The sequence below is a fragment of the Calidris pugnax genome, unplaced genomic scaffold (genome assembly GCF_001431845.1).
Source record: "Calidris pugnax isolate Ruff unplaced genomic scaffold, ASM143184v1 scaffold31, whole genome shotgun sequence".
Lineage (NCBI taxonomy): Eukaryota > Metazoa > Chordata > Aves > Charadriiformes > Scolopacidae > Calidris > Calidris pugnax.
This window is the reverse complement of record NW_015090786.1, coordinates 8345813-8465066: the sequence shown is the minus strand read 5'-3', so window position 1 is coordinate 8465066 and position 119254 is coordinate 8345813. Positions and strand designations below refer to the sequence as shown.

The following is a 119254-nucleotide window of genomic DNA, read 5'->3' as shown; positions in this document are numbered from 1 at the left end:
CTGGTAAGAAGTGGTCATGTCTCATGTAGAATTTCTTCCAATTCATTACCCTTGGTTTAGACAAAATAAAGGATGTTTTTGAGCATCTCATCCTTTTAAACATGAAAATAGCATCTAGAAGTTCTAACCTCTGAAGTTTAAAATGTGATTTTATTTTTCCCTTTCACTAAATGTCATGCAACCAGCAAAAGTGATGGCAATTAAGTAAAATAACACATTAAAAAACAGGACTGTTAAAAGTGAGACAGAACTAATTTTTCTAGCAACTTACGGAGGTCTGGTATAAAGTAGTTTTTCTCCAAGTTGGCAGCCATCAGAGCTCATGCTAAAGTGTAAGCCAGACATTTAAAGATCTAATATTACGAGTGGAAATCGCAAGAGGGTTTGATTTATTTAAAAACTGACAAAGATCAGACAACCAGAGATGAAGAGCCACGTATGTTTTCTATTATTCCTTCCTTCTAAAAATTAAATGTATTATTTCCAATTAATAGCAAGTTGGGGTTTTTTTCTTTTTGTATTTCAGTAGTGTCTAAAAATAACAGTAAGTCATGCTGTCACATATTTATTTTTCTAGCAAACAAAACAACCAACCAAAACACTGTGGGTTGTTTTTTTTATATAAAGTCTTAAAAACTTACATTATATATAATATATATGTAAACTACTAGAGTAATTAGGTTGTTTTGCACTTGTCTTAAATCGTGAGGTAAATACCTCAACCTCAGTTTCGTGGCTATAAGAACCACAAAAGGAGTAGTTCTGATAGCACAGGAATCTTCATTATTCTTTACTTCATAGAATACATTAAAAAAACTACAACCTTCTGAATGTAAAAATGTACTATTTCATGCACAGGACTATGTTACTGTATTCCTGTAAAAAAGCAAGACAAGGTGGCAGAAAGGCCTATTGTCTTGTGTATTTTTTTTCTGTGCTTGATGTATGGTGTTATAAATGGGAATATTTTTGTCTGGGCTCTGGATCCAATCTAGATTAATGTCACTTAAGGTCATTATTACTTTATATCCTCCTCATCACCAGCATATGAGTAATCCCTGCTCAGTAATGTTCCAGCTCTGTATTTCAGCCATGCGAGACTATGCAAGTTTTAAACAAAATTGCTTCTAGCCTCCAGTGAGTGCCCTGGCAAACCTTGCTCCCGTCCCGTTCTCAGAGAGACACCCGATCCAAAGGCTGGTTGCCACGTTTTCATGGGCAAATGCTCTTGGACTGTGTCCCATGTTCTCCTTGGCACTGCACAAATCCCTTGGCTTTGCACTGAAATCCTGCCCAATGCACTTAGACCTTTCTCTTTATATTTCTGGGGCGAGGAAGAAGGGAAAGGACAATTGAGGCAGATAGGGTTTGTATTGACTCCCAACAGCACAAGTCAAAGATGGATAATGTAAGTCTGAAGAGAAAAACTGTCCGTTGCAGCAGGCAACGTGTGTGGCTGAACCACGGCTCAGATGGGTTGGCAGTTTGTCCATGGAAAATATAAGTCTTAACAGAAGTGGTTACCAAAAGGACTAAGAATAGCAAAGTGACTGTTTTAGGATGGCTGTGATTTCTACAGGTGATTAAGAGTTAAAACCACTTCTGAGGAGTGCAAAACCCCTAAGCATAAGCTGCTTCCCTTCCTCATTATCCCATCTGCTTTTCCCCTTATGTTAATGCCTGGACAACCAAAGGGAGTGGGTGCATGAGCTGCCCCCAGAACGGATGCCTTGGGCTTGAGCAGGATTTTAGGGCAGGGCAGGACATCCTGAGCTATCGGTCCTTTTCCTTAAAGACTTTTGCAAAAGGACTGAGTAGCACCGGCGGGAAGAGAGCCTGAGAAGACGCGCAGTGATGACCGATGCCTCTGGTGTTGATCAAAGGTTGTTCTGAAAGGCATCCTGACAGCCAGAGGTGGGAAAGAAGGTCAGTAATTCTCAAACCAGCTGCAACTGATGCAGGTTTTTTTTCGCATGTTTATCATTCGGTGAATTTTGGAGCTCTGTATGAAAAAACTAAATACAAATGCCTAGAAACCAAAACCATATCGGAGAGAAAATCAAGCATACTAAGTGTGAAATCAGCTTGGGCGTTTGCTTCGGCTGCGTAAATGGATGTTTTTCTTTGAGTTGTGCTCTGACAGAAAAATGCCAGGGAGGGAAGCAGTCTTCGTTATTCTATAATTTGGTGTCCAAGTGCTCAACTTTGCAAAATACCTGTTTTTGTTAGCAGGTTTTAAATTTTAATTTAATCTAATGAAGGAAAACCCTCAACCATTATGCTTCATGGAAGCCCATCTGCCTCACACGTGGATCATGACCTTCTCAATCCAGAAGACAAGACTGACCTCTTTGACACGTCGCAGCTGTTAGCAGTGAACAGTTGTGTGCTGTGCACAGCCCTTACCCAGCCAAAGGGACGCTGTGTGAGGCGATGGCTGCAGACCTACTTGCAACACTCTTTTATTGGCATCAAAACAGGTGTAGCAGACCGCTGACACCTAAAAGGAATAGAAATACTTTACTAAATTTGACAGCAAAGCAAGTTGCCTTGGTGAGCAAAGATGCATTCATTACAGAATGGCTGCCTTACTTTGCTGTAATTCCAGTTTTTGAAAGTTAAAAGGTACAACATACACAAGAGGGGTAACAGTAATGAACTCAAATGCTCATATTAAAAGATCTGTAGGTTAAAAGTGCAAATTCTGTCCTGAAATAAACTTGCATCTATTTTTGCACTGATCTCAACCTTTCCAAAACATGAATTTGCAGATAGAGCTCATGAACTAGTTTGAGGGATGAGAATGGATTTTTTTTTTCTCCTCATTTTACATCCTGAAGATCAGGGCTTCCCCAGTAAGAGAATGATTCTGACAATTATTCTTACACCTTCACAGTGAATTTAAGTATCCTAAACTCTCTTTGCTCTTGGACCAGTATCACAGAGTTTGGAGAGGAGGATGTTGTGAAGACTGCCCTACTGAAATTGTATCACACCTTGAGGGCAATAAAACAACTTCAGTTTGGACTAAGTCATTATCTGTGGAGAGCTGCAGAAATGAACCACGCAGGTCTAACCCCATAAAAATACTGAGATGATAAAACCTGTGGAGAAAATCTAGTCTCGGATTTACTTAGTCACTGACTTGGCTTGTTTCGCCAAAATATGTACTTTTAAATTGCCATATTTAAATCTGCACCGTGCTTTGTGTGGGAGTGAAGAGGAATGACCTCTGACTCTGAAAACCACTGTTCTATGAGACCTGGCTTCCTGATTTCCCGTAGCGGTGGATGGGGAGATGCTACAATGGCCAGCACATACCCGGCACACACATATCTCACTTTCCATTTTTAAGGAATAAAGACAAAACCGTGCAGGGATTTACTGCTAGTGATTATTTTGGCAACAGCTGATGAATGCATATTTGCAGTTTCATTTCTCAAAAGCCCCGTGTCTTATGATTTGGCTCCCATCTAGTTACAACTGTGAAAGCTGGCTGAGAAAGGATTGCAATCACACTGAGTTAGTTTTTTTGAGATGTGATGGAACAAGCATTGGAAATAACCGTGTGTGGGTGTTGAGCAGCCGGGAGTACATGGAATGCTATTTAGACAGGTCCAGGATGCTAGAGTATTTTCCTCATGTAAAGTGGCTCATTATCTGGAAAAAACATTATTTTATTGGCTGGAAGTCAAAGAAGGGGCCTCTTCATATGCAGAGGAAACAAGCATGCCTGGAGAAGACTACAGGCTTATTTATACTACCTGCAAAGATCAACTAGTCTTTCAGGGGGATTAATAATGTGCTATCTGAGTGGATTGATTCCAGCCTTTACAATGGCCTTCAGATGCTATTCTCCCTTTGCATCCAATCATTCGGATAACATTTCCTGTTCCTATTTGATGGTGCATTCAACTTATTGACTGTAGAAATGAGTTGCAAAGTTCCTAAACTAAACTGGAATGGTCAATGTAGGGCTGTGTTTCTATATGCTTGACTTTTTTTTTTTTTCCTTTTTCCACATATCTGCTACTTCCAAGACACATTCTTTGTTAAAGCATTAATTTTGTCTTGAAATGATTGTTTAAGGTTGTCCTCTCATAGGAGTCATAAGGGATAGGAGACAGATATGAGTCTTCTCCACTTCTACTGCCTTTTCTCAGCATCCCTGTCCTCAGGCATCCAAAAGCACTGAAACCTCCCAATCCAAAGGTTCCGCTATTTGTTGCCTGGAATGCCTCCTTTTGTAAAGGAGGGATAAAGTGGGTGTCTTTATTCAAAGCAGCTCTCCTGTTGTGCCACAATAAAACCTAAATAATTATTAGAAAGGAGATCTAAACTGTGATGAAAACCCTACCCTTCTTGTCTTCCACTATTAAATATTCTCCTTCATTGCACCCGAAGACCACAGTTTAGCATCTCCAACTCCAAATTCTAGTCTGCCTTGAAGTGAAACAGCTGAATTACTTTGCTATAGGTTTAAAGAAAGTTACAAAAATCATCACTCCTGGAGGGTCTTAACTAGCAGAAGTACCAAATGGTTACTCACATTTCTTTGTACCATGTCCACATCATTGTAACAAACCAGTATGACGTTTGAATGTATGTTGTCAGATACATGAGCCTGATTTGACAGAACCTCACGCATGCGTGCTGTGTTGCCTAGACTTCCTCAGAGAAGCTCCAAAATTTATCTCTGCAAGGACTTCCTCAGTGGAGGAATCATAGGGCATCAGCCCTGTCCCTGGTGACAGGAGTTTATACTGCTGAGTCTGAAACAGGAGTGGTGAGGCAGCAAGGAGAGGCTGGACTTCATCTCGTCTCCCTGAGCTGAGGGAAATTATTTTGCTTGGTGTGGTGTTAAGCAACTCACCGAGCTGAAGAGCAAATGTGTACCCCTTGCACACAGCTCCTGACCCAATGTCGCTCGTGCCTCTGGAGCAGCACACTTCTCAAAATCCCCATCAAAGGAGAAGTTTCCAGCTGTGTTGCGTTAAAGTGCTTCTTGTAGGGAGGTGCTTGTACCCATATGAATGTCCATGGGTCTGCTTGGCTGCAGATGCATTTAAATCCTTCTTGCAGAGCACATGGGATCACCCCACTCAATATTTGGTCAAAAAAACCCCAAAAGTATCCACTCTCTGAGCTTTTCTTTTAGGAAATGGAAGGTGCTCGTATTAAAGCAATACTTTCAGTTCCAAAAGTAATTAAGCAGCAAGATATGCCTGCATTCTTACCTCAGATTTTATGTAGTTAATGGTTTCATTATAGTACAGCAAGTGAGATGAAGCCTCACTGAAGCCTTTGGGCTGGAACAGCCACTTTTTATTCAGAATAAATTAAAGCATCAGATAAGCTCTTTATCAAATTAGGAAGTAAAACTAGTAGACTCTGCTTCAAAACACAAAGTGCAGGAAGAGATTTAAGATAATAAGAAATAGAACAAAACCAGGCATTAAAACACAGCTGGAAACTTTGTAAAAGGAATGAAGGAAGCCTTTCACTTCAAACCTGTATGCTGAGGAATGATTTACAGAATGAGATCACCTTTTTATTGAAGCAACACCACAAATCTAGAGAAAAGAAAGGACGAGAAAATAGGAAAAGCCAAGAAATATTTGGTCAGTTTGGAAACTGTCATCAGCAGCAAGGGACAAGTTAAGTAAAAGCATCAAAAAAACAAGTGAAAACAGACATTTGGATCTGAAGTTCAGTTTTCCTGGAGAATGGGAAAGGACGAAACATTGATGAAGTTTTCAGCTTCCCCTCCTAAAGAAAGAAAGGCTCCATGATCACGCTGTCCATCCATCAGTCTGTCAGCCTACCTTCGTAATTTGAACCTGCTGGCCAACTTCAAGGAGATTTGACAGAAGGGTCAAGTCAAAATATGTGTAGCTCAGCGTGAGCCACATGTTGCGCTGCCTCTTTCTTAGCTGACAGCTGGGAGAGGTGGACAGAGGGAAAACGGGGGGCAGAAGGTGTGTAGGCCCTTACATATGTAGCCTCTATACAGGACATAGAGATGAATGCATAAGGTCAAATCGAAGCCGCTTTGGTAGTGGCCAACGCTGTGTGTCAAAGAAAGGCTGCAGCCTGAAGGCAACACTTCCACTCAACACCCTCCCTTTCCCCCCAGATCAGACCGTCCCAGCTCAAATGTAACTATTGCCATCTGAGAGGCAAAAAACGTGCTCTGTGGAATCTCCTTGGTTCACTTCAGCATCACTATCAAGAATAACGAGATCTTTAAAAAAAAAAAAATTGGCACCAAAGCAACTTGCAACTGGGATTTGGACCTCACGTTGAAATCTGTGAAAGGAGGCCAAAGACTTTCTAAGGGTTTGTGGACTTCACATTATTTCCTTATAGTTTTATCCAACAGAAGAGGAAGCACCTGGTAATGTGTAAGACAAAAGCTGATTTCCATACGCCACATAGTTTTGTGTGCCAAAAACGTGTGTTGAAAAAGGAGACTTGCATTTGTTCTTGACATTTTTTTGCATCATTAAAAAAATTTAAGGCTGGTCTTTGAAGGAAAAAAAAAGAAAAAGTCAATACTACAAAAATTAACAGAAGCACATTGTTATTTATTGGGAAAAAAGCCATAAAAGGGGTTTCTGTGATTACAAGGCAGGCCAGAAGGAGCCTCCTGAATGCCTAGGAAAGATCATACCTAGGAAGATTAGGACACAGTGGAGATGGAAAAAAATCTGGGGGTAAAAAGGTTAGTTTCCAGATTTTTTCTTTGGTTCTCCACAGTTCAATGCTCAAGTTTCTAATGATGTTTAATATGTGATATAACTTGTCTACAACACTGTCCACAGGCTAAAATGCATTCCCTAATGCAAGTGAGACCAAATTACGTTTGTCTTACAGGGTAATGATGGTAAGAAGTCTAAGTAACCTATTACTAGTTATTATTTGCTTTGAAATGTGTTTTGGTTAGTGAATGAAACTGGTGTCAGAGGAAGTTCTGTAGAAACTTGATTTGTAAAAGTTCCCTTTAAAGACGTAGTTTGGCTGAAGCACGTGATTTCCTGACAGCTGATTTGCAGAGAACAAATGATACTGTCCGCTGCAGCAGAAGCCATTGCAACAGCTACATGCTGTGCTCACTTTTAGGGAAAGAAAAACATAAAGGAGCTGTAAGTTGTTTCATCCAGAGGGCTCAAGAGCATCTTTTCTATATCCTATCACTTCTCACGTTGGAGCTTAAGCAAGAGATTGGAGAAAACTCTCTAGCGAATTCTGCAAAAAGAACAACCGTGTCTTGATCTTATAAAAAATTTCACAGTTTCAAGTTGAAAAAGCTGACGTTTGCAAATGAAAGTCTGAGGCGTCAACTAAGATAAATGTAGTTTACGATATACGTAAGTCCATAAGGGCATCTAGTCTCATTTTACAGTCCCACAACCAAGGAGCAGGGGCTGAATGAGTGAAGACACTTTAGGGACTGCAGACAACATGAAACAGGATAAATGAAGTGGCATGCACATATGCAGCTGGTTCCCAAAACTGACAGTAGTGATCATCTGAGAAGGTATGAATGCAATTTATATGTGGCTGCCCTCATTCCCGGGAAGGAAGCTTTAGAAAGTGACACTAGCAGAGCTGACATCGAGTCTCCTTCTGAACAAAATGGGGAAAAATTAGTAGGAACTTAACATTCCTCTAACAGCACACAAAACTCAAATGCCCATTGTAGGAAAGAGATGCAGAATATCCAGCTGCTGTGAAGATTTCCTGACAGGGCTATTGTGGAAGATACTTATTTGTCATCGGTAAAGTTCATTTCGCCCAGGACAGTGCTCAGCTCTGGGAGCAAGGTCAAAAAAACCCGTGTAAGTCCTTAACGCAGAAGGCGTCAGAGGCTGGTCCGCTTTTTCCCTGAGGTTTTGCCCGGTGGAGGCAGTTCTTCGCGAGGCCGCTACCAAAGGTGAAGGAGAGAAAAGCAGCCCGGAGCCCCGAGGGCCCAGGAGAAGCCCGGGGGGCGGGCCGCGGGCGCAGAGCTGCTCTGCAGGCAGGTACATGGGCCGTGTCCGCCTCCCACCTCACAGCCCCGGGCCCGGCTCCCCCCGCCCGGGCGGCGCCTTCCACTCGGGGAGGCCGCGGCCGCCATTTTCCCCCACCCCGCGGAGCAGCCGCCGGCCGCTCCATGGCGCTGGCGCCCCCTGAGCCCAACCCTCGCCCGCCGAGGAGCCGCCGACCGCTCTCCCGCAGGGCCCCCCTGCGCCCAACCCCCGTCCCCGGCCACCGGCGCCCGCCAGTCATCGAACCCGCTCGCTCTCGGTCCGCCCCGTCTGAGGGGAGAAGCTAAGCCCCGCCCCCCGCCGCCGCGATTGGCGCTCCCGAGGCAGCTCGGAGCGGCAATTCGCCTTCCCGCCCGCCAATCGGAGCTTACATCTTTTCCGGTCGCCCAGCCGGCCTGGCCCAATGGGAGGGAGGCGGTGGGCGGGACGCCTCATCCTCACCGAGGCAACGGCCGGGCGGGCGGTTCCGGGTGTGCGCGAGGCGGAACGGCGGCGGCGGCGGGTGAGTGAGTGAGTGAGTGAGTGCTCCGTGCCTGGTTCCGCCCTGCCCCGCCTCAGCCCGCCGGTCCCCGCCTCTCCCTGCCCTGCCCTCTCCCGCCTTCCCGCGCCCGCTTATCCCCTTCCTTCTCAGGGCTCCGGGGCCGGAGGGAGGGGGGGATGTGAAAGGGACGGTGGGGCGTAACGGCCGCGCCGCGAGGCGGCCGCGCGGGCTCCCCTGGGTGACGTCACCCCCGCCGCTGCGGCCCACCCACCTCCCGGGGGGGGGGTTCGCGTTGCCATGGCGACAGCGGCCGTTGGCCTCTCTGAGGGGAGCCCGGGCAGCGCCTCTCCCCTCGCCCTTTCCCCCCGGGCCTGGAGTTGTCAAACCCCCGAAAGCTCTGAGACCCCAACTCTTCCCTCCGGCCGGCCGTGAGGCGGCGGCGGTGGTGTGTCCGGCCCTTCGTCCCGCTGATTCCTGTGCGGCGAGCGTCGGGCGCAGCGCTGAGGGGCGCCTCTCGGCCGGTGGAGCAGCTGTGGCGCCTGGAGCCTGGGGAACTCTTTCTGCCCTGACTGTGGCCCTCGGGTTGTTTACATTTTTTCCGAGTGCGTGTGTAGGATTGCAGCGCTCCTGTTTCAGTGCAATGAGGGCTACTTTGGTAAATTCATTCTGGTTCGTGTTCTTTAGGAGTCAAACGAGTATAATCTTCCACGTAGCCATACAGATGTAGAACAGTGAACTTGTGTAAAAAAAGAAGGGTAAGATCAGAAGTGACGAACACGTGAGAGCCAGAAAAGAGAGCAGGTAAATCATAGAAGAAGCCAGAAGGGGAAAGGTTGCGTCCAACAGGAGCTTATCAAGCGGAAGCAGCAGATTCGCGAAGTGAAATTGGAAAGGACTCGTAGAACGGATTGAAATGGAAGGGGTTTGACAACATTGAGTTGATGTGGAGGAAGCGGTATGAACTGAAGTAAATTGAGATAGCCAGCCTATACATTGTGGGGTAAAAATAAATGCATCCTCAGACCCAAGTGTGTGTAAAGGCCTAATTAGAGTCTTCAGTCTGGAGTTAGGCTTTAAGTGGCATCTGTATCTTAATTTTCAAAACTAAATTAACTACTGTGATTATTGCTTTCCCTACCACCACGTTATTTTTTCCATTTCTGCAAGAATATGTGTTCCTTACTTGCACCTCTGTCGTTTTACTGAAGTCTTGGTCATGCCCCTGTTGCTGTAATGACAGTCTGTGTGGAGTAGTAAGATGTAGGAAAGCAGAGTTCATAGGAAACAGACTGTTTCAGCTTACTGCCTGAAGCTTTCTTAATTATTATTAGTAAAAAAGAAGTAAAAGTAAAAAGGCTTTCATTTTAGCTTAGAAGTTTATGCAGGAGATCATTGCAATTGGATGTACTCCATAAATGCTTTATCTCTCTGTAGCATCTGTGTATTGGCCTGGTCTTTCATTTTATATAAATATAGATATACTTATGATTATAACAATAAGTTCATATTTAATTTAAAAATATAAATCTACAAAGATATGAAGATACCTGTATATGTGTAGCATCTAAGAAAAAATGAGCAGAAATAAGTAACTTCCTAGAACGCTGTGCTAATTTTCATTATTGAAAGAATAGTTGTGGTAAACCAGCAAGTTTGTCTGTTATGTGCCAGTGCTGAATCTTGCTAAACATCATTTGCATTGTTTTGTCTGTTTAAATGAAGTGGTATTTAATTGCTGAAATAAGCCATATAGCATTTGCAAAATCTGTGGCTTAAATCCTACATATTAAACATCTAATTTTTTAAACTTCTATTCACTTTCTAGTGTTCTTGGGTTACAAATAGTCTCTTTAGAGGTGGTAGATCTGATGATAGATGTAGTATTGGAATATCTTAATATGTTACAGAGGTTTTTCTCCATTCATGCATTAACACTATGTGCTTTTTCACTTCCTGAATTAATTCAACATGTAGATTACTTTTGTTTTAAATTTTACCTGCTGAACTAGAGAAACGATATTGTGTCAGGATTAACATACAGTGAATTTGTTTTTTGACTCCTGAAAAAATACATAGCAGCTTTTTTTGTCTTGTATCCTAGAAAATACTGACAGCTTTCCCATTAACTTTCTATAAATTCTTTCTTTAAATTCTATAAACATCTTAAGGGTTAAGGTCGAAGCTAAATAGGGTTAATAAATTATTTGAGATCAACTTAAGCATGTTGTGGTTCACAAATAATCGTGGTAGCTATCCTTACACTTATCTGGGCAAATTTTCTTTCACTGTTTTAGGCTTATTTGGCATTTTTTAAGAAATACCTTGCTATAAAAAATGGTTAAATCCCCCCCCCCCCAATTAATGGAGAATAATAAGATTCATTATAGGATCTTAACTATTTCTTGCAAAAGAAAGGTAAAGGTATGGCATTTTTAAGTGTTACTCATACGCTACAATTCTCTGGAGCTCATATTCAAAACTTCTTATATGACTATTGAATATGTGTTCATGCAGGGTTTCTATATCCCCCACATAAAACGTAGACCCAAAATCATGCAGGCAGATGCCAGTATATGATTTGAGGGCAGGACATTCTGCTATGCAACCATATATACTGTCTTTCAGCTTTTGCCAGCATTGCTACAGTGCTACTTAGGACTTTCCACACAAGCAGGGAATGACACTTTCAAGAAGTAAAGATTGTGGCTGTGGAGCACCATCACATTAAAAACTAGTTAGGCATGATGGGGAGAGAAAAAGGTTTTGCTGTTGAATAAAAGGAGTCTGTGAAAAACAGCTTTCTCTGTCATGGCCAATCTTTAGATCAACAATTCCCTATGATGTCTGAAAGATTATTAGGTTCAAGTTAAGTTGTAACGAAAAGGCTGATTTCAACTTGCAACATGGACTTTGATTATTTTACGTCTCATGAATATTGTTAACTAGCAAAGAGGAAAAACTTAGAAGCTCTTGTCTCAAGAAGCATACTCCCCTTGTTTCAAACCTCTTTTCCAAAAGTTCTTTCTGAAGTTATTTGTATGAAATTTGTCTCTTGAAATCACTATCTAACATATGCATGTGATTTGGTTTTAGGATGATTCCTCTCCAGAATTTTTGTTTGAATGGAAGGATGCTCTTTTCCAGTAGAAGATGGTGATCCTAATGTCTGATCATGGAGAAAGGGATAAGCTCAGTAGAAGTGTTACCTTCCAAATCCTCTCAGGTTACAGCTGTGAAAGTGGTGGTCAAAGAGCCCGAAACAAAGCAAACCCAAAGAGGGAAACGAGTGGGATTTGTGCTTGTCCATGCAGGTAAGATGCAGAAGTGTAACGGCTGGAATGGAAATAGTATGTACACAAACTATTTAATTGGAAGTTGCATTGGCTGGATGATATTGGAAACTCTTAATCAAAATGTAAGTTTTTGGATGTTCTGAATGGTGGGGTTTTTTTCTCCTTGACAAAGTAATCCTCAAACAAAATCCCTAAACTTATATAAAATGTCAAATTCTGCAGTTAACTGCTAAGCCTGGATCTTTCAGTCTATTTCCTGACCCTACAGAAAAATCAGGCATAGCTGTTTCATTACTGATGGTTTCTTGTCTAGCTTGTCTGTAAAGACTGTCTAGTTAAGACTTTTTGAAACCTCTTCAGGCAGTTTGTTGCAGAACTTCACTTTTTCTTACCCTTTGGACAGTTTTCCTCCGAGTCTATTTTTTAATATTGCTCATATATAAGTGAATTACTATTTATTTTTTCCAGGTGTAATGAAGACATCATCTACTCAAACGTGATACAAAAAGGATATGTTATGTGTGTCTTGTTCATAAATTCTTTTCTAGTAGGTTCTTAAATACTGTTAATATTGAAAAATATGACATGCTTATATCTGGCTGTATATTTGTTTTTAGCATATGTGTGATGACATGAGGTGAAGTTGAGCAAAGTAGCCTGGTGATACCTAAAATATTTGAAAAACCAACACGCTACTTGGTTTATAAAAACCTGAAGTTAAAAAAACCCAAACCAAACCCAAACCTCAAAGAACTTATTCTGGGTTGATATTTGATGACCCTGGTATTCTATTTTAAGAGTGAATAGAATTGTTTAATATGTTGTCCTTTACTAGGTTACTCTACTCTGTTTCAAATTCTTTTTTCTTGTGTTAAAAGTGTTAAAACTTAATTTATTAGAGTTTCTCAAAGCTAACATTTCTAGAGGTGAGGAAAGAGAAGTTGAGATAAATACAAGCGTATTTTTCAAGTTCGGGAAGTAGGAAAATGGAAGAAGATGGAATTTAAATATCAGTGTGCTAGTTTTTGGTTTTTTTTCTTATTCTGTATTTAGTTGAATAGTGGGCACTGATAAATTTTTCAGGTATGAAAGTAGGAGGCAGTGGCTGAAAAACAGGGCAAAATGGTTAGATGGAAAAGGATAGACATAAAAACTGAAAATGAGAAAAAGATGGAAAAAAATGTATGATCTTTATTTCCAGGAACTCTCCTAGTTTTGAAACTGGAGTAATGAGCTCTAAAAACATAGCGTAAACAAGAGAAGATTAACAGAATGGCAATTGCAAATTTACAAATCTGTGATAAAAGGAAAATTGGAGTTTGATTTAAACCCAAGGTTGTTGCCCAATAATAGGCAATAAATAAAAAAGTTATGTGGGATATCCTCCAAGAATGAGGAAAACTCAAATCTCTTGGAGTGTCTGAAGAGACTGTATGACACTGAGATTTATACCTGTATGCTTTTGGATATGTGCTATGTATACTATATTTTACTCAGTGTATTTGAATCAATGCTGAAAGGCATAATGTCAATTGAAATGTCACTTTAATCTAGAATAAGGAAGGCTGTATCTTAATCCTGTGTCTTAATGTATAAGGCCTGTATCTTAATCCTTTATGCAAACTATAGGATGTAGCTTGACAGTTAGTATAATCTCTTTTCCTTTTGCCTTACTTGTAGGTGCAGGTTATCATTCTGAATCCAAAGCTAAAGAATACAAGCATGTGTGCAAAAGAGCCTGTCAGAAGGTATGTCTTACCAGCTCCACAGTCTTGTAGTGGAGACATATCTGGGTTTAGCTGCTCAGGCTGTATGCACTTCTAGAGGAAAAATGGAGCAGCAACAGCTAACATGATAGAGAGTCAGTGGAGTGCATGGCCATGAAATGCAGCAACGTTCTCATCCATGGACGAGAATTCCAAAAATTCTTTTTGGAATTTATTTAAACTCTAGCATCCAGATTGCTCTGTGAGTACGGGGATTTCTAGAATTGTTTTCTTCTTGATAGCTCTTAACTTCTTAATACGAGGAGAGGTAGAAACAGGAAAAACAAAACAAAAAATCAAAACGCTCTTACCAAAGCTGGAAAAGGAGAATGGCAAGAATTTAATTTCCACTGAAATTTTTTTTTTTTTAATCTCCTCCAAGAACTTAGCTTTGGAACTGGCAAGTCCTGTATACTAAGTGTTGAATGAGAAGCTGGAAGACCTGTCTCCAAATTTTCTGATGCCTTTTGCTTTCTCCAGGGAGAGGGAGCTGGTGAGCTTGGCAGGCTTTATAGAAGAATCTCAGAGTTGGGCCTCTGATAATTATCACTTCATTTTACAGTTCTGTTGCTCAATCCTAATACCAATCTCATTTTGTAATGAGAAGCCTCAAAAATCATCCAAATTTAACAGTAGCTTCATTAAAGTTATGAATTGGCCCTTATGATACTAATTTTCCAGCTGTGTGAAAAAAGGTTATTTGCTGTTAAGTGTAATTTGTGATTCCATTTGGTTTCTTAAGCCAGGCAGCCAATATAAATAAATTGTATGAAGAACAAACACTTGCAGATTTGTCTTGCAACTGAGGATGCAGACATAGTTGTTTTCTGGGGTTCCCTGGGAGAACTTGACAGTAAGGTCTTGTCCAGTATGAGCCCAAGAAATAATATTAGGCCCTAGAAGTTAATTTTTGTATGTGTATATAATTTGAAGATAACATTGTCTAAGTTTATTTGTGTTCATGTGTTGGCTTTTAAATGAGCTTACTTGTAGATTCTGTTCAATTTCATGACAATTACCATATATGGTACTAAGGTTTTTTGTTGAATCATGGAAGAAAAATTAGAAACATCTTGACTGAAACGTTAAGTATTTGAGGACACCAGGTATAAGAATTTATTTTGCTGTGCATTTGACCATGCAGGAAACAGCTACTAAATGCAGTGTCGCAATGCCTGAGTAGCAAAATCATGCCTTCAGATCTGCCCTCGCGTGGTGCATGCTGACTATTTCCAGTGCCTCTTGTTTTTATGTCCTCTTACCTTTTAAACTAATTTGATGAAGATTTTGTTTTGTGTAGGACTAGGAAAATGTAGGGCTTAGTCATAGATTATTAGAATTTCCTAATCATCATTTAAGCATTTTGTTTTACAGGCAATTGAAAAGCTACAGGCTGGTGCTCTTGCAACAGATGCCGTGACTGCAGCACTTATAGAATTAGAGGTAATTATGTCTCTCTAGTACATTGCTGGATTTTTCTGTAGGAAGGTATTAATTCGAATGGCAAATCTATTGAGACTTCTATTTTTGAGTCTAACATTTAGTTATCTGTGCAGACATAGAAGCTATGCTATTTTTGTCTTTAGCTTTACCACTATATTTTGGAGTAAATTTATTTAAAGGCTTTCTGGAACTGCAAACTGAATAGAAGTTGTCTAGTTGGTGCAATTTGGTTGTCGTCTTAGGTGTACCATGTCAGATGGTCTTTAACCTTCAAGAATAAATGCAGTCATTAAAGACTTACTGAACACTTTGTAGGGAACGTTATTTATGACTTACTGAACTACAGGCAGACTGCACTGGCTCTGCTTTTAAGATGGGGGTAAAAAATCATGCTATTGGTCACATATGTTAACTAGAAATTCTGGGTAAGTCCTTTGCATTACTATCTTGCACTGAGTTATCTTTTATTTCTTGAAATTATGATACAAAGAATTCAGATGTAGTTAGTTAGTCCTATTAACACTCTCCTGTACTAATTATATTGAGATAACTGTCTCTGAGCATGCTTTCTTGAGTTGTGTTATTCATATCTTTTTCAGTTCTTTGGGACAGTTTCACAAAAGTGAGATAATTTTACAAAAGCGATTGCATAAATTTAAGGCTGCTTGGTTTTCCATCCAGTTAAAGGACTATAGGAAAATGAAGTAGGAATTTTAAGTTCACATTTGTCCCACAACATACTTTTGCTATGTGCTTAAATTAATGCTGTTTCCAAAGTCTTTTTTTCTTATATTTTTTACTTTGTTTCTGTGTGATCTCTGATAGGATAAGATACTAGAAGCAGGCAGTTCAGAAAAATGTCTTAAGTGTAAGATAATGCTTTTTTTCCCTGATTTTTATGACAAACTGTGTGTGGAAGAATAGGCCAATCGATGTTTTTATTTCAAAATGGTACTTGTTAATTAAGGTAGCAAGTCTTGATAATCATAAGGAGATGGGCAGCTATTAATGAGGTTTTTGGAGAAGTGCCTTTGGAGTGGTGAAATTTTTACAGCATCTGACTTTAGTGGAGGGTCCCTCTGAAATACTGTAAAAGAGAGCAAAGCTAAAAGAATTTCTGGGATATAAGTGAGGTAGTTTGGTTATTGTCCCAGGTCCACTAATCCCTCATGGCAGTAATGACTGAAACAGGTATTCCTCTTCTCCCATAAGGAGTAATTGCTTCTTCCTCTCCAACTTTATTAGTAAAGAAGGAAAGCAAGGCAAGCGTTGTGCTGTAAAAATAGTTTCCTGGGTTTGGAATTTATGGTAGTATTCTGAGAGGATTAGCAGTGGATTTACTTACACATATGTTGGGAAAGTGTTAATTAACATACTTGATAGGGATAGCGTAAGGCAGGCAGTACATACTTTAATATGTGGTAGACGTGCTGACTGGGAGCCAAGACTTCAGTCATACTTTTAACTTGGCAAGTTTCTTGGCTTTAAACAGTACTTTTGGTCTCCACTGAAGTTTTCAAATATGCTTTCATGTGTTATCTTACATTGTGTTTCCACCTAGCTGTATTCTAATGTGTATCTCTCTAATAGAGTTATTTGTGATGCACTTCCATAAACTAACTGAGGCTACTGTTACTCCACAAGAGTGTTTAGTGTGTCAGTTCCCTCCTCAGTGGAAAAAAAAGTATCTACTTTGTTGTGATTTTTATCATGTTTCTGAGCTACACAGAAGAAAACATATTTTAAGCAGCTTAACTTAACAGCTATATATCTCTTGGCAGCTATGCCTCGGGTAAATATTTTATCTGTTTTTGGCATCCCCAAGAGACTTTTCTTCTTTTACTTTAGTAGATTTAAATACTCTGAAGTGACATCTGTGTAATAAGTTACAGCTTTAAGATGAAATTAGAACCTTTTTATGAAATTACTCCTATCGGCAACCTTTTTCTTCTCATCTTTCTGGGTACTATTCTGGTGACACCTGCCATCGTTCCACTTTTTTTATAATTGTCTTAGTATTTTATGTGTACAGTTGCACAAACCTTATTTTTTTTGTTTTTGTTGTTTTTAAGGTTAAATATTATTTTGTTCAGGTTATTCTGCTGTCATTAATTATTTGCTTTCATTTATTCTTTTGGCGATTTATATCACCTCTGAATTGTGGATTGTTCTTTCTGTTACTGTTAAAGAATACTGGGTTTAGGATTTGGGCTTCTTTTAAATTTAAGTATGTTACTATTCAATTACATTGACGAAAAATCAAAGGTATACTCAAAACAGAAAATGGTGTGATTTGCAGTGGCAGTTTTTTGGATCTAGTATGAGAAATTCCGAAGTGTTAGACTGTCAGCTTTCAAAATGTCGAAAGATTTGTATCTACTTGCATCTCATTCTGAACACCACCCCCAGACATCTCTGTCATTTCTGGAGCTGCGTCTTCTGTTTTAATTCCGATGTTTTTCCTATTGCTCTATGGAAAACAGAAACTGCATGTGGCAAGTCAACAAAGCAAACAGATGAGTTTTTCTCATCAATTGCTAAATTTTATGGGTAAAAATGTAGGTTTGAATGTTGACCGTCTCTGTAATAAGCTATCACTACCCTTTTGTTTATGCAGAAAAACATAGTGACTTTTTGTAAAGTATTTTAGCATTTTGAGTTGGCAAATACATAGTGAAAATCTGTATGAAAACAATGTTTGTTTACATGTGTCACTGTAATACAGAACAACAAACATTTGTGTAATATGATAACAGATTCCATTGTGGAGCACTGTTTGTAACTTCCTGATATTTTGGGTGCTGTAGAACACGTTGTTGTGAGTTTATCTGAAATATTTAATCACTTTTACAGTTCTCAAGGATTTTCAATGTGGTATTCAAAAAAATCTGTAGTTTTTGCAAGGCACAAATATTTTTTCGTGGAAGTGTCACAAAAGATGAATTTTATTCCTCAGTTCTGCTCAATTACACAACTCCTATTACACAGAATTTCAGCTAATCCAAGAGGCATCACTTCAAAGACTTGTTGAGGCGCAAGACTTGCTCTTGATCTTTTATGAGCAAGCTGACAGTTTGCTTGTGGTATGCTGTCTGTTTTTTGTTTTATTTTTGGAGGCCCTAAATGGAGAAAGAGCAGCCTTTCTTTATTGGACTGTATGAATCTCGAGTGAAATAGTGTTCTGTGATTAAGATAATAATACTAATAGCTAACTAGAGAAAAGGTAGGTTTTTTCTGCAAAGTAACAAGAGCAGCTGACCCAGAGTACTGTTCAAATAACTGTGCTGGTCTTTGTAAGCATCAGCTGTATTTGATAAGTTGATTAATGGCAGTTATGTTTTCCAGTTTGTGAACTCTATCATTGCAGAGGAACAAATGAACATGTTACCTCTTTCAGCTTTTGGTAGTAAAGTGGGTCTGGACAAGGTGCTTTGTAAGACTCATCATTTGCACTGCATGCTGCTACAGCCATTATCACAGTACCATTTCTTTTTGCACTCTCACTATCAGCCACCATACGAAGTCTGAATTTCTCTTGAATTGCAAAGGGATTTCGGCAGCTTTTTCTGGGGGCAGAAGGAGATCCTTCTCTACGCACTCCCCTTAAAACTTGCAACTTTCAACAAAACCACATGCTGATTGCATTTATGGCTGGCTGTGAGAACAATGTGCAATTTCAAGCTTTTCTTTGACCATAGAACACTTCAGAAGGTACTGGAGACAAGAACATAAGTTCGTTGTAACAAATGATAAAGATTTCAAACTTTTTTAAGTTTAGTCTTAAGTTTATTAATACTGTGTGTAGATCAATTGTTTCTTTAATCTGACTTGAGTAGAATGTTCTTTATGAGCATCATTTAAATTGGAAATTAATACAATTGGTGGGGAAACGGATGTCACTTTTTGAGTTTTGATCTCCTTGCTACTGAAATTGTTCCATTTACTTTGCATTTCCTTTTGTTGTAGTTGTGGATCAATGCAAAGGATGTTTTGAACCCATTGGAATACTCAAGCAGTGGATTTGTGTGGTTCTCAGCAAAACTTTGCATTGGAAGAATGTGTTTCTTGTTGAATTGTTTTTTGGTTTTGTTTGTTTATTAATTTTATAGTAACTAAGATTTTTGAATATACAATCTTAGTCCCAGGGATTTCTCTTTAAAGAAGAAAGCACAATGCCAGCAGCCTTTTGTTGTATTAAGGGAGTCAACATAGATGAGCTTTTAACACGTAATGGAATGGAAGTTGTTAGTTCTAGTTAAAAGCAATACTATGATGTTTTGCAGCAGAGTGGCTAACAGTAATCTGTGACAAAAGTGTTCTTTAAAAACATTTTAGTTGATTTAATTGAAAGGGATGTGACTCATCCTTGTAGACTATTACTTCTTGTCACTAAATTCCCTCAGAAAAATAAATTTTAAAATTTCAGTGTGCAAAAAGAAATGCCTGTAGACTTTTAATCCCTTTAAAAAGTTGCAAATAAACCATGGCCAGACTGTATCAAAGACAGATCTTTAATGCGTGTTGAAAATAGAGCATTTTAACTATTTGCCTAGATGTGATTCAGGACTATTAGTGTTATAGTGTTGAGTAACTTCTTCAAGCATTCCAACTTTGACCACAGCTAGAAACTTCAGCATGACTGTGTTTGCTGCCAGAACATTTATAAATACATCTTAAAGTAAAAAGAATTCTAAAAATAAAAATTATACCCTCAGTAGCTTGAGAATTTTTAAAAGATGGGCTAACTTGGGAGAATGAAACTCCCGTTTCGTGTCTTAAAGCTTTGTATTATCTCCTTTGCTACAGATTTACACTGTAAGTTAGAGATACTTCAGTGGTGGAGTAGTTGCCAGGTAGTCTAGTATTTTTCACATAACTGAAAGCTTATGTTTTGTTAAAATGCTTTGAATAGCCATTTGTCTTTTCTCTCTTTTTTTCTTTTCTATGGTAGTAGGGTTTGCTGTTAACATGCAAAGCTTATGCTTGCTTTGTTTTCTTGTCTCTTTTTCAGTCTCCTTAGAAATATAAAAGCTGATATCTGCTTGTGTTTTTAAATAAAAGTATATTCCTGAAGATATTTTCGGTATTATCAACTTTTTCCTCCTTTCCCTTCCTCTGTCTTCTTGGATATGTGTTTTGATTGGGTTCTTACCCATCCTATGATAGTCATACAGTTGCAGGACTGCATTTTTCTGAGTGTTTGAAGAGACTGCTTCAATTAGTTCAGTTTATTTTGTTCTCCCTTTGAAAGCATGCACACTTCTGTTTTAATGATATTTCTGCATTCCTTGAAGGTTTTGAATTTTCATTTCAAAATACACCTTTATTTTCATAATTTGTATTCTTCCATTTGTATATCAGAGTCTTGAAATCTTTTGGTCAGACTTGGCACAGATTCATGTTTTCAAAAAGAGATATATTTATGTGGTGTGTTTCATGTCCTTGCCTATTCATTACGTAGGTGTGAATTTCTGTTTCCATTTTTTGTAAAGATTTTTCCGTGCCTCATTTCAAAGGCTTTATATCTTATCTCAGAGACACTCAGGTGGGTATCCATGCATTCACACCCAGTTCCTGCACCATCTAAAGCTGTTATTAGATCACCTTTCAGATCTGTGAAGTTAAAGTAGACCGTCTTCCTCTTGGCAATTCTGAAACCATCTTCTTAATTGAGTGCAGTCTGATTGTAGAGCTCGTGTTGTGAGTGATTGTACTGGTTTGATTCCTTCCGAGTCCTAAAATGAAAGAGTTATGCCACCAAAGAGGCATCTACGATTTTGTTGATGTAGGTTTCTTATTTATCCAATATTCTGTAGTATTCTGAGAAATATTCTTTAGGAAGAAACAGGTGGAATTCCCTTTGTCTTGAGATCCTCTGAATAAGTTGTTTCTTGGTGCATCCTTGATGTTGTGCCAGTGAAGATGCTATGCCACAGCATCAAGCACATCTAGATTTTTATAAGGAAAGTGAACTAGTGCCACTCTGTATCCTGTGTTTTTTTCCCTACCCTCTCTTGATTATTGTGTTTATAAGATGGTAGAGAGCTTTGTGTCTTGACTGCAGAGAGATTCTGGACAGTGTCACTGGGACTTCTGTTCTGATGGGCCCCTCTTACTCCCTTTAGTTGGCCATGACATCTGCTTTTAAGATAACAGCTGTCTTTGCTTTGTGGCAGTGACAGATCTGTAGAGCACAAAATTCTTCCTCTTTGCTTTCAAATATAATGCACTGAGCAAATGTTTTGGAACAGAACATTAGAAATTTGGCTCCAGGCTTGCAGGTCTATGCAGTCTGATTACCCATGGGCAAGGAACTTGGAAAGCACTAGGAATAAGCATTGTTCATCCTAATGCATTCCTGTTTTTACTTTGTCCTCCAAGTACCTTTCACCATTCCCATTTAGATTCTTTCCATCACTTCTCTGCTCCTTTTGTTCTAAACTTCACTGACTTAATTTTCTTCATATTTGTAGAGCCTGGGGAGCAATGAAATCGGTTAAGCTAACGGCTGCTCTGCCATCTTCCACCTTTTCAAGGCCATCATCTTGGTAGCCTTTTAAAAATCAAATTTCAGCTCCTACCTCCCATGGGAAGTTATTTTCTGTGCACTAAACTGCAAATGTTCCTAAAATCTTTGCAAATTTACTTATTTTATGTGAGGTATAGCTGTCAAAATGTACACCACAATGAATATACACAGTGAATTTGAAGATCTGTTGTGGTATGGGATAAAATGTTATGTTACTTCTTGGATGCAGAAGGAAAAAGCAGAAAATCAAAATTAATAGTATAGAATGAACATGGAGAGATTACAGTCTTTTTCATGATTATGTATTAATCATATATTCATGATTTTTCTGGCAGATAGCATTTTAGTGACTCAAACACTAAGAACACTTTAAATATCTCTGTAAATTAGAATCAACATCTTACAAAACAAGTTTTCAATTTACGCACTACCTGCTCATTTGAAAGTTAACAAAAGCTAACTGACTTACTAACATCAAATGTATTTTTCATTTCTGTTTTCTCTGTCTTTCTTTTGTTTCCTTGTATTCATTCCAAATTAATATGTACAGAAAGGAACTGCTTCACTTGACGTTTAAGACAGAGCTTTGAGCTGTTTCCAGTAGATTTGTTTCCTGATTCAGCTTATGTTACATGTACTGTAATAGTATGACCATCTAATTTCATTGATGTGTTCACATGTTGTTTAGAGAATTGTTTTCTTTGTCACATCAGGTTGTTATGCTGTTTTACTAAAAACAGATATGAAACTCTGAGAGTGTGCAGCATCTCTGAGATTTTACTGTCGGACTGCTCTGGGCTGTTCTCTTTCTTTGTGCTGTACTCCATTTCTGTGCTTGCATCTAGAAACAGTGAGACTCCTGAACTGTGCTACTTTAAAACTTTGTGTTTTCAAACTCATGGGGATGCTCTAATGAAATGAGGGGGGAAGAAGGGGTAAAAATGGGTGGGTTTAATTCTAGCATGCAAAACTTCTTGTTTGAGAACCTTGACTTTCCAAAAAGCTATGGAAGGTGCTTATAAAAGAGGAGTTAGTTTTTAATTACTTTATCAAATGTTGTTCCATACTTTCTGTGAAATATGTCTTGGTTAAACTTCCTGATCACAGTAATGGCTGTCCTTATGATATCAAGTAGATATTTTCCAAAGTGAGTTGTTAGTGATGCCAATTATTAATTTCTGTGTGCAGGGCTGCAATCATAGGCTTAAAATGTTGAGGAAATGTACAGTTAATTTTTGCTCCTGTGTCACAAAGAGTTTTAAAGGTAGACAGTGGTTTGTGCAGTGATTATTAGATGCTTCTTAAGTTGACTGACAGGTTAGGGACCAAATTAATGGTGTATTTTGGGGGAGGAAGGAAGAGATTTTCACTTGTTGTAAGGCTTTTGCTTGCATATAATTGAGCATCCTAAATTGTTGGGTGATTGTTGTTTATATTACCTCGTTATTACACTTGAGATATATCACACCCTATAGAGGGTGTAAGGTATCCATGATAGTAATTTGAGATGCCCTGTTCAAATCGCTGTTGTTTTTGTTGTGCAAGATTAAACTACTAGAACAAGAAAATGCCCTGTACCAAGATCAGTGTTATCAGATCAGTTACACAAAGGTTTTGATCTAGTCTGTTATTGACGTGGCCTTATATTGTTTTGTTCTTATTTTTAGGATTCTCCTTTTACAAATGCAGGATTGGGGTCTAACCTAAACCTTCTGGGTGAGATAGAATGTGATGCCAGTATCATGGATGGAAAGTCATTAAATTTTGGAGCAGTTGGAGCACTGAGTGGTATGTTAACTATGTATTATAAAGCTAACTACTGGTTTAAGTGCAAAGATCAATTTTGTTCTTTTTTGTTACTTTTTCAGAGGGGGGATACACACATTATAAATATTGCCCCGTGTGAATACATTCTGCCCCCTTTAAAAAAGTGAGAGGCATTCTTGCTCCCAGAAACACTGCTTTGTGTAACATACTGTCTCACTGTTTCACTGGTAATACTTTGATGCAGAGCAATTGTATGATACTATACAGTTGCTGATGGATTTGTAGATTATTTTCATAATGAAAGGCAACTATTATAAAAAAAAAAAGAGTACAAGCACTTAAATTAGGCTTTATATTTATTTTTGTTCTTTGTCTCCTCAAAAAACTTACTGGTACATCATTCAGTCATAAAGCCAATTGATATTTTGGTCTCTTAGTTAACAGAGTTGGCCAAATTAGGATCCTAAGGGACCGAAATTTCCTTCATAGTGTGAAAAGGCTATGCAGGGTGCTGGCCTGCAAACTGAAGCCTCTTGTGTGTTCCTGAGAATGGGCATATCTGCTCATCTGTCAAGCTCCTTGCTTGGAACATAAAATTTCTGTATATTGTAGATTAGATTTTTTTCATTGTAATTTCTCTCACATGATCCGTTACATTTGGATTTTTTGTGATACAGTTATAAGGTTAGATATATTTGCATATGGGACTGACAATTCGAAAACTAATATGCTTCTTTTTTTTTTGTCTAGTTTTAGCTTTCAGTACAAAACAAATACAGGTATACAGTCCCAAAGAGGGATTGTTGAGGTTTTGTCATAAATGCGTTGAACAGCCTTAACTGTTACTACTGAATAGCTTTCCTGTCAACATTACAAGCTTTATTCTTCATCCTAGAATAGTTCTAAACCATGGTAATAACTTCCTCATGTAGATTTAAATCTAAAATAAATAGTAAAATTAAGTGTTTCAGGGCTTGTTTGTTACAAAATGCATCCTTCCAACCATGGCAAAGGAGGATATGAGGGAGTGAGAGAAAGTGAAGCCCAAATCCTGTAATTCCTGTTCTGGCCAGATAGGTCCAAATGAAAGCTCTTTCCATCTTGAAAAATTAATGCTCATAAAACTCTTTGGCCTGTAGAATACCACAGATTTAATTTGAGATTTTTCTGGTGGGAGGTCACTCTTAATATGTCAATATGATTCCTTCTCTTTTTTAAGAAAGAAAAAAGAGGGAGGGAGGGTGTTAGAAGGCCTTGTCACCACTGATAGAACATGTGAAAGAAAAACTGGTGGAGTTGTTATTAAATTGAAACATAACACCACAAGGTGTCTCTTAATGAATTGGCACAGCCTTGGAAATAAAAGGAAGCTGACTTCCACTGCCAAAATGAACACTACAGTGCTATGTGGAAAAATATTTTAAGGTTTTGTTCCCATTTTTTGCTAATTTTTCTTTTCAGGAATCAAGAATCCGGTTTCAGTTGCAAATAGATTGTTATGTGAAGGGCAGAAGGGAAAACTCTCTGCTGGCAGAATTCCACCTTGGTAATTGCTTTGTTCTGCTTGACTTTGCTTTGGTCTTTCGTCTCTACTGCATGCAATATTTGAAGGTTATATCCTATCCCAAGAAGGCTGGTGGTGTTTTACATACCAGCCATAGTGTGCCTTTAAAAAAAGATAAGCTTTGTTCTCTTGATCTTGAAACATCTTGTGCACTTGATGAAGCTGTGGGCAGAATGAAGTATTGTGAGCAGATAGTAACATCATTTTGTGATAATTTCTGTCTGTGTGATTATTTCCAGTTACGTCATGCTGAATTCTTATGGTTTTTTACTGTAGCATTTTGAAAAATCCCTAAATACATCAGATTAAAATTAAATTTTACTGACTTTGCCTCTGTCTACATTTCAAAAAAGCAACATAGTTTTTAACAAGTATATAAAAGAATCCTATTTCACTGCCTGTCTTTGAGGCTTTATTTTGTAGCTTGTATGGAAATGTGCAGTGTTTAGTAACTTATTCTTATCTAAGCCAAAATGGGAAGTTATTTTAAAGATAAATTTAATAGTATTTTCAGCAACAATGAAAACATGCACTCCTTTATTGAGACGGATATAATGCTTAGATGGAAGAGCTAAGTATTAAATGCGTAACAGCTTTACATATTATGGCATCATTTTGGAAAGAGTCTAATAAATGTGTCAGAATTGATTGCTCTTAAAACCATCTTATTTTCACTAGTAGTTTAAATTGACAAGTAGAGAACGTGAATGATTTATTCATAATAATTGACTGCTATCCTCAGTAATCATACCAGTTGCAGAAATTTGCTACCGTTTGTTAACTAATGGACTGTAGTATTTGCCAATGTATGCTACGCTTCTGTAGTTTCAAATATGTGTATTTAGATTTATAAATTTTTCTTTCCTTACTATGCTATTCTTATTCTGTAAAATTAACCAAACAGTCTGTACCTGGATGGTATTGTATTCCAATTTAAACAGTGAGGAAAAGCACTATTTCAGTGTTTTGTTGTGCAGCACAGGAAGGTCATAGATCAAAAAAAGCCACCCTAAAACCAAACCATCAAGAAGCAAATTTTGGGTTTAAAACTTTTTTTTTTTTCTTTAGTGAAGAAAGAAAAGAGTAACTGTAGTTAGTGTAATAACTGCTTTTTTTCCAGAGAACTTTACTAAAGAATAAGGACTTGAATTTCAATTGCTGTTAGTAGCTCATTTATTTAGATGTCGGGAGAAACCAGGGCTTAGCTAAGTTAAAGACAGTATCAAATGAGGTGGGTTTTTTTTGCTGTTCCAGAACTAGCACTGAAGGCAGCTACAGGAGCAAGCACTCATGATTTTGGTTTATCTGTATCATCACAGTGTTTTCTCTAATTGTTATAAGGAAGAGCACTAGGGCATTTTAGTGTGTTTGCTGTAACTTCATGACCTAGTTTATGCTGCTATTATTTTAAAAATAACTGGATGGTAAGGAAACTATATCCTCTTGCTCTCAAAGGACAAAACTAAATCTTTCAAACACTGTGCAAGGTCTTGGCTAACAGATGCTTTTAAAGAGAAGTGAGCTCAAACTCTCAAGGTGAGAGGTGAATTGTCTTCGGAGCCAACAGGTAGAGTTTATTGTGCAAATATTATAGACTTGAGTTATCTAATACATATTTTAATTTCTTTTTCACCATTCTGGATTTTGCTCTTTTTTATTAGAGCAAATGAGTTACCCTGGGAACAGTCTATAGTAGTAGTGTATGATGGGTTGTGCTTTAGACTTGCTTTGGTAGATTCTCCTGTATATAGAGGGTATCCCAAGTTCAGAATGATAGAGCTCGTGTTCATTATAGGTGATGACTAGTGACAATTTCATGCCTTGCCTTTCTGGCAGGGTTTGGCATGACACGTTGTTTTGGGACTGAAATATATTCCTGCACGAGCTGGGAATATATATAGTCAAATAACAAGAGATCAGCTGTATTTTTGGCATTCCTACTGAGTGTCAGGATTTTAGTAACTGATTTCTATTTGTAAGATATGCAAGTTTCATCTTGTTTCTCATGGGCAAATAGTGTATTGGGGAATCTTCCAGATGCTAAGACTAAGAACCTGTCTTGTTAAAGAAACCTAGTAGTAGAGGCTTTTCTATAGCGTGATTTAAGATAGCTTAATGTTTTCTGGCCAGAATGTTTGGCACATGACCACACAAGAAAAATTCGGGAGCTGTGAGATTAGTAAAAGTGACATTATGGAGATTCTTGTCTATAACAGAACTCATGGAGACAGTTTGGCCTGCTTACCCCTGTTCAGCACCCATTTTTATAGTGACAATTCAAAACCAATTCAAAGTGGTACATTTCCGATTTTCAGTAGAAGAAGTTCTAATGAGCAGAAATTAATTCTGGGATGATAAGGTTATTGGGAAGGAGTGATCAACTGTCCTAACTGATGTGTCCAGTTTGTAAATAGCTCTGTGGAATGTGTCACTCTGGATCAATACCCTGTCATCTTGTTTAAAACACAGAATCCCACTATACAAATTAAAATTTAAAAAGTTTAAAGTAGAAAATCCCTGAATGCATGAATGCATTTCTTGAAACTTCTAAGGTTCTTATGTATTTTATGTATAGGTCCCTGTCCTACTTCATTCAGCTTGATGTTCTCAGGATTTTCTCTGCCTATGTATGCAGGAACAGAAAATAATGAACTTGTAAACATTACATACTATCATATAAGATATTCCTGATCATTATATAACTTTACAAAAGAAAGCAGTACTGTAATTGTGCAGTTATGTATTGGATGGATCTTTGGAAGTGGTCTTTGGTCACAGAATAATCAGTTAGAATTTTTGTAGTAATAAGTTTGAAGATTTTCTGTTTCTTATGCTAAAACCTCTACCTTCCTAAGGGAAAAGGCTGATTTACGTCTATTTACTATTAAGTGTAGATATGTAAGAATTGCAAGATGGTACAAATACACCTAAACATCTCTTCTTTTGGAACTGCTTAGTACTACTGATATCTAATTTCGTGTCTGTATCCCTTTTTCAGTATTAATAGTAACCCATATGGGAAAGAATCCCTTTGTAGGGTGGGGTTTTTTTCCCCTTTGGGTATGCAGGGATTTGTAATTGCTTCACAGTTTCACAGTACTTTAGGCAGGATGTGTACATTGTGTAACTTGTAGGACAGCGTGTAATCAAGAGAGTGCCTAGAATGAAGATTTGCACCACCTTTATCTCTACTCTGTATTTCTTCAGAACAATTTCTTCTTTGAAACAGCGATGTCAAGAGCAATTGCTGAATTTAATAATAAATGTTACAAAGTGAGTTTGTTACATTCAGGATTGCCTTGATTATCTTGAATTAACCCAACCTTCTTCTGCCACTTCTGTTTACCTTGGTGTGGCCTGTCTTCCTACAGCCCATATTAAATGGTCCTGTTTGGAGCAAATAACACCAGGATAACCATATTCTTGGAGAAAATTGCCTAAAAATACCATTTTTGGAGACCTATACTTGCATTTTCATTAATATGGTCTAGTTTGCCTGGAACTAGAAAGCATATCCAAGCAGCTGCTCCTTGCTGGGAGGATGTTTTCATCTTCTGTGTGTTCTGAGCCTGTGACAATTACAGAGTACTCTTTGTTTGATATATTTGCAAGAAAGATCTTTTTATCTTGTTTGTGCGGAAGCAAGTTTCAGAGTAGCAGAGCACAAACTCATTCATCCTTTGTTTTGGGGGTTTTTTTCCCCCTTTGGAAAATTGTATTTTGAATTAGCCTTAAAGGCTTTTGAGACTTGGTGGGGTTTTGGCTGCTTTCTGTAGCCCACTGGCTTTATTCCCTATTTTTCCTCTCTCCCAATAAATCAAACTTAGTGGTAGCTGTTTAGAGGTAGTTTTGGTTTTATGTCAGCTTAAAGTACTGCCCTGTTCCTTCTTGCCTGCTGCAGCTTTTCTACACAGATGATTCTCATGGCAACTAAAGCAGTTCCCTAGTGCCAGGCTGCTGGTTCCCACCCTCTTGCCACCCTGTCACCTGTGGCTGGTACAGTTGTGTGTGTGGCTCTGCACTGAACCGGATCACAAAACTGGCTTTTTGGGATGGTGTGAACACTGTCTAGTCTTGCTTAGATTATAAAGGTTTGACTACCTGCGGAACTGAGCTCAGGCTGTATGTTCTGTAGGAGTCTCTTACCAACTAATTCTGTATCAATTTATAGGGGATAGGTAGTACAGACAACAAAGCACTGTTTTTTTTTTTTTTTTTTTTTTTGTAAACTGTTCATTTTAACTCTTCTGTGATTATGTGGTCCTTTCAAGACATCCAAACTGAAAAGTTTTTTAGAAAAGTAAATGATCTCTGATGTTATGAGGCTTCAATTACATGTCAGCAGGAGATGTCTGCTTCAACTAATAACCATTCTTTAGGACCAGAACTGGAAAATAATTTATGCCCATCTTACAGGAGGAAGAGGAAACTGGGAGTTAAGAGCACAAGTGTGAACAAAGTAAAAGTCATGTTACTTAAGTTTTGAGACCACCTTGGGTGCTTTTTTTTTTTTTTTTTTTTTTTTTTTGCACTCTTCATAAATAATAGTCACTATTACTCTGTTTTTAAGTATTAAAAAAGCAATTGTGAGATTGCTCGTAAAATGCAGTGTTTCTGACTGATCTGTGTTATTCAAGTTATCATATATAAAACTAATATTTGAGCTTGCTGCTTTCTCCACCTACTCTTCCTTTCTGCGTAAATTGTTTTATTGAACAGGAAGTGTTAATTCATTTCCTGAGAACGTGTTGTTGATAGAAAACTTTTCAAGACCAAAACCACCTTCTTTTAGTCCACAGAGAATACTATTTAATTAGGTTTGGCTACTGTCTGTGCTTCTTACGTTACGAAAGTACAGGTTGTTTCTTGAGTACTAGCTTACCTAATAGGAAATGCTTGAGTTCTCCCAAAGTACCCAGTAACTTATTCTACAGTATCTTGCAACATGAACAATATTTATCTGGAGCTGCACTAATGATGGTAAGAAATGTATATTTAACAATTCAAATTCTTATCTAGATAAACTTTTTTTTTTTTGAGGTTGTTGCAAAGAAAGACTGGATACACCTCTTGTATTGGTTGTCATAGAGAAGATAGAAAGTACCAACTGAAAATACTACTTGCTTAAAGCTGCACATGTCAGCTATAGCACTGTCAAGAAAACTTCCAGCAGCATTAATGCCATCAAATTTGCTATATTAATAACATTCTTAGAAATTGTAGTACTGTGTGGTCCCAAGGACTTCTTTGGAGCTGAAATAACTTCTTTAGCTTCATGTTCATAATTCTGGTATTTCTGTAAAACTTCTTGAAGTTTCTGTAAATTCTCAGTCTTTACTTCTTGAGTCCATTAGGCAATTGTTTTATTCTTATTTCAATATGGAATATGAAGTTAAGATTGGAAATAGTTGTCCTTTATTGTGTTGCTGTTGTTGGTACTCTTGTGCAGCAGCTTTCTGAAAATGTATGCTTCCCAACTACCATATTCCCCTTTTCAGGGAATCAGATTTAGTAAGAGGAAACAGTATAGATCATGGAGATTTTCTTTGATTTCTGCCCCTCCGCTCCTCCCCCCAACCCCCCAAGTTACATGTCTGTATATAACATTATGCTGTCATTCATTGTCACAGCACTGCATACTGTCTCTATACTGTGAAGTGTTCAGTACTGACTAGAAAACACTTCTCAAATTGTTGAGTTTTTTTTGGCAAATATATTAAAAATTCAGTAGACTTGACTCACTTGCAAACTCTTGATAAAACTCCACAAAACAGACCTTTATACTCCTAAATAAGGCTTATTTTATGTTGTACTTTCAAAGGACGACTTGATATTTTTGTGGCACTGGCTGACTTTACTGGAAATACCTTACCATTCTCACCTCATTCATCCCATGTTGTCTTCAGGATCTAACTAAGTTATTATAGAGAGCAACACGTTAGATGGCTTTGTTCTGGTTTATCTGCAATGAAAAGCTGGTGCTATTTGGTAATTAATTTCAAATTTAATAGCACATATTTTTATCCGACACTAAACTTAATGTCAGAACTGCATAGTCTTTTAATGAAACTACATAAGGTTGCGGAATTTAATTATAGCTGACGTTTCTGTGAAATGTAGACAGCTTACCATTTGAACATGACCAAACCAAATAGAAAAAAATAATTGCAAGAAAAGGGGGATTTGTTATATGGTTTTGTTTAAACTCCCTCTTCTGTGTCTCCTAGCTTTTTAGTTGGTGAAGGAGCTTACAGATGGGCAGTTGATCACGGGATACCAGCATGTCCTCCAGGTATCATGGCTACAAGTGAGTAAACTGGTGGTGTCAGTAGGAAGAACAGGACAGAGTAATTTTAAACATTCAACTAGCTTATGGTATTATGGTATACAAGGATGGTTCAAGCTTACTCATTTTCTATTAAGTAAATAGAAAAAAATATAAACTATTACTTCAGCTGCATTTTATAAACATCTAATTCAAGTAATTTTGTGATTCTAGAGTTAAATCCAATGAAGGACATCTCACTGAGACTTTTCAACAGCTCGGTCCTGCAGGTCTCCTGTTGTGATCCATCTCGGATCCTAAAAGCACCAACTAGCCGTGTATCTAAATTTGGCTGGTGCCAGTTTGACTCTCAGATTCTACACCCATCTCCGAGTCTTTGTCCAGAATTGCTCTGGTCTAAACAGGCCGTCAAATTAATTTGCCTGTTTTTTTAACCTAGGTAGGCTTTGCTTCATCTAATATGGTGGAATAATCCAACCCAGAAAATGGACTTGGATTATACTGTTTATTAGTAGTAGTCAGGTCTCTTAAAAAACCTTTTTTTCTTAAAATAAAATGATTATGCTATATTCATACACTGTCTATAAATTAGAATTAAAATTAGCACACTTACCCATGGAAACAAGGATGTGGTTCCCCATGTTTCTCTTCTTCAGTCCTCCTCCCTTTTGGAAAGTGCCATTACTGTCTGTGGTTTGCTGTAGGCGAGAGCATGCCCTACACTTCCTGTTGAAGTTATGCAGGAAAGAAATCAGAGATCTTTACCTAATGAAGAAGAACACAGATGATTACAGAATGTTGCTGCGTATAAGTAGACCCTAAACCAGAGACTGAAAACCCAGGGCTCCCATTAAGGCTTTTATTTGGTCTAGTACTGAATGTAGATAAACATTAAGAAATTGCAGTTCAGTGCTTAAATGTAACCCCCAAAACAGTGGCAGCATATTACTTAGTCACGCCAATTTTCATCCATACTCATGATACATTTCATTATGAACAGAAAGTTTTGTTTTGGAGTTCCATGTGACTGAAACTTTTGCCCTATCCATCTGCTGTCCAAAACTTGTGGGACAACTTTTGGAATCAGTTGCAGAGCACCTTTATTTCTGTGACTCTAGAAAGAGTAAAAAGAGGGGTTTTTTTGTGGCTTTTGGGCTTGTTTTGTTTCAGTAAAGTAGTTGCTAGTTATGTGCAGGAGATACTCCAGAAGGAAGGATTCTTGACTAATTCTCTTTGAATGCACAGGGTCTTTCATTGTTTCTAGTACCAGGGTGTTTCTGTTCTGACAAAGATGATTAGATTGTAACATTAGTTGTCAGATGATATTTTCCTAGCTGAGATGTACCCTGGTCAGAGAAAATATGCATGTTATGCCTTAAAAAAAAAAAAGGGATGACCACTGCTAGTTTGGTTTACCTAACCCAGAATATGAATTTATGTTGGAGAAACATCAGAAGAATAATCACAGCCAATATATTTTCCCAAACCTGCTCCAAAACACCAGTGACTTCTTTTTGTCTCCTCAGTACACTCAGAATGCTTCTATTTAGCAAAACAATTTGTGTTCAAACAGTTAAAACAACCAGGACTGGGAAATTAATCCTATTGCAAAGTCAATGCAGAAATGCCATTTAGTGTTGCAGTGTCAATGGAAAAAAATATTGGTATTAAAGTTGTCAACCCACTTCTGCTCCCCACGCCCCCCGCTTTCGCCCAGGTTTATACATACTGAAACACACACACATATATGATTATATACTTGAGCCATTGCACAGGATGGACCTGCTGCAGGAGTGAAGTGATGCTGTGAAGCAGACCGTAGACTGTTAAGCCTACATGAATGTTTGGTGGAAGAATGATTTCCAATTAGGGTAATTAAAGGATATGATGAAAAATTTAGAGGCAGACACTGAGTTTCAATCAGATATTCTTTGTAATAATGAGAAAATTACTTGAAACTGATTTTTTTCACAGGTGTTCTCTAATTCTGTTGCTTGACCCTAGCATAGATGATAGTTTATGTCTAACTGGATTTACAAGAAGAAGGTATTTGACTCTTATAGTCTTGTGCTTCAGTTTTCTTTTCATAAAAGATGAGATGGCAGTATCTGCTATTTAAATGCCTAAAATGGATATTTAGGAAAACAATACTAGCTTACATTAAGACTGCATTATTAGCCTTTTAAGAGGCATCTGAGAAAAGATTGTTTGAACAACTTAAAATTTGTCAGTTTTCCTATGATTTGAGTACACTTAATTTTGCAGTTAATCATTGATGGCAGTGAATGTAATTTTTTTCTTTTAAAAAAACAACACAACAGCAAGAAAGAGCAAACAAAAATATGAAAAACCATTTCCAGAAAGTGTTATGCTGATTTCCATACCAGTTCTTAGCAAAGCTAGTCTTGTAACATGTAGACTTCTTGTCAGTGAAGCTAGAAAGTAACAATTAACACAATGTGTGACAACATGGGATTGTTATAGCTGAAAAGAAATTGGAAACTGTCTCACAGGTAACATACAAGTAAGCCAAAATTCTGTTTTCCAGTGTCACCAGGGGAGGGACAGTTAGATGTGCTTCAGAAACAATTGAAGAGAATGTTGTTTCTAAGCAACCACAAAAGATCTCATATGAAGCAAACTTCGGGGAAAAAAAAAAAAAAAAGGGGGAGACTTTCTGATTATGGTTGCTACAATTGCTTTGGTAGAGTTTGGATGGAGAATTGGGGGTAAATTAACTTGAAATGACATGACCATTGAATAGCTCTGTAAAACGAAGAACTGAAATAATTTCCAAACACGAGGAAAATTCGTTTAGTAACTTAATCGCTAAAAGCCAAACCCAACCCTTCAAAACCCCCTCATCCAAATCTTAGACATGTACTTGCAGTAAGTATTAGTAGGAGAACTGGGTGCGTATGTTTTGGCTTCTCTGTGCTTGCACATGGAAAATATATTCTTGTAGTTGCATTATTCTGTCTCCCTTTTCCTGGACCTGAGATGGGAAGAGTAATGTTATACGTGCTCTAAGGCTGTGGGGTTGTGTGGTTGGTTGTGCACAGATGGAGCTCACTGTATGATCAGTTACAAAGAAAGTTGCACGATCAGCTTTGTGGTCACACTCCGTAATTCTCTCAGAACTATCAAAGTATCTAAGTACCAAACGAAATGATGTTTTAAACCATGTTACTTGTTAAACTACATCAAGGTTATGTCACGGCTCACCTGCTTTGTCTTCTTTGGTTTGCCAAGTGTGCGAGGAAATGGGATTTCTACTGTTTGTAGAAATCTGGTGGCTTTCCAGTGTAGTGAGTGGGTGTTTTTTAAAAAAAACCCTGAAACATGATCTGCCTGTATTGCCTGAAGTCTGCAAGAAACCTGAATTTATTAATTCCTGTTCATACTAGAGCTTGATTCCTGCCAATACTAGAGCCCATACTAGCTTCTGCTGGAGTTTTGCTACCCTGTGCTAGGGAGACTGCTTTGAAAGTGTGATCAAAGTGTTAAGAGTGTAATTACAGCTTAGAAATGCTAATTTAGTGTACCATGGAACCTCTTCGGAATGTTAAAATTATACTTTACATAGACAACAGAAACCTGAGGTACATCTTCAACTGTCAATATCTGTGCCTGCACTAGTAAGAAAAGAACCACTTTTGTCTGAATTTCTCAGACCAGCTTAAAGTAGATGCAAAGTAGTTGATTTGGCAAAGATAATGTGGTATAAGACAGCATCTCACAATTGCTTACAATTTTAAGTCTTCAAAGGGAAAGAGAAGGAAGGTAACTACTCATGCAGCAAGTTTGTACCTCTAACAGTGTGGAAGGGACCAGAAGTACTTCAGTACATTATATTACATAAGAATAAAAGCAGCTGCAGTGGATCCACAAAGCTTGATAACTGGAATCCAAGAGTAGCCACAAATGATGTTTAAGGAAGAATATAAGAACAGAACAGATATATTCTTGCCTTTCCCTACCACCATTTGCTATGCCAGGCTGTGTTCCCGAGTCATGACCGGTTTCTGCATACATGGAGGTGACCGGTGGCATTTTCTGCCATGAAATTGGTGTTTCCTATTGAGCCCATATTAATTTCTAGCATCTGCAAAAACCTTCACAACTACGGGTTGTGTGAAGAGCTACCTCTTCATTATTTTGAGACTTGCTGAATAAAATCTGCTGTTTTATTGTCAGGTCACTACTCAGAATTCTTCTTTAGTCAAATCCTTTTATTACCTTGAATAACTTAGTGTAGTCAGTAAAATCACATTTTATTGAACAGATTAAGTGCTACTATAGGTTGGTTTGGCATTCCACTTGAAACAGGCTCTCTATTTACTCGTACTTTGTTTTGCATTTTTAAACCAATTTTGTGTATGCAAGGAAATTACCTTTTATCTTATGGCTGATTGGATTCTGTAATGAGAGAGAGCCTTTTCTAGGTAAGCGTCAAGCAGATTGCCATACTTCTACTGACACCCTGTGTCTCCCTGTCCACCAATATTGCCTACCAAACCTACTTCTTGTCCAAACCCCTAAACCTCACCCCACTCCCAGATCTCTCCTCCACTTCACTATTATTGCATTAAGAAAAACATTTGCCATATTACTGGAACTGTGCTGCAAGGTTGAGTCAGTAGCTCAGGGCAGTGGCTTAGATAATTTGATAATAATGTTTTGTTCCATTATTTTTAAGGTTAGAATGAAAGAGATTTGGAGAGAAACTCAAGGGTTTTGGGAATTTGATGAAGAAGCTTGGTTAGTCTGAATACACACCTGGTTTTAGGAAACCGAGAGGTATCTCTCAGATTGAAGATGTTTCTCTTTTAACAGTTAAAGTTGCTACCTCTATCCCATACTATTGCAGAGTAAATGAGCTCTCTTAAGTGCATGTTTTCACTGGCAATAAAAAAAAGGAAAAAAAAAAAAAAAAGGCCAGACATGATGTAAGTCCTCCCTGGAATTGAACATAATATTGTAGATTCACTTGCAGTTTTGAACTTTGAACAGTTAAATGTAGCCAATAGAATGGCTATAAATTAGTTCAGAAAAAAAAGTTGAGTTGAAGGAGAAGATGCTTTGAATGAAAATCTTCCAGGGAGCAGGAAAGGCTGCTTGATGGAAAAAAGAGATTTCTTCCAGGGAGTAGTAAGAAATGGTATCTCAAGCAACAGTTTGCCCTGAGTTATTGTTATAAAGAACAGATCTATATAGTAGTGCTCTGAGAAAGATAGGTTATTTTTTATGTTTTTTTGATGCTAAGTGTGTTTTTTTTCCCCCGTTTATGTTGATGTCTGTCAAAGTATGGCAACGTGAGAAGTAGCACTAGTAGTCTTGGGTCCCGACACAAGCATAAGTGGTGTTAATTTGTCATTTAGAATAGCTTTGTTAAAATGAAATTTATTTTCATCTGTCTGTTTTCATTTGTGCCATTTATTTTAGCAACTGCTCAACAGAATTCTTCACTGGATCATTTTAATTCCTGTGGGTTAACTAATTTGCTAGTATATTCCTTTTTAATTCGCTTCCCTCCAATAGTTGCATTCTCTTTTAATACGGAATAAAAAGATAAATTGTGGAAAGTTCTCCATTCTGGTTCTTTCAGTTGACTATAAGAAATGTCTGCCAGGGGGTGCTATATGATTGGTCAGAGCTCAGTCTCTACTCCAAAGATTTAAAAATATTCTTTGGCTTTTCTTAGTATTTTCAATTTACAGTTTGCATTTAAAAAACTGATTGCTGAACAGTCATTGCATAATGTTTTCTTGTATAATAATTGTTTATGACTGTAATAGAAACATTGGAGTTTGTTTGTATTTGTGTTCCCAGCTTGCTACTCCACCAACTTCTATTTGAAAACTTAATTCTTTGCTTAAATATTTTTTTTACTTAGCCTGAAAATATGGAAGGGAATAATGTGGCTTGTAGAAGCATAGGAATTTTAGGAAACACGGGCTTTTTACTAAAAAGTTTTTGCATTAGCTTTGGACAAGGAGTGTTAGTGTACTATAGTAAACAGCCTGTCAGTTACAGGGTTACTTAAAATGCACAGACCTAGAATTAATGAGTAGATATGTATGAATTTTACCATTATTAAAAGAAGAAAAAAAGAAAGTCTTGCATTTTGTTCTGTATGTACAGTTCAGTAGTTTCAAGGAGTCCATGAATATGACAATTCTAAATTTCTCTCTAATTACTCTTCTCTTACCTCTGTTCTCTGGATCATTTTTAATGGGCTGTGAAAGGTGACAAAGAAGAGCTGTGTAGAACAGGGAATACAGCTGTCTTTCATTCGCTGAGTTGCTCTATCATTATAAAATAGAACAGTAAAGAATTTTGGTTAAATTTTTACTTGTGCATAGTATAAAGGTAAAAGGAGTTATGAGAATGATCAGGGTGCCAACAGGATTAGTACAAGAGATTAAATGACATGAAATGAAGTTTTTTGGCAAACAAGTGGCATGCAGGTGACATCTCTGAAGTGACTTAGAGACGAGTGCTCTGTTTCTTTTTCTTCCACTGACCTGCTTGCTGAAAACTAATTTCTCATTTCTTCCTGTTAAGTGTGATAGCAATGTAAAAAGCCTGTTTAAAAGCTGTATTTATTGCCTAGCCGTGATAGTGTCAGAGATGGATCTTGTGCTAAGGAATGAAGGTCTTGTGGTCCTTTCTCAGCAGGGTGCCCAGTAACACTGGAATATTTTGAAAATGGGAAAATCTGTAACAGTCTTAACTTTGAGCAAGATGTGCCTGTGAGATTTTTATTCTGCATTTATTGATAATACAGGATATTATCAAGCACTCATTTTGACACTGCGTCCAATAATACCAACTTCTCATGCAGGCAGGTGCTGTTGAGCAGGAGCTACTTCTGCCTGTTCTGTGCTCAGCCACTCACCCTTTTTCACTGCAGACCCCTACACTTGTCTCAAATTCTACAACTCTGCTGTGACCAAGTACCCCACCCAGTGCTTCCACCGTCTAGCGTGGTTAGACCCAAAGTGCAGTGCATTTAAGTACAGGGTACGTAGTACCCTGTGAGTAGCTTCTGTTGGTACCATGCAGGGTTGAAGGGAGAATGTGGAGGTCTGGGAAGATGTTTTCAGGTTCTTGAAGATTATTTGTTCTTAAAGAGGCAGACCATGCTGCATGGCAAGGACATGTGATGAATGACTAAGACTGAAGCGCTCAGCTTTTAATAATACTCTAGTCTGATACACTTCTGTTGTTAGTCGTTACATGTCTTTAATCTGAATGAGGCCTGAGCATGGCACTTAAACACTAACAGACAATCATTTTGTAAAGCTGTGGGGTTTTTTGTTCTTTTTTTCTTCCTCTCCCAGTAGCTCTGAAGTAGTTTTATTTATGACAGTATGTACATAAATGAGAAAGCAAAACAGAACGGCTGGTTGTACTCTGTGGCTTCTGAGATGCAGTTCTTCTAAGAATGACTTTGAGCATGCAGGCTATTAGTGTGTAGGGTAGTAATTGTCAGGGACTTTTATCTGAAAGCACATATTTGATTTTTATGTAAACTTTTAAATTCTTGAGCAAAATCAAGGGTTGTTGTACTAAATATCTTTCCATAGATTCCAACACTATCTCTGGGCTGTGATCCAAGATTTTTTCAAGCTAAAATTCCATCTACTCCTTTACCTCTTTTTCTAGCTTCCTCCCCTCCCCAGTCAATGAGCTCTACCTCTCTTGCTTCCCTTTCTCCTTGGCCCAGGCAACATCAGGCTGATGTAGCTATATTGCATTTGTTTTAGGAAAACACGCCTGTCTTCAACACTGTGTTGTGTCCTTTTCCTCTTCTCAAGCTTGGAATGTGCTGTCTTGTTGGAGAAGGTGAGAGTGGTTTTTGTACTGTCATTTAGGACAAATGAAATTTCTTAGCATCTTTGCACCACAAAGTTGAGTTTTTGTTTCAGATTTAATGTGAATTATGACCTTAAGCTGCGTGTAGGCAATTTCCTTTTGTGTGTAGTGCTTGTTTTCAAAATAATTTTTCAGTGGGTTATTTTCTTATGTTGCGTGTGCATCATTAACCGAGCACATTTGAATCCTGGAATTTTTTTTAGTTCATAAAATGTTTTATTGAACTTAAAACCCCATAACATATTCTTTGACAAGGACCAAACTTATAGGATGTTTTCAGAAAACTTTCATTTCCTCTTTCATTTGTTTAGCTTGAAGCTCATTTGTGTTTTTGAGTTTCTTGTCACTTGTAGGGCAAGACAAAGCAACCAGAGCACTAGCCAGTTTAATGGCATTTATAGTACTTTTATATAGATTGAACACTGCAAAAGCAGGAACGAACTAAGGGCAGGCAGCCTTTCACTTGCTATTTGTCTTTATTCCCTTATTTTGGGAAAGAAAAATCAAACTTAAAATTCAAGACATTTTGTTTTTAACTGGTGATTTGAAGTTGGGCGTAAATCTATGTCAGAAGGAAAAAGGGGAATTGCTAGGTTTTGTTTTACTGGTCCTTTATTTCACAATTGTTTGGTCACTTTGTAGGTATTAGCTGGTTTATCCTGCTGAGAGGAGTTGATAATCACCAATTACGATTATTTTCCCTAAATAATGAAATTCATTGGGCCTTGCTAAAACAAAATTTTCAATTTTCAGATGCAAGTTAATCCTAACAACTATTCTGAAGTTGAACGTAGTCTGAGTGCAAGACTTTCCACTCTAGGGGAAGTCTGAATAGACTTTCTTTCCCTCACAGTATGGATAGGTATGACATTTCATGCTAAACTGAATAAAACTTAGGAGTTATTGAATTAATACACTATCACTGGCACCTTTCTAATCTGTCTGTCTAGTGTAACAACATGAACTTTCCTGTGTGACAAATATCACAGTATCTGTCACAAATAGGAGCTGACAAATAATATGTCATAGATACAGCGATGGAGGAAGCTGGGAAAGTTTGTGTATTGTACTACACAACCTAGACTGTTTTGTCTTTGTGAATTTAAGTGGTATGTTAGTTATGGTTTTGTGTGATGCACAGGGATAGGATCTTAGAGGGCTGACATAAGAATATGTAAGGTTTTGACTAATTTAAAATAATGATGTTAATCAAATATTGGAACAGGGGCCCAGAGGAGTTGTGAAATCTCCATCCTTGGAGGTATTCAAAATTTGACAAGTTTCTATGCAGTCCTTTTGAATTGGACTTGCTTTTCCTAGGGGTTGGACTACATGACCTCCTAAAATCCCTTCAACCTACATCATTGTATGTTACTAGAAAACTTTCTTCATCTGTCTGTCTGACATGGTCCAAGTTATGCAAAAAAATACGCACAGCATAGCATCTCCTGGGGTTCTGAATATCTGATCATCCAACAGAAGGGTCCTTGATGCACTGCACCACTTCTCTCATGTGTGAGATAAGCAAAGTAAAAGAAGCAATAGAGAGAAAAACACATAACCAGTCTTTACCCCTGTGTACAGTTGAAAGGCAGTTGGAATACCCAGGATTTGAAAATATTTGTGCTTAGCCTAGGAGCTAAGCAGTTTTTTGTTAGCCAAAATCATTGCTTTCTAGGATAGTCATCCATTCTGTAAACATGGACAAGGTGGTACATTGCTAGTCTAATTTCATACATAGTGTTTCTTAATTCCTAGTAGCAGGTATACTTCTTTGTTAGTAATGACTTGTTTTCTACCCTGTATTTCCTACCTTACTGATACCACTTTGAATTAACAATGTGGGAAGGAAGTTACTGTTAACAATTAGATCCTTCAAAGCAAATCTCCACGTTTCTTCTTGTTTTGAAAAGACAAAACCAATTTAAAGCACAAGGTAAACTCTGAAAATTGTTTAATTGCTTAGCTAGAAACTGAGGACTTAAGTGACTGAAACAACTCTCTTGAGCTTGGAGAATTTCCTATGTTGTGGAAAAGATGGCAGGAGAAGTAGGAACCAAGGTATAGCTGGAGCAATGATGCTGAGAAGCCATGTAGCAGCACTCTGTGTAGCTGGCAGGGCAGCTTGGAACTAGCCCATGTATCCTCTAGCATTTGTTGTGATCTTTGTGCATGTATTTGAACTGGTGAATGTGCAAATATTGCAGGTTTTAAGACACCACTAGCAGTAGATTCTGGAGTACAAGGCAAACTTCTCGTGTTCAGGTTTTCTTGTATGGGCTCCTGCACCCTCAAGGTACACAGCTTTTTTCTGAATTGGTGGGAGGCAATGGCAGTAGCAGATATCAGGCATATTTATCCCTGTGTAATATCTCCTTGTGATGAGTACCAAGGCCAGACCCCGTTCTTACCTGTTGTGACTCTGCCCATAGATATTTGCTATATTTATTAAAGTTATGCAACTTACAAGTTCTCCTGTTTAAAAATTTTGTTAGAAACAATTTGCTGCCTTGGTTTATTTTGGGATGCTTCTATTTAACAAATTCTTGGTCTGTCTGGGTTTGTTTGTTCATCCACAATTAGTACTAAACTAGAATGATTCTTTGCCTGCTCACCCTTATCAAGTGTTTGGTTTTTACCTCTTGGACCACTTTTCAAACATAGAAATGTGTTGTCCAAACTAGCTGCATTAATCAGCTCTGTATGGTAGAAAGAGTTCCTTTCTTGGTGATGGCAGATTAATATGTGTTTACAATTTTAAGAAACTGGTATTCATTAGGTTTTTGGAGAGAAATGCCAGCTTTCTCATTACTTTTAGGTTATATACTTGAATAACTGTGGTATTTTAAGGTCCAGTTTTCTGTACTTAAAAACAGGTTTAAAGGAGAGTTCACTAGGTGATTTTGGCACCTGCATGGGGAAATTTCAAAGAAGTAAAATGCTCACTGTCTGTACTTTGTAAGAATTGTAAATGAAAGCTTTGTGTTCTGTTGGCTCTGCAATATTGATTTTATTCATAGACTGTTCTTGAAGCTGTTCCAGTCTTCTGAATAATAGTGATGTAGCTATATTCAGAATTTCATTTTAAATGACACTTTTTAAGGCTTATAGATTCAATTGGAAACCCGTGATTTTTAGCTTCCATTGAATTTGTGATTTACCGGTGTATACCTCTGCCCTCCTAATAGCTTGATTTTGCTTGACTAAATAAGTGACAGAAGGCATTTTTACTCCCTCCTCTTTTCCCTACATTTTAAAGGGGATGTTAAGACAATCTGTGGATAATATTGAGTCAAAACTAATTTAAACTAAATATGTCAATATCTGCAATTTTTTCATGAACTGAAACTTCATTTTTGGTGTCTTTTGTTGTTTTTTTTTTACTCTGCTTTAGAGAGCATTTCCTTTCTGAACGTGGGCTTAGATGTGGAAAATACGTTTGTCTTTTCAATACTTAGGTGATCTTTAGATTGTGTTGGATGATGGAACATAAAAATATTGCTAGACTATTGTGTGGCTTTAAATATATGGCTAAACATGCAGATATGCAATTAAGGTCATAAAACAGTAACCTAATTTTATGGATATCAGAATGAGCTCACATGGTATCTATTTACTTCTCAGCAGTCAAAAACAGTAATTTTAACACAAGCCACTTATTCTGTTTGTTTCTATGCAGTGCTGCTTCTTTGCAAAACAGAGAGATATTTAGACCAACATAACTTCTATACGTGTTCAGCAACTTGTTTCTACTAGATACTTTACCTATCACTGTTGTTGAACAATAGAACTTTTTTCACTTAGGAAAAGATGTAAACATCTTGTACTGAAGCTTAAATACTTAGTTGTTGGCTTTTTTATTGATGCTTTCTGCATCAGTAAAAATATGTAAGGGATGAGACCTCCAAAATGTAAACTTATCAATAGTTGTTTAAATTAAGTAAATTTTACTTAGTTAAATGCTTTTGAATTATTTTTATAGGGTTTAGTTTAGCAGCTTTTAAGAGGAACAAGAGGAAGCTGGAGTTGGCTGAAAAGGTGGAAACAGATCTCATTCAACTAAAGAAAAGAAGACAATCAAATGAAAAGGTTAGTTCCTGTTTAAAATTTTGTTGTGCCATCCTAAACTTACAGTTGATTACTAATAAATTTCATACCATATATATACAGTGAGACTAATGTAGCATCAGAAGCCACTTCCTGACCAGTCTAATGTTTAGATGATATAATGATAACTTAGTGCTGTAAAAACGTTCTGCCTTGCTATTTAAATACCAAACTCTCACTTTGTATCTTATTTGTGCCATGAAAAATATTTTGCTCATTTTAAATTGGAAATATGACAAATGTAAACACAAACAGATAATTATTTACTGAAACATTTTCTTTAGCTTGGGATCTCTGTCACTGTTTCCCACTTTTTAATGTTTCCTCTGCGCACTGCATTATGGAGCTGGAATTGGTGAAATTTGAAATATCAGGTAGGTAAACATGTGCATCTGTGCATGCATCTAGCATTGACCTGGCCCATATTACTTGTACTACAAAACTATTAGGATTCCCTCTGTTCTCCTTACTCTTAGTTTGAATTTAGAGCCTTTGTTGCCATTTGAGAATGTCGATTACAATATTTGTGTTTACTGTTGAATATCAAAGTATAGCTCATTAAATTAAATGCCTATGCTTTATTTGGGGCCTGTGGGACTTCAGGTTGGCCAGTTCCCTTTGCTTTGGTAAGCTGACTGACCACTGCCGTATGTAGTTGGATATGTTGATATGAATAACGTATAAAGCCCAGAGAATTGGCAAAATTATATTCTCTGTAGCCTGTGCAAATGCAAACCAGGGACAAATTAGGCTTTTTTCTTCTGTGTTCTTAGATAAGAAGTTGTCTGTAGCAGGGTGCTAATTTTCTACTTTCAAGGAGGTAAAACCTGTAAAGAAAGTAAGGATAGAGGCCAGGGGGGAAGGTTAGTTATTAATTTTGGAACTTTTCATGTTTACAGAACTTCACTTACCTCCTTGTGAAACTAACAGTGTTAAAATGTAACTGAGGGAGGAGGGATCTCTGTACAGTATTGATGTTCATGTAATACGGGGCAAGTCAATGCTTGAAACATACGCCAATGCATGAGCTTACCGACCTGCAATTTGAAATTTCAAGGGCTCCAGAGTCATGTGCAGCGCTTGTGGGAGACCCCCAAAGGCCAATGAGGGTAGGTAAAGGAGGTGATCAAATAAAGCTCTACTCACTGGTAAGTAATCCAGTAACATAACACACCGGTTTTGTCAGCTTTTTGGGCCCATCCTGTCCATGGAGGCGGGATAAAAACCACACCATGCTAACAATGTGGACTGCTTGTGTTATCCACAGAGCGTAAGATAATTGCAGCCTCATAGGAAATTTAGTTTTTCAAATCAATGAACAGTTTTTCTACAACAGTGAATTCTATTTAAAAAAATAGTAGAATAATTGAGTAATTCTCTCTGAGCTATTAGAAAAGGGTCATTAGGAAGGCTGAGGTACATGATCTGTCATCCCCAAACTTGTACTGTCAAAGCTGAGCTCTCAAAGAAGATTTAAAAGTAATTGTTTAAAAACCATTTAAATACTTGAGTAATTAAAAGTTAATCTTCTTGTGAAAGTTAAGCTTTAATTGATAAATACTCATTTAATTCTTATATTTGCTGTCCTCTGGAGCTGCAGACCTGTCCCTTCATAGCCATTCCTTTGTTTAGTTTGACTTACCTGCTTCAGCCCTATGCTACAGCTTAGCTTATGTGCTTCTGTTGCCAGTACTGCACAGTTGTTATAAATTCTGGTCATTTTTTTGTCTATGAAATTTTAAAAGCTGGGAGAAGAGCAAGCAAAATTGAAGTTGAATAGAAATCATAACTGAAAGGCCTATGTGAAATGATGGTATTGCAGACCAAAAAAGGCTGAAATTACTTAGAAGTTTTTAGCTGCTGATAAATTCCACCAGCTAAAAATAAACATACCATTTAAAAAATTACTTTTCAATAAAAGTTAAATTATACCAAGCTCAAAAAGAAAGAAAAGCTGTTGAAATTTAATAAAGATTGTATGGAAAAACTAGGCAGTGTGACTTACTAAAGGACTTTTATTTCCCAAGGAAATGGAATTTTCTCTTTGCTGTATTTTTCACTGTTTACCCAATGTAGGATTTGAACAGGGTTATGCTGTTGCACACAGGAAGACCCATTAATAACTTCACTGAATTTTGAAAATGTGAAAATTGATATATATATATTTCTTTTTAGGTTGTAGTGACTTATATATTGATTTACATAGTTAAGAAATCTTATTTGTGTGTGAATTAATTAAACATATTCACAGGGGGACTGGCTATGATTTGTTAATCCAGCCAGATGCCATTCTGAAGTTCTCACTTCAGTCACTGGTAAACTTCAGAAGTAAATGTTTATCTTTTTACTGTTAACCTGTTTTTTACCAGAGGAAGTTGTAATTGAAAATAGTGCAGTAGAGTATGGCTAAAAGCCCTATTTTTAATTTGGCTTCTGTTATTACAAACTTTTTTTACAGCTATGCTGAAGTTACTTGTTAGAGCATTTGTCCCCTCCTTGATTTGAGTAAGTGGCACTAAGAATTTCCAGTGCACATGAAATTTTTTTTATAGGTTAGTGTTTATAAGTTAGTTTTTTATAGGTTAGTTATTTAACTCCATATATAACATTATTTAGTTTAAGGTTTATTAAAACTGATTTGGCTTTTATGGAGTTTAACATATGTGCTCAAGTATGTGTACAATAGTTTGAATTATATGTATGGAATCAGCAGTTTCATATTCTTCAGCTACTGTATTGAGCTACAGTAACACTGACCATATTGAGAAAAAAAAAAAGTCTGTCTTTGTTCAACAGGAAAACGTTATTTTCTTTGAAGTATTTTGTGCATTATATTTTTGTCATTGATCACCTTGAATGTACCACATGAACCTTTATCCAGTTCCAGCTTGAACTCTTTGGGTGAGCAACAGTCAATGCATCGTTCCCGTTATATATGATGAATTTTAATCACTCTTAACTTTTTCCTCGAATGGATTTTTTTATGGCTGTGTGAAGGTAATACTAAGTGTAGCAGTCAAGAGACTTCAAAAGTATATTGCAGAATCCTTTTAATATGGGAAAAGAAACATAACTATTCCAGTTAAAAAAAAAAAGGCAAAACAAAAAAAACTCATCTGTGGAATACAGTATGAAATAATTCCTGCATCTTGGACGTGGAGGTCAGACAGAATCTTCCTACCGAACACTTATTAAACTGGAAAGGGTAGGGTTGTTTATCAAGCTTTATGTGATTAGATCGTAACTACCCCTTTTCAAGCAGATGTGTATTGCATTGACCATGCATACTCTGTTAGGACTAGATTGCTATGAGAGTCTATCATGCTACGCTGTTAGTTGCCCTAGAGGAAAATGTTTCTAGGAATTGGGCCCAGTGTTCACAGAATAGTAACATTTTCCCCTGACTTAGATGGATTTATAAGTATTTCTTTAAAATAGTTTATTAAAGAAAATGTTGCTTAAAAGAATGCCTCTCAGCTTGTTAAATGCTGCCATAATCAATAGAAGTTCTCCACCAGGAACAACTAAAATCTGATGTTTTTAAAAACCAAATATATTAATTGTTGATATATTATTTTCTAGATAATGCTATCCACTAGTGTGCTCCTCTGTGTTCCCACTTGATCTCTAAAGGAACAGCATTGGAAGATTTATGTGTTGCCCTGTTCTGTTTTGTGTAGGAAAATACTGTAAAAAACCATATTTTTAGGGGAATCTACTTAGTCTATGTATCATCAGACAGAAAATCCTATTTATTTCTGTGGATAGTTGGGTAATAGCACATAGACGTTAATTGCTTCTATCTGATTAATCTTGGATTTTGTCAGCTATGATACTTGGAGATGAGATTTAATGGTAATTACTTTTCACAGAATTTCAGAAGGCTGATGTCGAGAGAGAAAAGGCCCTGTGTGTAGATATCTTTCAGCAGGCCCTGGGTAGAGCCCTCTTAAACTGTTAATTCCTTCTGTGGGACTTGTCAAAGGATGACTATTTATGTGGTTTTTATGTGCAGGAGAAGGATGAGATTGCTGAAATACTTGATAGAACGCTGCATTTGTATACATGAGCATCTTCCTGTTTTGTGTGCGTATTCTTAGCTAAGTTTGAATATTTGGTCCATAATTTCATGTAATTAACTTCCCCTCCTGTTGCAAGTGCAAATTAATTCAGTAATGTGAGGTCTTACTTTTGTCATTGGCTTTCAGTTATTTCCATTAAATATTACTAAATAATAGATTACTTTTAGGTTGCAATGCTACATTGTTAAAAGTCCCAAATGGCTTTTGGAATGGATATGTTAGTATAAATTATTAGCTGAAGTCAGGTATGGAATTTGTTAACTGATGTCACCAAGGAATAGTAAAACTTTCTCTGGAACTTGAAAAATGTTGAAATCTAAGATGCTAAATTAATTAATCAAATACTTGAAAAGATAAGGGCAAGCAAGTTTGGTCTCATTTCGTCCTTGTTGGACCCATGTGGAATTTGGACTTACTTTAGATGTCATGAATTGTAGTGTGTAACATAGTTTGATTGTCTTGATACTAGCTTGATGGCATCCTATATTTTTCAACGTTCATATGGTTTGAAGAGAAGAAATATATGGCATTGAAAGTCTTCTCATCGGGTGCTTTTTTCCTGGAACTTCTTAGGCACTTAAAGCCTTCTTGTATGGAGAAGTACAGAAGTTCCTGTGTTAAATTGCATCTTCATTTACTGGTTCAGGAGTCATAGGGTCGTCAGTACAATTTACATATGTGAAGACTTTTCTACTGAACTACAGAATTGATTCGTTGTGTCACTTGTAAGCGTGTGAAGTCAGTAATGTTGAAATGGGAGCAAACATAAAAATAGGTCTACAACTTTTCCAACAACGTATTTTTCCCATTGGATATAGAATAGAACTGATCCTCATTGGTTTTCAGTTTAAGTAAGGATAAATATAGCATCAGCAGAGATTTTTCTTCTGATCACAAAACCCCCCCCAAACTTATATTACCAAGAAGGAAAAGATGGAAATCCTTTGCTTCAGTGATACAGATTTCTTTCAAAAGGTTGTGTTGGCCAAGTTAAAAAAAATACTTCCCTTAGAAAAGGTTTCCAGCCTCCTGAGTTGCCCCATCTAAAAATAAAATAAGCCAAAGCAAGCAAACTATACTACTGAGTTGACAGCAAATACTAATGTGAAATAGATCTTTTAAAAGAAATAACGGTGAAGAAAGTTTCCATGTAACATATACTTGTAAATGCTTGTGGTTTTTTGATTAAAATATCTTTTTTAAAAATAAATTAGTCATATTGCTACTGAAGGCAAATATTTTATGCATGTGAGAGCTAAAGCGGAAGATGGATGGCAGATTGAGCAAATAGTTTTACAGATGCTGCAAAGAAGGCTTGCAAGCATTTTTTCTTTGCTGTCAGATGATATGGAATACATACGGATCCATTCTGAGCCTCATCCTTCTAAAATGTGTATCTGTTCATTATGGGAGCCCCAAGTGTTTGATTTAATATGAATGCAGATTACACAGGTGGCCTTAATTCTGGCATTTCCTAACTTTGACGGGCTTGATTTTTGTATCTGTAATTGTCTATTAATCAAGTTTTTTGTTGTGGGTGTAATTTCCTTTGATAGAAGGGGGCAGGGGATGGGCAACAAAACCTGCATCATATTAGTCGTTCCTCTCTATAGAGAAGTCATAGGATCATAGGAAAACTCACGGTGGGAAGAGCTTTATCCAGTCTGATCTTGAAAACCTCCAAGGATGGGATTCTGCACCTCAGTGAGCAGCCTGCTCTACTGCTTAAGATCTGTTCAGTCCACTGAGTAGTATTGTTCTAAGTGGGTTAATAATACCTGAATTAGGTTTTGGTAGTCCTGGGAGTTGCAAAATGCATTTGCCCACGAGATGTCAAGGAAAGGGTTCCTTAATTTCCTTTTATCTTTACAATTTGGAAGGGAACTTGCTTTTTTTTCTTGCCTTTGCTCCAGTCCTGAAAGGTCCTTTTTGCTTCTCCTCCTAGTGCCTTCCCTGATCCTGGTCTTTACCTTCCTTTGCTTTTCAATTTACTGTTCTTCCCAATGCAAGTTGAAACCCTAGATCTATGATTTTTCACCTCTCTCTTTCTAAGCAGTTATTCTGCTGTACTGGTAGGACTTCCAGCAGTTTGTTTTAATACTGAATATGGCTAGTGCCAGCTTCTGAGCTGTTCAGGAAGATGTAGGTGAAGAAAAGAAACTTATTGTTTCTCTGAGTAAAAGACAAGGATGACCCTCCTGCTTAGGAGTTCCAGTTGCTTGAAAAATACTGTAGAACACTGTAGGGCTCTCAGGAGTTCTCTCTTAAATTAAGTATGGCCAGAGTATCATCAGCATGAACTTCCTAAGAATTCTGCTTGACAAGTGACATTGTATGCCAAAGGAAATTTTAATTGATGATGGGAACTTGATAACTTGAATAGTTGAGTGTAGGGTTGTGGTTTTTATTCTTCTTCCTACCTCTATATCCTAGTCTGGAAAATATGCATTTATATGAATAGCTTAATATCCTTTGGGATTATTTGCTTGGGTAAGTTTATGTAGGATTTTTAAATCCAGGTAAGTTTTTATATGGGAAAGACCGATCAGCTAAAGGCTTGAGGGCTGGTGCAACAGCAGTGTTCATCTTGGAGTACATGATGGATGATTTATCAGTTTTGTTAATTAATTTTATTTTCTGTACACTGCCTGCTGCGTCCCATCAAAAGTGTGTGATTGGGCGTAAAGTCAAAGTGCCTTGGCCTGGGTTCTGCAGAGAAAGGAGTCAAGGGCAAGTTTAGATAGAGTGGGGAAAACTGCTCTTTCTCTTAGAGTGACTGAACGTGGTGTATTAAGGAAGGGGGGATGGATGGAAAGATCCAAGGTGAGACAGCTGAAGTGTTTGTGAGGCAGTAGGCAGAGAACTTGCATCAGGAATGACTACTGAAAGACCCCTGCTCTTAGGGGAGCTAATCTGCCTCAGAAGAAATGGAAAGAAGTAAGGATGCTTTTCTAGTGACCCAGAGGAAGCGAAGGGTAATTTGTTTCAGCCAGGAAGCCACTAAAGATTGCTGAACTGAGAACAAGTCTGTGAGAAAGAATCTGTCCCAGGGGAGATTTCTTCTCAAGGCTTCTATATATTGTCTTGGTCAGAATATCAGAATTTTCTCTTTACATGGTAAGCTGCTTCTGGTAGAGTTGATTTTATTCTTTTGTTTAGGTTTGGGTCTTTTTGTTAATCATACAGAGCTTTAAATATAACAGCCTCTGAAAATGCCATCTCGAAGCTTTTGGGAAAGGCCCTTTGATATGGCATCTTTGGAATGAGTTGCTGAATCATTTCTTAGGGGACAAGTACCCACCACTAAGGAAACGGCATTTGTGGCACTTTTGTGAGTAAAGGCAGGTAACCTAAGCATTGGATGAGTTCTGAGATGTTTATCGCCTCTTGTTTCCAGAGGAGTTTTCTTTAGGTCCTGTCTGAGGCTGGAGAGCATTTTGGGGAGATTTACAGCAGCACCATTGGTACAATATGCATGAATATGTTTTATTGATTGGCCTGTCAATTGGGTTCCTGCACGTTAGTTTGCACACCGCTAAGAATTATAACCTGACTTTAATATACTATTTTTAGTAGTTGTTTCTGTTTGTGTGTCCTGCAGGAGAATGACTCAGGAACATTGGATACGGTTGGTGCAGTTGTTGTTGACCAAGAAGGAAATGTTGCTGCTGCTGTCTCCAGTGGAGGTTTAGCACTGAAGCATCCTGGAAGAGTTGGTCAGGTGAGTGTACTTCTTCAGTTGGGAGTGATTGTTCAGCAATTGTGACATTAAGTGAGAGCTGTGATAGCAAACTCATGTTCTCCCTTCCTTTCCATTAAACTCTGAAGGCATTATCACTGCATTGGAATGCAAGTTTTCTTTCTAGTGTCCTCCATCAGCATTATAAAACGTTGATAGGTAAGAAGTTGTTCTGTGGTTAGTTACCTTTGGCCAGAGCTACTGATAAGCTAATTTCATGGGCTTAAATACCTCCTTAATACCACAAATAGTCTCTTTAATGCTTAGAGCGTTTTTAAATAAGATTCTCATTAATATTTAGAGAAGCTGTCCTAATTACATTTTTAAAGTGAATTGGTAGAAGTGACAAATGTATTAAAAGAACACATCGGGTGTAGGCATTCCTTATTGTTATCAGGTGAAGGAATTTTGAAGTGCATGAGAAATGTCATACTCCATTGCTCTACATCTGAATTTTTGGTTGACTTTTGCCACTGTCCTGAGAGCAGTTCTCTTTTGAAATGTATTTAGGATTTTCTTTTGGAATAGAGAGTGAAAGGGACTTTATAAAAATAGGGAACAGCTGGAATTATTATTTTTTTTTAATATCTGTACCCTCATTATCTGTAAAGTTAGGTTAGAATACCAGACATCTATGATAATCACTCATTTCTGAAGAATAGTAAAAGAAGACGTAGCTAAATGGATTGGAATTCTAATTTGGACTGTTTTGATTTTTCAAATTTATCTTTTTTATTAATACTTGGATTTTTCTTGCCTTTCTTTTTTCTGTTGTTGTTGGTGGTTTAGGGGTTTTGGGTGGTGGTTTGATTTGGGTTTTTTTTTTTTAAGGGAAGGGAATAAACCAAAACACTTGTATACTTAAATTTATGAAAGATGCTTTTCTTTCCTTAGGCAGCTCTTTATGGTTGCGGTTGCTGGGCTGAAAATACAGGAGCTCATACCCCTTACTCCACTGCTGTGAGTACTTCAGGTATTTACTACTTTTATAAATATTTCAAAAAGTTACTATCTTTCTCTGTAATTAGTTTACAAATTCCAAATAAAATATTTCTATGAATGATGAGTTAAAATACTGACATGGTTTCCAGACTGTATGTGTATCACTATTTTACATATAAATATATATATGTGTCAGTACTGTCTTTAAATCCATGAATTAATTTCTGTTGGTTGCTGTGTTGGTCCTTTTACTTAATTAACAACCATGTTAATATTTATCCTGCTTAAAAGATTTTGTATTGCACTGAAAGGATGTACTGTATTTGTTATGCATTAAGAGAACTTGATTACTGTAACAAGTGCTGTTTAAGCCTCTGTGACGGGAAGCCTTCTGCAAAGGACGAAGATAATTAGAAGGTTTTTAACATAAGAGTGACCTTTGGATACAAAAATGCTACAAACAGCTTTTTTTCCCTCCAAAATATTTAATTAGTATCTTAAGTGAATTTGTTCATCTCTTTTTTTCCTCTCAAAAGGAAGGGATAAAGTCACAGGCAAATTGCTAGGAAATGTGTCTTGGAAAACATTTATTCAGAAATTGTGAAAGTAATATAAGAAGTAGGGTAGCTTCTCTTCTGTGGAAGTATTGGGACCACAAAAGTGTTTTGTTCATTTGATGCCTATCAGGCAGCTATCACACAGAGCTGTTCTGTCATTTGGTGTGCTGGGTGCTGGAGACACCAATTGTAGTAAGTTTGTCAGCAGATCTACTAAATCTAACAGGACTGATCAAATATTAAAAATTAGAAAGGAAAAAACCAAAACCAACACAAAGCCCGGCCAAAATATGACTAGGAATATTGCTCACATGACAGTGTACGGTTTGAGAATGTAAGCCAGGACAGACATTGGAAAGATAACTGTATTGTTACACAATACTGCGTGTGTATTGTTGAACAGAAAAGCCTTAAGGTGAAGTTATGCTGGAGTTGCTTTTACTTTGCAATTCCCATGTAAAAGCAGTTGAAAGGACTGTATTTCTTTTTGTTTTCCTTTTTTTTCCTCCTAGTTGTATGAACAGTCTGTAACAGAAAAAAATACTTGTAACACTTTAATAAATGCTTATGTCAGGATGTAAAATTTAGGGTTTGGACCACTGCTTAGTGGTCAGTTATCTGCCTTCAGTATAGGGAGAGATGAAAAAAAATCTGCAGAGTTGAGATATAGTGATGTAAACTGTATCCCAAGAGTACTGCAGAGGTAGAGTGCTGTTACAGAAGTAGTGAAGGTGCAAGGTTACGGGGTGTAGAACTGAAATTTGACAAAGACTGAAGAGCATCAGAAAGATGGTGTTGCTTTTGAAGTCATACACCTGGCTAATTTCCCCTGTATTTAAATCTGTGTCCCACTGTTGAAAATTTGTGTAGATGTTCACCCGTAAGTTTGACGTTAGTAATAGCAAGTGTCCTTTTTAATATTTAGGCAAAGGAAAGTTCTCCTGAATGCACAAGTGTTGGAGGATATTTCTACTCAAGGAACACCACATTGATTGTAGTTTACTGAATGCTTAGTGATGTAAGCAAATGTATTTATTGCAGTATTGGGAAACATAATAATTAGCAAGCATAAGTCCAATATTAGAGATTGTTTGTGGAAAAGCTTAGAATATCACCTTTATTTAATTTCTTTAAACTGTTCTTCTTGAAGTCAGCTGGATTTGAGGTCTATGGGAGTACCGGCAAGCGTCCTCATACACTTAAAGGAGACGCCTGGGTATAATGATGGCCTTAAATAGAAGCCTCCTTTCTTTTTGCTGGTACCAATTTTATATAGTGGTAAATACTTAAACGTTACGCTATTTATAACTACTGCACACACATGCACGTGTGCACACACAGACATAAATATATAAGTTTCTTTGGTTCAAATCTTCTCACTTCCACGACATTACATTAATTCAAATCCCAGTTAATTGAAATAGACTGTTGGCGGTCTATGAAGCATGGCCATCTGTTTATTCAGTGATTTGAAATTCAGACTAGCGGTGTTTAATTAATCTCTTGTTTCTGGTTTTCCTTTAAAGTGTTAGTGTGAGAGAGAGAGGGGGAGATAGAAATGTTTACAGGAAGTGAGAACTCTTCTGTAATCAATACCATTCTTTTTTCCATTTTCAGAAGCTCATAATGTTTTATTTTATAATGTAATTTATGTTTAGTGCAGTTTTAAAATATATTGATGCCTGATTCTTGTTTAAAATATGAGCATCCAACAATGTGAACCATGAAGTTAATTAAGGGGTAGAGGGATGGAAAAATTAAATTATAGGAAAGGTTGAAAGAATGAAACTTACAACTTGGCTGGATCACAACAGGAGATGGGAATGGGGCAGAAACATCTGCAAATATTCAAAAGGTGAAATTGCCAAGGCTAAGCAAGAAAATAATATGTTAACATACTTCCTTGTTGGATGAAACTTTTAGAAAATGAAGTTACTACTGAAACTCTAGAAGATGTGATGATTTGGAAAGCTCTAAGATTAAGAGTACTTCCTAAGAGAAGATAACTGTTGTCACTCGCTGTACCTAAAACCAGACTAGACTGTGTTTGTAATAGTGATTACACCCCCCTCTGCAGGTTTCTAACTTGGTTTTGTGTGGACATACATTTAAAAAAAAAAACAGCAACAAATGCAACTTGCATGTTTTATATAAATAAAAACTGTGTGTGCGTGCACATTCATTTCATGTTTCATTTTACATATAGACATATACACTTGTATGTAAACGCATTTAAAATATGTACATAAAATAACTGAAATTTGCAATCAGTTTAGATTTCTGTAGTTTTCATAATATAACATTTTATTGTTTTAATTTCACGTCTCTTCATTTTAATTTGTCTTTAAGTGGGAAATTTGGCACAAATTTATCCTAACATTTTCTACAGGGAAATTTTTTCTTCCTGTTGTATGGGGGTAGTGTGGGACTGGGAGAGAAGAAAATTAGGCTTTGGTTGCTATGTGTATTTGATTACTGTATATGCAGACTTTAATATTTATTGTTAAATGACTTCACAGAATAGCTGGTTCACCAAATCACATTTAGAATTTAAAAAAAAAAATGAATGAAGAGAAAAGTTTAACTATGACTCCCTTAAAGCTTTATCAAAATTATGCTCAAAATTATTAACTATTAATATATGTTAAATGAAATAATTTTACCTTAAGGATTCTTTGGAAAATAAAAGGTTCCATATTTGTGCTGACTTAGACTTTTAAACTTTTTTTTTTTTATTAATAGCTGGGGATAGAAATTCAAGACTTGAGAGTTTGTTCTATCAGGCTCTATATTCACTCTTGAAGAAGAATGCTCTTTGGCACTAGTTTCCTAGAAGCCATTTTTAAGTGCCAGGTTTTGAAAATTATTTTGATTCCATACTTACGAAATTGCTTGTGACTTTGGGTTTTGGAGTCTATGATCAGCAAGAGATTGAACAGGTTGGGGAAGACCCATCGTGTGTGGAGAAATGAGTTTGGGACAGTAATTCAATGCATACAGAATACAAACTGAAATCCATGCGGAATTGGCAGGAACATAAGAATGGACACATTGGGTGAAACCAGAGCTCCAGGTGGTTTGGTGTCCTGTTTCAGATAGAGGGTCTTTGCAGGTCTCCAAGGAAAAGTACAGGACTGGGAAAAGCACCTTCCCTGAGTTATTCAAGCTTCTAGCAATTTGTGATACTGGGACTTTAGAAGCTGGAGATATCTTTGGTTTTAATAGGTCAGGATGACTTTCTCAAGATTTCTCATTTCTTTTTGTACTTAGCAGATTAGTTATTTAAGTTTTGCTGGGAATGTTTTTCTTTTTCTGTGATAGTTTACCTTTGTAGAAACTTTCTTGGAAAAAGAAAAGTGTTAGTTCCAGTGCCACACTTAGTAGCACAGTAGGTTTTATTCTTGAATTTTTATTAATTTTATTCTAAAATCCTTCTATCAAAGCTTCATTTTGAGACACATCTTTCAATACCTTCCTCATAAAAAAGGTGTTGCCATGAAAGTACTTCCGAATTCATGTAGCTTTCTTTAATGGTCATGTATGATTTGAAGACGTGCATTTACATCTTGATGTTCTGTTGGCCCTGTGGATGCTGGCAGGCTTCCTGCTTTTGCGTGTTCAGAAAGGACTTGGTATTAGTTCTTATGCCTTTAGCAAGTTGTTTCTCAAATATTTTTGGCCATTTTTATTGTGATTTTTGTATTGAATGTGCCAAAGGGGTTGTACTGAACTTGTTTGGGCATGACTTCAACTTTTTGAATGGTATTTTCTTACCTCTAACAGTCTCTTGGCCTTGTTGTTTAGCCACACTGTCTTGGGTTTTATTTTTTTTGGCTTTTCAAAAGTTACTTCATGGTTTATAAAATACAGGATATTGTAAAACTCACATTTTATGGCTATAGTTTAAGATGGGGTGGGACAACTGAAATCAAAAGATGAAAACTTTCTGAAGGCGGGATGGAGGAGAAATTGAAAGAGGAATGACTGAATATAAAGGGCCTTAAATTCAAGGTTTATTCCATAACTCTCAGTCTAAAATTCAGTTTCTGTGTAAACAAGTAAAATATTTCTTTTTTTTTTTTTTGGATCAATTTTTTTAGACATTTCAACATGTGAACTCTGAATTATATTAAAACTTGTAATATTTTTTGGGGAAAAAAAACAGTTGTGGGACTTTATTGGCAACTGAAGGATAAACATTGCAGGAATTCTGTAAAAGTATCTCAAAACCAGTATTAAAATTCAAGAAATTCAGAGAATGTTGCAGCTGCACACATAACTAAGATACCTGGGCAACATTAACTGTGAAATCTAACAAGATAATGCAAGTGCCGTTCTGTGCGAGAATAATGGTAGGGACTGAGCGAGAGCTTGTTAAATGAGACAAGCATTACCAGTGGCCTTTATTTAGTATAAATGTAATTAACAGCTAAACTGGTTTTTGGATCAACATAGTAGAAGCCAAATCTTTGGTCTTTTAAAAGCTTGTGCATGGATGTGTGCACATATTTGTGCACATACACAGCCACAAACGAAACGGCCTCCCCCAAAAAGATGCCAAAACCACACTTGTAAGGCCACTTGGAATTCTTTAGTGAATGTTTTTTGTTGGTATATGAATGTAAACACAGGAAGATGGGTATTATTTGGAGGGAAAACATTTGTGAACAAAACCCAACCGCAGGAGAAACAATAGCCTGGTTTTTGGCTGTACTTTTAAGAAAACATTTCCTATTTTTTCCTGAATATAATAAGAATCAAAGACTTTGTGTATATTCTTCTCATTCAAAATAATATCAAGTGTGACACTGAATCTCCTCTTTGGTTGGAATATCCATGATGATTGTGAATATTAGTCTGCTAACTGTGCCAAAAGTAATACTACTGGGATAAGAGTCAGGCTGTGTTTTTCCTGGGAGATAAGTTGAAAAGTAATAATTCTCTTGGATATGCAGAACCTTAAATATAAATTTTAAAGATAAATACAAAATTTACAGTAAGAGCTAATGCCGGAGACTATAAGTAGAATTTTTGAGTGGAAATGTGGAGACTGAGAATAATGTGTTTTATTCCTTTTTACATCTTTACAACAGTAGGTGGTAGAAGGCATAGTTACCCATTCTTCGCTCATGGGTGACGTGCTTTGTGTGCGTGTGTGTCAGCCGTTGAAGCCAGCAAACTTTTTAATGTTGCATTTCTGCAGACAGATAGAAGGTCTTGCATTATTTACAAAATGCCAAATTCTGTAATGTGAAGCTGCAAAGTCTCCAGCTTTCACTAGAATCCGTTTGAGGAGAATATTTGATACAAGAAAGGTACATGTGATGTCCTATGGAGAATTTGAATGGGACCTAATTGTGGCTTACAATCCTAAAGAAAAATGAGTCTATAATTAGGATTCAGGACTGAGCCCACAGTTGTGGTTTGTTGAGAAAATAGCAGTGATATCAGATTTCTGGGCCCAAACTGAGGTGTAGTTGAGGATTCAGTCTGAGAAAAGTCTTTCAATGATGTCTTGCTCTTCTCCCCTGCCCAGAGTTTATTCCTGACTGAATGAAAATCAGGTACAGATAACAGCAATGTTTTAGGAATACACACACAGACTGAATCTATTCTGTGTAAATACGCAGAATGTGCCTGACTCCCTTAACAATTCTTGTATTGGTGAATTTTCCAAGATCCTAAAGGACTGGCTCTTAGGGTCTCTTGTCAAAAGCAGTGGCCTCTTCTCTTAAAGGCATTTTAGAGATTACATCAAAGTACTTGAAAAACTGTGTTGGATATACATACAAATATATCATTCCATGAAGTGAAAAATAGCACATTTTGTATTGTAAAGAGTCACATAATTGTTTAGCTTGGAAGGAACCTCTTTGACATGATCTAGTCCAGCCTCCTGCTGAAGGATGGTTCTCTTGTTTCTGAAATCCTTATCAATAGGGAAATAAGTGTATTCACTCTTCCTCCCCTCTACCTTTTCCTGTTCAGACTTCTACTTTTGGTTAAATACATTCTTCTTTCGAGTCCATTGTACTTTCGCTGGCAAAATGGAGCAGGTAATATGGAACAGGGAATGACACCTGTGGTCAGAGCATTCGTGCTTGTTAAATTGCCTGTAGAGCTATGCCCTCAGCCAGCATTTTGGTCTCCCCTTACGGGAGCCATTGAACCGTAAATTCTTACTTGAAAACTCATTTTTGACAGGAACCACAGTGATGTGCAATTCTGTGGAGTAAATATTTTTCAAGGAGGCTTTAATGTCAATGAATTGACTTGTGATGTAGGACTTTGGCTTTGTGATCCCCATGTGTTGAGGGCTGTGCTGGAATCCAGTGACTGCTAACACCTGTGCAGGTGCCGCTTGTCTGTCTGGCCTGTGTCCTTCTGAGTCCATGCTCCAAAAGTCCACAGGAATTTCACATGCGAATTTTGTATCCTGTATAGATTGCTTGAGCTACACTGTGAGATAGATATTATGATACAGTTCATCTCTTTGTAGAAATACGTCTTATCTCTCAAAATCAGTCTGGTCCTGTAAGATTTGGGGAATAATAGGTAATGTAATGCATCACAGATGAAGCAGCTGCATATGGAGAAGAGTTATGTCATTGTTAGAGTGAACCAGAGGGTAGAGGAAGAAAGAGGTCTATCTCCAGACAGATCAGTATTTAACTCTGAAGTGAATACTTCTGTCAAGAGTTCAGGCTTTGTCTCCAGATGCAGTTTGGAGGCTTCAGTGCTGTAGCATGTGGTGTCTGAACTAACCTACTACCACCACAAGGCTGTGTGAAGAGAGAGGAAGCAACAGGCAGAGATGATTTGTGGGAATGGTAGCATTAAGAAGCACTCAATTAAACTCGGTACCGCAGTGTTCAAAGCTTGAGGGGTTTGTCCACAAAATCATCAGAGGAGTAGTTTGAATTGCCTTCGGAAGGGTTATTTTGAAGCAGGACGGGATGGGTGCAGCAGAGAGTGCTTATTGCCTCTTAACATTTCAGTTGGACTTAATGTAATAATATATTGCAAGCAAGAAGTTGCACGGGCTTTTTAGAAGTGGTAGTCTCCTTCGGAAGACCTGCTGCACGCTGAGCGGCGTTTTCGTGGCCTGGGACAGCAGCAGCTGTGCAGTGCCATCTCCTTCTCTGTTAGTCCTGTTCCTGTTTGCCATACCTTGCCCAAATGGCCTGGAATAGATGCAAGGACACAAAGCGAAATGGAGATGGCAGCAAACTGAACTCTCTTTTTATGTCTTAAACATTTTTCTGTAATTGGGAGAAAATGGTTGCATACATTTAGTTAGCTAACACATAAGCTACTATCTTGTTTCCTTTCCTGTAAATTTTATTTGACAGAAGTGATGTAGTTTGGAAAGGTGTAGTATTTTTACAAAGAAATCAATTGCAACAAAGCATCTAATCAAAAGCAAAAAATACTTTGCTTTTTCCTTTTCAGCTTAACTGAAGTTAATCTTTCAAAATATATTAAATGTAAAGGGGAATGTAAAATGCACATCCACTTTAATGGAACTATATTTATTCTTCATTCTAACCTCTCTTGGAGGCATATCTGAATTTCTTCTTGTTTGTGATAATTTTAACTATTAAAAAAACTATTTGTTTAATTATCTGGCCTTTCCCACTATTTAGAAGTGAAGAATTAATATGCTTGGCATGTTTTAACTCTAGCCTTTTTTCCCCCTTATCTGTATAATTGTAGAAAAGCTGGATGAGTTGTTCTTCAGAGTGATTTTAGTTTATTTTACCCATATTAAAATCTTAAAGATGTAAAAAGTCTTTTCCCAGCTTTCCTTAGAGAAGATACTTTAGACACAGTTTGTCTGGATGTTGAATTTGTCTTCTGTTATCTTTGAAACCTACCCAAATTTACTGAAGTTCCAACCTTTTTGGAAAATTTCCATTTGCATATTCTTAGTAGGTGTTCGTTAGTTTGGAAGTTAAATCATCTAAGAATTTTCTGTCTGCAACAAGAATGTGCTCCATTGATCCCTCTAGGATCAATGCTTTAGGAATTGGACGGGAGTTTGTTTGCAGGTGTTCTTACTGGCAGCAGGTCAGCAAGTTAAAAATTTCCTCTGCTAGTATGAAGGCAAGATGCAGCAACTGATAGGAGTACAAAAAGCTAAAAGTTATGCAGCTTTAATTTGGTACTGTAGGGCGTTGTGCTAGACTGTAGCATTTTATGTCTTTTCAGAAATAGACTTTACATTTTTATTTTAATACATATCAGTAATTTACCAGCCAAATATTTTTATTGTACTGTATTTTGTTTTTTTTGTTTTAAGTCATTGACTTGCAAGTTTTTAGTCAGCTTTTTCTGGAGATGCTGGTAATGACAACCAACAACTGAAATACAGGTTTCACTGTGTTTCCATTAGGCATAACTAGAAGTTATTCAGGAAATAAAGCAGAAATAGTAGGTTTTTAACTTTTTAACTGACACTTCTTTTCTAGGCACTACTATTGAACTGCAAATAACAACATCAAAGTTGAAACAACTTAACAGGACCAGGTTCAGACTCTTCTGTGTGGAATAGATAATAAAATACAGATAACCTGTAACTTCTGTCTTTAACTTCTGAAAAGAGAAGAGTCATACTTTGGCAGCGGAGTAAACTAGATTAATTTTTCCATTCTCGCATTAATGTGAGTAATGCAGATTTCCATTTTGTACTCCTTTAAAACAAGTTCCAACACTTTTGTTGAGGTACTGTATATTTCAATAGCTAGAAAGGCTCCGGCAGCTTGTCAGAGCTCCATAAGCTCTCTGCTTATGGCTTGCAGAAAGAAAGCTAGGTTTTCATTTCTCCTTCCATTCAACAGGAGTCTCTTTCATGTCTGAAAATTGAAAACGCGTGTTTTTCAGTGTGGTGCATGGATGTGTGTGTGCCCTCTGGCACACCTGTTTCTAATTTCCTGACTTGAAAGCATCTCCCATCAAAAGAAGCAGAAAAACAATTTCTTTCTGACACGCTGCTCGGAGGCCCTTGCTTTGCAGAAGGCCTTCCTTTTGCTTGCCATCTTGGTTCCATTGGTAGAACATTATAAGATGCAGAGCATGCATTGTATGGGATGTTCAGCTTATATGGTGCTGGTTTTTTCCCCTCTTGCGGTTATTTCAAGCATTAGAAATCTACTTGAGAAGTCACTATGCTGAGGAAAAACCAGTAATTTCATCCTTAGTTTCTTGCATGAAGCTCAAATTAAGGACCAAAGTCTATAGCAAGTTAAGGTTTGTATAACCTATGAATTACGTAATTAGTTACTGTTTGATACAGAAGTTTAGGTTAAAATTTATATATTGTAGCTTGGATTTCTTACCTTTCCTTCAAAACTGTATGCAGTGTAAAATAGTATCCAATACAATAGCTGAAAATCCAAATTATTAACAATCGTAAAAACAAGCCCACAAAAAACCACGAATAACTTGATTGTGAAAGTTGTGCAAAGGCTAACTAGCAAATTACTACAGAATAGAGTTATTAACTATTAAAGATTTCTTAGGAAGGAAAAATACAAAATTTTAAGCTTTAGCTCAAACATTACTGGCTTGTCTGTTTTCTCAGTTCAGCAACTGACACTTTCACAAACAGCATCTGGATTGTCTCTGTAGCTACTGTGTTGCAGTGGGTACCTCTCCAGTAGTACACTATTGAATTACATTGCGTTCATTTACTGAAAATATTCAAAAAGAATGGGAGCTTTAAGACCATTATATGCCTACAGTTAAACAGCACTTGAAATGCTAAGACTGGGCCTGGCTCTACAGCATAATGGCTAATGGTTCATATGCTCCTAAAACTTCCTTTTGCTAAGCTTTGTTCGTTACTAACGTGATCGGGTACATGCAGAAAAGACCGAAAATGTGAATCGGGGTATGTACCTCTATATAAATTTATGGACAGTAACAAAAAATTTCTTAAATCTTTAAACGGGGCAGTCAAGTGTACAGTTCACATTTATGCCTACTCAGATATGCAGCTCTGATACGTTTCTTGTCTTGTGCCAGTGTTGATACTCAGGTACCCAAGAGTTGCTTTATAGAGTATCTGCCCACTAGTATAGAATTGTGAATGACAGTGGAAAAATTGTCGTTTGTCAGCATAGTAACAGGTTTCCCTGATGGGTTCCTGTCTCTCATTCCTCTGCAAGAAGGCTTGTATCTCACTTGTTGTACAGCGCTATACAACATAACAGGTACTTCTGGTTTGCCTGATCTCTGATTCAGTAATCAGCAACATCTGGTGCATGGGGTGTGGAGTGCAGGAACAACCATCTTGTGGTGCTTGAAGCTCCAAAAATGCCTGTTCAGGGCTTTGTGCTCCTCTGTGCTATTTTTGGCTGAAATCGTAACTTGAGAGGACTACTGATACATATAGAACTGTTAAGTTACAATAGGATAACAGGAGAAAAAGAGATTATGAAAAAAAAAATGTTGTAGATTCCCAGATTGTTCTTGTGAGGATCTTGTATGAATCAGTGAGTGTCTGAATAGGGAAAGTGGTATTATTTTCAGAAATTACACATTTAAATACTCACAGAAAAGGGAAATCATATTTCACTGTTGGTCAGCTTTGCACTTAGAAAGAAACACTGCGTTAGAAGCATGATCCAAGATGATATGTGTCTCTGAAAATCAGTCCTGATGCTTTCTGTATGATCTTCAGAGGTTTTCTGTATGATCTGCAAGTGGTTTTCAGACAGCGTTGTAAACTTCTAGTTGAAGACAGGTGTGGGGTTTGGTGGTTTGGTTTTCTTTTTTTTCTTTTAAGATTCTGGTTCTCACCAAACCTAATTGGTTCAAGAGCAAAATAAATGTGCTGTGACTGTTGAGCCCTGTCCTTCTTTGCTTCCTTTGTCATGGGTGCTTGGTGGTGCCATGTGCCTTTAGGAATCTGTTTTTTAAGCTTAGTTCCCCTTAATGTAAGAGCCTAGAAACTTGCATCAAAATGCTAATTTTTATCTCTCCTTATTTATTAAAATAGAATATACTTTTCCTGTAGATACATTGCTCGCTTTGCCTGCAGCAGTCCCAGAGGAAGACAACTTAGTGTACTTACCCCTGCAAACACAGACAACAGTAGTTCCATCAGTAGTAGTTTTGTCAGCAGATGGGTTATGAGTAGGCAGTATGGGGTTTGCACAATATTACTGTGTTAGGAAAATAATTTGTTTCCTATGCAAAACAGTGAGAAGCACTAATTTAACCCAGTTTTCCAGATAGTCATCTCCATTTGAGTCACTCTTGTGTGAAGCCTTATGGAACCTTTGATCTGTCATTGCAAAGCCTTTGTCTCTGAGATATAATGAGCTTCAGGTTACCAAATCAGGAGTCATCATCTTAACTGGGAAAAGATAATGAAATTATTTAAACTGTTTACAGGAAAGTTACTAAAACAAGTGCATTTGAGACTTTAATGTAGAACTGAAAAATTCTTATTAGGAGTCTGTTGGTTTGGTTTCTGTTTTATTCAGTGAAAAGCCCACAAAGTATAATAACACATACAGTTAAACTTAGTATAATGTGAGGTAGTTAAGCTAATGAACCAGATTTACATTTTCATCAGTTTACGTGCATGATTTGGAAAGGCATTAAAGTAGCTTTGACTGTAGTTGCTGTCTTGAATCATGTTAATAAAACTTTTTCGGAAGTTGGCTAATACTGGTGGTTAGATTACAAGTGAATGGAACTATAAATTTGAGCCCACAACTTTATATAGTAAGTTATAAATTAGGTTTCAATTACCGTAATTCTGTATATGTTTATTTCATCTTTAGCCCTAGTATTATCTAGAGTGTTTTCCCAGTTTAATAAGACTATAGAGACATACAGGTCTGCTAAACCGACAAGGCAGTTCATGCTCTAGTATTTGCTTCTGACTTGAGATAATAGGGAGGACAATTCTATTGGAATAATTAGGGTACTTTTTTTTCTCCAGCCTTTATCTGGTCAAAATATGTGAAACACTGCTTAGTTGTTTTTCTTGTTCAAAAATAGATGTTCCTACATCAAAAACTGCAGTAACATTTTTTTCTTTTCAAAAGGAGGGGATTATTTTCATTAGTTATCTGTCCCTGCAGATTGCTGGCATGTGATGTGTTGAAAGATTTTTACATACACTGCCAGCAGCAGTCTGTAAGTTTGCTGCCTTATAGGTTGACATAAATATGACAAAAAGAAATGACTTTGTCTGTGGGGATGTAGAGATGTGTGATGTGTTAGTAGAATTGCAAGGCTGCTTTCCTTGTGGTTGATCCTGGATCACATCAGTGGGCTGCAGCTGTTCTTAACCCATATTAAGTTTTCTCTCTCTTAATTTTTTTTTTTTTTTTTTTTGTAGCAGACGATGTTATGGGAACTCTTCAATAAAGTCATTCTCCTAGGGGGAAAATAACATTATACATCATGCTAAAAAATGGCTATTGTCTTTTTGATGCCAATTTAGGAATTACTTAAAAATTGTGAAGTAGTAACATCTGGTTTTATTACTTGATGCATAGGAAAGGCATAGACTCACTTTGATTTTTGTGTCTTGCTTGATCCACATTTTCAGTCCCATGCTTTTTATCTCACGTAGGGTCTAAATGTTATGTTTAAAGGTGTTAACAGGTTGTTTGCAAGAAAAAATCAACTTGTTAAGTTTTTGCTGGAGCATATGCTTGTTTAGTTTTATTCTTTACAGCAAAACTTCATAATTATTACATTTTATTTCATTTTAAATTTTAATATTTTAGTTTAAAAAATAAACAGCTCTGTTTGATCTATGGGAAAAATGCATCTTGCAGTTTCTACATGTTCTTCATACATTACTTTTGTCTTCAGTAAATATTAGATAGCTCTCAATTCTATTGTGGACAAAAGGTTTCAAGCATGGAAGTAATGGGGCAATGAATGGATGGACCCTTCTGTAAGCAGCTGTTGAGGACACTGTAGTGTGGGATCCTCTTGAAGATAATATCCTAACTAGGACACTTCTCTCAATAACTCAAGAACTTGAAAATATCAATGAAAACACTTTTTTTTTCTTGTGCTCTCAAGAGCTACCTCCTTTTGCTGTGTAATTGTAGTATTTCAGCTCTTTCATTTTCCTCTAAATTTATAACTGTTTTTTTACTCAATCTGTTTGCTATACAGAGAATTTCTTGTCTTTCTGTAGTGCTAATTATATGTAGATCCAATGACCCACTTTAGACAATTCAGTTTAACTGAGTTGTATCCATCAGAAGACACTGCCCATTAGGAGACTGAGTACATAACTGAACACTAAGGTGTAATTTTGATGATTGAAGATACCAAGTTTTTAGGACACGTGTACACAGTTTTTCTGTAGTCTGGTCCCTGGGCTTATTCTCTTACATCTAATGCATATATAGTGTTCCATAGGTGGTTTTTGTTGCTTTTTTTAATCTTGGAAATGCGGGGTGAGAGGTTTTTTTTGTGTTGGTGTTTGTTTTTTGTTTGTTTGGGTTTGTTTTTTTCCCCTGTTGTTAGCAGCCTTTGAAGAGCAGTGTTTGCAAACTCACTTAGTCTTTAAGGGGAAAGATGTAATTGTGTGACAAGTAACCAGAGAGGTTCTTGGAGTAGGTTGCCATGTTAATTAGGATTTAAAAGTGGTGGCAAGAACAAGAAGCCGGTCTGTGAGTAGCTCCAAGACACAGCTCTAGACCTGCTGATGTGAGTTCATGCAACGTGGTGCCCAAACCAGTTAGTCCTCTGAACTCAGCATATTGGGAAGCACAGCGATGAGAGGCTCAGCAGGCTGCACTGGAGCCAGTTTGGGTTGGGTTTATTTATTAGTTCTTTCTTTTTGCCAGATCTAGGCTGGCTTCAGCCAGAGCTGCTCAGTTTTCTCTGTTCTGGGCTTGTTAGAGGTTCCAGTAAAGAGAATGTTATCCATGGAGACTGAGCTGCCTTTGTCTGAAGCCAGCTTAGGTCTGATGTCTTACCAGCTCCGGCTCTCTGCCACGTGAAAGCAGCTAGATTGTTTCCAGCCAGAAATTGTCTCCGGAAGCTGTGTAGGTATATTTCTGTAGTTCTGCACCTGAGCTAATAAGTCCAACTGGATTATAGCTGATTTTTGTATGGAGCCAGCACAATGCTTGCATCTTGTCATGGTTAATATGAAATTTGCTAGAAATATATATATAGATAATTGGGAATTGATTATGCTTAACTTCTATCTGTATATTCTGGTGTCTAATGCAGTTTTAGTTTAGGATATATTCTAAACTTACAACTGCATTCAAGTCAATTTTGATAATCAAAATATTACAGCTGTTAAATTAGTTGTGCATTAACTTTTTTTGTAACTGGGTAACACATTTCATCCTAACTGGTGCTTGGTTAGCCCTCTTTTAGCTGGTTCATCTGCTCCCTTACCATTGAGGAAAAGTGTCAACAAGTGGGAGGCATAGTAGTATAATGAGCTTTGTATGTATGCAGAAGTTATCACCAACGTGTTTTCTTGCCCAGGAAAGCTTTGATCCAATAAACATGCGCTGTGCCATTTGGTCACAGCTGTATGTCCCAAAGCACGTTACAAAAATGAAAAGGAGCTGGGGAAAACACAGCAGGTGTGAAAGCGTTCCTATAGAGTAAGAGTAGCACTAATGACCTATTTGTCTTCATCAGTGGTTTTCAGGGGACAGTTACAGAAAGCACTGAGGCAGTAAGTAGTTGTTTGCTGGAGCTTTTTAGTTTCTTAAAGAAAAAGCTTTCAAGATTATAGAATTTTTTATTAGGAATCCAGTCAACAGCCACCCTGTCAAAAAGGCATAAGTAAATTCACATATTCCTTTGTTGGCAAAAGCCTAAATCAGATGGACTAAAGAGAAGATTATGTTGTGCAAAGGAGTTACTGAGGCATTCACTAAAGATGTCCTTGGTTTGAAGAGACTTGTGTTCAAGGATCATGCCTGTAAGAATGATTGCTCAATGGATTCTTTGAGACAGAATTGCAGGATCTGGGTAAAGGTGAAAAGTCAGACCCAGTCTCACTGTCTGTTCTCGCTATTTCTGTTTCTTCTTTCTGCACTTAGCCTGTATTGGGTTATGACTTCATCCAGTAGAAATTTCAGGAAAGTTTTGAGAGAAACTGCCGATGTCATTGAATTTTCATGTGACTCATGGTCTCTCTCTAAAAAAATAAAAAAATATGGCAGAAACCTTTCATATGCATCTCTTTTTAATTTTTTTTTAAATTTGGCTATGATGATGTAAAATAACAACAGAGTTTCTTCATACTGGTATCTGTATTTTGACTATTCCCAATCTTAATATTTCCTTAGGTTGTGGAGAGCACCTTGTCCGAACCATACTGGCCAGAGAATGTTCGTGTGCTTTGCAAACAGAAGATGCTCACCAAGCTCTCCTAGAGACTATGCAAAACAAGTTTATTGGTAGGTGTATGGTGCTAATTGCCTAAACATTGCATAACATTGTTTAAAATGCAATTGACTGTATTAAATAAAAGTAAGATACTTATTTTTGTGATTTTTGTTAAAACCTTGTGTTGCAGTTGGCTTCAATTTTTGTGTTGTGTTACATCTAAAATATGTTAAATCAAACTACAGAAGTATATTTTAGGAAATCTAAAGGAAAACCCTTGGAAATACCTCAATTGTTATATGAGTCATAGAATACCCGGAGAGGTTTGAAGAAAGAATTTCCTGCCTGAGTCACTGCCTGTGGTGTACAATTGCATATGGTGGCTTGGGAGCATTCATAAGAATTATTCATTATGTTAACCCTTTTAACTATGATAGACCTCAAACCCATGGCATGTTCTAATTAAATGCTTGGGATAGACAAATTCTGGTTTGCTAATTGCACCATGAAATTAATTTCTTGAAAAAGTGAAGGAGACTTCATTCAAGATTATTGTTAGGTAAAAACAATTATTTTTTCCTTAATTTGAGAGGATTACAAATGACTACTTATACGTGTTTAATTTCTTGTGAATACAGATTCTGTTTTATTTTCTTCAAGTCATAACCCAAACATAAATGTGGAATTTTAAAGTATTGAAAGCTTGACATTTTGAAGATAGCATAGATTCCAGTGAAGCTTCTGGCATATGTGTTGGCTTGTGCTGTCTTTGTAGCCCTTAAAACTTTTGAAGCTTTAGAATCCACAGACAAATTTGACCTTTAAAATTTCTTGTGGACAGCATAACACTTCTTGTATATTGTGTTGCCAAAGTTCGTTTTTATGATATTTTAATTAGAACTGAAAGAGGGACATAAGCATACCTTTTTGGCACCCAGGAACCATCACGCTTGGTCTTGGCAAGCAATGCATTGCATTGCATTTCTGTTTGTAGTGTTGAATCCATATTAAACTCTGCTTCTGACAACATTGCATTTGACTCTTTGAGGGGGAGTCACCTTAGCGTTGGAAGGCTGCACTTGATAATCTACTACTGCACTGCAGTCATTTCGAGCTGTTCTAGGAATGCAGAGCAAAGTAACCCCAGTATGTTCCCCAAAGAGTTTATAATCCAAGCAGCACAAATACAACTTTTTGTATTTAATCACTTATTCCAGTGCATAGTGGTACAAAATGAGGGGATTTATCTACCCAAGAGAAGCTTTTAGGAAGGATGCTTGTGGTAGTTTTGCTAATTTGGAGCGCTACTCTGAAGGTGTTGTATGGAAGTGGCTTATCTTCAGGAAAGTCAAATCTTTAGTCTGTACTCTCAAAATTGATTGTGCTGTTTGTGGTACAAATACTAAAACCAAGCACAAAATGTATATATCCTTATGCAATTTAATGTTAGTGCATGCACACACACACGAAATAGAAAGCTACTGCCAAAGACACTGGCTGATAAAAGACCAAAAAAATCAAGAGCTTTTTAGTTGAGGTACCTCCTTTAAGTTACTTTGAGATTTCTGGGTTCTCTTTTTTCTGTTTGGTAACTGTGCAAAAATTCAATTCTCTTGCTGTTTGGTCCAAATGTATTTTGTCACAAGTTTGTATTACAGGTTTTTTTTTATTTATTTTAAATGTTAACTGGCTAGTATGTGATATATATACATTGTATATTTTACTGAAAATGTGAAAATGTTTGTATTGGACTTTAACAACGTTCAATATGTTCTTAATTTTTTGTTATACTTGAAACTCTCAATTGCTGAGAAAGAGGAGCTGCAGAGAGAGAGATACCAGGCTAACAGGGTGGTGTCATATTGCCTTGGGAAAACAGGCTAAAAGCAACAAAACAAGGGGAGGTGAAAAGAAGTGTCAAGTTAATGCTTTTCATGATAGGAAAATTTGAAAGAAAGTGTTTTATACTTCCTTTTCAAAGTTTCATGTTTTATTTAAGGATAGGTCTGTCTTGTATTTTCAGAAATATATTGCTGCAAATTTTTGTTGCCTGACAGCAGGTGTGTGTATTTTCTTCTTATTTGTATTTTGGGGCAGTCCTGATGTGGGTGATTAAAAAATCAAGATACAGCTGTGGGATTTTTTTATGCAGGTGAAGTGCTTGGATGGATTCTGTGTTTTGATTAGAAAGCATAACATCTGGTTTGCCCTCAGCTGTCCTATGAATGAAGACTGATTGAGGAAAATCTCAAAATCCAGATGCATCTTGATGTTTACATGTGACATAATACTGAGTTTTTAGCCAGTAGTGTAATTTTGGGGGCTCTTGGCAGTTCTGAAGATGGAATGCAAAGTTATGTCTTGCTAATTCAGTACAACAGTTGAAAAAATGCATTGCACTTGAAACCTTAGGCTTTTACTAAATAGGTTTTTTTAATCTGAATTTTCATAGATGCTGATGTGCTAGTTGATATCTCAGGATACAAGGTGTGATGCAGGATTTCTTACCGGTATGAACAATAGGATAAGATGGGCTAATAGCCTCCTTGCCAATGGCATGGATTCTTTCCTTGCTACTCTTTCTAAATGCCCTATTTTGTGGTCATGTCAACCTTTCACCAGAATTATACTAGACCAGGGCCAAAAAAAGAAAAACCAACCCAAAAAGCTTTAACAAAGCAGAGCTAGAATGTTTTGTCAGAAGTCAAAATGTGCGTTACTTGCGTTGGAGAGATGAACAGCTGATTTTGGCAGTTGCCATCAGATTGGTGCTTCCTGTTTACAGAACTCTCCGAGTCTCCGCAGAGCCCTGGGAGTCCTTCCAGCTAGGGAATGCCTGGCTTAAACAGCAAGTGCTGTTTAAACAGCAGGTGATGAGCAAACTAATGGCAGATGTGCTTCTCTCATCCTTTCTCAGAGCCAACTTACTATGGATAATGCACAATTGATGGTTGAATTGGAGGTGAGAGAAATTAAATTTAGATTTTTTTGTAAATTGAACGGGTTTGATATCTTTAGTCGAAGAGTGCTAAAGGCTTGGTACACAGTCGAAGAATGGTGTTGTGTAAACACAACTACCTTCCAACCAGAAGAACAGAGGATTTTGTTACTCATCATTCCTTTCAAATGTGGCCAAGTTTGTGGAATGTAGACTTAGAGTAAATGTTTGTGTCATCTCACTGGCGGGAAATCTGGGCTTTTAACAATGGCAGTGTTACGAATTGTACTTTAAAGCTTCTTGTAAAGTATTAGAAAATAATGAGCTGAAAGACATCGATGGAATCTGATATTTGTTCTTTCCTTAGTGGAAATATGTTTATCTATTCTTGTATTTTTAAGTTGTGCTTCAGTTCACAAATGAGCAATGTCTGCAGAATGGTAATAGCAGAAGGATAATGCTAATACTTTCTCTTTTAGAAATTTTTTGTCAAATACCTCTCTTGGAAGAAAGAGGAATCATAGAATATGAACTTCCCAATTATTATTTATGCTGGTTGGTGGAGAAAATAAGCACCATACTTAAAACCAGTTACAAGGCTGCTAGTGACTGTTGCTACACAGTGTTATTGTTGCTTTATAGTGAGGTGCTGCGGTGCTGCCTTACACTGTCCTTTGTGGTTTTGTAATGGAGGAAGGATGCTATGGAAGTATAATTATGTGTTCTCCGTAACACAGAGGAAAAGATTTGGGAAGAGAATGAAACGATCCTGAAGTTTCACATATTTAATCCACAGCAAGTTTACAATTTCACAAGTTTGTATTTGATGGTAGACAGAATTGAATAGGCTTATTCATCACATGCACAATAAAACCAGCTGAAAAACTAACACAACGTGGTGATATTCCACAAGGGTTTGGCTAAGTCCTGACTGTCCTTCTCCTTATCAAAAGCATTTTGATTTTATTGGACAGCGGTATCCTTAGTTATTTAATTTCTTAAAATCTGACCTGTAAAGTTTGAAAGTACAGGTGCTTTTCCTTGCACCTTCTTTAAAGATTCTAAACAGATGTTTTCAATTAAGCTTACTTATCATAAAATACAAAGATCTCTGGTTTCAGACAGCTTGGGCTTAAACATTTAACAAATAATGGTGCATGAAATTAAAAGCAGGCTTCATTTAGCGCTTATATACTCTTCTAATGTTTATTTAAATTGTTTGCTTGAAGTTCAGTGGAATACATAGCAGAAGCAGAGTGGCAAACAGTTTCACTTTAAACACATTCTGTACCCAAGCTGACAATGGCCAGTGGCATAGGGGATCTATATATTGACCTGAAAAGATCTGAATTTCACTCACATTACAACATGTGAAGATTTAGAACTCTTTAGCTGTGCTCCGTTAAAACTGGGGGATGCTAAACACTTAATTGGTTACACTGTGCCACACTCAGTATTTAGAGCAAAGTTCTGAAGACTTTGAAAGCTAATGTAAACAGTGAAGCTGGTAATGGTTTCTCCTCTATGGAAGAGTAAGAATGTAAAACACCTGATGAACAGCTGGTTAGTCCTTCGGCTGGTTAAGTGTAAATAAAACACTTCTTTTACAGTTTAGTATCAAATCTGTGTTAGGCTGGAGGTCTCCAGGACTACAAATGGGAAAAAAAAGCACAGGATCAGAAATGAACTCTTACTAAATCACGTGCTTTGGAGTAGGCAACCTTCCTCTTGGGAGCAGTTTAATTTACCAGAGACGCAGAAGAAAAAATGTTCTTCATTTGTAGCTGTAGTTCCTCCAAAGCAAGGCTGAATGTTGAGGCCGTTATTTGCCCTAACGCTTGTGAAATCCATGTGCTCTATCCCTGGTCTGAGGCTGAGCCTGGGTCTTGGTGTTTGATTGAGGTTGCTTTTGCAGAACTTACAGGATCAGTGAACGTGGAGCTGCTATGAAGACCTGTTTGCTTATTTTGATGAGACTATAACTGCAGATTAGTAACGTACAAAATCTGTAAACAAAATATTTGGAGGTGAGAAGGGATATGTTCTTGTTTCAGACTTTCGTCTCTCCAGAATAATGTTCATTCTACAGCTGATGATAAAATGGTGTAGAAGATTAAAAGCTGGCTCTGCATTGTTTAAAAAAAAAAATATACATCTTCAGTAGCTCAGTTGACAATACTAAATCTCAGTGGTTTCTTGAGTTGCAACTGTATTTTGGCTCAATATCTATTGCTACGGCTCCGAATCATGGCTGGTTGCAACAAGAAAGCCAACATGATCCCATGGTTTTCATCATTGGGTTGTAGTCTATTGGTAAAGGTGCTACAAATGAGGATAGCCTGTGGGTTCTGGGTTTTCATTTTGTGCATTACTGGGCAAATTCCATCTGTAGATCATGCGTCCCATCTTCTTTGCTTTCTTTGCATAACACAAACTTTTAAGACATTTCCTGGTTTAATACTCCAATGAAATTACCCACAGCAAGTCACTGTAAGCCATTTTACTCATCTCTGTATTACCCCAATAATACGGGTATGGTCAATTCTAACAGAGTTAATGCAGTAAGACCTGCTCTTGTTTGGTGTAACCAACATTTGTTCTTACTCCAATGGGCCAACTTGTGCTGTTCTTAGAGAAGTCAGCTTCTTGCTTATCTGGTGTGTTTTCTGAGTCCTGAAATTTAAACTATACTTTATCACGCTTTTATCATGTGTGGTGCTATTAAATTAATTCTCCTCTTGAGTTTTCTAGTTGAAATAACAGTAGATTGGCAACGTACTTCAGCAAAGGCTGAATTAATACAGTCTAGCTTTTGAGTGTGTAGTACAGACTTCTAAGCCTTTGAATTTTGTGGACTAATAACAAAGCTTCCATAGTGCATAATCACTGAAGGAAGTAACTTGGTTCAAAAAACAATCGTGTACGTATTTAGGGCAATAGGATGGACAGCATATTTTAAGTAAAGAAATAAATTCATGCTATTTGAGCTGGCAGAACTGGGATTCTTCTGAGCATAGTTGTGCACGTATAGGTAGAGCATCTCTTTGGTTGAAATTGTAAGCTTAAGAGTTTGTCTTCCATGTTTGAAGCTCAAGATTTACCCCTTTTTAAAAAAAGTCTCACAAAACGCATACTTTGAGTGATGACTTTTCTCATTCAGAACTCCATTGAAGATGATGGATGTTTTGTTCTTGCAAAGAAATCCCTGTAAAAATGAAAGAATTCTGATGAAAATGTAGTGTTACATGTTTTGCTGCAGACTATTTACATGGAAAGAAATGGACTGCCAATTTTTCTCTTAAAGTTTAAAAAAGGAGAGCCTGGCATGTGCAAGTTACTCAGATTATTGAACGTTTGATCAGTGATGATGGCACATTGTTGACAAAAATACTGGGGAAAATGAAGAAACGTGATTGGTTTATTTACAGACTTTTCTTTTATCTACTCTTTCCTGAGTGTGTGAGAGAGAAAAAACACTTAAAAAAACCCAACCAACCAACCAAACAAAAAAAACCAAAAACCAACAAAAATCAAACAAAAAAAAACAACCCACTAACCAAAAAGTGAGTAATTAACCCAATGTAAGCATTTCTAGAACCAGATGTTAGTGGCATCAAGCCTATAATCAGTAGTCGCTGTTGGTTTTATACACATTCATCCAGTCTTAGTGTTTTAGTGTGGCCTTAAATACGCTCTCTGCTTTAAATAGTTTGCTGGCTGCGTTCTGCTGCAGTAGAAGATTTTTAATCATTCTGATTAAAGAGATTATTAGTATTTTTCACTAGAACCTTGAAAGAACTTTTCACAGGTCTTGAAAGAGAAGGAGAAACACTGCTTATTAAAAATTCAAAACCACCCCAAACAAACCCCCAAAGAACACAAACCAAAACTTTTTTCTCTCTTTTTGCAATGCTTTTTCACCACAGCATGGCGCATAGCCTGAATAATTTTTGCAATTGAGTATAAGATTAGGTCTGTAGACCAAGTTCAAGTTAGGACATTGCCTTCGAAGTACCTGACTTTCTGAAATAAAGATTAAAGGATGCATGTCCCCTATGAAGAAAACCACTTTTTTGGTCATTTACTTACAGAAATCTTACTACATACTTTGCCAGCATTTGCTTAATGCATAAGAGGTAAACTTAACATCTTGGAAAGCATGGAGTAAAAGATTTTGATTTGGGTGGTAAAACTCTTTACAATTTCCAAAGCCTTGCATTTCTACTTCAACTGAACATATTTTCCTGTTTTGTTACCTATTATGTTATGATTGGCTGGATTCTTAGTTCACAGGGATTTGTTTGCAGTAGGTGTCACTGGTACCTAGCAATAGTTCCTGTACAAAGCAAGTGGCGCTTTAAAAATAGTATCTGTTTGTATTAGATCAAGATATTACTGTTTATTAAGCATAATGGGCTTTTATTGTAATGACGACCTTATATCACTTTGGAATGTAGCTGCTCTTATGTTAAGAGAGAACATGGTAAAGCTTTTAATTTTCCTTACAGTAAACTTCAAGTCTGTTCTTACTGTTTGGTTCTTTTTGCAGTTATTATTTGCATTAAAGGAGTAATTTCAATCATTAGAATAGCTGTGGGCAAATTGAAGGAGACTGATGAGTAGATCTGCTCTAAAGTTCTTCTGGCCAGCAAATCCTTTCACAGTGTCTGTACGCTAGACATAGTATACTAATTTATTTAAAAGAAAATAATGGAAATGTTTGTTGCAATTGTTCAGTTTTAAATCACAGTTTATTGCAAATGTGTGACTAGGCTCTATTTGGGCTTAAGTGCAAAAACTTGCTTAATTTTGTGGCTCAAGACATTTTAAATCATATGTAAATCATACCATTGTTTTCCACATTTAAAACTATAGGAATCTCATTTCAAAATACAAATGAGAAAAAGAATACTTAGACATGATTCAGCTAACTTAAAACTTTTCCAGCTTCTGATAGAAGATGTTTTATATCATATGTCTTAATTTAACAACAGAAAAGCCACTTTAAAAAGTCGGATGTGTTTTGGCTTTTCTGCTACTATTTGTAAAACAGCAAGGAGGACAGTCTATAGCAGTTTGATGATGTCTCTGTACAAAGTGCTTTAAATTGGGGAAAATGAAAAAAACGTAAAAGTGACCCAAATTTGCTTGATTCTTTTCATATGTGGCCATCTTTAGATTAATTATAGTACAGAAAGAACTAAATATTGAGACATGATTTTTTTTCAACTTGACACTCCATTTTTCATTATTAGATCTTCCTTGATCCAAGAACAAATGGTTTAACGCTCACAAATGTAATTTCCAATCTATTTTTTTTCTTAGTTCCATATAACTTTTTTCCTTTTTTTGATTACTGCTAGAATAGTAGATCGTTATTTAGAAAATTACTCATTTAAAACATTGGAAAAAATAAACTGATGCCTTTCTAAAAGCATTGGTTGACCTGACGGTCTTTTCACTGTTTAGAGGAGCATTGAAGCAATGCCCAAGATTAAAGGGGGAAGGCAGGAAAGTGAAATGAAAAAAAAATACCTAAGGAACTACTCATATTGCAAATAATTCTCCCCGATGATTTTACCCAGGTTCACCTTTTCTAGCCAATGAAGATGGTGTGCTCGGAGGTGTGATAGTTCTTCGGTGTTGCAGGTGTTCAGCAGAGCCTGATTCATCACAGGAAAAGCCAACTTTACTAGGTAAGAAGTTCTTACTCTTTTTTACTTAAGTGCTAACTCAAAGTGAAAGATGTGTGTGTTTGCCATTGTTCAGAGTCCACAGAGAAAACAAAAAGGAATTGAAATTGTAACACTCTAGAAAGTGAAATATTAGTATTAGCCTTGTTTGTTCTCCAAAACTGTAGAAAAGAGCATTCTTTTTGGCTTATTATTTCTAAGCAGAATTGTGATTTAGAGAGTTGTGTGGGATCCTTCTAAAATCATGGCATAGAAATGTGGTTGCTTGTGGTGAGGCAGGGTATGTTACTTGTAGAAAAAAATCATACTTTTAGCTAGGGGTAGTGCTGTAGGGGTATGACTGTTTACTGCTTCTCAGTGGTTTATATGCTAAAAACGCTGTCTATAAAGTTTTTTGTTCCTCCTTTTTGCAGGAAAAAATATGAAAATCTGGAAGATACTTTTAAAATTTGGAAGGGAAGTTGGTTTATGGTTAGAATTTTTTTGTTATGCCCAGGAAAATCTGTTCAGATAAGTCACGCTTATGGAAAAGTATCCTACAACTTAAATTCTTTCCCTAAAAAGAAGTTAAGAAAATGAAAATACAAGTTTGATTAAATAAGAACAAACAAGATGAACTTAATCTTCAATTTCTTTTGTTTGGAAGTGAGAGAAATATTTATAATCATTTAATGTTTGTCATTCATGTAAGAACACATGTTCCTATTAAGGACAACTTGGTATTTTTTCCTCAAAAATTAATAAAGAAAACCCCCATATATCATAAGTAAAGACTATTTGTCCATTGATATTTTTTTTTGTTTTCTTTCCACTGAAATAAGATTAAAGTAGCACAGCTTATTCTAAAGATATATTTGCTGTACCACAGAAATTTCCTGCTTTACAGTGTATGCTGAGTTAATATCTAATTTAACATGTGTAGTATTTGTGTTGTTTGGGTTGGAGGTAAGTTGTGTAACACTGAAGAACTCAGTGTATAGAATAACCAAATCTCATGTCTTTATTGCGGGGATGATCTTTTTTAATATATTTTTTAAATTTTTGAAACAAATTGCCATAATGTGATCTATTAAATGGATGAAAAAAAAATAAAATTAGTGTCTTCAGGTAAGTATGTAATTTAAGATTTTTATTGTGATTTCACTACTTGTAATAGCTACCAATAACCATATATCGTGCTAGTACATGCTACCTTTGGTTGACAATGTACAAGAAAAAAATTGTTAAAAACTTAAAGGAGTATGCCTAGAGTTATCAAAAGCAAAGAAATAATATTTTGAGGGTATTTGGCCTGAACTGTTTCCCAGCTTCTCAAAATTGAAAGATAAGATTAAATTTGTCTCCAAAAAATAGATGACAGTTGAACCTTTAGGGTATTGAGGAGGGGTTGGCCTTGTTGAGCGCAGTTACATTGCTCTAAAGATGTTTGACTCTCTGAAAGTTTCTGACTAACCTTTGGCAACATCAGTAGTGAATCTATTACAGGGGGAGCAAATCACATACCTAAATTGAAGTTCATTTTTCTTTCATGATGGTATCTACATATCTGTCAGAATCTTCAAGTCTTGCTGGGATTGTCTAAACTTTGATCTTCTACTCCAGGTTAATTGCTATGCAAGGATAAATGGTTCAAAAGATAAATGTACTCAGCACACTGTGACCTTCATCAACCATATTAAAGCAACCCGAGGAATAGGAATGAATAAGAGTTTTTTGAAACCATTTAATTATGCTTTTTGCAGTATGTGAAAGTCTCTCTTGAAAGAAATCTGGAAATAGCTTTTTATGGCATCTTGTATAATTCATGTAAGATTCCTTCTGTAAGCCAAAGCAAAAATATATACTTCAGTGCTATTTTTTAAATATTTTACAGTCTTTCATGAAACACCCTGAATTCTGATCAGCGGCTCTTTTTCCTGCCTTCCAAATTATGTTCTTAATGAACACAAATCAAAATGGCTGTGACATTGAGCAGGAAGAATACAGTGTGGCAATTTATAAAGCTGCACTGGATGGGAAATAAATATATGAATAATACGGTCTTTTCCTGAATTGTGTGTTGTAGCTGAGTAGGGGGTGTGTGTATCTAAAAATATCAGTGTATGTATGTAACTAAATATCACTGTAATGTACTGTTTAAAGAATTGATAAACTGTGCAACTTTCAGACTTGAGAACAGCCCCTTAATGGATGAATGTGCGCTAATAATACATGTTAGCAGTGATTAGTTTTCTTAATCAAACACAACAGTTGGTCTTTAACATTTATATTCTAAATTAGTTGTAAGTATACAGTACCAGAAGGTGGCTTCTGTGCTAGAAGTCAAGGTGATCAGATCTGAGAGTGCTTTGATTGTAGAACAGATTCATAGAATTATTTAGGTTGGCAAAGACCTTTAAGATAATTGAGTCCAATTGTTAACGTAACATTGCCAAGTCCACCACTAAACCATGTCCCTGAGCACCACATTTACACATCTTTTAAATACCTCCAGGGATGGTGATTCCACCACTTCCCTGGTATCAGCCTGTTCCAATGTTTGATAACCCTTTCTGTGAAGAAATTTTTCCTAATATTCAATCTAAACCTCCCCTGGCGCAACTTGAGGCCATTTCCTCTTGTCCTGTCACCTGTTACTTGGGAGAAGAGACCAACCTCCACCTCTCTGCAGTCTCCTTTTTGGTAGTTGTAGAGAGCAATAAGGTCTTCCCTCAGCCTCCTTTTCTCCAGGCTGAACACCCCAGCTCCCTCAGCTGTTCCTCGTAAGGCCTGTTTTCCAGACCCCTCACCAGCTTCGTTGCCCTTCTCTGGACCCGCGCCAGCACCTCAATGTGTTTCTTGTAGTGAGGGGCCCAAAACTGGACACAGCACTCAAGGTGGGGCCCCACCAGTGCCCGGTACAGGGGGACAATCACTTCACTGGTCCTGCTGGCCACACTATTCCTGATACAAGCCATTCAGCATACTTTTGAGACCAGGTCTTGCTCTAATTTTGCTAGGCATTTTTACTGTTAATTGTGCAGTGTTACTCTACTTCCATCAGACATCTTTCCTGCTCTTTCTGTAAGATTATTTTGCTTTTACCAAGGATTTCTTTCCTGTCTGCTCTGTATCTTCAGTTCTTATCTTACAGGCTTTACTACTTCTGCATGTTTTCCTGCTTGTGCAGCTAAACCACGAATCTCCATTTACCCATTGGTAGTTACATATGATGTATATGTTTATGTTCAGTTCTGTGAAAAAATGCTTGTTACTGGTTATTCTGTTGATAGTGTTACAATTCTACAGAATCCTTGGATGCCATTCGGGTTTATGCAGCTGTAGTGTGCTTATGTCTGAGTTCAAGGCAAGCAAATGCAAATTATACATGCTTCTACTTCATGGGTGGAACAGGACTCTGCTTTAAAGGTTGATTTTCATCTTTTAACTGTAGTTGCAGCGATATATTTCTCATCTTGGAGGCTCTATCTCATTGAAGTAACATTCTGATTCAGTGTATTAGTTCTGCATTTTGTGACTGCAAATAGTGCTGGAAAATCTTTATTTGATAGCTGTTTCGAGATTGAATTATTCTGCTAAGTAGTTTTGGGTTTTTAAGTTTGTTTTTGTCCTTTCCCAAACTATATTTTAAGCTTCATTTGTTTCTGAAGATTCCAGTCTTGTTAAATTGCATCTTATATTTTAAACCATTGCATGTTTTGTGACTTCTTGCATTTTCCTTTGTAGTGGAATTTCTGTGGAGCCATACAACAGAGAGCATGTGTGTAGGATATATGTCTGCACAGGATGGCAAAGCTAAGGTAAGCCATGAGGAATAGCTTGTAATACAGTAGAATGAGTACGGAGAAGTACGGAGAATATGAAATAATGAAATATATAAGAAATTTCTACCATTAAAAGAATAGAAAAAGTAATAGGTGCATAAGCAGTTAAATGTCTCTGTTGATTGGGCATTTTTTTTAATTGCAGCAGTTAACAAACCTACACACAGCACTTAACAAACCTACATTAACATATATGTTGCGTCAGGAAAAAGGTGCCACAAACACATTTCCATTGCCTCTGCTGACAGTAATTGTATTTGAATAACTTCAACTTAATTCAGCTAAACTTACTATTTAGGGTTGAACAGTATTTTTCTATGGCCATGTCTTCCTTCAGATAAAGTGTCTGCGCCAATGAAGAAGGGGGAGAATGGGGGAGAATATAAAAAAAACTTCAAGGTAGTTCCTAGACTAGCCTCTGTGGTAAACAATTTTGATATTACATCCATGGTTCTTTTAGTTTCTTGGCACCTTTTTTTTTTTTTTACTGGTATGAGATAAATAATATGTTAAAACTCAGTTTAGCAGTGGAAACTCAAAAAATCCTTCACATGAAATTGTAGGGATTAACCAAGAGAATAAGAGCCACCTACTCTTATGAATACAGCATTGAAAAGAGAAAAAGGCAGGTGTTGCAATGTAGCAACTGGAGCGTTTAGGAGAGGTGTTGAATGAGATGGGTGCCGTGGTGACAGAGGATGCAAAGAAGGCAGAATTGCTGAATGCCAGCCCTCAGGAGTCCTGCACTTTGGAGGAAACAGAAATTCTGGACAAGAGAAGACTTCCCCTTAGTTGAGGAAGTCCAAGTTAGGGAACAGTTAAGTTCATTGGATATCCGCAAGTCCATGGGTCCTGATGGGATGCCCCCGTGAGTGCTGAGGGAGCTGGCAGAAGTCATTGCTGTGCCTCTCTCCAGGCAAGGTGTCCGAGGACTGGAGGAAAGCCAATGTCATTCCAGTCTTCAAAAAGGGCAAGGAGGAGGACCTGGAAAACCACAGTCCGGTCAGCCTCACCTCCATCCCTGGAAAGATGATGGAATGCCTTGTTCTGGGCATCATCTCAAAGCATCTGGAGGAAAAGAAGGCTATCTATCAGAAGTAGTCAACATGGATTCATCATGGATTCATTCAAGGGGAAATAATGTCTGACTAACCCGATAGCCTTCTACGATGGCATGACTGGATGGATAGATGAGGGAAAGATGGTGGATGTTGCCTACTGTGACTTCAGCAAGGCTTTTGACACAGCATCCTCATACGTAATCTTAGGAAGTATGGGTTAGATGAATGGACAGTGAGGTGGATTGAAAACTGGCTGAAAGACAGAGCTCACAGGGTCGTGATTAGTGGCACAGAATCTAGTTGGAGGTCCGTAACAAGTGGGGTCCCCCAGGGGTCAATATTTGGTGCAGTCCTTTTCAGTATTTTCATCAGTGACCTGGATGAGGGGATTGAGTGTACCCTCAACAAGTTTGCTGACAATACAAAACTGGGAGGGGTGGCTGGCACACCAGAAGGCTGTGCTGCCATACAGTGAGATCTGGAGAGTTGGGCAGAGAGGAACCTGATGAAATTCAACAAGGGCAAGTGTAGGGTGCTGCACCTGGGGAGCAATAACCCCCTGCGCAAGTACAGGTTGGGGGCTGACCTGCTGGAGAGCAGCTCTGAGGAAAAAGACCTGGGGGTCCTGGTGGACAACAGGATGACCATGAGCCAGCAATGTGCCCTTGTGGCCAAGAAGGCCAATGGCATCCTGGGGTACATCAGGAAGAGTGTGACCAGCAGGTCGAGGGAGGTCATCCTCCCCCTCTACTCTGCCCTGGTGAGACCCTATCTGGAGGATTGTGTCCAGTTCTGGGGTCCCCGGTTCAAGAAGGACAGAGAACTGCTGGAGAGAGTACAGCAAAGGGCCACAAAGATGATGAGGGCCCTGGAGCATCTCCCTTATGAGGAAAGGCTGAGGGACTTGGGTCTTTTTACTCTGGAGAAAAGAAGGCTGAGGGGTGATCTGATCAACACCTATAAATACTTAAAGGGTGGATGCCAAGAGGATGGGGCCGGTTATTTTTCAGTGGTACCTGGTGACAGGACAAGAGGAAATGGGCAAAAACGTGTACATAAGAAGTCCTTAAAGGGTGGATGCCAAGAGGATGGGGCCGGTTATTTTTCAGTGGTACCTGGTGACAGGACAAGAGGAAATGGGCAAAAACGTGTACATAAGAAGTCCCATCTAAACATCAGGAGGAACTTCTTTACTTTGAGGGTAGCAGATCACTGGAACAGGCTGCCCAGGGAGGTGGTGGAGTCTCCGTCTCTGGAGACATTCAAAACCCACCTGGACAAATTCCTATGTAACCTGCTCTAGGAGGACCTGCTTTGGCAGGGGGTTGGACTAGATGATCTCCAGAGGTCCCCTCCAACCATTTTGTGATTCTGTGTGTTTGGACAATGCAAATGAACGAGGGAGAAGCTTCAAGCAGAGAAAAAATCGGTGTTATTGAAGTACTCGCTTTCAGGGCTTATGTGAAGTTCTTTCCAGTTGATTATCCATGGAATAAGGTGTGGTTTTACTTGTTGTCTTAATATTTATTTTAGATTTATTAGAAAAGATTCCAAACTCAAGCTTAAAAGCTCAGATTGAACTGAGTGGAGCTAAAGCAAGCTCAGCTCCAGATGTTCTAGTATTCACTAGTTAGTTTGGAAGTAATTACTTTGTGTTCACAGTGAAATAAGGAGAATTATTAGAATGCACAGCCTTAAATTATTACAATGTGCACACCTGCCTCTGGCTTACACTGTGAGCTCAAAATATTCTTGTTTCTTCCTGGTAGTATCTGTCTAATTAATAAATAAATGCTAAATATGAAATCTGTCTGGTAATGAGTACTAGCATGACAGTGCCATGCCCAGAGATGTTTTCCTACTCACAGTTGCAACATTTGACATCTGGTGTGCATTGTTTTCATACTGCTGGTAAATTCTCCAGCTGGTAATCTTGATTGCGCTGACAGACACAGCTGCTCTTCTTGGTTCACTTTTAAATTATGTTTTTGACCTTCATTGAAGAGTTAATCCCCCTCCCTTTCTTCCTCCTTTGAGTCTGTGGCCACAAATGCTTTCCAGAGAAAAACCACAAATGCTTTTGCTGCTGACTTCTATTGATCAAAAAAAGCCTTCTGTCATAAAAGCTGGAATTTTATTCTGCTACAACTAGGGCTAAGTTATAGATGGAAAACTGGGCTAGAAATAGAACACAATGCATTGCAAGTTTTTAAAAAAATAATATCCCTTTTCTTTAATAGAGTAACTGTTTTGGTACAATTAATTTTGAGTGCTTGCCATGCAAGAATAATGGTATAAGAATTCATAAAAGTATAAAATATCACTGGTTTATGAGTACCATTGGAGAATGATCAGGCAGTGGCTTGTAGGGAAACATCTTGCTTTTCTGTTTTTCTAGGGTGCTAAAGAGCTTCAGTTTTTCTTTCTTTCATCAATCTAGGACTCAAGTTTTATTCTTAAACCAAGAGATTGTCACAGTGGCTGATTTTGTGCTGGTTCAATTTAATGAACATGAAAACATATTTTCATAGCAAGACTTTTAGAAAGTGAGAAGGTTTTAAAGTGTCTACTGTTATGAATTAGACTAATATTAGAATCATAATTATGTAAAGGGGTACATACGAAGGGGAAAAAAAAGTAATCCTGCTTTATAGTGTGATTCTTTTTGCATTTGTGGTTAATGCATTTTGTAACAGGACCTAGATCCTGAACCTCACGTGAAGATCATGGTGATGTAGGAAGCTTTTCTCACTTAAACACTTACAGGCTAGATACCAGCTCACCTGCAGACCCTGGTACGCTGGAGAGGTGGAAACACAGTCAACCAATTAAATATCAGTAACTCCTGAAAAGTAAAGCGGGATCAGAGACATTAAGTGGTTTGTATGCCCTGACCTGCTGCTGCTTCTGGCCGTTAATGCTGTGGACTCTCCAAATAGTGGTTTGGAAGTAGCCTTGAAACAGGGGTTGTTTTCCTCCCAGTTTAAAAAAGACTGGGCCCTGCACCCAGCCACTCAACTTCCAGCCTAGACTGCCTGAATGCTAACTCACCAGCATGAAATGGCTGAGCCTGCAAGAGCTGTGGAGCAATTTTGCACTGTGACTAATAACTGTTTGATTTAGAGCATGCTTTCTGGAAAGGTGTCGAGTCTTTTTTTGGAAAACCAGTTGCCTGGAAAAGTCACTGTTTCCTGTTGAACGTTGGTTTAAAATGCTTGGTTGAATGTTACTTTAAAAATACTGTGGAGGCTTGCCAGATGAACTAAGTTCACACCTTACTGCTGACACAGTCATCTCTGGTTGTGTGCCCTGTTACTTGCCTTTAGCTCTCTCTCAACACTGAAAGTATTTCAGCTCCTCCACCCCTGATAGCGCTGGTAAGGTCATCTCCACTACTGCATAGTGGATATTTCATTGAATTCCCTCTGATTCTTATGCCCTTCAACCTGTCGATCACTGCCACAAGCAGCTAATCTGAACATATGCTTGCTGGTTCAACTGTACTCTTCTTTGTTTCTTGTCATTCCTCCTTGACGTGGGCAATTTCATAATCACTTGGTGACAGTGTTTGTCACATACTGGATGTGGAAGTAAACTTTTTTATATACTTCTTGGAACTTACCTATACCACCTGTTAATACAAGTTACCCAGTCTGGTGCTGTGAGCCTCAGCTACGAGGAGCTAAGGAACAGATATATTCTGTTCTAGAAGTTACCGGTCCCAGACTTCTTTCCTGAAGCAATACCATAGCAGATTGTTTCAAATTAGGCTTGTTCTTTGGGAAGATGAATGGATTTCCCAAGATTTCTTGAAACAAGTTCCTGCATTGCCATCTATATGATGGCAGAATAGTCACATAAGCTGACACTCAAATATTTATAGCCATTAATGAGACTGTAAGAATATTCTAGGCTGCTGTGAAAGTTCCTGGCTGCAGCCATGAGAATAGGTAGGAAATATTAGTCTATGGACTTCCTCTGCACTTACCTGCCCTCTTTTGTAGCAGTAATTGCTGCATCAGCAAAGGTTAAAACTTCTAGATTGAAGGACCAGAAGAGTAAATATCTTCACACACTGAGGAGGTATGTTTTTTTTCTTTTTTGTTATTGTGATGTTGACTCATTAATTACTTGATATGAATTAAAAATCTTTGAGAAGCAGTTAGCTCTTTTAGATTTCCTGACCGAACTTTCTTCTCTTTTGGAGATACTAGTCTTCAGAATAACCCTCCAGATGTTTTTTATGGATCCATAATAGACCCAACGTTCTGATGACTACATTCTTGCTTCCTGGAGTTCTGTCCATACTGTTGCAGGCAACATGCTGTATTTGAAGTCTTAATGGTTGGCGTAGCATTTGGTAGAGCAGTTTAAGTGTCAGTTTGTGTGAAGGGCTTTGAGACCTTCTGCTGTGTAATTTGGGAGGGGAGGAAATAACTCCTTGAATTCACCCATAATGTAATTTTAGGTGTACATGGAGAACGAGAAGGAAAGGAGTTTAGTGGGTAGGTTACAAATAATTGACTCTTCTTAGTTACATAGTCTTGATACCTTCTTGAACCTTGTCTGCTTGCCCAATGGAGAAGGCTGCAAAGGGAAAGAAGCTCTTCTATCTCAAATGACTGTGCAGCGTATGCCAGCAATGTGACTTCACGTACCAACTGCATCTCTTGAAGGTTCTGGTTATGGGTAGGCAGCCTTTCTTTGATTCAGTGTTGTGTATCTGTGCATAATCAAGCAGGAGCCCTTTTACCTCAGGCAGGGTCTGCAGAGTATTTTTTCATTTAAGGCCCACAGTATTCCATGGGAAGAAAGTGTAAGTGGGCAGAATTTGCCACAGAACTTCTCTTTTCCTGGATCTCCCAAGTTTCTTATGTTATCTTAGTTGGTGGTGGATGAAATTTTTGCTTGAAAATAAGTACTTTCCTGCTGTGTTTTCAGTCATGTTTGAAATCAGAGTGCTTTCTTTCCACTGAAACATCCAGTCTCAGTACCAACAGCAAGCAGGTTTGGTCATGTGTTATGTCTAGGTATTTGAAATTATTTGTCAGCTCACTGTAGTTTTTAGTATGTAGAAATTTACTATGTGATCTGTTTATAAATGTTGCTAACTTCTACTATTACTGTAAATGTTCCAATACTTTTGAGATATCCTTGTAGTTAAGCTTCATAGGTTTTAATTTTTGTAACAGCTAGATGACCTGGACAGAAAATTTCTAAAAATCTAGTTATAACATTGAATGTAATCCAATTCAGTTGCCAGTTTAAATCTCTCTTTGGCAGATCCTCAGTTCTTATAACATGAATTACTAAGCTTTATGTTATGGCAGTTTTTAATATTGCAAAGCTACATATGCCATTCTTTCCATTTTCTAATGAACCAAATTCAAGTTGCTTTGCAAGGTACAGGGTAATGGTGCTGGAGAGGGCTGCATATTGCTGTGCTTGTAAACATCCATCAGCAACTGCTGTCTACACCAAATGCTGTGGTTGCAATATACAAACAGAAACTTTATCTTTGACACTTAATTTCATTTTCCAGTATGAGAAAACATAGTGGACAGGGAGACCATTTCCAGTTCACTTTTCTTGTTGAGGTGTTAGGGTTTGTAATCAGATTTATCCACCTTTATTAACACTGTAAAATTTAGCAAAATCACTTCCCTCTATGTTTGAAGTGATACGTATGGCAAACACTGATTGAAGTGACTGTTGCTGGTTTTCTGAGGATGGGCTTCTGTGTCTTACTTTGTGAGGAAAAAGTCTGTGAAAGCCCTTTGTCAGGAGAAGGGCAGTAATCCAGTGCTCACTGGGTGAAGAAACACGTCTTGGAAGAATCCTAATTCTAATTTGAAAATTAGTGGAAAAATTTACTGAGCCTGTTTAGTTAACAAAAATACGAAGTCAAATAATTCAGTCATTCATTTCGGACTACAGAGACAGTCTTTTAACTTCATGACACAGGAAAAGTATATGTCATTTATACTTTTTTTTTTCTTTAATCTGCACTCTTGTCTGGAGACTGGGGAATCAGAAATTTTCACTTGAACTCTGTGCATACAGTAGAGCATCCAGTTCTCTCATAAAAATAAGGTATTTATATTTGCTGGAAATAACCTTCAGTGCTAAGATACCAGTTAAAATATTTGGCTTGCAGACCTTCATGGAAATTAAGGGCTCTGAGATGGGAAGATAAGTTCAGTTTTTTGGGTTGAATTCTTGCATAAAGCAAATGGTTCTGGAACTCTCCTCATATTTGTCTGACATATTTCAGAACAGAGCAGAGAAGATGGGATTGTGGGGTTGTGTATCCAGGTACGCAAATATAAATGCAGTAACCCGACTTAGCACCTGTAATTCAGAATGGTAAAAATCACATTTTAAGACCTATGGCAGTATTTTAGAATACCTCTACAAAAACCTGGGACTGAGCTGAATAGGTGATTGGTTGGTACATGGCTTTAGACTGTCTAAATGCATGTGTGAATGAATTAGAGATATTAAAATGTTTTTGTTTTTAACTTTCTTAAAATGTGATTATTTTTTTTCTAATGTATTATATTAATGTGTCTAGATACATAAATAGTGTACAGTAATATACTTAAGCCACAGAATGAATTTGAGCTTGGAAAACCATTAACTTCCTAAGCAACCTGTATGTAGAATCAGTGTTTTCAGTGCCTGAGAGCCAGAAGCCTGCTGTCAGTAGATCTGTCTTTCTGCCAACGAAAGGACAATCATTTTGGAGCCCCTCTTTTTTTTTTTTATTTTCTTTAAGATTTCCCCAAATGAGTTGCATGTGGGATATTCTGACAGCAGCAGTTGCCAGTATTTTGCAGAGCACCTTCTCCTGTCATACAGCAAGTATACACAAATGATGGAGGAGAGCTCCCCAGGAGACAGAACAGTAGAGGGATAGCTGTTGCTGCCAAAAATGGGCAATTAGTGCCTACAAAATAAATTGAGAATACATGGCCAGATGGTTCTCATGGTGGAAGTGTGTACCCAGCTAGGAAGATCCGAATTTCTACAGAATATATGGGTATGGTTGTACTTTTCTTTAAGGAGTAAAGTTGTAGAAAGCAATTTCATTCAGTTTATGGTGTCCTTGGTCTTTCATTATATTTCATCTCAATGGAGTAATGAATGGAAAAAGTTTGTTTTATAAATTATTCTGTCCAAAGCACATCCTGAGCATGTAATAAGAAAGCTAAACTCATGAAGTACTCCCTAGATTTGCTTAAGAACTGAATGTGCTGCCATCTGGTAGTTGTACTCTGTCCTCTTGGCAGCATTTGATTGACTTCAGTTTTCTCATGCAGCACTGTCTGTCTTTTGGCTTAAACTTTATATTCATTTTACATTGTATTTATGCTTTTAATGGAAAAAAAAAAAAAAGAAACTGTTGTGACAAACTAATGCTTTTATGTGAATAAAAGCAGAGTAGTTCTTTGAAGACTAAAAAAGAAATCTTTTTGATACTAGTTGGTCTCAAAGTTGTTTCCGAATCTCTGTCTATGAGACATGGAGTACAGTCTTGGCAAGTAAGTCTTGGCACAACTTGTAGATTAGTTTTATTTTCTTTAAAAAAGGTATACTAAAAATACGTAAGTTGAAAAATAGATCAAATGTTCATGAGGAAAAGATGAAACCACACATTGTCTCTGTAGCAGTTAACACTTATTCCAGGGCAGAAAGATCTATTAGTTTTGGACTTGGAGGGTAGTGGGAAACTTTCTAGTGTGCATCAAAAGAGACTGAGAGATAGTAATGTTCCACAGACGATGTCTGCAGTACTGGGGCTGGGGAAGCTGGTTACTGGTTTTAGTTTGGCTAGAAGGGAAAGAGGGAAACATTGTGTGTTTGGATGGCAAATACACAGAGCAAGAATCAGTGTCTGAAGGTTGCTTAGCTTGTTTGTGCTTTATGAAAAGGTGGTAAGCAAAATCAAGTATTTAATCTATCATTTGCCTTTTTAGCTTTTGAACTGTGGGCACGAGGTTCCTCCTTTCAGCTACGGACGAAGATCTGTGACTAACTGGTTTCCTAGCTGTTGGGACCTCTGCTCCTGCTAGGCCCTCACCAACCTCACTTTTCTCTAGGAAAGCAAATCAAATCAGAATATTCTCAGAGACAGTATAATTTCTGTTTATGGAGCGGAAGATATAGGTAGCCCCATCGTTCTTAGTCTACCTTTCCTTGACATATGATTTCCTCAAAGAGAGGCTTCCATGAAGCTGAGTGGAGGATTACTTCAGGAAAACTTTTTCTTTTCCTGTTTTTTGTGCTCCCAGGCACAATTTTCCCCAGATGTGGGTTCATTCAACTTGTAAAGCTGACAGACTAATCAAATTCAATTAAAGGCTTTCCAGTGTTGTTCTTTTTTGTTTGCTTTTTATTTTTACATTTTTAAAATGTAAACCTAATCCACTGTACAATCTGGACTTAATGTAAAATATGATGCTGGGATATAAAAATGTAGCAAACTGTACAAATAAGTTCTGTGGTTGCATTTAAAAACATTAAATGTTCTTTGATCTTCCTTTTTATTTACTAGAGTTTGTTCCTATGGCTAAGAACAAGGGGGAGATAATTCTAAGAATTCACTTGGGATTTTATCTGAAGTTGTCTTGACATGGCAATGTTACCCTTTTGCATTACTTATTAGGTAACATATTTTAAACACTAATCTTAACTCTGTCTTGTTTTTGTTCTACATACGGCAGCCATTGGTGAAAGTAATAAGTAGACAGTGTAAAACAGCATCTGTATTTGCTCCATCATATAAAGTATGCAAATAAACAGGATGCAAGTAAAGGCTTTAAGAAAGGTTTTGTTATATGTGGTTTGGGTGTTTCTGTAAATGGAAATGTGCAGATGCTAGTGTATAGTGGTTTGGGGTCTTTTGTGTGGGAAACATGTTTTTCCTTTTATAGGAAATAACTTTTTGTTTAGGGAATGTGTTCTGACAATGATACTACTACTTGATAATATATTGATAGATATTGACTACCAGCTTATCTCCTCTTATATATTTTCCTCTCCTTGCTCAAAAACTTACTAGGATATTATGCTTAACTAACTTTTTAAAATAACAAGATCTATAAATTGCATGTTAATCCAAAGAAGGCTCCCGTTTCCTCCAGTAATAACATAAGGGTCTGTTAGGGATTTACCTTTGGGTTGTAGGCTAAGTCAAGCCTATGCAAAAGGTTAATTCATAACTTGAGTCAGAAAACTAATTTACACAAATCAGGTCCGTTGTAGTTATAATGAAAAACATTGATTATAAGATTCATTATAATTGTGATATTGCTAATATTTCTACTGTTTCAGTAATGAGCTTCCTCTCTTATGCCTCTTGGCAGCATCCTTCAGCCTCTTGTATTGCTGCAATGATCTGCTAATAATTCTGACTGATAACTGCATAAGCCATCTCATTTATAAATGATGCCTGCCATACAGTGGACTGCTGGTTTGCTTTGACTGCAGTATCTCACTAAACCATTGGTAGTATTCTTCCACTGAGGAAACGTGCTACTCTACCCATCAAACCATGCTGCTTTTACACTGCCATCCTATCCCACTTTTTATTTAGAAATTTTCACAGACCTGGAAAAATGTCTTGGTTCTGTTGGCCATAAAATAAAAAATACCCTTCTTCCACTTGTTTTTCTTCCTTTTAAAATTTTTTTTCTTTCTTTAAACTTATGAAATAACATCTCCAAAAATTGTCAGTTATATTTGGGGGGAAACTGTAACAGATTTGAAAGGAATTTTTTCTTCTTGAAGTGGTAAATCAGGGTCGTAACCAAAATTGTTCTGAAAGTAGGAAGATGTTCATATATCAAGCAGGAAGGCCAGAGATCAAAGTTTTAGCAGTAAAATGAAAACTTTTAAATGTTTTTAATTAAATCTCATTCTGTAATTTAACTGAAAACAAGACCACCTAAGAGCAGACACCAGGATATCCTTATCAAGAAAGGAATTAAAAGAAGCTGTCTCTGAGATACAAATAGTCTCTTCAATGCAATGAATTGTGGTTACAGTCTCAAATCCCTTTCTGCTCCAGTAGTGCAAGTTATTCTCACTGGACTTTTACATCTATGCTTTTTGTCACAACCTGTTGCCTTATGGCAAGTTATACATTTTGCAGCACTTAAATATTGTAAATGGGATAATGTTCTTCCAAAAACTTAAACATGTAGTTGGCTGCACTTAAAGGAAGCTGTAATTTCTAAATGTCTGCAACTTCTATGTTGTGAGCTTTGTTGTAGTAGGAATAATTTCTAGATCCTAACTTAATGATTGTTTAAGCATTATATTGTCTATGCATTAATGAATCACTTGGTGAAACTGGTAACTCATGAGGGGAATGAAGGCCACTGCTCCTGGTTTGGTGGGAGGCAGGATGGAGCGTAGCTTGAGCTGGTGAGTCTCTGCCATGGCCACTTTCTGCTTCAAGCCTGCAGAAAGCTGTTATCAGCCCTATTGCTTTTTGGAGTTCCACTAAGGCTCTTTTTTATGTTTTACCAGAGCCTGCTCTGCAGCTCCAAAAGTTGGAAACAGTGAAGTTTGTAGAAACATGCTTCTGACTCCTTTTATTTATTTATTTATTTATTTTTTTCGTTTCATTTAAACTCTGCTTTAGCCACTTGGCCCTATGTGAAAGCAATTGATGAATCTGTAAATGGTTCATGCTGTAGCTCAAAATCAACAGTCTGGATGAGAACATATGCAATTTCCACAGTATTAAAAACCTGTGCAAAAGGGGGAAAAATGTCATTATAACAGTAAGTCAAATTATAGAATCATAGAATGGTACAGGCCGGAAGGGACCTCCAAAGGTTACCTAGTCCAAACCCCCGCAGTTAGCAAGGACACCCCCAACTAGACCAGGTTGCCCAGGAACCACTTATAAGTTGCCCACTTATCTTTTAATAAGTGAATGCTTTTGCTTATCAGTAATAAAATACCCCTCAGAATATAAAGGTAGTGTCACTGAGTTACAATAGAGTTATAAGATGAACTTTTGTGTACACAAACATATGTACCCAGTTTCTGGCTTTTACTTTGTGGCCAAAATATTAGAGAGCCATCTCAAAGGTCTGCTTTTAAAACTTCTCCATGGAAAAAATGCCTGTTGACAGAAACAGCATCAAACTCACTTTTTGGGTCCATTTATTTAACAGTTGGCAACAAATATTTTAGAGGAAGCTTTAGGGTTTTTTTTTTTAGTTGGATGAGTAGGTGTTTTATGGAGAGAAATTTCTTCTTTGCATCCTTATCATGGCAGTTGCCTTATGCTCTGAAGTGTTAGTTTATCTCTGTCACGTAGTTTATTGTGTGATTTCTGTAAGGTGTATTTCTGTACAGAGTACTGAACTTTTTTGAATCTCCCTAAGAAATAGACTTATAAACCATGGAATGCCACAGTTATTTTTCTTTTGTCTTCTCGCTGGCTATTCCTTTCTTCTACTTTCAGTGCACTGGGTCATCCAGTTTACCTTTTCTACACATCTGTCATGGTCCTCCTCTTCATGTGTTAAACATTAACACAAACAAAATAAAAAAAGAATCCCAGTTGTTTGCAGCTTTTCAAGTTGCTTTGTAGTTTGCCCTCAGACTTCAGTGATGGAGCAGCTTAATTGTTCAATACTTACAAGCCTGCTTGGTGCCTGCATAATTTTGCCTCTCTTCTCACTCGATAGTACTCTCTTGACTTTTCCACAGACTCACATTTCAAGACTTCCTCCCGGAGCCGTGGCGGGACAGTCCGTGGCGATAGAAGGAGGAGTTTGCCGGCTGGAGAGTCCAGAAAGCTGAACCAACAGCTGATTGCTCACTTCATTGCAAAGAATGTGAATGACTTTTTGTACAATAAGTTTTTTGTGTTTTAACAGATGTTGGGAATTCTACTCTTTGTTTTATACCCCGTATTGCAACCATGTGCAACATAACTTGAGACAAGTGCTGCTGTAGTTTATGTTCTCACTCTGTGAATGGGGGTGTGTGCATGTTCATTTTTTCCTTAATAAAATAGGAACTCTTCCCAGTTGTGCAAAGATTATGTATGAATAATGATTGCGTTTTCATTGTTTCATGTTTGAAAAACAACTGAAAGTTCAAAACAAAAAAAATAATTTAAAGATATGGTCGCAATTGTCATTCATGTTCTAAATTTAAAAGTAACGGGCCTTTGAAGTGGCTATATAATTATGCAAAAAATATTATGGTTTCTAAGTTTCTCAGTGGTTTAAGGAAATCCAGAGGTGGTTTAAACATGGGTTGGTTTTCTCCTCCCCAATAAGGAGGAATTTTTTGTGTGTCAAAGAATGGTTTCAGTGAAACAAACTAGAGGAAAATTAAGGCTAGAATTGTTTTTAAATAGTCTTATAGGTCATATCTCTGTTCCCAAACTAAAATGTTAATAGCTTCAAGCTGTATGTATTACAAAAAGCTCTATGAAGATAATGTTATCGTAATGCAGTCTTTATGTATAATGGAATATTACAATGTAAATAAGAAAACAAAGTTTATGGAAAGATTCGATATTATTCTTCGCTTCTGTTTTAAATCTATTTTTAAGAGAGGTACAGAAATGAACATATTACTGGATGCGAAGTGCAATGTGTATTAAATGGATGTTGGGAGGTCTGACACTAGCTTTCTTATTGATAAAGCAACTTCCTGAAGTCCAGCCACAGCATGGGTATTTATATAACTGTGTGTAATATGTATGTACTGTGCATAAATTTACTGTAATTCTTTTTATACCTTCAACAAAATTGCATTATAAAACAATGTAATCCTTGTCTGCCTTGTGAAGCATTGGCAGCTGAACTGTCATTTGTCACCAGTTCTGATACATTAGCCAGATTGCCCGAGTCCTAAAAGTGAGTTCTGACATACAATCTTCCATTTAGTAGTTTTTTCCTCACAGCACTGGCAGCAATAGAAGACTTTTGTAATTAATTCATTGTCCTGATAAGTATGCCAAAGAGAAACTAAAATAGTTCATTTTTTTTCCCTGGTGGATATCTGATAATTCTGTTTTCAGAAATAGTGGATGAATAGATATTCAGACTGTATTTGCTTAAACGGGCATTGTACTTGCCTGTTTTGTAATGTTGTGCCTGCCTATAACAGACATACTTGACTGATTAAATGGTTACATTGATTGTAGTACCAATCTTTCATGGAAAAAAACTTAATAAATTTTTTTTTTAAAGTCTGAGTTCATTTTCACTATTATGTTACATCATACACTGAGATACCATCATCTTTGTGTGGTTTTTTTTTTTAATTGTGATGTCAATGTAGTCTTAGAGTTGAAGATATTTCTATAATAATGTTCTGTAAATAATATGAAACAGAGGCTTTCCAGGTTGCAGACAGAAACAAAAAAGTGGAATGCATCTGTCTTGAAATAGCTTGTGCTGAGATATCAGACTGGATCCCCAGTGATGCACTCATGGTCTGATGAAACAAAGAACTATACTACACCCCTTCACAAATCTTGTAACAAGCTGTTTTGTCACAGCCATTACAATTGCTGTAACACGCAGCATTAAGTGATTGTGTGGGTGCTTCACTATGTAGTGAGTGAAAAATTGGAGATCGTGTGTATGGGTTTGTACGTGCCCACATTTGAAAATGACATTGTTTTTGGAAGAGGTAAAGTAACAGTGTTAGCCTGCTTTAATTCTAAAAAGTGCTTTTCAGTGTTGACTTCATAGAAACTTTGGCATAAATTCACTCTTGGAATAAAGATGGCAGAATAGCTTGCAAAATGTAAATCGATAAATTGTTTCTTCCCCCATGAAGATTTGGATTCCAGCATATGATTTTTCCCCATGCTATCTCAATCTTATTTATGTGTATACATACATGCATATATATAAAACTCCAATCAAATATAATTTGGGGGGTGGGAGAGTGGTGTCAAAAAAGCTGGGCTTGTTCAGGAAGCTACTTAGGAATCATGGTTTGAAATTAAGCAGTGTGTCTTTTCATTGTTCAACTTTTCTTCCCTCTTTCTAGGTAGAGGAAAAAGGGAAAAATAAAAGGATTCTTTTGACTTGAGAATCACAAGCCAGGTACAGAGCTGATCACCTACCTAAGGTACTTGTAAGAAGAAAACTGCTAGCACATATGAATTTCTGCATCAGAAATCATGAAGACTGTCAGAAGCAGAATTTCCTATCATCCAACTCCCACTTAAGCCAGTGAAACATCTTGCAGTACTTTAATTATGGGTCTAATTCTGTTCTATTTTGAACTTATGAAAAATAAATGGCGAGGACGAACATACTTTGCAGTGATGTCGTCCGTAAGCTCTCGTACGTGATGACTAACCCTTGCCACTGGCATAAGCAGATACACTCCAAGAGGAAATTATACACTTGACAGCAATAGCTGGCTAAAATTATAAAGGAAGGGCAACCAGATGAAATGCATATAAATACAATTTGAATAATGTTGATTTTATACTCAAACACACAATTACGTGCCCTGGAGTATTTTGTAGCAGACAGGTTGGTGCCTGAGTAGTCAGTCTTCTGCCATAATAAATTTTGCTGCTAAAAGCTTGTAATAGCCTAAAACAAACCTAATACATTTTTTGGGACTGCAGTTGGGCAAGTCACGGAGAGGTCTGTTACACCAAAAAAAGTTTAGAGGTGATTTGAATTCCATTCTGTATGTTCTGTAGGTATGAAGAGTATACTCTGCTTGTGCATTAACCACTGGAAACGCCGTGAAATACAAGAGATTTGACCGCGGAGGAAGAGGGGACCTGCTTTATGGAAACTGCAGCTGCTCACCTGCAAAGGACAATGTGGAGGATGCTGTTAAAGAAGAAGGAAGCCTAAAGGGAAGCAAAGTCGGTAACAAGTCCAGGGGTATTAGCATGGTTGTGTTAACTGCTCTCATTACTTAAAATGTAAGTTAATAGCAGAGCCTAGAAAAAGAAGCCAAAGCTGTTGGCTTTAAAGGCTTTTGTTAGAAAGCAGAGTATACAAAGAAACTTCTCTGACAGGGGAGAACAGGAATCAATGTAAAGTGGGTAAAGGAAAAACAAAATTATTTTTTAAGGAAAAAAGAAAAGGAATAAGAGGAAATAGTTGTGAGAACTTCCATGAAACCTAGGTAAGAATTGATATATCCTTCACAGTGCTAATACAGCTCATCTTCCAAGGGATATTTGCAGAAATTGAGTGTAAATTGTTACCTTATACCCGACTGGGATTTTCATGTGAAATACTTATTTTGGTTTACGGAAAAGTGAGGAACAAACACAGAATTTCTGTGGCTTTTAGCATGGAGTGTCAGGAGAGGTTTTTGTAGATGCCTTGTAGGTGAGTTGAGAAAGTGCAACTGCCTCATACCAGAGTCCAGAGTTGCCAAGAGATGCTGAGAACCTTGCAGGAGGTTGTATTGAGATTTTATATGGAAGTTGACATCACCAATAGCCTGTGGTAAAGGACTCCTGTAGGGGGTTGAAAGATAGCTCTACTGATTAATAGAACTTATCTTTTTTCTTATTGTTCAGATAAAGCTTGTGGGAGGTTGTTCTGCTCTAATAGCCCTATGCTTGATTAGTCACTCCATTATGAGATAACAGAGATAAGGAGGACTTGTACATGGACAAGATGTATTATTGCTTTAGATTGTATAGTGACATAGCATTTATCTCCCACGTAACCTGGGCAATAAATCCCCATAAAGATCACTAGCATCACTTCATGGTTATTTGAACACAATAAATGCCTGTCTTGTTACCTGCTCCTGTCTGCCTAATGAACCAAATAAAATATGGTAGCAAACATATGAGCAACAGATGCAGTGAGACCTGCTTTCTTATGGCTTTGTGCCTTAACTATAATACCCTCACTTGCCTTAGAAGTCTGCTGTGTGACAGCATTGTCCTACACTTACTTTATGCCCTATGCTCCTTTACCAGCTCTTGAGTTCGCGGCTCCTTGCAAGATAATACCCTGCTCTTCCACTTTTCCTTATCCCAGTACAGAAATGTCAGCTACCCCAGCAAGACTTTTAGCCAACCCTTGTGTCCCCATATGTCTGTTACATGAGAGATGGTGTAGGTGAGTGGTAACTCCTACCTCTTGGCTGCTGGTCTCAAGGGTTGTAACCCCTCGTGGGCTCGTGGGCCACGAGCATGTCAGAACTGTGGTCTCCCTCAGATTAGTAGAAATTGGACACAGGAATTGCTGAAACTGTACAGATGGAGAGTGTGAATGTGCAAACATGGTGCCCTTAGGGTCCAGGCTACAAGAGTCTGGAGCAGCTGCTTTTCCTTGTTTCTTGAACAGCATCTGAGGGACACCAAGAGCCATGTTCACCAGTCCCAGTGATTGCAGGGTGTAAATGCAGCACACCTGGCAGGGTCCAAACTGCTCATAATATAATCAACCCAGAGAGGAAACAGCTGTGAAGTTATGGTGTGGGTACTCATTCTAGAGGGCAACTAAGCACTAGGGGCGTCATGTCTTTGCATGGTTAACCCTCACTAGTCTTTGCACCTTTGGGTATGGATGGCTGTTCTATACCCAGTGTGCAAATGTATGTCAGCCAGACATCCAGGGGAACTCACAGAGGAGGAGTCCCCATAGCTTATCTCGCCATCCCTCTTGAAGCCTACAGTATTTTGTAATAGATATTTAGGCTAGGCTTTCCCAATTTATTATGCTCAGTTATATTGCTGTAAGTATCCACGTAAACATACAGAAAGAGACCAACTGAACTCATCTTCCTCAAAAACCAAGCCTTTCAAAGCTGTTAAAATGCATTTTTCAGAAAGCACCATGTGAAGGCAAGCGTTTGAAGCGAGATCCTGTCCTGTCAGGGCACTTGAAGCTCCTCTGTCAGCTTTGGCAGAGCCAGGATGTCACCCTTGGAGGTGTTTCTTTTAGAGGGCTCAACCATTGCAAGTCCCTTCGTGTCAACACTGGAGACCTCAGAAATGAGGCGGTGCGAGATGTTTTGCTGACTCACGCTTATTTTTTGGATTATCTGGGAATATCTGGTGGGTGTGCAGGAGCAAACCGCAGATGACTCTGGGCAAATACTCCTGATATGGCCAGGCGATGACTTCTCCAAAGGGAGCTCTGTGCTAGCTCTTGGTATGGTTTTATAATTTAGACAGTTTTCCTGAAGGTGATAGTTTCCACAGCCCTGGTTTCACTTTGGGTACGTGTGTTTGAATGGTATAGGGTATGTCCATACAGACAGAGCACAGGCGTCAGCAAGGACAAGTTCAGTGTAATTCGCAACTCCACAGCAGCATAACCCCCCCATTCAAGGCTAAATGTGAATAAACCATGATACCAGCCCTCACTGAAATCCTGTCAAATGTATTTTTTAGAATTGTTTCCTTAAATTTGTGAGTTATGTCTGAGTGATTCAGCCGGGCAGTGTGACACTGTGTGAAACCTCCTGTCCCCGCTGCCCATGGGCAGAGGAGACTGAATTTAAAGTCGAGATGAAACTGTCCGTATTTGAAAACGTTGCTTCTTGATGTTTTTGTGGCTAAAAGCGAGCTCCTTTGTCTCGGGCGCGGTGCTGTGCGGAGGGGCGGGCCGCGGCCGGGGCCTGTGAGGACAGAGAGGCGGGGGCCGCCCCGCGCCAGGTGTAGCCGGTTAGGGCCGGTTCTAGGTGGTTCCATCGGCGGCGCCTCAGGCCGCGGCCCAGATCCTCCACGACACCAGCGGCGCCTCGGGGAAAGCGCTTCAAGAAAAGGGACAAAACAGCGCCCGGCAGCGAGAGGTGAGGAAAATAAACGTAAGAAACAGCCTCCAAGCCCCTCTTGCAGAAGGGGGTGAGGGGTTTGGGGTGAGGGGGCGGCTCTAAGCCTGGGAAAGAGGGGGTGCGGGGAAGGCCTTTGTCTCTCAGTGTCCAAGCCTGGTTTAACCGGCAATAAATTAAATTAGTTTTCCCCAGGTCAAGTCTGTTTTGCCCATAATGGCACTTGGCAAGCGATCTCCCTCTCTTTATCTCAGTCCACGAGCTTTTTCATCTTAATTTCTCCTTCCTGCTGTCCTTCTGAAGAGGTGGGGGGAGAGAGAGGCTGGGTGGGCACCAGCAGCTGTCGAGACCCACAGGCCACAGATATCAATTACAGTTCCACCCAGAACGCCCTTCAGGACCAAATCCGAGAGTAAAATTTGGCAGGAGGGAAACTGTTTTTTCTGGGAGGTTAGTTTTCTCTTGGATCACTGAACTGACTTTTTGTGCCCTGCAGCTGCAGGATTGCTAGAGCTAACGTAAAGGAAACACGGGATTGCACAGCTGGAAGAGGGATGGGGAGGATGGGATACACCAATTTGACTGATGTTAAATCAGATTAAGTATGAAATGAAACTGCCCCCTCGCCACACTCACTGTGATTATTCCTCTTGTCAGACGTTGCTCTTACTCTGTTCCAGTCCCTTTCTGGAAGTAACTGCTACAATGCACTGTGAATGTTGTTGGGAAAAATTTGCCATGTTTATATAACTGCATTTGTGTCTAATTTTGGAGGAATCAGCTCTAGTTAAGTGTAATTCACAATCTGATGAAGAAACAGTCTTTAAAGTTTGGAGGCTAGACCTTTCGAAAGGCGGCGAACTCCTCTGGGGAGATAAGAGCATGCCAAGTCTTGAGGTAATTAAAAGTCAATGTTGTGACATGATGGCCTTTGAAACTAATATTGTGTGTGTCTGAGGAGGGAAGGGAGATTGTTTTAAACCCCATGTTTATTGTATTCATGTGTCATGTAATGTCCATGAAAGAAAATTAGCAAACCAAAATAGATACAATGCCACAGCACAGCAGAAAGTGCTTTATGATACCTGATTTGCAAAATGTTACAATTTGAGAACTGCAATCCACTTAATTCCTCAGGGAAAAGGATGAAGGGATAGATAAAGCTAAGTGTCTTCTTTGCACATCAAAAAAATAGGTATTCCCAGGTAGATTTCAAGAATCTTGACAAATATAAGGGAGGTATTTAAAAGAGAACTTAAAAATAACGGAACTCCCAACTATAAATGATGAACAGAGACCCAGGACAAAGTTCACTGTTGAAAACAATATACAAGAGGCAGAGGCAACTGAATTATCCTGGTGTCCAAAATGTGACTCAGAGTTTTAAGTTCAGGTATGAGCTAATGCTGTTTTCTTCTTTTGGTACTTTTCTATTTTATTTGTTTTCAATTTTGAAACTAAGATGTCTTTTTTTTGTGTTGCTAGAGTAAAAGTATTTTCATTTTGTTTACCTCTGAAGTCACAAAAACTCATTTAAAACAAAGTTGCTTTTACTTCTCTGGAGATGACAAGCCCAGGTAAGGTGGTTGCTAGGGAAGTGGCACCCAAAAGTGTTCAGGTGTCTGAAGAAATGGGTTGAGTTTCAGCACTCAAGTAACCCCTGTTCTTTGTCTTCAACCCAGTTCAAATTCTAGGCATTCATCTGTATAAGTGCAGTAGAATGAATCACAGACATAAATGACACATACGTAAAGGCTTCATTTTTAATGAAGAAAACATGACCTGTTGATTTCCCCCTAGCCCAAAACACTGCACTGTACTGCTCACCTTTGCCTAAACCCTGCCCTGAGGATACGTCACACTTTCTTCAGGATGCTTTCTAAGTGCTACAGCATGACAGTTGCATGTCATGGTACCAGGAGCACTAGAGTCTGTTTCTGCCACCCTGACGCTGTTGCTCCTTCTAGCAGTGAATTACTGTCAAGAGTTAGCAGAATAGTTTGGTACCTGAGAAAACCCTTGAAGCCTTCATTTTAAATAAGTCAAAGAGTATTCTCCGTAAACTACATTTTAACATTTATTTAGTGGCCAGGCTGGCTAGTAAGTGTGATTACCTATTTATTTTGCAATCCTAGTATGCGTTTTTTCAGGTTGGTGTGCTCCTGTTAATAAGGTTTTGATATGTGTGTGCTGTCTTTACGTACATCCGTCTCTATGTTCTGTTCTCTCCACTCTTCTCTGTTCCTCTTTCTTTGTTTCCCCCAACGGCATCAGTTGTCCAATATTATTAACAGAGCATAAACAATTAAGTTTCCCCAATTAAATTAATGTATGTGGCGAGAAAGAATAAAGAACTACAGTAAGTTCCTGAATTGAAAGGAGACTGATGAGTCCCTTGAGGATCCCAGCAGGACTTTTTCCCAGTTAGTGTAGATTGCTGCAAGCTCCAGTTGGCACAAATCTGCGAGAAGCCAGGCATTGGTTGTTCCAGTGATTACAGAACAGCTTGATTCATGATTTAGAACTCTTTAGGTTGGTGCAAGAGGGTGGGTTTTTTCCCCCCAACAATTTATTTGCCTTTTTTATTGCTCAGATTTTTCACAGCTGGTAAAAATCAGCTGCATGGTAATGTAATGCCACACTGAATGTCACCTGAAGAAGCCAGTGCATCCCTGCTGGCAACAGTGGAGCTGGTGAAGGTGACAAAGAATCCATGTCTGCTTTCTGTACTGATGCAGCTTATTTTTTCTGCCCCATAAATTCTCCATCAGAGATGTCCTTCCATTAGTGCATGTGCAGTACTTTTGCTAAGAACAATGCAACGTTCTAGTAATCTTGCCATGAAAAATCCTGTAGCCATTATAGAAAAGTAGATGCAGTGCCTTATTGGAAGGGGGCTAAGAAAGACCCCCATAATCTTTTGTTTTTTCTTTGCTGAAAACTTTCATGTGGGTGGAGAGAAGGCACAAGCCTTTTTCCCGTGCCTGGTAACTAATCAATTCTCCTTACCTGAAAATAACAAAAAGGCAAAAATCTTTCAAGTGAGAGCTGACATCTCATCTGAAATTTTCTAATTATTTGTGTTTCACTGGCAGACAGGCTGCAAGACCTTGTTCTTTGTCAGGCATGTGTCAGTGAGGATACCAAATATACTTTATTTCGGCCCATCATGCCAGGGAAAAAAAAAAAAAGCAACAACATTTGACTGGATTTAGCAGTTTGCTCCCTGGTGAAATGATGCAGCTCTCAAATTCACTGACCATACACATGGACATGAATTTGTGCATGCACAAATCCAAGAAGGGTCACCTGTGGTTTACTCTTCCTGTCCTCTTGATAGCCTGTTACACATCCCTGGTTGCTGGAGAGCTGTGTAGGCATGATGCTGTGCTTGTGGTGGCCTCAGTTTAGGGAAGAGGGTTGAGGACTTTGATCCAACTCCAAGGAGGTGATGGGGAGAAGCTCTGTGACATGCCAGTGTGTTGAGGTGTTGAAGTCTAGGATTAGGCTGGTGGGAAGGAAGAACTGCACGAGGTATCCTTTTGATTTGAAGCTCTGGTGAGTGATGATGTGAGTCCAGAACAAGGCCGTGAGGTTCCAGCCCTCTGCTGAAGGGGTGTGATAAGCCCTTCCTCTCTCCTGGGACAGAACATCCTCACATGCAGAGGTGGAGACGTCTTGGGATTCCTCCATTCTCAGCTATAGCTTTGTTGACAGACTTATTTTTCACTTTAGCATAGTAAATAGAGCTTGTCCCCTGCTTGGAGATGATTCATCTCTCATTATGTTTAATAATTAGAATTCCATGCTTTTCCGCTGCTTCCTCCGTGCTCTGCCAAAGCGAGCGGTCTCTGCTCTGAACAGCTCCATCTGTTGGCATTGCATTGCCATATCGAAAAAAAGGCTAAAAAGAAAAATCCCCCCTCTCAACCCAGCAGCAACAAGAGTAGCCTTTCCACTTGGGCTGTGAAGAGAAATGATGGGCATGGGGCCTGGTGCACCAGCTGCCTGCTTCTGAAACCCACTGGGTAAAACTCCTGCATCTCTGGGCTCCCCTGCGACTTCAGCATCCTCCAAAATCAGGAGTGCCATGTGTCTGCTGAGCACGCTGCAGATATGGGCACAGATGAGGAGGAAAACCCTCTGCACCTTGTGTCCTCACACCATTTCCTTTTGTTTCCCAGCCTAGACTTGCCCTGCCACGCTGGGTGCAGCCAGCGGCAGCCTGCCAAGGGCTGACAGGGGCTGTGCTTGCTGGAAACAGAGGAGGTGTACGTGGCTGTGAGGGGGCTTGTGGGCCCTTAGCACTGCACACAGAGAGCTGGAGGGGAGCTACAGGAGCGGCTGGATTATAAGATGTGGAAAGAGGCCGGAGCCATCCCTACAAAGCTGCCCAGCTGAGAGCTGTGGAAAGGGCAGCTCCATTCCTCTGGGCAGCCTCCAGTGAGCAGAGCAGAGCTGGGGGCTGCTGTGCCCTGCGCCGGGGCAGGTCTGGCCCCATAGGAGTCCTGTGCTCGCTGAGGGCAGTGCTCAGAAACCAGGAGCAGGATCAAGGGCAGTGCAGAGATTGCTGGGGATGAAGAATTGCCGTGGGTGGGTTGGAAGTTGCTACGGAAGGATGCGTGGCATGGAGATGGCGAGGGATGAAGAAGTGTTGCAGGTGGCACAGAGATGGCTGTGGATGAACATGTGGCATGGAGATCACTAGAGGTGAAGAAGTATTGCAGGTGGCACAGCATTTGGTATGGATGAAGAAGCGCAGAGAGGTTGCGATGGAAGAAATGTGGCAGGTGGCAGGGAGATTGCTATGTCAGACCTGGCCACAGGGGGGTACCACAGACAGTGACACTGTTTCAGTATTGGAATTTAACACATGTGGTAACACACAACTTGCGGCTCCACATCCCTTCCTGCCCTTCCACTGCTAGTGTGCTTGAGAGTGAAGGTGTGAGTGAGCACGGCTCGTGTCCGAGTTGGGCAGAGCATCAGCCTGTTGTGCCTTCGTATATAAAACCTCTGCTGTGTTTTCTCCCCCGGGCTGTTGGGAATGCATCTTTAGGATTAAACCTTCCTGTTGTTCTTGAGGTGTTAGCAAAGAGCTGTGACTGCTGTGTGATTGCCTGGCACACCAGCTGTGGAGACCAAGTCTGCTTCCCAACCTGGCTTCGTAAAGGCACTGAAAGGAAAGCGGTCTTTGCATAAACTGTGTTGCTTGGGGAGGTTGAAATTCAACACATACTTCTTTCTATTTTTAAGGACCTAGAGCCCAACGCTGAGTGCCAGTAAATTCAGTCATCTCCCTGGTGGCTCCCTACATGCTGGGCTCAACTCTGAGGCTGTGTTTGAGCAGCTGCGTAGCTTGCACTAAGCATTAATAAGGCTGGCATCAACGAGGGCAGTTTGAGTTGCCTGTAATTGTCCAAAGCTGGAGCCATTTAAAAAATCAAGGTTACAAACATGCTCATGAGCAAATAGTTTTCCCTTGTATGGTTTATATGATTTTCTGCATCAAAGAAACTATTATCTGCCTTCTTAAAAGTGTTGTCTTCTTCCACCTGCCTAGAAAATGTCGTCTTCTAGCTGCTTGTGGTGTAGGTATGACCAGGCTTACAGAGCATCCAGTGCTTGACATCAAATAGTGGATGTTTTTGGTATTGATACCTTTTATATGTGGCCTAGTCCTAAAGCAAGAATGAGACTTTACTCATTGTACATGCTTATTTTTTGTCTTCTAAGTATCTTCTATTTTAAGGGACATCAGATGTTCAGAATGGCAGAGAGCAGTATTCTTTATGATGAGAGTAAAGACTCTCATTTTTCGGTGGAGGCTGTTTTTTTTGCCGCCGTAAAAGGCAAAAGAAATCTGCTAGCTAAATAAATGTTAACATTTTGTTTCTCATGCTATAAAATGCAGCATGATCCAGCCTCATTTGTGAAGGAACAGTTCTAGTTACACAGATGAAAAATTATACTTAAAAGGCAAAACCAAACAAAACTGTGTAGCTTGTTTGCTTATCTTCAGTTGTGATTGTCCTTTGGAGACTGAAGCCTGGCCCAGAGCTGACATAATGCAAGATAGATTGCTTCCATGGACTTCAGTGGGAGTTTGGACTGGGCTATGAGATGTTGCAAAACTATAAATGCCTTTAAGAAGATTATGAGTGGAACTTATTCATGATGAGAAAAGTGGGATATGAACACTGCAGCAATAGCTTCAGATTCCCAGTTTTCTCTGCCCTGAAAAGGTGTATCTGCAGGTTCATGTTGAAGATGGCCACTCCCGGAGAAGGATGGGCAAGCAGGATTTGAGGTTTCCCCACAAAAGAGAACATGTCCGGGTGCTTTGTTACTGCCCTCTGGCATGGTCTGAGTTGGCTTGGCCCGAGTGGGGGTACAGCTATCCCAGGAAGAGTGGCAGCCCCCAGCAGAAATCCTCCCTGCACAAGTCAAGGCATGGGCACGTAGCAGACACAGGACTGCTGTGGGTTTTGGGTGCTCAAGGGCAGGCAGGGACCCACATTGTGGCCTTAGCATCACCTTGGCTTTGTAGTTGAGAGTTCAGAAAAGAGCAGTATCCCTTCTTTGGTAGATGGAAGGTAGAGATTAAGCAATGTCAGGCAGAGGGAATGAAACAGTGCCTCAAGAGCAACCTTCTATTTTTTATATCCCTTGTCACAGCGTTGGGACTGTCTCGGGTCTGGCACTAAAAACCAGTGGCTTGTTAACATTAAGGTGGCAGTACAACAGTCTGATCTCCCTGCTATTAAAGCAGACTTTCCTTCTGGGAATTAAAGGAAAAGAAGGGACTAAGAAAGCTGGTCCCCCTGCTCTCTTGCTGCAGCCTCTGTTGGGAGGCAGGCTGCTCTGCTGCGTTTTGACAGCAGTAGGTTTGCTGGGTGCTTTCACAACTGTCTGATTTTGCTGTGTGATTTCCAGCTTCCTGCAGGATGCTCTGCACTTCTGCAGCCTGAGATGGCTGTGGCCATAGGGTCTGGGACAAATTCTTCCCAAAAAGCTAGGTTGAAAGAGACAAATGCCAGTCACAGCTTTGAGTGTGTTTCTGGGTGATGCTTGGATGACATTGTGTTGGAAGCTTGAGAGGAATGAGGAGTGGAATTGACGGAGCACCTTGTAGGTGAGGAAAAAAGAGGAAAAATAGAACTGAGTTGCTTTCACTTCAGAAGCTTCGGGGTTGGGTTGTGAAGTTCAGATCAGAAAACACAGCTACATCCTTCAAGCAGCCCCAAATTCTACCTCTTTGCAGAGCTACCCTAACCAAGTTGCAGGAGCTCTGAGATGTCTTCACAGTTTGAAGAAAAAAGTGCTACCAGGGCTTGGGAAATATGAGTGATTCTGACTTCAGCTATGGAAAAGCTACTAGGCAGAAATACGAAGAGCTTGCTGGTAAATCATTTGCAAAAAAATACCTTGCTCAGCATGGGGTTTGCAATGAGGGGGTCATATTTAATGACCTGCTTCAAATGTTATTATAAATCATTACTTCCTCACCAGCTAAATCACGGCTGCCTAATGCTCTCCCGTAGAAATGTCACTAACTCGTGAACATGTTGGAGTTTGGAGCCACGTGGCTCCATGGGATGGAGGGAAGTGCAGGAAATATGAGGGGCCATCAGGCGTCCCAGGGGGGTGATGCCCACCCCTGGTTGGCCATGCAGCTCCTGTGTTTTCATAGCACCATCCGCCTCTGCGAAATGCAAGACCTTTGGGAGATTTCTGACAAGATGCTAAACTTAAGTAACCTAAATGAACGCATGTCCCTGGTGTAGAAACAAGAACAGTTTTCAGGAGGATAAAGAAGGCAAGTGTTTAGCTTTAGTTGAGTGATGCCTTTGAGTTATGCAGGGAAACTTCTTCCAAACTGGTTAACAGACCTCGTGCCCGCCTGGGATGGCCAGCAGAGCTTTGCAATAAACTGCTCCACAGCCACCCTGGGCAAAACCTCCACATCTCCTCGGGTTACGCACAGTCTACAACAGTTAGAGGTGCAGGAGTGATTGGCAGCCCATGGGTGCGTGACTGCATGGCCAGAAGGATGTCTGTGTATTGGGGGGAAAACTCCCTCCCCTTCGAAAACAAACATCTCACCTCTGAAAGGCAACAGCCACTGCAAACATGAGGGAACACAAGTCCCACATCCATTTCTTAACTGAGAATCCACTTTGTGCTGGAAGGAGGCTATGGGCTGCTTTCACCTATTTCTTTTACACAAAGAAGTGGGGGAGAAAAAAATCTCAGGGCAGTCTGTCTGTAGAAGCAGTAACTCCTTAGAAAGGTGTACAGCAGTGGGGATGTCAGCAGAGAGTTGGTAGCTTGTTACTTATTTTCTCCCTTTAGATTGTGATTTAAAAATATCCCTGTGCATGGCATATTCTTTGTCCTTGCTGCCTGTGTGAGAATCACAGTCAGCAGTTCTGTAGGTCATTTAGAAAGATTTTTATGGTAACAATATCCAAGTGAAAGCAGTATTTCTTTTGATGGATGTGTTTAGTGCAATAGTGCTTTTACATTTTAAAAATAAGAAAGCTTTAATATTATCTCTTCAATCCATAGTGAGCATAAAAAACAAAGTCAAAGCATATTTAAGGTCATACTTTTTCTTAGCAGAACTATCTTAGCTAAGGAGAGGAAGTGATCTGGCTTCAAAGTAAAGGACAATTTTGGATTTGGGGTGAAGGTGGAGTAAGGAGGTGGGGAAGATTATGTGAATGAGAAAATGAAATCTTCAGCAGAATCACAGCTACCATAAATAAACCTGTAGGAGGGCCCAGAGAACAGCAAGGAGCTTACCCTGGCTGGGCTATCCTGTTCCCCACATGGAAGCCAAGTCTGTGTATGTTGTAGTGTATTTTCCTCAGTCTCCCTTTTTTTTTTTCTTCCTTTATGCATGAGTAAGACTTTAATTTTAGAAGAAATGCTGGTAGGCTTTTGTGGGCACTGTGGAGGCGAAGAGATGAAGGATGGTATTTTTGTTTCTGCATACAAATTCAGGGAAGTTTGTCTGGCAAGGCCACCATCAGACAGGTGTCACAAGCCTGATTTGCATTTATCTTTCCAGGGCTTTATTAAGAGGAGAATATTTGAAGTCACCGAGCATGGGCAGGCACAGAGCTCATACCATTCACACAGATTTGTCTGTATGTGAATTATAAACCAGTACACAGTACACTGATACAGTTCACCCAGTTTTGTCTGACCGTGCCTCCTCCTCCACATCACGCTGGACCTACTCCAGAAAGTGGCTTTGCAGTCCCAGATGCTTTCCCTTGCCCATGGTTGGACAGGAGGGCTCCCAGGTCCAGCTGCTATCGCGATATGGCTTTGTGCAATCAAAACCTGTTAAAAAGTATGCATCTCTGCTTATTCATTTTGCAGCTCTGGAGAGGCCACTATCTGCCTGGATTGTAGAGGAATCTCGCTGACCAAAGGAATTCATCCAGAGGCTGAATTTCCTTCATGTTGTGCTTCTTCAATGCTACCGCAAGGGGCTTGTCTGAGAGCGGGAGAAGATCTTTGCATGAGTTTAACCGCAATGAAACAGGTAACTGAACTGATCTCACTAGTCCAGATAGGGACTCACAGCCCCCGTACCAGTGTCTGGTGCGAATACAGAGAGAAAATAGCACAGGGTTTCTTTTGACTCCTACTCCACTGACCAACGCTGGTGTCCAGAAGACACCCCTTCCCACTCTGTTTGTTTGTTTGTTCAACACTGGTACATCCCTATTTACTTACTGACACAAGGGATGTTGGTTCATTTGGCAGCCTCTAATGACAGCCTGGGGCTCACCACCCTGTACTAATTCTGTGGTGTTAAAAATATAAGTTTTTCCAAATGAGGAGTGGCAGTAAGCAAATGCAGGGAATGGCTCTTCTCTTATTCACAGTGTGTTTGCTTTGTCCCACTTTTTTTTTTTCTTCCTTTATGCATGAGTAAGACTTTAATTTTAGAAGAAATGCTGGTAGGCTTTTGTGGGCACTGTGGAGGCGAAGAGATGAAGGATGGTATTTTTGTTTCTGCATACAAATTCAGGGAAGTTTGTCTGGCAAGGCCACCATCAGACAGGTGTCACAAGCCTGATTTGCATTTATCTTTCCAGGGCTTTATTAAGAGGAGAATATTTGAAGTCACCGAGCATGGGCAGGCACAGAGCTCATACCATTCACACAGATTTGTCTGTATGTGAATTATAAACCAGTACACAGTACACTGATACAGTTCACCCAGTTTTGTCTGACCGTGCCTCCTCCTCCACATCACGCTGGACCTACTCCAGAAAGTGGCTTTGCAGTCCCAGATGCTTTCCCTTGCCCATGGTTGGACAGGAGGGCTCCCAGGTCCAGCTGCTATCGCGATATGGCTTTGTGCAATCAAAACCTGTTAAAAAGTATGCATCTCTGCTTATTCATTTTGCAGCTCTGGAGAGGCCACTATCTGCCTGGATTGTAGAGGAATCTCGCTGACCAAAGGAATTCATCCAGAGGCTGAATTTCCTTCATGTTGTGCTTCTTCAATGCTACCGCAAGGGGCTTGTCTGAGAGCGGGAGAAGATCTTTGCATGAGTTTAACCGCAATGAAACAGGTAACTGAACTGATCTCACTAGTCCAGATAGGGACTCACAGCCCCCGTACCAGTGTCTGGTGCGAATACAGAGAGAAAATAGCACAGGGTTTCTTTTGACTCCTACTCCACTGACCAACGCTGGTGTCCAGAAGACACCCCTTCCCACTCTGTTTGTTTGTTTGTTCAACACTGGTACATCCCTATTTACTTACTGACACAAGGGATGTTGGTTCATTTGGCAGCCTCTAATGACAGCCTGGGGCTCACCACCCTGTACTAATTCTGTGGTGTTAAAAATATAAGTTTTTCCAAATGAGGAGTGGCAGTAAGCAAATGCAGGGAATGGCTCTTCTCTTATTCACAGTGTGTTTGCTTTGTCCCACACCTTTGTTTTGGGAGTTGCTGTTTTCGTATAAAATGAGTACAAAGCTGGGTAAGTCAACTCAGCTCTTTCTGAGTATGTTTGCTGGGGGTTATCAGGTGGCTGAAAAACAAGCTACTTCTCACAGCCAAAGATTTGAACTGAGAATGAGGTCAAGAACCGTTGGTTACAAGATGAGCAGAAGCCTTTCCAATTAGACTGGCCACACTGCTATAGGATGGTTATTGCTGGTCAAACACTTCCTGAAGTTCTCAACAGCTACCGTATAGTGTTGTCAGGAGCTAAAATTACCAACATTTCTTTGGAGTTTTAAAAAGTAATTCTTAATCTGTTCAGTCAGCCAGTGTATAAGTGGTGGTCAGTATTTTTTCCTACATTGGTACAAGGAGAAATAACCAGAAATAGTCAGCAAAACCATGAGGGATTACAGGAGAAGATGGCTTTGCATTTAATTTTGTACTTCAGCTGTTAATCTGCAGCATTTGACCTAATGTTTGAGCTTGAGGGGCGGTGATGCAGGCGAGGCTTTCCTTGATTGCTCTCGTCTGATTGCTGAGGTCAGAAAAATGGATGCACAGCACATTAAATAATAGATGTACATGGTGATGGTTCAGGCCTTCCACAAGCAAAAGTTCTTTGGTTTAGCAGGGATTTTTTTGCCACTCTCTTTATCCCCTCTGTAAGTAAATAATATGCAATATGCATTTGCTGTGGACCTGGGAGATGCAGAAGGATTAATCATACCCTCATATTTTCAGTTGATGCCTGCTCTATTGGTATGGTGGTCTTGTAACACTTCTGCAACACTTGGGAATATTTGATGAGGGGTTTTTTTCTTTAATGGAAGTAAATATTGACTTTCAGTGGGAATAGGCAGCCCTTTGTGTTGTCTGAAGTTGCATGTCCTCTGCAATGCTAAACTAACGGAGTATTTTAACGCTTCTCTGTGGTTTATCTAAAACTGTCATTTAGTGTTGCATCACTGTTGGGTACTTTGATTCATATCCATCTTTAAAAGTAACTTGCTTATCCATTCAGGTATGAATCGGTTAAACCAGGTAGACATTGCTGCTGTGCTGATAAAGAAGCAGTGTCAGGTCCTGGCTGTGGCTGGGACCCCTCTAGCTGGGGATTTGGCTAGTCAGGGCCCTGCTGTGCTCTCGTGTTTATGCACGCTGAGATTTATCGAAGAACAAATAAAAGTGCCATTTGGCCTCCAGTGTGTTCTGGTGATTGGTATGTGGTTGTGTTTGAGTTTGAGATGAATAACCACCTAAAGTAACTTGCTGCCTCTCACTGAAGAATTTAATCTCCAACCCCAGGTGTACTTCTGCCAAAGTTAACCTGAAATAGACTTACAGTGTGCGTTGTGGGCCTCCAGGTTGTAATACCTTCTTATGATGAGACAGAGGCATGGATGGTCACTGAGGTTTGCCAGGGGAGCTGTATGCGGTAGAAACTGTAGTTGTGTGTCTATATGTCTGTAATTGGGACTGCCTATTAACACTGCTTTTGAGGAATACAGGATCAACCAAAGCAGTTGTGGTCAAAGACCAAAACTGAGTCCCTCTGTCTCACTCACTCTTCCTCAGCTTGGACACAGGGCTTTTCATGTCATAGCATTGTGCGAGCAGAAACTAATTACTATTCTGTTGGGCAAATAAGCATGTATGCACACATGTAAATTATATGGTGAACCAGATGCCCTTCTCCAGACAGCTTTCTAAAAAATTACTTCATATAGGAAAGTTGTATTTTTCACGTCTGGCTTTTGAACATTGTTTTTCAGTTACATGGTACTTTCTGTAATTAGCAACGAAAATTCAGACACAAGAATATAGTGTGTGTTTGTTCCATGAAGAGCTGGGACCATTTTTGATATTTTGCAAAAAAAAATGAAAAGCTCATTTAATACCAGTCCAGCTATTTATACCTCTTGCACAAACTTAAACATAACAAAAAATGCAACATAACTCATGAAGCAAAGGAGTGTCTTTGCCAAGTGTAATATTTGTATTTGGAAACATGGTCTATATTGTATGAAGCAGTAGCCTTCTGACTGCCTCCAAGGTTTCTTTTGGCTGATGTTTATCCAAACAGTTTTGCTCTTCATTCATTTTAATGGCTGAAAGGGAGCTGAGTGTTTTTACACTGCGAGACTGGCACAGCTCAGTCTCTGCTTTCTCGGCTGGCACCGAATGCCCTCCTCTGCTGGCCCGGGCGAGCGTGGTGCCGTGAGCCCCACAGCGTGCTGACAGTGGGCTGATGTGCGCAGCCCCCACCTACAAATGCCTGCCTGTTCTGCCACTCCTCAATCACTTCCCAAAATTTAGCCCACGGGTGTCTCATGTTCTGCTTTTGATTTTGCCCTATGTGTCCTGCGGATCTGGCACAATGGAAACAAAAGAGTCATGGCACCCATGCTTAAAGGAGTCAGTGCCCTTCCGTGTCATAGCCATGGGCAACTTGAGCAAAAACACCGGCTGTGGGGGAAGCATTTGCACTGGTGCCACCAGCAAGGGGAAGATTTCAGGAAATTTGGGAAGTTTGCAGCTGGGAAGTGTCCATGGGCTTCTTCTCTGGAGATGAGAGTGGTCAGGTGGAGAATGGGAAATGTGTTGTCCTTGTTTTTTAACTACCAGATGTGGTAAAATGTGGGCACTTCCTTAACTTGTATGTGAGGCTGGCACATGTGTGTATGTGACACTGGTTTCCCTTCCAGAAGAGGATAGCAAATATTCCCAGCTCCTTTTTTCCCTCTTTGAGTTCTCTTTTTAAAATAATGTAATCAAATCCAATGGATGTATTATTGTCTGGACTACTGGGCTGCGTCTAAGCCTTACCACTTTGGTAAGTTTAATTAATTTAAGGACCTACATATGAAGTGAAGTACATGCCTAAATGATTGCTGGTCAAGCTTTCCAAATCCTTGCCCTGAAGAGCCCAAGATGTCAAGATTTATTTTGAGGGGTTTCTTAAAGACAAAATAACTAAACTTTTGGGAATGGTACAATTAAGAATAAGGTAAAATTGCTACACAAAGCAGTGGGAGCAAGGAGTGGGGAAGACATGAGTCATTCAAATGTGAGTCAAAGAAGCATATTAATAATGGAAACTTTGGAAGAAACAAAGACCGAGCCACATTTCTCTCTCTACTTTTCCCATCTGTCAGTTATATAGCATGTTACCATAGGCCTCACTGGTCCTGACGCTATCGCAGCAGCCATTTCTTCATGTGGATGAGTTGTTCCTGAAAAATGCAGCTGGCACAGACAGCTCTTATTTTTCACACAAGGAATGCAGGTCTTCCTGTTCCACATATTTTTCTTCAGTGAGCGTAGTTATTGTTGTCACTGGGAGGAAAATCCTCCGTCTGTCTGCTAAAATACTTGAGAGGGGGAGATAAGCATGAAATCTTTTTGTTGTGGCTGAGGATTTCCTCTGCAAGCTTCCACTTCAGTGATTCACTGCTCTTTTCCAGAAGAAATGCAAAGCTGGGATGGGTATTAATTATGATTTGCAGTCCCGGGCTAAATCCTCAGCTGGGGTAACTCAAATGTTTGCTGGCACCTGTGAAGGAGATCTAGGCTGGCCTTGGCGGTCAGAGCTCAAGTATGTGCCACCTCCTTATTCTGCTCTGGGCTCAGGGATGTGCCATCATGCAGCCTTGGGAGTGCTGCTCAGTGACATTGGTGCTGAGGGGCATTGCCAGGTATGGGGCACGGCTTTTGCCATCCCATTTGGTGTTTGCATGGCAAAGCTCAAGGCATTATCCAGTAAACTCTAGTCAGAAGTCATCTGCCAGTCCATATCGCAGCATGGAGTCTGCTTTTGTATTTTTTTCTTTTAGTGCAAGAAAACTATGCAGCTGATGGAGTCATAATAAATTTTGGCAGGGTTGAAGCAAAAAAATAGAGGCAAGTGTTCAGATTTTTCTCTAAAGTTAGAGCTATTGTTCATCTGGGCAACTTTTTGTGTATGAAATGAAGGCAGAGATCTGTGTTTTGGGGGAGAGCCACACTGTGGATAAGTGCAAAGGAATTCTGCCACAGCTTTGCCATGAATTATATGTTGTCTGAAGGATTTAACAATATCACAAAGTTCATCAAGAACAGGAACACTCATTTTCCTATCTTTTTCTGCCAGCAAAATGAACAAGCGATTTAGCTTCCTTAAAGAAATTCCATCCGGTAGCTGTGCCAGCTCTGTCTTCCTCATGTTCGTGTGTGTTTGCTTTGTTCCTGAGTCCCAGATGGATTTCTGAAAATGGCACAGGGTTGCCAAAATGCATCTGAAGACACATATCATCAATATGCACAAATTGTAAAGAATGCAGCCCCTGGAGCGATGTGTGATTTCATCAAAAGTGACTTTCCAGCTACGCTGAAACCTTTCATGTCTCTTGTGCAATCTGCAATGCTAAAGCAAACAATTCGAGTGCCAGATTGTCATAAGCATCTGAATACTTCAACTTATTAAAGGGCCACAATCTTATCAAATCAGAGAAAATATGAAATCTCAAAGAAGATTAAGCTGCTATAAATACAGCCAGGTAGATATAATCAATTTTTCTCCCCTACAAAAAAAAACCCAACAAAACAAAAAAACCCCCACTCAAACACTTTTAAACCTATCAAGCATTTTTAATTAAAGCACTAAGGTATAATTGGCAAACCTTTGGGTTTCTGGAGCCCTTGGGCCACATTTTTTGTGCAGTGCTGTGCTCCTGGTGGTGTCAGTGGAGTTTTCTCAGTGTCTCACCTGGGAAAGAGCAAGGAGATTTTGGATTTTTGATGGATCTATAGAGTGTTACTGCCTATTTGTTGTTTTGGATAAGGCAGCCTATAGGTTACAAAAATAATAAAAAACAGCAGAGGAAAAAGGGGATTCTGGATGAGTTACTGAAAGTTTTCAACAGGGTGGGCTGACAGTGGGGAGGTGTACTCTGTAGTATACATTGAAACTGAAACAAGCACAGGAGTGTGTTGGAGCTGGGGGGCACAGGGACAAAAATGTGTACACCAAAGTGTACCTTTGCAGAGACGCCCCCATGAGTTTGGGCACCATGTTTTGTGTAAAACAGGAAGCAAATGAGGAAGTGAGAAGTGGGCAAGAGGGAAGGTGCAAGCTGAGGAGAGGCAAGAGCAAGTTCTTGGTACAATAACAACCTCTGGCTCCACAGAGGATGGCTACAAGGAGAAAGGGAAGGCGTTACCCTCCTTGTGTGCTAGCCATTGAAATGGGTGTGTGGCCTTTGACACAGAAAGGAAGGAGGTTCATGCAAAAAATTGATGGTGAGGAAGATAGCTTGCTCAGGTGTGGAGCAAAACCTCCATCAGCAGAAAATTCTCAAAATATGTGGAACAAATCTCTTCTAGAAACACTGTGTTTGACCTGCTTTAAGGCAGACAACGGGCCGCACTTCCTTATGAGGGCTGCTGGAGCCCAGTTTTCCTCTCGTTAGCGGCACTGCTGTAGCCACTGACTGCCACGGTGCCTTTTTGTAGTGTAGAAGAGGACGATGTCTCAGTGCAGGGATTTGGATATGATGCCTGCATTCCCTCCCCGCTCCCGCTTTCTCCTTTTCCAGGCTTTGGGAACAAATCTTAAATGCTTGTCAAGTTTCAAGACAACAAATTAAGTAGGTCATGTCATAACTTTGCCAGCTGATTTATTTTAAAAGAGTAAACCAGTGATGGTTTCCATACAGCCTGATGTCTCTCTCAGTAAAGGCACCATCTTCTCTTCAAACTCAGCTTACGGTGTTAGGAGGTCGGTATTTTCGTGGTACTTCATCTTAAAAGGAGGTTTTTATGAAGACACTTCAGTCTCTTTCTTTCTTTCTTTCTTCTGTGTTTTTTTTTAAAACAAATTAGGAAGGTTTTTGTGTTCAAAGGCAGTGCTTGTGTTCTGGTTGGAAACTTCTTTTTTTTCTTGCTGAGGATTTCAGCTGGATCAGCTTCCTGAATTGAATTGCTGAATTAACACCAGGGTGAACACAAGGGCTGGCAGGAGAGAGGCAGTATGCACATCTGGCTGGAGGCAGGGGGTAAGGAAAAGAGACAGTCTGGGAGAGGAGAACAAAGCAGATCCGACCCATGGTCGCTTTTCCAAGGGTCTACCTACACCACCAAAGGAGCTCACAGTCATGGGGTGGAAACTTGTGAGCGATGGCAACGTAAAGGCACAGCTGTCCCTGGAGCTGATTTTAAGCCACAGCTTTTGTTTTCCTTGTAGATCCTGTGGGGATTCGAGCAGGTTCCTCTCCGAGGTCAAGATATCTCTGCCACAGCAGCAGCACCCGCAGGTGTTTGCTCTCCCTTTCCTCTCCCCTGGTGCTGCTCCACAGGCAGCCTTGTTTTTCCTAAGAAAAAGCCTGTTGATCAGGACCAATGTAGAAGAGAGGAATCTGGTCCCAGGGAAAGACCTCCTGCCCCTCAGCGGCTCCTGTGTTCGGGCAGGTGTTTGGTCCTGGCAAAGGCTTTGCTGTCTGCTGAGCAGGAGCTGGGGGGATCAGAAGAATGCTGCCCAGCTTGAGCCAGGAGGTGTTGCAGCCCTTGCTTCTGTATGTCTTGGGTCCCGCAGTCGGTGCTATTTGTCATCTGCTCAGTGGTGAAGGTATCCTGTGCTTTCGTTGGTGGAGCTTTAGGAGTGCTCATCCCTCTTCCCCTTCCTTTTCCTAATTTATCTTTTAAAAGGGGCTGGGGAACAGGGGCAGTGAGAAGGTGGGTTGGGAGCTAATGTGGCCAGCATTGGGAGAGACATCACCACATTGGAGGTAGGTAGAAGGGACTCGCAGCTCGCAGCTTCCTTTTTCTTTTGGCCAAATGCTGACTAGCAACACAGAGAGCTTTATCACTGGTGTTGTGGGAGAGGTTGGATGCCAGTGTGTCTCCACTACTGCCACTGTACCCACTGTTTGCTTTATGGCTCTGTAGCTGGTTTGCTGCCAGTACCTGGACAGGCCATCTGCCTGAGCCCTCGCTGGCATCAGGTGGGGGGTGGTGGATGGGGGCTATGCCCATCAGAAGGGCTTTGCCAGACCCAAGCAATCCTCCGTGAAGAAAATGCATGTCCTCTGTGCTTTCATCATATGCATGCTTACACAACCGGCTTTGTGACTCATCCTTTTGGCTTCTGCAATTGCATTTAATAAACTGAAGGCTGAGGTTTCACCCCACAGAGAACAAAGCCCTCCTGGATGCAGGACGGCGTATCATCGAGCCGCCCCGCAAGCGGCACATTCCTGAGAGCTGCTGAGAGCAAACGTCTGCACCGCCTGTGTGCACCCTGTTTCGTACTCTTCGAGGCGTGGAGGATTTGTACATGTGCTGCTTTGAGGTGTGGAGAGTGTTTAATACGGGCACAGGCTTCTGCCTCGCACAACCTGGTGGCTGCTCAGTTTCTGTCTAAACTGATGGTGGAAATGAGACATAATCACGGAAATCTTAGGAAATATTGACATTAAACCCACTTGTGTTCCAGTGATCTGCCCTAGTAGTGCTTACGCCCTAAGCAGTCAGATGGAGATCTATGGGAAAAGTCATTTACAGTCAGGTCCCAGTTTTGCTACAGCCTTTCCTCTCTGGCTTTGGCCAGGCTATTTCTTTTGACAATATGAGGTTTCCCTGAAAATTATGAGGATAATATTGTTTTTCACACTTTAAAGCTGTGGGGAAAATTAGCTTATGAATATTTGTAGTAGCTGAAACTCCTGAGAGGGACTTAGTGAGGTTTCGCGTTGTGGCATTGAAATGTCCTGAGTGTGGAGAGCCTCGCAAAATGTAGTGGGTACGGTTGTGCTCCTGCTGCCTGAGCCTGCCTAGCCCAGCTGAAGGTGTGTAGGGGCTGACTGTTGCTCAGAAAAAGCATCAGCAGATAGTTGTTTTTAACATACTGCTCAAAGCTATGTTAGTGGAAAGGCCTCAGCTCCTTCCCTGTTTTGTCTGGAAATTCTGCCCGTGGTGGAGGAATGGTCTCAGGAAGGGGTTATATGAGCTTTGCTATATGGGTATAGTTAAGCTAACAGCTCATAGTTTCCCTGGAGCCCTTTAGTGACGTGCCAGTAATCTAATGAAGTTTGCATTACCATTGCCTATGGTTATAGACAAGTTCCTTTGCAGGGAAGTACTAAAAAGCCTCACCCAAATGTGTTTGTGTGGGATCACCAAGAAGCAGCACAGCCTTTATGTTTGCTCAGGCTTTGAGCTCTTTGTCTCACAGTGCCAGTTTCAACTGGCTTTTGCAGTGGGGCTGCTTGTCCATGAGACTGAACTGGGACCATCAAATGGTCCCGGTTAGCTATGGTCCAGTTAGCAATGGTGCCAAGATAGATGATGCTGTTCCTTCCTGGGGAGAATCTGAAATAGTGCAAAATGTGCAGTGTTTTGTTGGCCATTTCCTACTTTTTCCTCCCGCGATGAAACCATCTCACCTTTCTTTCTAAATTTCTTTCATTGCCGGGGCACAGTGCAGCGTGGGGGTGCAGGTGAGGGACGCCATCACCATGGGGAAGGGAACCAGTGGGGTGTCATCAGATGTCTGCCTGAGGAAGGAAAGAGCCTGTAGTCCCGGCACGGGACCGGGGAGGCCAGATATTCAGACGCTGCTTCGGTTTTGTTATAGGCTGCTTTGTGACCACCAACAGCTCTGAAAACTGCCCTCTATTTCCAGTTCTTTGCTTCCTAAACCATTTGCTTTGCAAAACTATTGCAGAGTTTGATTCACAAAAGTGCTCTGAGGCCTTGGGTGTGAAATATTATGACAAAAGAAGGCATTCCAGCTCTTTATTACATCGCACATTTTAAATCATGGAAAATTGGTCTAAAATACAATAAAATTAGCATAAAAAGGAATGCTTTCCAATTGCCTGTCAGGATCCCTTCAGTCTCATAACTGTTTTCGTGTGAAGCAACGAGTGTAATGCTTGTTGATAGTTGTTTGTTCCCTTGTTGTCTCGAAGTCGCTGGAAGCAATTTACAAGTTACTCTTGCTCAATGTCTAGGAAGAGAAGAGAATGGAAAATGTTTACTTGTCTCTTTTTGGTAAAGAGTTCATTCCCAAAACAACGGACTGGGCTAAGATGATTTGAGCCTGGCCATTGACTTTGGAGCGTGAAGGATCTGGCCCTTGGTATCCTTGCTGCCCACCACAGGTGACACTGAGCAGAAATGTGGGTGTCAGGCCCATATGCCC

At 38.8% G+C, this 119254-nt stretch overlaps 1 protein-coding gene across 4 annotated transcripts; it reads left to right on the top strand.

The window, feature by feature from the left end:
* Positions 1-8472: 8472 nt before the first annotated feature.
* Positions 8473-97138, top strand: TASP1 (taspase 1). Of its 4 annotated transcripts, XM_014966488.1 has the most exons (15): positions 8473-8532; positions 11605-11822; positions 13485-13552; positions 14945-15013; positions 23210-23330; positions 24771-24855; positions 31101-31180; positions 43023-43129; positions 50831-50950; positions 51863-51941; positions 67773-67883; positions 76336-76446; positions 80170-80243; positions 95372-95452; positions 96042-97138. In XM_014966488.1, the coding sequence occupies exons 2-14, from the start codon at positions 11684-11686 to the stop codon at positions 95411-95413; spliced, it is 1206 nt and encodes a 401-aa protein (XP_014821974.1). In that variant the 5' UTR covers positions 8473-8532; positions 11605-11683; the 3' UTR covers positions 95414-95452; positions 96042-97138. The 4 variants fall into 4 exon arrangements, with proteins under 4 accessions (XP_014821974.1, XP_014821973.1, XP_014821971.1 ...); XM_014966487.1 differs by lacking the exons at positions 95372-95452; positions 96042-97138 and adding an exon at positions 93062-94562 and having other exon boundaries at positions 31101-31165; XM_014966485.1 differs by lacking the exons at positions 95372-95452; positions 96042-97138 and adding an exon at positions 93062-94562.
* Positions 97139-119254: the final 22116 nt, after the last annotated feature.

What these genes read in the sequence shown, in the direction of transcription:
- TASP1 (XM_014966485.1), top strand. Translation starts at nt 11,684, where the DNA reads ATGGAGAAAGGGATAAGCTCAGTAGAAGTGTTACCTTCCAAATCCTCT. An exon ending in AGCAGTTGGAGCACTGAGTG is followed by an intron (nt 23,331 to 24,770) that starts GTATGTTAACTA and finishes TTTTCTTTTCAG; the next exon opens with GAATCAAGAATCCGGTTTCA. An exon ending in GAAGACAATCAAATGAAAAG is followed by an intron (nt 43,130 to 50,830) that starts GTTAGTTCCTGT and finishes TGTGTCCTGCAG; the next exon opens with GAGAATGACTCAGGAACATT.